Source organism: Cyprinus carpio, chromosome B15 (assembly GCF_018340385.1).
Source record: "Cyprinus carpio isolate SPL01 chromosome B15, ASM1834038v1, whole genome shotgun sequence".
NCBI classification, from domain to species: Eukaryota; Metazoa; Chordata; class Actinopteri; order Cypriniformes; family Cyprinidae; genus Cyprinus; species Cyprinus carpio.
In genome coordinates, this window is record NC_056611.1 from 23,935,455 (window position 1) to 24,079,633 (window position 144,179).

Sequence of the window (144,179 nt, forward strand, 5' to 3'; positions counted from 1 at the left end):
GAAAAAAATTCAAAGAAAATGGAAACCCACCTGTGACAAAAAGTGATTTTTTCCATGTTGTCTGTGACCAGATGAGAGTGTAGCTGAGGATCCAGCTCTTTCAGTAAAGCAGCTTCCAACTCTGAGAAACAGCATTTGACCAGGATTACCAGCTGTAGAATTATTAGTGCTTATACCAGATCTAAACGGTTTGGAAACTCACCCATTTTGCGATACAGTCCATCAGCACAGAAGTCTTTGGAAAACTTCTCCATGTAGCAGGAGAAGCTCCAGTAAGTGTCCACTTCTGAGTCCAGCACCTCCAGAAAGCGACTGCACAGATCATTCATACCCTGAGCGTAACTTACTTCTGCAGAGGCCAGAGAAACAAACTGATGATCAAGTTAGACATTGATCAATTTAACCACTAGATGTCGCCCTACATCAGCAAACAAAAATCTGATCACAAACAGCCAAATAAAACACCACAAAAAAGATTTCACATGTCTTATTCTCACCAAGGGTGCATTTATGTGCTCAAAAATACAGTAAAACGGCAATATTATCAAATATTATTACAATTTCAAATAACTGCTTTCTATTTTAATATATTGTACATTTATTTTCAGCAGGCATTACCAGTCTTCAGTATCATATGATCCTTCAGAAATCATTCTGATTTGCTTATAAATAATGAAAACTGCTGCTTGCTTAATATTTTTGTGATCTCTTTTTCAAGATTCTTTTATACATTTCTTTACTGTCATTGTAAACAATTTATTGTATCTTTGCTAAATTAAAGTATTAATTTTATTGACCCAGTATTGTATTTACAACCACGTACCTGGGTGATAAGCAGCATATGTGATTAGGATATCTCTCAAGACAAGTAGGTTACCCAAACCTTCATTCCTGTGACGAAACACAAGTGATTAGAAACCTTTCTGCAGGCAAAAGACTCATTTCATTTAATAGAAGCATTTTAACAGGAGTAGAAACAACTTTAAGCACTGTATGATTGTGTCAAAGTTGTTTTTACTCTGTTAAAACACTCCCATTCAATTCAAATTAAATTATCATTTTATATTTTAAAATTTGGTCTATTGTTATCAGAAAAAGATGACTGGTATGTAGAAAGTTTGTGTTTGTTGTTGCAGCAGCAACAAAATAGGCTAATTTTATATTAGTTTATAATAAACCATTTCCTTTTAAATAAGAGAACCATTCTTTTATTTGAAAAGTTTCCAAAGCTTAATATGCTATGACCTATATTTGAAAGTAATCAGCTTGAAAAGTATTAAGCACCCATATTCTTTTTAACATATCATTTATACTTTTTAAACATCTTTATGTTTTATGTGTAATTATTCTGCATGCCTATATTACCCATTTATGTAATTATAGCATGACTGTTTAGATGCCAACATTTCTGCTTTTATTTTGAATTTGTATGCACTTGGATACTGAAGCATGCTTTCAAAGTGAGCGAGTTGACTGTACTCAAAACTAGTTACTGTTTAACCGCAGTAAAATGATGAGACAGACTCCTGGGTGTTATTTACGTTGAGCTCCAAGGTTGTTTGATAAATTGGTGTGGCAATGACATGTTTGCTTTGCGCTGGCAGCTCACATTAGTGATGCAAAAATGAGGCAACTCCTTGTGGTTTGTTTAAACAAGCATGAGAAAGATATGACTGACTATCTACTTTCTTCAGCAGAAATAAAGAATACTGAGGAACTCTGTTATTTGACAAAAGAAACCTATACTGTGCAAGAACATGGGTTGTACATCAAGATAGAAATTATTTATTTAGCCATAAAGATGAATAATTAAACACGGAAATAAAAACAAGGAACAAGGAAGTCTTTTCTTCAAGGAACTGAGCAGACATAATAAATTAAACAGGCATACTTGAGGTCTGCAGGGTGGTAATGAGCTCATTAACAATATGTAAACAATAAGAGCCAACAAAATATATTTTCTTCACCCTCTTGCAACTTACTATAAGGATTTGTTAATATATAACATTTTCAGAAGTTCTTGAAGGGTTTTGAACTTAAGTGCTTTTCCACTATTCCATGACTGGCATTTTCTTTATTTAGCACATTAAAATGCACAAATTAAACAGGTCTCACCGGTAGTATGGAAGATCTCGATCGGTTCGGGGAACATCTTTGTCAATGATGCGTATGGCCTCCTGAAGCTCTTCCAGGTCAAAGGTTACCCGTTCAAATAGCACCTGCACATTAAAGTCGGCATGAAATCAACATGGATCCGACTTACCTTCTTATAGTCTTCCTGGTATTTTGTGAAAGCTTTTCTCTTTGTAATCTGTATGCATTTCTTTCTCCTGTGCAACAAGACAAGATATTTTGCAAACAGGTTCAGTTCTCATTGACTTTTTTTGTCCATACTATGCAAGTCAATGGGAACCAAAACGGTTGTGTTACTGATATATCTTCTTTTGTGTTCAGCAGAAAAAAGAAAGTCATACAGGTTTGGAACGACATGACGGGGAGTAAATAATGGCAGAATTTTAATTTTTGGCTGAACTATCGTCGTTTTAAGCAGGTAGTTTTACCTGAGCCTGCAGTTGCAGAAAGGACATCTTCTCTCTGGCCTCTTCTGACTCATACTGGTGTTTTTTCTGCTCTCTGTCCTGCCTTTGGTCGAAAAACTTCACTGCTGTCAACAGTTCAGCTGAAAAATAAAATAAAATAAATGGAAATAGAGAGAAAATACTATTTATTTATTATTACTTGTGGTTTAACATCACCACAACTTGTCAGTTCCATATATACCAGAGGTTTTTAATATCAAGGCTGAACATTTTATTGCAGGTAGTAAGAGCTGATAAGGGGTAACCGTTACATATTAAAAGTGTTTGTTCTGCTCAGGAATATAATTTACCATCAGTGCCATTAAGACGTAGACGAACGGCTCCAGGAAGCAGCTGTTGCCACTTCCTCTTCATGACCTGATAGCGTACCGTCATCTGCTCCAGCAGTAGGGGGCGCTCCAGAGCCGTAGAGCTGCAGGGGTACATGCCAAACAGAAAACGCCATACCAGACCACGTTCATCAGGCGACACGCCACCTGAATCACACAAACAGAACACAAATCACTCATATGAAGATAATATACTAAGAACACATACATGGCTTGGGATGTGCTATTTCACAATGGGCCCTTTTCACAGACTGTAATGACGTGTTTACAGTCACTAACAAATATTTAAACAAATACAATGGCTGAGGATTGTGGATTTTTTTCTTTTGCTATTGGAGCAAATGTGATGCATTAGTGTTTCAAATACAATGGCTGAGGATTGTGGATTTTTTTCTTTTGCTATTGGAGCAAATGTGAACGTAATTATATTTGATGTAGTTTTCGCTCACCACTAAAGAAGTTTACCCAACTCTGACAACTTCTTCTTCTGAGAACCCTGGGAATGTTAAAATGGTTGATGACAGTTCCTTTTTATTGACAAGTTTACTGACTACTTTTGAGAGCTGTAATTTACAGAAAATTATAAAAAAAAAAAATAATAATAAAGAAAAATAAAAATGTAATGCTTTACAGAAAGAGAAAAATATTAATAATAAAATTAAATTAAGTAGGCTTTTTTTCTGTTGAAGCAAGCAGGGTTATTATAGTTAAAAAACTAAAGCAATAAAAAAAATTGACAAAAAATAAACGTAAAATATAAAAAACCTTTTATTCCAGGCAAATTTTCTCATTTTAATTTAGTTTAATCGTATAGGCCTATTAAAAATAATTAAAAGTAAAACTGAAATAAAGCATATAGATAGATAGATAGATAGATAGATAGATAGATAGATAGATAGATAGATAGATAGATAGATAGATAGACTACTAAAATTGACATAACCAAACAAAATACTAAAATCAATACAAATTTACAAAAATCTTATCTAAAATTAAAATGAAAATTGAAAATGTAAAGGAAAAAAGATTCAAAATATACAAACTATGATTGTATCTTAATGTTTCTAGAATAACGCTTGTTTTTATTATAATGCTTAAAACAAACAAACAAATAAACAAACAAACAAAAAAAAACACCCCCAGTAACATCACCGTTTAAAGCTGTTAACTGATAACTCGCTTACAAAGGATTGTTAATTGATTTTGTCAGTGTCCTTAAATACAATTGATTGGAAAGCCAATGCATTAGCGTTAAATGAATAAACAGTTTAAACAAATGTAAAGACTAAACAAACAGCGTCATCACATTTAATTGCATCACTTAAGAGGAATGTGTTACACCAGAGAGAACAAGTCAAACCTCAGCGGGCATCCACATCACATTAGCATTAGCAATTCAGCATTTCACAATGAGCTGGCACAGTCAGGGCAGAGAGAGTTTGAGGGTCCACACAGAACAAAACAACCTCTAATCCCCTTCTGTATCAGCTTTATACCCTTCTTACAAAGCTGATTATGTAATTTGTTCGCTTTGCAAAAATTTTCATGTCATCGAATAAGAGGAATGCGTTTTGGAGATGAGAGGCCTTCACACGCACAGCAGAAGATACACTGAAGGATTGTTGTTGAAGGTCTGTGCTGGAAAATCGGTCCAGCTTTGAATCATGTCGTATGTGTTTAAACATTACTGATGTAGTCAGGTTTACATCACACTCTTGTGCCACATGCTTGTGTTGTAAGTTTAGGGAGTGTTGCTGAATGTTAAGCTTCAAATGTGAGTTGATCTCATGAACGCTAATAGGTGCAGATCTGAGTTACTTTATAGACCCACTGAATGGATTACAACAAGGCCATTAAAAAAAGGAAATAAATAAAACAAATAAATAATAATACAAAATTTCATCACTTAAATAAAACAACACAGCTGCTAAAGTAGACTAGAGTCCCAAATTTTTTAGACCATTTTAAATTCTACTTATAAAAATTGTCGAAAAACAAAGATTTTACTATTTCTTTAAATATTTAAATTAAAATGTATTCACCTTCAGGCCATCCAGATTTGGAGAAATTTAGCATCGCATCACTTGCTCACAAGTAGATCCTTTGCAGTGAATGGGTGCCGCCAGAATGAGAGTTCAAAACATCACAATAACACACAAGTAATCAACACGACTCCAGTCCACCAATTAATGAATTGTGAAGTCAAAAGCTGCGTGTTTGTGTTTCATACAAACAAACCTATCATTAAGATGTTTTTAACTTCAAACCATTGCTTCCAGCTAAAATTCAAGTCATAGTGAAAAAGTCATCTTGCTTGAATTAGGAGAGAAATATACACAGATCAAGCACTGCTGTTTGGACACTCATTCTGATGGCACCCATTCACTGCAGAGGATCCATTGGTGAGCAAGCAATGCTATCTGTTTAGATAAAGAAACAAACTCATCTACATCTTAGATGGCCTAAGGTTGAGCTGCTAGTACATTTTAGACCTGCGTACAAGAGGCTCAGGGATAGTTTAATTGCTCTAATAACTGACATGGCTAATTTGCAGACATCAGAGTATAAGAATTTGATAGAAAAATTAAACACACCTACTGATACAAGATCTACTACTCCAATGTGAAACTATGACAGCCGCTTGTGAAAGGTTGCCTCTACAGTCTTGTTTGACTCTAAAAGAGAATTGCATTCAACTACAACCACTACATCTTTAGTATGACTAATCCTGTTAGCATGAATCTTATGATTGTAGTTCTACACAGCACGGATTCTATAGCTTTCACTATTACTAAGAGGCCATTCTTCATCTGTTTGTTGGAACAAATCACTTGACCAGCACTTGAAAAGAAGAGGACCTTTGAATGAGCCAGTAATTCCAGGCAGTCATCCTGCTGTTTTATATGTAAATTACTTCCTTTTAAATATAATAAAATGCTCAATTGCTAGAGATGACAGCATCAGCAAATACACAAACACATTTGTTTGTTTATAATACTAGGGATTTCCACTGACATCTGTTGTTTTTATTTTGACCTAATTATTGTATTACAATTATTTTTTTCCCTAAACCTAACACTCACAGAAGCCCTTCTGCATTTATATTTTCATTAAGACAAATTTAATTTATGTATAATAAGCCATTTATCAAAATTTGGCACAAAAAAACAAGGAGTTTATAATAAGTTTCTCAATTTGAAATCAATCTTACAGGCATCAAGCAAGACAAATATGATTCTACTGGATCAACTAAAATTACTTTTTTCATGATTTATACTTTAAGATCTTAAATAGAATCAGTAGTGGAATTGGCAAATTTTTAATGTGAAAAAATCCCATAGAAATGAAAATCTGTAACTCTGACTTAAAGACGCTGTTGTGACAACTTAACCCACTACTGGATGAGCTGTAAGTGTTGAAATTTTTGTAGTAAATTGTCATCCCCTATCATCATCTCCATCCATAATCAGTCAAGAAATTATTCTTTCTTACCTGAAAATTGCCTTTTGTCCTGTAAATCTTTTAAATGTACACATTATATTTGACCTACAACTTATAGGCTGCTGCACTGCAAAAAAATATATTTTCTTACTTAGTATTTTGTCTTGTTTTCTAGGCTATAAAAATCTGAAAAATCTTGAATCAAGATGAATTTACTTTACAAGTAAAATTACTGAAGGCATTATGTCTTGTTTTCTGAAAAAAGAAAAATATATATAAATTTGTGTTAGCTTTTCCTTAAAAAATATCTGGCAACAGGGCAAGAAAAAAATATTGTTAAATTAAATTGATTTTCTCACCCCACTTGGAGATATTTTTTTTATATTTTACCTATAATAGAAAAAAAGACAAAAACACTAAGATATATATATATATATATATATAAAAAAATAGACAAAATATATACTAATATATATATATATATATATATATATATATATATATATATATATATATATATATATATAATATATATATATATATATATATATATATATTTTTTTTTTTTTTGCAGTGTGTCACGTTAGGAGGCTGGTGATAATGTTTAACAGTGATTCATTTCTAGTGTCTTAATCTGTTCAAACAATATTAGTAAGTAGGCTATTACCGTTTTTAAATATATGCATCCTGAGCCTGGATTCGTCCACGCGCCCCTCTGCGTCCATCACTCCCGGCAGCGAGATGCGCGCGCAGGCAGACTCAGGTGAGGTCACAGGTGCGACGGACCGACAGATGCCTTTATTCCCCGCAGAAACGCTGCTCTTTAATCCCTTAAACTTTCCAACGGGTCCATTACTATCCAGACGGGTTTTTCCTGTCCCTTCTACATGTGATTCTTCACAAGATGCGATCATTTTGTTAAATAATTTGAAAACTCTTTTTCTCAGGCATTGAAGTTTTCGTGAGGTCACGAGGCGATACAATCCTCAGGTAAAAAGTTTTAGGTGGTGTTTCACTAGAAAGCTCACTGTAGACGCAGGAGAAAGTGTTTTGATAGTGAGCACACCCCACCTCCCTGTCATATGACTCTCTCTCTCTCACACTCTCTCTCACACTCTCTCTCACACTCTCTCTCTCTCTCTCTCTCTCTCTCTCTCTCTCTCTCTCTCTCTCTCTCTCTCTCTCTCTCTCTCTCTCTCTCTCTCTCTCTCTCTCTCTCTCTCTCACTCAAAGCTTATCTCAGGCCCCCGGAGCTGAAACCACTGTGGCCAGAAAGGTCAACGCCTCCCCCTTGTGGTGAGTCGCTTTTCCACTTTTTTTCTTTAGAAATGCTTTAATGTTGTTTATGAGAAACTAATTCAAACCGTCACTTTCTGACCAAATTACTACATAATCCATAATAACGCTTCCTCCAGTGACCTGTTGTCCTCTCCACCAACGTTTGTTTAGAGCTGTTGTAAACTGATTTCTCTTAAACAGTGCTTTGTCTGAGCATATTTCTCTCTTGGTTCAAACAAGTTGACTGTGGATGATTTTTATTGATTTATTGATTTATTTATTTATTAGTCAGCTGTTTGGACTCTCATTCTGATGGCACCCATTCACTGCAGAGATGGATTGGTGAGCAAGTGATGTAAAGAAAAAAAAAAAAATTCAAAACTGTTCCAATAAAGAAACAAACTCATCTACATCTGAATGACCTGAGGGTGAGTAAACATTCAGCACATTTTCATTTTTGTGTGAACTATACCTTTAAATATGCATTAAATTAAATACACTTAGTATATCACAACTTAAATAAATGTGTAAACACACGGTGTTAGATGAGGTTAACAAAGACTTTAATAATAATAATAATAATCACAATAATAGTTATAAAATAATATGTAATACAATAATATAATTATAATATAAAATATTCATCATCATCCTACAACTGGTAAAATAATGAGACAGAAAACTGAAGAAACTTCTCTATGCCCATTTCCATTGTTTTTAATGTTCACATACACCTCCCAGCGAACAGGTTTTGCTGTTAACACCTACTGCATGTCAAAAAATGTTTTTCGCCCAAAGCCACTGATAGATTCTAACTGACGTTTAACAAATCTGTTGGTGACTAAACCGCAACTTACTGGTTTCAGCAATTATGGTATGTGCTGTAGGACCACATGGGTTTCAGTATAAATATCAAACCTCATACGAAAGTGGTACACAAGTGCATTTTATGTTGAAAAAAAAAAAAACCTTTTCTTCTGTCATCCCTGGTACAACTTAACAGAAAAAAGTTTCCTGTGAAATGAATGTAGCGACGGCTCGTCGTCTAAAGACCCGGGTAGAACACCGAGTGGGAGCAGTAATGCGCACACAATGATTCAGATCTTTCACAGTTATTAAACTGAAAAACTGAAGGGTGTTTTGAATATGATTCGAAGATATATTGTGTTTTTCATTTTCTTGTGTATTTTCCACTAAAGCACTGTGCTATACTTTACCTCTCTGAATGCACTAGATGTTTTTATTCAGTAAATACATTTTATTTACTATAGTTCAAAGGTTTTGGCTCTGTAATATTATATATAAATTTCTTTTCTTTTTTTTTTGTAAGAAGTCTCTAATATTTGCCAAGGTTGCATTTTTTGGTCAAAAATTCAGTAAAACTGTAATATCGTGAATGTTATCACAATTTAAAATGACTGTTTTCTATTCAGTATATTTAAAAATATAATGTATTCCTGTGATGCAAAGCTGGATTTTCAGCATCATTTCTCCAGTCTTCATTGTCACATAATCCTTCAGAAATGTGTGTACTGTTTCTTTCTCTTTCATTTATTTTGATAATTTTTAAATGTAACACTTTAAATTAATTTATATATTTACTATCTTTCTTCCCCTTATTAATTTTTATAAATATTGTAAATATATTATAATAAATATGTATATATATATATATATATATATATATATATATATATCTTCATGAATTGTCAATTTAAGCACTTTGGATCATCATTGTTTTTATCATATGTGCTATATAAATAAACTTGTCTTGCATAAAGGAAACAGGAGTTAGATTTAATGAGGAGAAAAAAGTGCAACCAAAGTCATAAATATAAATACAACAACTTTAGACAATAAAACAATTAAAACAAGAAATAGGAAAAACAAGTATACTCTGGATTCACCCTCCACTTCACCTGAAAAAAAAAGGAAAAAAGAGAAATAATAAACAACTATAGAAACTTAGAAATGATCTAAATCAGGGGTGTCAAACTCAGTTCCTGGAGGGCCGGAGCCCTGCAGAGTTTAGTTCCAACCCTGCTCCAACATACATACCATGTATTTTTCAAATAAGCCTGAAGGAAGCAATTATCTGGACCACCAATAATATAATTTGTACCAAAACACAAAGCAGGGCTGTGGCCTTCCAAGAATTAAGTTTGACACCCCTGATCTAAATGATAATTTGTACCAAAACACAAAAGTTCCACTGTCCTGCTAGAAATTGATGCAACATTATCCTTACCTGTCTTATTGAAGGTACACAGTGGGCTGCCCTTAGTCACATTCTCAGTCCTAAAATGTACAAACAGTCGAGTCCCAGTCCCATAGTACTGCTCATGTGTGCCATTAATTCTGCACAAGTAATTACAGTAGAATCTGCCAGTGTCATTGAGCTCTAGGGATGTCAGGGTAAAGCTCTGGCGCCAGTGGCTTTCTTTTTTGTCTTCAGAATGTCTCCCGCTAAACTGAGTGAGTTTGTTGATGCTGACATATTTCCCATGTCTGTTCTTGATGTACCAGTTTACTAAACACTTAGCTTCCTGAATGTCTCCTTGAGTCTGGCAGTGTATGGTGATGTTTTCTCCGGGTGTGCTGTACACTTCACCTGGCCACTGCTTTACCCAGTTTTGAGTGTGAGCCTTTCCTGCGACAAAGAACACACATTTTATGCTTCTCACAGATAAAGAGATTTAAGTCAATTAATCTTGGTGAGCAAAGAGTCAGCAATCATGTGAGCTCATATTAGCACTGATAATGAAAGAAGACACTTCGTCATCTTAAAACAAGATCGTTTAACACATCAGTGTTCACTGGATTAATGCTGACATGTGACAGATCACATAATTTTTTACTTAAAATGCACTTATGGAAACAATTAAGTGCATATTATTGTGCATAATTAAAAATTATAATAATTTGTTATTTACAGGGTTTACAAATTTGAGACCGCTAGTAAAATGATTCTATGAAAGGATTTATTTTAATTGTTTTTTTAGATAAGAAAATTAATTTAATTTAAATTAAATAATTTAAGAGAAATTCCTTTCGTAAATTCGAACAATAGGCCCAAAAATACAAATCAAAAATAAATCATCTAACATAAAAAAAAAAAAATAAAACAAAAACATAATAACACATATAGAATAGCTAAACTTAAACATCATAAAATATCAAGGACTATTTTGAGCAATATAGTGGGAAAAAAAGTACGCATTTTGGCCCATATATACATTTTAAGCTTAAAGCTTTTAGCTGATATGATAAAATATAATGCAAACAGAAACACAAGACTGAAAATGAGAGTAAATGTGTTACCTGAGGAGTAAAAAGCAAAGAAGACAGCAGCAAATATGACATCATGGAAAAGCATATCTCTGTCTATAAATTTGAAAAACAATGATCTTTTACATTAGCAATGGATCAAATGCCATTTTCTGTTGCTTATTAGATACAACATCACTTAATTCACTTTTTTTTGAAAAACTTGTATGAACTTATTCATGACATGCTGAAATACTGAAACAAGAAAGCATCATATTTTGCAAAATGATATAATATAAGTTTTGCCAGTCCTGTATTGTCATTTTGGGTGATCACGATCATTAACAACTTTGAAAATAAATGCAATATCATTTTGTTTGGCCTCGTGTGACTTACCTCGGAGCTGCTCAGAGATCTGCGGCTTCCTTCAGTATTGTTGTTCCTATCAAAACCTGAATCTGTTTACATATCAGACAGCGAGGGGTTTTTCACACATCTGTCACGGTCTCATTTCCTGTGCTGTACATATTCAGAAATAATGAAGGTCTCACCTGCAAGTTACAGACATGAATTCATTTAGAATTTATTATTTTTCATGCAAAGTCTGTGTTGGCCAAAGGTTAAACCTTTGCATATTTTTGCATGCAGATATAATACAGTTTTTACCAACTGCTTACACACAAAATCTTTTCATGTCACACGATTTTTGAAACCTCTCACTCAAAGTGCAAAACTACATGCCAAATCTTCAAAACCATAAGCTATTTCTCAGCCTTTGACTCAGTTATCAATTGCATAAAACACTTTTTTCAAAACACTACACACAATTCTCTACCTAAAACACAAAGATCTATCAGGAAGTGACTTGCTTTCCTTTTCCAAACACAACCAATCAAAATGCTACACTTATTCACCAGGTCACACAGACACTCCTCACATGTGCAAACACTAATTGCTTAACTGATCACTAACCAATCACTGCTGTACTTTACAGTAGTATAGATAGGCCTATAAATAGGTCAAAGATTACCCGTTTTGAACAATGGATGCTAACAATGAACAGAGAGCAAGAGGAGTAGGAGGAAGAGGCAGGGGACAACGAGGACAAATACCAAGAGAAGCAGGAGGAAGGGGAAGAGGAAGAGGAAGAAGAGGACGATGGCAAATAAGAGAAGGAAGGAGAGCCATCTCTGATGAGATTAGGGCAACACTTGTTGATCATGTAATCAACCACGTTTTGACCATGAGAGATTGAGTCGATTTACAGTGGCGTCCGTAATTCGAACTTTCAGAAATGAGAACAGGTATGCAACTATCTAATGACTATTTTAGCATTATAGTAATGTACTGTAAAATACGTATGACTGCATAGTATTGCATAAACATATGTAACTCTAAGCCATCCATTTACTGCACTGCATTGAATGAATATGGTTGGTTATCATGCTGTATTACATTTTTTTGTAAATGGTTTACAGTTCCTGTGCTGAACACACACTGTGTTTGAATTCTGTACAGAGTGGAAAGGCAAAGACAACATCGAGGACGAGGACGCTTGTTTACAGATGTACAAGAGACTGCAATTATAAATATGGTTTTGCCCAACAATGCAATTAGGATTCGAGAGATAAGAGAGCATATCTTGAATAATGACACCCTATTCAACAACATCAGTGCTGTAAGCCTGTCGACCATACAACGCATCCTCCAACGGCACCAAGTGAGGATGAAACAACTTTATAAGGTGCCATTTGAGAGAAACTCTGACAGAGTCAAGAATGTATGCAACACTCCTTCCAGTACTTCAGACATACCATATTTACTCATCTGTATATAATTTTGTCTGTTATAGAGAGTATTGGAGATGGATGCCCATGTAATTCGCCACAAATTTATTTATGTGGATGAGGTTGGCTTCAACCTCACCAAAACCAGGCCCCACCAACTAATGTCCCTGGACAGCGTGGGGGTAATATAACCATGTGTGCTGCCATCACTCAAAACGGGGTCCTCCATCACAATGCCACACTGGGTCCATACAACACCGGCCATATACTCACTTTTCTGGATGCAATTCACACAATGCTTGTCCCTGATCCAGATCAGGCGCCTGCTAGATTTGTGGTTATATGGGACAATGTTAGTTTTAAAAGTGCTGTTCTGGTCCAAAATTGGTTTGCCACCCATCCACAATTTGTAGTTTTGTACCTACCCCCATATTCACCTTTCTAAATCCCATAGAGGAATTCTTCTCAGTCTGGTGCTGGAAAGTGTATGATTGCCAACCCTTTGCCCGCATGCCGCTTCTCCAGGTAAAGGAGGACGCATGTGGGGATATAGAGGTGGCCTCTATCCAAGGTTGGATACGCCATGCTAGGAGATACTTCCCTCGATGTTTGGCAAGAGAAAACGTATCTTGTGATGTGGACGAAGTATTGTGGCCAGACCCAGCTCGGAGAAGAGATGAAGCTTAGCACTGGGGACTGCAACCCCCCCCCCCCCCCCCGCCATTTCCTGGACCGGGACCCCACACACAATTTACTGTATTCTACTGTAAAGAATATACTATTGGTTTACATGTTTATAGTTTTGTTGTATGCTAATGTATACAACAGTAATGTTTGGCCTAATAAATATTTTCTGTTTCTACATTGCATTGGCATTTCTGGTGTACTTGTTACCCCTCTCAGCAGATTACTTTCACTGTAGAACATTGTATTGAAATGTAGATATAAGCCTATGAAAGACCAAAGAGCTTTAGTTTTAGAACAGCAGTGTTTACATGGTATATCCAAAAATTTATTATTATGAAAGAATTGTTTGCCATTTGATGCAAATGCTTCATTCTGACATGTGTTTGTGGCATTTTGAATACAGTGTTGCATTTTGAGAATTGTGTGTAGAGTTTTGAAAAAAGGAGACTTAGTTTTGAAAATGTAAGCAATTGGTAAAAACTGTAATATTAATAAAAAAGAATGACTTTTGTTTTTCTATGCAATGGGTTGTTAGGTGGTTACAGGAAATCTGTGATGTGACAATGACATGCATGTGTTGCATGAAACAGAACAGTACAGCTAATGGTCATATTCATGAGATGTTTCTATTGTTATTTTTTATTTTTATCTTTTGCAATGTTTTTTGTGTGTTTTTTTTTATGTCAGTAACAACAGCCAGAGCACTACTGTATTTTGTTTATGTTATCAGTTCATCACTATCAGTGCAGGTCTAGGATGCTTAGAAATGGGGGAAAAAACGTGTGATATCTCCCATTCTACCAGTTTATTGGATGCTTTGAATTATGCTTTAATTTTTGTCTTTTTTTAATTTTCTTACTGAATCCAACCATTGCCTCAAAAATATCTCATAATATCTCCTTTTATGTTTCACAGATGAAAGTAAGTCATGCAGCTTTGGATCGACATGAGTAAATTATGACATGATTCCAGATTAATTCCAGGTAAACAATCCCTTTAAAGCAGGGGTCACCAGACTATGTCCTGAGGAGTTTAGCTCCAACCATGATTAAACACCAGCTAATCAAGGTCTTACATGGAATATACATACAATATACTAGGTATACATGAAACTTCTAGGCAGGTGTGTGTGAGGCAAGTTGGAGCTAAACTCTGCAGAACACCAGTTTTTGTGATCCCTGTTTTAGAGTGAATATAAAATTTCTAACCACATATAAATCATATGATGATCCAGTCATAGATTTAAAAAAAATAACTACTTTGTTAAGTTTAGTATTTAATCTGGAAATATGAAGACGTGCTTTTCTTCCCAGGCTGAATCTGTATGAATCAAATGTAGAACATATCTGTAGTAAATACATTGATTCCAGGGTATCAATTATAGTAATGAACTAATAAGTAAAGAACATTTTCAATACATGACACAGAATTACTTAATTATATGGCTTTAAACCTCTTGATTGATTCAAAATATGGTTAGGGCTTCATTAAAAGGACTTGATTAGTTTGCACAGTCGGTCACTAGATGGCACCCATGAATTTATTTTCATACTAGTTTGTCAATTTGAAGGAAATGTGACACTGTTAGTTGACAAATGTTAGTTGTACATAAGGGAGATTTAGATGCTATTGCAGATCTGTCACAAGACATGAAGTGTAGCCTATATAAGAATGTTCTCTTGTAGTCCCTTCTGCTTTTGGATGTCTTTTGAAAATAGCAATGTTCGTTATCTAAATGTGATTTCTTTCCACAGTAAAAAAAAAAAAAAAAAGCACGCTGATTAAGTGCCAAATGACAAAGGCAGCCTTTGACTGGGTGAGACCATTTCCTGTTTTGCTTCCTACCATTCAACAGCCAATCCCATACTGCAGACTGCATACTGTGTGTGTACCAATCAAAACATCCATTTTAAATTAATCTAAGGCCACTTCCTGATTTCCCTGGGGGTCCAAAAACCACACAATGCACAGTATTAGAGCCAACTAATCTTCTTGGCTAGTTTATTGCAAATGCTTTTTTATGATACACTCTCAGAAGAATAAGAAAAATGTGAAACATGTCAAAAAGCACAAAAGCTAAAATTAGTCTTTTTTCACAAATTTTTTTTTTTGCCCTATTTACCCCTAAATTATAGCCCCTCCCCCCTAAAATGACTAGCACAACCCCCCCCACCACCCCACCCCACCCCCACACACACACACGAATTAACAGTGCCCCTAAGGTGACATGGTCGGTTTGGGGGCAGCTGTGGCCTAATGGTTAGAGAGTTGGGACTTGTAACCCGAAGGTTGCAGGTTCGAGTCTCGTGCTGGCAGGAGTTGTAGGTGGGAGGGAGTTAATGAACAGCGCTCTCTTCCTCTGAACTCAATACCCATGGCTGAAGTGCCCTTGAGCAAGGCACTGAACCCCCAGTTGCTCCCCGGGTGCTGGATGTATAGCTCCCCACTGCTCACTTCTCACTGCTGTGTGTGTGCACTTGGATGGGTTAAATACTGAGTAAGGGTTACCATACTTGGCAAATGTCACGACTTTCACTTTTACTTACTTAGTTTTGTCGTGGCCACGACATAACTCGTGGGAACGTGATATTATGTCGTGGCCATGAGATAATTTTGTGAGGTATGGACATCCTTATGTCGTGGCCTACAGATGTTATGTTGAGGGAACGACATGTTTTTCTCGTGGCCACGAGTTTAATGCGTAATCAAACCTGCGTGACCATAGCAACCCAGGATTATCAGAGATGTATTCATTAATATTTTATTTTTTTTGAATTAATGTAAATTAAATTATTTATTATAGAAAATATTTCATTATTAAATTATAATATTAACCATAGGCCTTGGATACCGGGCTGTATTAGAAGTTTATCATAAATAAATGTTACATCAAGTACATATATATATGTACTTGATGTAACATTTATTTATATATATAAAGCTTTAATATATATATTATCCACCTAAAGCCTTGTAAGTCCATTAACTGGTCGTCTTTTCCCCGTAATATTTGTATATTATTATTATTACTATTATTATCCTATTATTATTGGGTTATATTTTTATATTTGTTTTATATTCACATTTTCCTTCAATTCGATCTCTTTACTAAACATTATATACCTTTGTAAATAATAGCTTACTGTAAATGCTCGACATGCCTATAAAGCTTTGATTATGCTGACTGGAATTTTTAATAAATAAAGTTTTGACTTTATGATTGTATTTATGACCATGTGTGATGATAAATGAACAAACACAAACCCCTATTAATCAAACATTTTTAATATATATATAATATATATATATATATATATAGATATATATATATATATTATATATATAATATAGATATATTTATTAGGCTATTATTATTATTATACCCTTACTGGGGGCTGAGCCCCTAAAATGAAAATCCTAGAATTGCCCCTCATTATTGGTTATCAACAAATGGATAAGAGGCTCCTTTTTCCAGGGCTTGGGTTTCTGTCTGTGTGTGTGTGTGTGTGTGTGTGTGTGTGTGTGTGTAATCACTTTAAGTTTTGATTTCTGTTGTAACTGTTGACTTTATACTTTCTTTTCTTGTTACTTTAATAAACCTGTATTCTTGCGTGTGGCTTCACAGTTAATTGTTACACCGCTTTGAGCCATGCGGGTTGTAACAGTAGCTTTTAAAAAAGATATCGCCCCCAGTAACAGTTTGCACTTTTTTTTATGAGAGTGAACGTTCTGAAAATTCAGCATCGCGTTAGTTCAGTCAGGCCACGTTAGTCACGCTTGCATCAGCCAACAGTCAGCTGTTGTACCAATCCAGTCCTGACACCATCAACATGCGGTCTATTTAATTTCCCATTCTTCAGCGTCTTCTTCTGTCGCATCGCTGCTTAAAATTAACTCCCTCCTCCAACCCCAACTCCACCAACTAAACCTGTAATCCAATCTAACTTTGTTCTTTCTTTACAGTCTCTTCATTGGAAGCAGTCTCTATCACATTTCGTTTACAACTCATGTAATTGTGAATTGTAATTATGTATGCATATAATGGTTCTGTTCTGTACCAGGGGGGTTTGTCTTGCTGCTCTCCCCGCTCTGTCCAAGCATGGCTGCATGGACAGGCATGTGGAGTCTTGCCCAGAACATAACCGGTCCGCCAACACTAACTGTATGCAATGTAATTGTCATAAATATACTTGACAGAAGTGGTCCTGATTGAAATATAAATATGTTGATAGTTCAAACAATGCAATCTTACAGAAGTTTATACAGTGGTATCTATTTGAATATGTGCCATATAGGCGTTTTTTTTTAAGGTTTTTTTTTTTTATTAGTTTTCATAATTACAAGGAGGGGCTCAAGAAATTATGATTCTTGTGTTTATTCCTATATGTGCTGCTAATATCACACAATTTGGAATTTTTGGAGTGCTCAATTTAGTCACAGAATTTCATAGTGAAACTACCTGGAGACAATTTATATATGAACTTCTATACTTTCACTTTCATTTCCGGAGAAAGAAAAGAAGTTTCAGAAGCTTTACATGCACAGGATAAGGCTCTGAGTTGGGCAATAAATACATACAACAAAATATATACATTACTGAATCCAACCATTGCCTCAAAAATATCTCATAATATCTCCTTTTATGTTTCACAGATGAAAGTAAGTCATGCAGCTTTGGATCGACATGAGTAAATTATGACATGATTCCAGATTAATTCCAGGTAAACAATCCCTTTAAAGCAGGGGTCACCAGACTATGTCCTGAGGAGTTTAGCTCCAACCATGATTAAACACCAGCTAATCAAGGTCTTACATGGAATATACATACAATATACTAGGTATACATGAAACTTCTAGGCAGGTGTGTTGAGGCAAGTTGGAGATAAATTCTGCAGAACACCAGTTTTGTGATCCCTGTTTTAGAGTGAATATAAAATTTCTAACCACATATAAATCATATGATGATCCAGTCATAGATTTAAAAAAAATAACTACTTTGTTAAGTTTAGTATTTAATCTGGAAATATGAAGACGTGCTTTTCTTCCCAGGCTGAATCTGTATGAATCAAATGTAGAACATATCTGTAGTAAATACATTGATTCCAGGGTATCAATTATAGTAATGAACTAATAAAGTAAAGAACATTTTCAATACATGACACAGAATTACTTAATTATATGGCTTTAAACCTCTTGATTGATTCAAAATATGGTTAGGGCTTCATTAAAAGGACTTGATTAGTTTGCACAGTCGGTCACTAGATGGCACCCATGAATTTATTTTCATACTAGTTTGTCAATTTGAAGGAAATGTGACACTGTTAGTTGACAAATGTTAGTTGTACATAAGGGAGATTTAGATGCTATTGCAGATCTGTCACAAGACATGAAGTGTAGCCTATATAAGAATGTTCTCTTGTAGTCCCTTCTGCTTTTGATGTCTTTTGAAAATAGCAATGTTCGTTATCTAAATGTGATTTCTTTCCACAGTAAAAAAAAAAAAAAAAAAAGCACGCTGATTAAGTGCCAAATGACAAAGGCAGCCTGGGTGAGACCATTTCCTGTTTTGCTGCTTCCTACCATTCAACAGCCAATCCCATACTGCAGACTGCATACTGTGTGTGTACCAATCAAAACATCCATTTTAAATTAATCTAAGGCCACTTCCTGATTTCCCTGGGGGTCCAAAAACCACACAATGCACAGTATTAGAGCCAACTAATCTTCTTGGCTAGTTTATTGCAAATGCTTTTTATGATACACTCTCAGAAGAATAAGAAAAATGTGAAACATGTCAAAAAGCACAAAAGCTAAAATTAGTCTTTTTCACAAATTTTTTTTTGCCCTATTTACCCCTAAATTATAGCCCCTCCCCCCCCCCTAAAATGACTAGCACCCCCCACCCCACCCCACCCCCCCCACCCACACACACACACGAATTAACAGTGCCCCTAAGGTGACATGGTCGGTTTGGGGCAGCTGTGGCCTAATGGTTAGAGAGTTGGACTTGTAACCCGAAGGTTGCAGGTTCGAGTCTCGTGCTGGCAGGAGTTGTAGGTGGGAGGGAGTTAATGAACAGCGCTCTCTTCCACCCTCAATACCCATGGCTGAAGTGCCCTTGAGCAAGGCACTGAACCCCCAGTTGCTCCCCGGGTGCTGGATGTATAGCTCCCCACTGCTCACTTCTCACTGCTGTGTGTGTGCACTTGGATGGGTTAAATACTGAGTAAGGGTTACCATACTTGGCAAATGTCATGACTTTCACTTTTACTTACTTAGTTTTTGTCGTGGCCACGACATAACTCGTGGGAACGTGATATTATGTCGTGGCCATGAGATAATTTTGTGAGGTATGGACATCCTTATGTCGTGGCCTACAGATGTTATGTTGAGGGAACGACATGTTTTTCTCGTGGCCACGAGTTTAAATGCGTAATCAAACCTGCGTGACCATAGCAACCCAGGATTATCAGAGATGTATTCATTAATATTTTATTTTGAATTAAGAAATTATTATTTATTATAAATTATTTATTATCGAAAATATTTCATTATTAAATTATAATATTAACCATAGGCCTTGGATACCGGGCTGTATTAGAAGTTTATCATAAATAAATGTTACATCAAGTGCATATATATATATGTACTTGATGTAACATTTATTTATATATATAAAGCTTTAATATATATATTATCCACCTAAAGCCTTGTAAGTCCATTAACTGGTCGTCTTTTCCCCGTAATATTTGTATATTATTATTATTATTATTATTATTATCCTATTATTATTGGTTATATTTTTATATTTGTTTATATTCACATTTTCCTTCAATTCGATCTCTTTACTAAACATTATGGATACCTTTGTAAATAATAGCTTACTGTAAATGCTCGAAATGCCTATAAAGCTTTGATTATGCTGACTGGAATTTTTGCTGGAATGCAGTTTTAAATTTAACATATATTTCATTTTTATTTTGGTTAATTAATAGACCATAATATAAATACTATAGTGTTCCGTTGAGGAATTAATCATTCACGTAGTTTAATTTGTAAATGAAAACACAACACGCTTTTATCCTTATCTGACAATTATGCCAATAAAGTTTTGACTTTATGATTGTATTTATGCCCATGTGTGATGATAATGAAAAAACACAAACCCCTATTAATAAAACATTTTTAATATATATATATATATATATATATATATATATAGAATATATATATATATATATATAGGCTATATATATATATATATATATATTATTAGCTATTATTACTATTATACCCTTACTGGGGGCTGAGCCCCCTAAAATGAAAATCCTAGAATTGCCCCTCATTATTGGTTATCAACAAATGGATAAGAGGCTCCTTTTTCCAGGGCTTGGGTGTGTGTGTATTTGTGTGTGTGTGTGTGTGTGAACCTGTGTGTGTGTGTGTGTGTGTGTGTGTAACTCTCTTAAGTTTTGATTTCTGTTGTAACTGTTGACTTTATACTTTCTTTCTTGTTACTTTAATAAACCTGTATTCTTGCGTGTGGCTTCACAGTTAATTGTTACACCGCTTTGAGCCATGCGGGTTGTAACAGTAGCTTTTAAAAAAAGATATCGCCCCAGTAACAGTTTGCACTTTTTTTATGAGAGTGAACGTTCTGAAAATTCAGCATCGCGTTAGTTCAGTCAGGCCACGTTAGTCACGCTTGCATCAGCCAACAGTCAGCTGTTGTACCAATCCAGTCCTGACACCATCACATGCGGTCTATTTAATTTCCCATTCTTCAGCGTCTCTTCTGTCGCATCGCTGCTTACAATTAACTCCCTCCTCCAACCCCAACTCCACCAACTAAACCCTGTAATCCAATCTAACTTTGTTCTTTCTTTACAGTCTCTTCATTGGAAGCAGTCTCTATCACATTTCGTTTACAACTCATGTAATTGTGAATTGTAATTATGTATGCATATAATGGTTCTGTTCTGTACCAGGGGGTTTGTCTTGCTGCTCTCCCCCGCTCTGTCCAAGCATGGCTGCATGGACAGGCATGTGGAGTCTTGCCCAGAACATAACCGTACCGCCAACACTAACTGTATGCAATGTAATTGTCATAAATATACTTGACAGAAGTGGTCCTGATTGAAATATAAATATGTTGATAGTTCAAACAATGCAATCTTACAGAAGTTTAGTGATATCTATTTGAATATGTGCCATATAGGCGTTTTTTTTTACGTTTTTTTTTTTTATTAGTTTTCATAATTACAAGGAGGGCTCAAGAAATTATGATTCTTGTGTTTATTCCTATATGTGCTGCTAATATCACACAATTTGGAATTTTGGAGTGCTAATTTAGTCACAGAATTTCATAGTGAAACTACCTGGAGACAATTTATAATGAACTTCTATACTTTCACTTTCATTTCCGGAGAAAAGATCTGTTTTCAGAAGCTTTACATGCACAGGATAAGGCTCTGAGTTGGGCAATAAATACATACAACAACAATATATACATTAAGAAATAAGAAATTTTATCAAGTATTTACAGCTTTAGGTCAAAAATGACAGTTAAAGATCATAACACAATGTGATCATGCTAGTTAAGATGGCAAGCTTTTTCGCTATAAAAGGAATATAGGAAATGAAACCTCTTATTTATTTGAAAACAGAAATGTTCATTTGAAACTGCATGACAATCTGTGCAGGCTGGTGTAGAATTGAGGAACATGATACCATGTGTGATTGCTATTAAACTCATTTCACAAGCATTCTAACACCCAGTATACAAGAAGATTGCATATAATTGAACATAAGTGCAAATCTTTTAAGGGGTCATCGGATGCTACATGCACTTTTACAAGTTGTTTGAACTGAAATGTGTGTTAGCAGTGTATGTACACAACCACCCTATAATGTTAAAAATCCACCCAGTGTTTTTTTTTAATGTACTAAAATCTTTACACCTTTCTCAAATCGAGCCGATCTCAGATGCATGTCTGTGTGACATCACAAAAACAGACCCCTCCCACAATGGTTTGATTGACAGTAGCGTTTCAGCACAGACTTAGACCCGTCCTGCGTGAGCTGTCATCAGTCCACCATTGTTTCAACGCCACAGCAGATGTAGATAAGAATGACTCCTAAGCGATTGAAGTGTTCTGTTGTTGGATGTAATAATGAACATAGCAGTCGTTATTTACTCCCGACATCTGAGCCGCTGAAGACGCGGTGGATTATGTTTGTTTTTGAAGGGAATGCGCCCCCGATCTACCTAACAGCGTCTATGTTCGTGCAAATCATTCTTGATCCAGCTTCATCTACAGAAAAAGTGAGTATAAGGTTTTTTAATGAATCTTTGCAAATCGCCTTTCTTAATAATGTGCTAATAAGCAAGTTTCACGATGAATGCGGCTAAAGAAAACAGTCCCTTAGAGAGCAGCTCGGAAGAGAGGTACGGGGTCAGCAGAGCTCATTAACATTTAAAGGAAAATGCTACAAAACGGTTTGCTCTGACACTGTTAATTTCGTTGACGAATAATTTTCGTCATAATTTTCGTCAATGAGATGATAACGAATGAAAACTCTTTTTGAATGACAAAAACTATGATGAAAATCTATTGATATTTTCATCAACGAATAAATCAAAATGAAAATGTTAGGGAGGGACAATTTGGGAGGAGATTCATTCAGAACGAATCTGCTGCGTGGTAAGAAGGTTAGATGCATACATATGAACTGGCGGGACATAAGCTAACATGCACTTGCTGCACGTCTCCTAAAACGTTAAAAAATTTCAATATGTGGGAGTAAGAGAAGAGCAGATATATGGATAAATTTGACGACGCAAGAGAGAACTCAATTCGGAATGGTTTTCTGAGCGCAGACACTGAAGCATACACACAGAAAGCGCTTCTCACAGCACGCGACTCGCGAGTAGTTTTTTTCGCATCACATGAACGGAGAAATACATACTAAATTATGCAGAATTGTCTGTTTTGATGAGTATTCACATAAAGTCTTAAGTGAATGTAAACAGTAGGAAGAATATTGGACGTGTATCAGTACATTGCATCCATTGCAGCTGTGTATTCGGTTTTAAAGGGATAGCAGCCTAATTTAGTAGCTATTGTCCGAGTCATTGATGTTAATCAAGCAACAAAAGAAAGACAGAAAATCACACAAAATTTGCTGTCAAAATTAACACTGCTCTTTTATACTACCACTGCAAAATTTTAACCAAACTATATTACAGACTTTTCATTAAGACCCTAAAGAATCATATCAACTTGTGGAAAATGGGCATTCGATGACCCCTTTAACAATCTAAAGCATTTTGCAGATTACATGCCTTGGGGTATTGGTTCCCACACCCAAGCTAACCAATACCACGTTACATGAATATAGATTATAGGAATACTTCACCCAAAAACTACATTCTTACATTTTAGGAGATGTGTGGATTACTTGTGAATTATTGTGATGTTTTTATCTGCTGATTGGACTCTCATTCTCACAGCACCCATTCACTGCAGAGGATCCATTGGTGAGCAAGTGAAGTAATGCTTAATTTCTCCACATCTGCTCTGATGAAAATGCAAACATTTCTACATCATAGATGGGCTGAGAGAGTTCCCCAAATTTTCATCTTTAGGTAAGCTATGTTTTAATGCAATATTAATGCAGTTATTATTGTGCTTACAATTCATTTTACTACTGTAATACTTATATAGTTTTCTATTTGATTACATGGAGTGACATTTAAACTCAATAGCACTACATATTGTATATTATTGCTCTTTTGTTGGTCTTGATTGCTTTCTATTGTCCTCATTTGTAAATCACTTTGTATGTAACTGCTAAATGACTATATGTAAATATAAATATATTTTGTCTTTATAGATACATTCTTTATATATTAAAACCTTTGGAATGTATAAGATTCACACACGGTATGTTTTTCTCAGTTGCAAGACCTTTTTGGCTCTGAACATTTTCTGTGCATATCAGATCTACAGAAGTCAACAGAAATTTGTTTGCCTCTTTGGTCTTTCTCTGTATGTGTCATTTCTAGTAGGATGGGATTTGCTCTTATCTTCACATGTTAGCGTAGACTGCTTCATCTTCCAAGGCACGGTCAGATGAGAATGGTGTTGCATCACACTAATTAAAAAAGCAAAATATGTTACAGACATCTCAAAGTAGATTTTGTTAATTAAACAATCTCTTTTAAACTGTAAATGTTAAGGCACATAGTGTTGTTTTATAGTCATAGTTTTATACATTTGGTATCTGCATGCATGAGCCTTCAGTGTGTTGTTATCAGTTTTAACAGCTAGCTGATGTGCGAAGCTTCATGGTAGCACTTTTTTCCTGTCCTGTTCCACATGTACATACTATGTACTTGTTTTGGGTAATAACTAAATACTAACCCTGAACCTATCCCTAAACCTTACCTACTGTATGTAGTTATCCAGTACTTTATTAGGCAAGTACACTACAGGTAAGCGCATGTTCCGTTAATTTATTGTGTTTATGGGGTGGGGTCTAACGTATTAATGCTTTGTTAAAAAAAAAAAAAAACCTTCAAGGATTAAGAACCACTGCTTTATGCCCCGTTCACACTAGTGCGTTTTCGTTTTAAAATGCATAACTTTTGCTACGGTTACGCCTAGCGTTTACACTACTCCGCCATTTTCGACCCTTGAAAACTGAGACTTTTGAAAACGCTGCAGACCCTATTTAATTTGAAAACTCCGGGGTTGTGTTTCAGTGTAAATGGACCAAAACGGAGACTTTTGACAACGATGGCGTGGCTGCCCACATTCTCTCTGCGTATCCTTGACGACCGTGTAAACAATAACATCAAGTGCATTATTGCAACCAATAGATTTATAGATAGATTCCCCATTTGATCGCTCCAAGCACGTAGACATGTCTGCGATCTAAATAATAGGGAATCTACCTATTCATATCTATGGCTGTACCTGCATGTATGGTCATGTGACATACGTTTTAGGTTGTGTAGTGTAGACAGATCATTTCTGAAACGCAGCAGAAACGCCAGTGTAGACGAGGATCGTTTTCATTTTTTTTTACATACATAACACAAATAACACATTAAACTCACACCTAAAATCAGTACCTCCAAGAACTTGTCAATAAATGTCTAAAGAACTTATGTGCTGCTCAGAAACAGACTTCTGCATTACTAATAGTTGTGAAAGAGGACAAAGATTGCACTAATGCAAAGTTACTCACCCCCCAGTTGTCATAAACACGACCTTTCGAGCAATTTGTGTAAATATCCTCATTACTGCCTTTCACTTCTTTACTGCTTTTCATAAAACGATAGATACAAATCATTAGTAAAAAGTTCTGATTTACAGTAATGTAACAAACATTATATTATACACTACAGTCAAAAGTTTGAAATCATTAAAATCTCCTGTTTTATAACATGAGCCTTTTCTGCTCACCAAAGTAAAACAATACAGTAAATACAGTAATATTCTAAAATAGTATAAAATTTTAGGTAACTATTTAATATATTTTAAAATGTGATTTATTTCTGTGATGCAAATCTGAATTTTCAGCATCATTAATCCAGTCTTCAGTGTCACACAATCCTTCAAAAATCAATTTGATATGCTCGTTCCCTGCTTCAGAAACATTTCTTATTATTATCAGTTATATGTTACCATAATACATCTTTCTTCATGATTCACGGGGCTGCCATGGGCTAGCTACTCGTGGTGGCGGGATCCAGCAAGAGAGTTGCATGGGTCCCACCCACACATAGCTACGAAAAGTCCTATGAAGAAAACACCCCCTGAGCCAGCGAGAGCGGGGGCGGAAGATGGCTCGTCGGCAGATAACCCGGTTATGAACACAGGAATGGAACAGTTTACGAGATTGATGATCAGCATACATGAGGCTCCGACAGCTACAGCAGGACACAAGCTCCAGAACTGCATTTGTGGGTGGACAAAGGTTACTTCCACCCAAGGCCTGAAAATACACCAGAGCAAAAAAGGGTGCCTAAAGAAGGGTCAACAGGGAAGTTGCATCGACAGCTACTTTCTGAGAAGCAGGCAGAGTCAGTCAACAGAAGTTCAGCAGCAGGACATACACCACAGTCAGCAGGACATCAACACCCCTGCCCTAGACGAGGAACAACATGGCACAAGAGGGCAACCTGAACCCAACCCATTACGACCAACAGCAGAGAAGATGACCCAGGGGCGAAGGCCATTAGTCAAGTGGCCAAAGGCCTGCAACAAGACGATGTGGAAGGAAGCCAACACCGATCTCTGCAACATGCTGGAAGGGATCAGAGGCACAGTCATGAAAAAGTTGGATAGGATGGGCGATCTTATCTATGCCTACGGAGTGGAACGATTTGGAGTGGTCGAAAGCAAACAAGCTACTCCTTCAATCCCCACCAAATCCAGAAGGCAGACAGAGATAGATTGCCTAGTCAAGGAGAGGAGACAGCTGAAGAAGCAATGGAGGAAGGCCACAGAGGAGGAGAAGGAGGGTATAAACATGCTGCAGAAAGAGATTCAGGGCAGGCTTGCAACACTGAGGAGAGCTGAAAACCTCCTGAGGAAACGCAGAAGGAAGGAGCAAACAAGATCACGCTTCTACAAAGATCCCCTCAAATTTGTGAAGAATCTCTTCACAAAGGAGAAGAGGGGAAGCCTCTCAGTGTCAAAGGCCGACCTGGAAGAACATCTGAAAAACTCCTGCACAGATGACAGACACCAGGAAAAAGTTACAGTCCCACCTGACATGCCACCAGTCAATCCACCAGAGCACGAACTGGATATCAATCCACCCAGGTGGAGTGAGGTAGAACAAACCGTGCGTAGAGCAAGGGCCGCATCATCTCCAGGTCCCAATGGAGTTCCGTACAGGCTCTACAAAAACGCTCCAGATGTCCTGCGATTCCTCTGGAAACTGATGAGAGCTGTGTGGCAAAAGAAGGAGATACCAACATCCTGGCGGAGAGCCGGTGGGATCCTTATCCCTAAGGAAAAGGACTCGTCAGAGATTGGGCAGTTCTGACGGATCAGCCTTCTAAACGTAGAGGGAAAAATCTTCTTCAGCGTGGTCGCTCACAGGCTGGCATCTCAGGCTTCTCCGGTTGTGTAGAACATGCTAGTGTCATCTGGCATCAGATCCAGGTCGCCAAAAAGGAGGGAACAGATCTTCACGTGGTGTTCCTGGATCTCGCGAATGCCTTTGGCTCAGTCCCTCACAACCTCCTGTGGACAGCCTTTGACTACTTTAGAGTTCCAGCAGCTCTCACAACCCTTGTCAAGGCCTACTTCCAGGACGTCCAACTCTGTGTGACAACAGCAGAGTATACAACAGCTTGGCAACACCTGTAAGTGGGAATCATGGCAGGCTGCACCATCTCCCCGCTGGCCTTCACCCTGGCCATGGAGGTCATCATTCGGGCCTCTAGATGGACAGTTGGCGGACAGCGAATAATACCTGGGCTGAGGCTGCCGCCGGTCAGAGCCTACATGGATGACCTCACAACTCTCACCACGACCAAGGTTTGCACTGTACGGCTATTAAGAAAGCTGCAGGAAAACATTGAGTGTGCTCGCATGAAGCTCAAGCCGAGCAAGTCCAGAAGCATCTCCATCATCAAGGGGAAGCTTTCAGACCACCGCTTCCACATCGGCAAGGAACCCATCCCAATTGTCTCTGAGAAGCCAGTGAAGAGCCTAGGTCGGTGGTATGATGCCTCCCTTAAAGACAAAGAGCAAGCAGAGCAGCTTAGGAAGGAGGTAGCCAGTGACCTGTAGAACATAGACAGAACTCTGCTTCCTGGCAAGCTGAAGCTCTGGTGCATGCAGTATGGACTACTTCCACGTCTCCTGTGGCCACTAACCCTCTATGAAGTCCCGCTCTCGAAGGTGGAAAAGCTGGAGAGACTGGTCAGCTCATATTTAAGGAAGTGGCTTGGCCTTCCCAGGTGCCTCAGCAGTATTGGGCTTTACGGCAAAGGGATGCTACACCTGCCCATTTCCAGTCTGGTAGAGGAGTACAAGTGTGCCAAAGTCAGACTGGAGATAATGCTACTGGATTCGAACAATCCATTTGTAGCCCAAGCTGTCCCCTTAGCCACCGGGAGGAAGTGGACCCCGTTGGCTGCAACTGAGCAGGCAAAGGCAGCACTCAGACACAAGGACATCGTGGGCCGAGTGCAGGAGGGGAGGGGTCTTGGACTTGGGGCTAGTACACCACTGTGGAGCAAGGCCTCTCCATCTCAGAGACGCAAGATGGTGGTCCAGGAGGTACTTCGGGAGGAGTAAGTAAGAAGGTGTGCCCAAGCTGTGGCACAGGCAAAGCAAGGGCAGTGGATGGTATTCAATTCAATTCAATTCAAGTTTATTTGTATAGCGCTTTTTACGATACAAATCATTACAAAGCAACTTTACAGAAAATTAAGTTTCTACAATATTTAGTAGTAGCTTATCAGGTATGGGAAGGAGTGGAGAAGAGGGAGATCTCCTGGAAAGAGATGTGGGAGATGGAGGCATTCAGGGCAAGCTTTACCATCAGGGCTGCCTACGATGTCCTACCTTCTCCCACAAACCTAAGCCAATGGTATGCCGAAGTCCCCACGTGCCCTCTATGCCCAAGTCTAGCAACACTGAAGCACATCTTAGTGGGATGCAAGACCAGCCTCACCCAAGGCCGTCACACCTGGCAGCACAACCAGGTGCTAAAGTGTCTTTCAGCATTGTTGGAAAGTCGACGGACAAGCGTGAATGCCCTTCCTCCCCCATCACCCCAGTGGCAGCCAACACCATTTGTTCGGGAGGGTGAGGGTTAAGCCAACCTCACCACCATAAGATCAGACTCTGGTCAGCTGGGAAGAGCACGGGACTGGAAGCTGCTGGCAGACTTGAACAAGAAACTCTGTTTCCCAGCTGAAATCGCAGCCACCAACTTCCGACCAGACCTTGTTCTGTGGTCAGCCTCGCTCAAGCTTGTCTACATCATCGAGCTCACCGTGCCCTGGGAGGGTGCAGTGGAGGAGGCCTATGAATGGAAAAGGTTGAGGTACGCTGAACTTGCAACCGATGCGGAACATCAAGGCTGGAATGTGAAGGTACGCCCAGTGGAAGTAGGCTGCAGAGGATTCGTAGCCACCTCAACATCCAGGCTACTCAGGGAGATGGGAGTGCGAGGAAAGGCCCACCGGCAGGCAGTCAAAGACCTCTCCGCGGCTGCGGAAAAGGGAAGCCAGTGGCTATGGGTGAAGAGAAAAGACTCTGCTTGGGTCTTCAAGTGAGTTAATGGCACCTAGGGAGTGAACCTGGGATGCTGGGATTCACTGCTGAACCCTCTGAAGGTGTTGTGGGCCTATCAGCGAAACACCAAGGAAGGAGGGTGCTCACTTGACAACCCAAAGGGTGCCATCACTCAATCGACCATCCCACGGAGTCTCATCAGAACCTCAAGTATGCATTAAGGGATGCATACTTGACGACAGTGCCATCACTCAATGGACCATCCCACGAAGTCTCATCGGTACCTCAAGTATGCATTAAGGGATATCAACATCAAGTCCTATACAACAGATCTGAATAGACAGTTTAAAAAAATGCAATTTATTTGAAATCTTTTGTGACATTTGGAATATATTTGGAATATGTCATATTTAAACAATTTAGTGCATCCGTGCTGAAATGTTTTTTAATTTCTTTTAAAATAAATGAATGATCTTTTTAAATATTAATAATTTAAAAAAATAGTAATGATTCTAAATTTTTGACTTGTAGTGTATATAAGTTTATACTAAATATACTTTTCTAAATCAGACTTGTTTTGGGTTGTCTTCATTTGAGTCTGTTTATTCTTCATTACAGGTTGTTGTGCAGCTCTCTTCCCACTAAAATAAAGAGGGATTTTAAAGTTGCCAGGAAACAAAGGAGTAACAAGACAGATGGAATAACAAGACACACTGATTGAGTGAGTCAGTGAATGAGGGATTAGAGATCCTTACCAGCGTCTTCTCACAACATACACTAAAATGCAGACTAAAACAACTACAACAGCTGATGCAACAGCAATGTATATTATTATACCTGTGAAAAGAAACAAGTATTTAAATTAATTATATGCGATAATTATTGTGATTATAATTATGCAATAAAACAATGATAGAGTGTTTTTAAAGATGAAGTCTCACCATTTTGAGGAGCTTTCAAAGTTTTGGAAGAGCTTCCCAGACTGTTATTGGCAAAGCACTGGACAGTCTCAGGGAAACCCAGCCAACCCTGTAAGGTGAACTCATTTTGTTTACTGCTGGTGCTGGAGAAGGCTTTCGAGGAATCTGGACCAAACCACTTGACTTCACTGGGATGGTTGGAGTCCACAATACAGACACAAACCGTCAAAATCTTAGACTGGCAAGAAGATTCATTTTTAATCTCAGGAGGATCTAGACAGACAGACAGAGAGAGTATTAGCTATCATAAATTATAAACAATGATCTTCTTTCACTAACTGTTGAACCAAGGCCTTACACAATATATTAAATTTCTGTGAACCAGAACTTTTTTCTCCCTCTGTGTTAATGGCTGTACAGGAAATGGCCTCAGACACTCTCTTCAGTTTGTAAGCTGGGCTCTCTGCTAACATCTTTCCATCTGAGCTGAACCACTGGTAGCTGTTTGCAGGAGGATTGCTGTTACTGGAGCAGGTCAGTTCAACAAAGCCATTCTCCTTCACTGAGGATTTAGGGACCACGCTTACATTATATGGAGGATCTGAATGAGAAAAAAGTTTGATAAAATGCAATGTACAGTCGTGGCCAAAAGTTTTGAGAATTACATAAATATTGGAAATTGGAAAAGTTGCTGCTTAAGTTTTTATAATAGCAATTTGCATATACTCCAGAATGTTATGAAGAGTGATCAGATGAATTGCATAGTCCTTCTTTGCCATGAAAATTAACTTAATCCCAAAAAAACCCTTTCCACTGCATTTCATTGCTGTCATTAAAGGACCTGCTGAGATCATTTCAGTAGTCATCTTGTTAACTCAGGTGAGAATGTTGACGAGTACAAGGCTGGAGATCATTATGTCAGACTGATTGGGTTAGAATGGCAGACTTGACATGTTAAAAGGAGGGTAATGCTTGAAATCATTGTTCTTCCATTGTTAACCATGGTGACCTGCAAAAAAATGCGTGCAGCCATCATTGCGTTGCATAAAAATGGCTTCACAGGCAAGGATATTGTGGCTACTAAGATTGCACCTAAATCAACAATTTATAGGTTCAAGAACTTCAAGGAAAGAGGTTCAATTCTTGTAAAGGAGGCTTCAGGGCGTCCAAGAAAGTCCAGCAAGCGCCAGGATCGTCTCCTAAAGAGGATTCATTTGCGGGATCGGAGTGCCACCAGTGCAGAGCTTGCTCAGGAATGGCAGCAGGCAGGTGTGAGCGCATCTGCACGCACAGTGAGGCGAAGACTTTTGGAAGATGGCCTGGTGTCAAGAAGGGCAGCAAAGAAGCCACTTCTCTCCAAAAAAAACATCAGGGACAGATTGATCTTCTGCAGAAAGTATAGTGAATGGACTGCTGAGGACTGGGGCAAAGTCATATTCTCCGATGAAGCCCCTTTCCGATTGTTTGGGGCATCTGGAAAAAGGCTTGTCCGGAGAAGAAAAAATGAGCGCTACCATCAGTCCTGTGTCATGCCAACAGTAAAGCATCCTGACACCATTCATGTGTGGGGGTTGCTTCTCATCCAAGGGAGTGGGCTCACTCACAATTCTGCCCAAAAACACAGCCATGAATAAAGAATGCTACCAAAACACCCTCCAACAGCAACTTCTTCCAACAACCCAACAACAGTTTAGTGAAGAACAATGCATTTTCCAGCACGATGGAGCACCGTGCCATAAGGCAAAAGTGATAACTAAGTGGCTCGGGGACCAGAATGTTGAAATTTTGGATCCATGGCCTGGAAACTCCCCAGATCTTAATCCCATTGAGAACTTGTGGTCAATCCTCAAGAGGCGGGTGGACAAACAAAAACCCACTAATTCTGACAAACTCCAAGAAGTTATTATGAAAGAATGGGTTGCTATCAGTCAGGATTTGGCCCAGAAGTTGATTGAGAGCATGCCCAGTCGAACTGCAGAGGTCCTGAAAAAGAAGGGCCAACACTGCAAATACTGACTCTTTGCATAAATGTCATGTAATTGTCGATAAAAGCCTTTGAAACGTATGAAGTGCTTGTAATTATATTTCAGTACATCACAGAAACAACTGAAACAAAGATCTAAAAGCAGTTTAGCAGCAAACTTTTTGAAAACTAATATTTATGTAATTCTCAAAACTTTTGGCCACGACTGTATTATGTCAATGGTCTGATCAGTCTAACATTCAGTTCATTTACAGTTTTTCTCGATTGCTTAAACAAATTTCTTAAAATTATTTTTGCAAAACACAAAACACCAATCCATAACTTCTAACTCAATCCCCCAAACTTCCTATATTCAGGTCAAAATTAAGCTCTCCTCTCAAAACAACTCAATCTTGCTTAAAAACCAAACTTTGCTCTCAGACATGACACACAAACCCTCAAACACACACACACACACACACACACACTACAACACAGTCTTACACACTGATGAGATCAATTCAAACCAATACTACAAAAATCAGTAATAAGTTATGTTGCTTGTGGTTCTGATTGGGGTGTGATAAATTTTGACTTCTAGAATTTCCATTTGGGTAATTGTGTGCTAATTGAGCTCAAACTGTGCTGACTTGAGTGAACAATATGGAATGCTAGTGCTTTGTAAGTAACCACATGGTGTAAGCACTGAGAAATGTAATGATTTGTGTGTAGAGTTTTGCAGTAATAGTTCACCAAATCTGACTCATGTGTCAAAGCAGGGGAATAGTGTTTATAGTTTAGGGGAATGGGTGTGCTCTTTAAAAAAAGGATGTTATGGTTTTTAAATTATAGTTCAAAAGCCTGGTTATAGTGTTTTAGCAATCGAGAAAAACAGTAATAGATGCTTTTTATTCAAACTTCAGTTTTCGAATAAGGTTTTCAACTATAGGGGGCCTCTGCAAACTTTCAGTTTGATCACAGGACCACTTGAAATTATCAAGATTAATATATCATTATTAACATAATTAATATAGTAAAATAATTTAAATAAATGTAATTAAACAAAATAAAATCAAGAATTAAAAACAAAACAAATTTATTTTCTTTGCCCCTCAAATAGTATTATTTTGAAAGAAAAAATAGTTCTTGAACATCTGAAATCACAAAATTAATTGTGGTTATGACAGTTTTGAAACTCAAAATTTTGAAAACAAACATTTTTATCATTATTACTGCAGAAATACTGCATTTGACTATTGTGTTGGACAGTGGGGGCTTTAGAGTCAAAAAGGTTGTAAATCACACTCCTAAAATCATTAAAAGCTAATAAGACTTGAATTAGCGTCTAATCATTTATTTATTTTTAACTCACATTGCAGACTTACATTTAACTTTGAGTGTTTTGTAGTCTGTCACTGTCTTCCCTTTAAACTCTGCAGTGCAGCTGAGATGTTTGTTGTGGTCTTCTCTAGAAGGAGTGAAGGTCAGGCTGTAAGATGTAAGCTTCCTTTGACCATGATTCTGTGGCTGTGATGGACTCGATTGTTTGCCATCATGGCTCCAGGTGACTTTAGGCAGGTCTGAGGGACAGGAATGAGACACGGCACAGGTAGCAGTCACCGGTTTCCCTGATGTCACTTCCTCTTCCACAGAGACGTTAGGATTCTCCGGTGGTTTCTGGTGAAGACACACAAATTGTTGACAAAATATCCAATGTTTTTTCCATCATTTTTTCCATAATGCTTGACAAGTTCATTAAAATACTGATTTAGATATTACACAACAAATCATATTGATGACATATTAACTTTAATCATCATGTTGTGTTCTGGTCATTTTAATACAGAGAGGACCCATCCCCTTACCTTTCACTGTTAAAGAAACTATTTCTTTTTTTTCTTTATTTTTATATGTGTACTTGGCCAGATCTTTAATCTCAGTCCGAAAAATGAATGACCCAGCATCGCTGCTGCTCAGTGAGCTGATTTTCAAAGAACAGTCATTTTTGCCCAAATCACCATTGAGACTAGTGCGACCTTTGAATGAGTCGATGATATTTGAGGCGTCTGTATGGTATACTGTTGATTCTTCATTTCCTTTGAACCAAATCCCTTTAAATTCTGTGTATGTTTTTCCATTTTCAGGGTAGCTGAACCTACAGGGAATCAGCACACATGATCCAGACAAACCCACCACTGATTCTGGCACTTCAATGTTCCATCCCACAGCATTAGCAGATGGCACTGAAAGAAGAATGAATCAAAATTATTATTTTTTTCTTGACAATTTAGTGGCCAATTAAAATATTTTATCTAATCTTACAAATGTCAATTTAAATGTTATACCAGTGACAGTACGCTATATCATATTGAAATGTTTTCTAACAGTTATCCTTTTGTTTTAGTACGAGTCTAATTTTCCAAGACACTGTAACGGTGGTTTCCCTTCAGGCTGTAGGATTGCCGAATGACTAAAGAAACATTATCAGCACAATGGTATGAAACCGTACATTTCGTGTCTATTACCACCCACTGCTACTTCTGTCAACGACGGAAATAAGCACTGTTAAAAATAGCTAAATATGTGAGAGAGTGTTGCTATTGTGTGACTATATTGTATTGGAATAGGTAGCACTTCAATGTTCATGTTGAATCAAGACTAGTTAGCACTGTCATTTATAATCAAAGTGATTTAAAAACAGTATTTTGTTATGGTTACGCTTGAATTGGTTACAAAATAGATGAAGGATGGTAAAACATATACAGTTAAAAGTGTGTGTGTGTGTGTGGGTTGAGAAAGGAAGAAAAAGAGGGAGAGAGGGCAGAGCCCCAAGAAGAGCTCCAACAAAGAAAAAAGGCAGCAAAGCAAAGAGACCGAGCTATTGTTACAATCTTCTTTTATCCCTTCCTTGACCATGTGACTAACAACCAACTTTGAGACATATAAACTGACCAATCAGCAAATTACAGCTTCACCCACTGGGTAAAAGGTGTGACAATTAGTACACCCCCAGTGTATACACATCTTGGCCCTACAGGCCTTGATCACTATCAGCACCTCTGTGTCTCCAGGAACGCCAAATGGCCCTTTTGGAATTCAAGATAGGTTTGGAACAAGAAAGCAGAAGTATTTGAATATTTTTGACCCTACAAAACTCATCTTGGTACACCTAACAGTTTCTTCCCCATAGATGACTGGAAGTATGCTGTAATTCCTTTGTGTGAGGAATTACTCATTTTACTTTATTTGTAATACTGCATGGCCCAAGAGCAGAAAAAAATTAACTGATTATTAAAGACTTTTGTGTGTGTGTGTGTGTGTGTGTGTGTGTGTGTGTGTGTGTGTGTAAAATTCACTACAAAAAGACTAAACATTGATTATTTACAACTTAAAACAGCTGTCAAACATGATAACCATTTTATCTAGTTACATTTTACTAACCTCTGAGCCAGAGAAAGAGTGACAATAAACAGCTCCAGAAAACCATCTCAGCATCAAAGTTCAGCGTCTGGGAATAAATGTTGTCATAATTTACGGCGTTTCATTTGCCAGTAATCACAAGGTACTATTTTTGAATGACAGAACATAGTTTCATTTTTCACTGTTAATGGAACAAGTGCAGTGCGACATTTCCAAGGCATTAGTTATTTAATAAGGAATTTAAATAGTCACTGTGTAAAAATAAAGAAATAAATTAGTAACTTACTTACTGTTCTGTCCTCAAACTGTGCCTGAGTTCATCAGAAGAAGACTTATGTGCTACATATCCGAGAGCTTCCTTCCCCCGTACATATGGCTGAGCGTGATGCTTGTGATAATTTGGTCACTTCCTATTTCAAAGGCTTCTGAAAGACTGGCTGTACACGTTCAGCATATACAGGTCCTTCTAAAAAAAATTAGCATATTGTGAAAAAGTTCATTATTTACCATAATGTAATGATAAAAATTAAACTTTCATATATTTTAGATTCATTGCACACCAACTGAAATATTTCAGGTCTTTTATTGTTTTAATACTGATGATTTTGGCATACAGCTCATGAAAACCCCAAATTCCTATCTCAAAAAATTAGCATATCATGAAAAGGTTCTCTAAAAAAGCTATTAACCTAATCATCTGAATCAACTAATTAACTCTAAACACCTGCAAAAGATTCCTGAGGCTTTTAAAAAACTCCCAGCCTGGTTCATTACTCAAAACCGCAATCATGGGGTAAGACTGCCGACCTGACTGCTGTCCAGAAGGCCATCATTGACACCCTCAAGCGAGAGGGTAAGACACAGAAAGAAATTTCTGAACGAATAGGCTGTTCCCAGAGTGCTGTATCAAGGCACCTCAGTGGGAAGTCTGTGGGAAGGAAAAAGTGTGGCAAAAAACGCTGCACAACGAGAAGAGGTGACCGGACCCTGAGGAAGATTGTGGAGAAGGACCGATTCCAGACCTTGGGGGACCTGCGGAAGCAGTGGACTGAGTCTGGAGTAGAAACATTTTTCAGCACGACCTGGCACCTGCTCACAGTGCCAAAACCACTGGTAAATGGTTTACTGACCATGGTATTACTGTGCTCAATTGGCCTGCCAACTCTCCTGACCTGAACCCCATAGAGAATCTGTGGGATATTGTGAAGAGAAAGTTGAGAGACGCAAGACCCAACACTCTGGATGAGCTTAAGGCCGCTATCGAAGCATCCTGGGCCTCCATAACACCTCAGCAGTGCCACAGGCTGATTGCCTCCATGCCACGCCGCATTGAAGCAGTCATTTCTGCAAAAGGATTCCCGACCAAGTATTGAGTGCATAACTGAACATAATTATTTGAAGGTTGACTTTTTTTGTATTAAAAACACTTTTCTTTATTGGTCGGATGAAATATGCTAATTTTTTGAGATAGGAATTTGGGGTTTTCATGAGCTGTATGCCAAAATCATCAGTATTAAAACAATAAAAGACCTGAAATATTTCAGTTGGTGTGCAATGAATCTAAAATATATGAAAGTTTAATTTTTATCATTACATTATGGAAAATAATGAACTTTTATCACAATATGCTAATTTTTTGAGAAGGACCTGTACATGAAACTTCTAGGCAGGTGTGTTGAGGCAAGTTGGAGCTAAACTCTGCAGAACACCGGTTTGGTGATCCCTGTTTTAGAGTGAATATAAAATTTCTAACCACATATAAATCATATGATGATCCAGTCATAGATTAAAAAACAAACAAACAAAAAAAACTACTTTGTTAAGTTTAGTATTTAGTCTGGAAATATGAAGACGTGCTTTTCTTCCCAGGCTGAATCTGTATGAATCAAATGTAGAACATATCTGTAGTAAATACATTGATTGCAGGGTATCAATTATAGTAATGAACTAATAAGTAAAGAACATTTTCAATACATGACACAGAATTACTTAATTATATGGCTTTAAACCTCTTGATTGATTTAAAATATGGTTAGGGCTTCATTAGGACTTGATTAGTTTGCACAATCAGTCACTAGATGGCACCCATGAATTTATTTTCATACTAGTTTGTCAATTTGAAGGAAATGTGACACAATGTTAGTTGTACATAAGGGAGATTTAGATGCTATTGCAGATCTGTCACAAGCCATGATGTGTAGCCTATATAAGAATGTTCTCTTGTAGTCCCTTCTGCTTTTGATGTCTTTAGAAAATAGCAATGTTCATTATCTAAATGTGATTTCTTTCCACAGTGAAAAAAAAAAAAAAAATGCACGCTGATTAAGTGCCAAATGACAAAGGCAGCCTTTGACTGGGTGGACCATTTCCTGTTTTGCATCTTACCATTCATCAGCCAATCCCATACTGCAGACTGCATACTGTATGTACCAATCAAAACATCCATTTTAAATTAATCTAAGGCCACTTCATGATTTCCCTGGGGGGCCAAAAACCACACAATGAATAGTATTAGAGCCAACTAATCTTCTTGGCTAGTTTATTGCAAATGCTTTTTATGATACACTCTCAGAAAAAGAAGAAAAATGTGAAACATGTCAAAAAGCACTAAAGCTAAAATTACTCTTTTTCACTATTTTTTTTGGCCTATTTACCCCTAAATGGTACATATTTGTATTTTAAATATATAAGTTAGTGATGTTACGGCCATAAACTGTATAAAGGTTACGGCCTGGCTCCTGCTCCTGTAATTGTATTTGACTGCAGCTAGGTGGTGATCCTGTCCTGTTTTGTGTTTGTCTTGTTTTATGTTTCCAGGGTGCAGTTTAGCGACAGTTGCCATGGATTGGGCGTCCCTAGGCCTATTCTACCGAGTAAGGGTTACCATACTTGGCAAATGTCACGACTTTCACTTTCACTTACTTAGTTTTGTCGTGGCCACAACATAATAACTCGTGGGAACGTGATATTATGTCATGGCCACGGGATAATTGTGTGAGGTATGGACATCCTTATGTCGTGGCCTACAGATGTTATGTTGAGGGAATGACATGTTTTTCTCGTGGCCATGAGTTTTATGCGTAATCAAACCTGCGTGACCATAGCAGCCCAGGATTATCAGAGATTTATTCATTAATATTTTATTTTGAATTAAGAAATTATCATTTATTATAAATTATTTATTATAGAAAATATTTCTTTATTAAATTATAATATTAACCACAGGCCTTGGATACCGGGCTGTATTAGAAGTTTATCATAAATAAATGTTACACATCAAGTGCATAATATATATATATATATATATATATATATATATATATATATATATATATATATATATATATATATATATATATATATATATATGCACTTGATGTAACATTTATTTATATATATATAAAGCTTATATGTATATATGTGTGTATATATTATATATATATATATATATATATATATATATATATATATATATATATATATATATATACTATATATATATATATATATATATATTATCCACCTAAAGCCTTGTAAGTTCATTAACTGGTCGTCTTTTCCCCGTAATATTTGTATATTATTATTATTATTATCCTATTATTATTGGTTATATTTTTATATTTGTTTATATTCACATTTTCCTTCAATTCGATCTCTTTACTAAACATTATGAATACCTTTGTAAATAATAGCTTACTGTAAATGCTCGACATGCCTATAAAGCTTTGATTATGCTGACTGGAATTTTTGCTGGAATGCAGTTTAAATTTAACATATATTTCATTTTATTTCGACTAATTAATAGACCATAATTATAAATACTATAGTGTTTCTTTGAAGAATTAATCATTCACGTAGTTTAATTTGTAAATGAAAACACAACACGCTCATTTATCCTTTATCTGACAATTATGCCAATAAAGTTTTGACTTTATGATTGTATTTATGCCCATGTGTGATGATAAATGAACAAACACAAACCCCTATTAATAAAACATTTTTAATTATATATATATATATATATATATATATATATATATATATATATATATATATATATATATATATATATATATATATATATATATATATATATATTATTAGGCTATTATTACTATTATACCCTTACTGGGGGCTGAGCCCCCCTAAAATGAAAATCCTAGAATTGCCCCTCATTATTGGTTATCAACAAATGGATAAGAGGCTCCTTTTTCCAGGGCTTGGGCTTGGGTTTCTGTCTGTGTGTGTGTGTGTGTGTGTGTATAACTCTCTTAAGTTTTGATTTCTGTTGTAACTGTTGACTTTATACTTTCTTTCTTGTTACTTTAATAAACCTGTATTCTTGCGTGTGGCTTCACAGTTAATTGTTACACCGCTTTGAGCCATGCGGGTTGTAACAGTAGCTTTTAAAAAAAGATATCGCCCCAGTAACAGTTTGCACTTTTTTTATGAGAGTGAACGTTCTGAAAATTCAGCATCGCGTTAGTTCAGTCAGGCCACGTTAGTCACGCTTGCATCAGCCAACAGTCAGCTGTTGTACCAATCCAGTCCTCTATTTAATTTCCCATTCTTCAGCGTCTCTTCTGTCGCATCGCTGCTTGCAATTAACTCCCTCCTCCAACCCCAACTCCACCAACTAAACCTGTAATCCAATCTAACTTTGTTCTTTCTTTACAGTCTCTTCATTGGAAGCAGTCTCTATCACATTTCGTTTACAACTCATGTAATTGTGAATTGTAATTATGTATGCATATAATGGTTCTGTTCTGTACCAGGGGGGGTTTGTCTTGCTGCTCTCCCCGCTCTGTCCAAGCATGGCTGCATGGACAGGCATGTGGAGTCTTGCCCAGAACATAACCGTACCGCCAACACTAACTGTATGCAATGTAATTGTCATAAATATACTTGACAGAAGTGGTCCTGATTGAAATATAAATATGTTGATAGTTCAAACAATGCAATCTTACAGAAGTTTAGTGGTATCTATTTGAATATGTGCCATATAGGCATTTTTTTTTACGGTTTTTTTTTTATTAGTTTTCATAATTACAAGGAGGGCTCAAGAAATTATGATTCTTGTGTTTATTCCTATATGTGCTGCTAATATCACACAATTTGGAATTTTGGAGTGCTAATTTAGTCACAGAATTTCATAGTGAAACTACCTGGAGACAATTTATAATGAACTTCTATACTTTCACTTTCATTTCCGGAGAAAAGATTTCAGAAGCTTTACATGCACAGGATAAGGCTCTGAGTTGGGCAATAAATACATACAACAACAATATATACATTAAGAAATAAGAAATTTTATCAAGTATTTACAGCTTTAGGTCAAATATGACAGTTAAAGACCATAACACAATGTGATCATGCTAGTTAAGATGGCAAGCTTTTTCGCTATAAAAGGAATATAGGAAATGAAACCTCTTATTTATTTGAAAACAGAAATGTTCATTTGAAACTGCATGACAATCTGTGCAGGCTGGTGTAGAATTGAGGAACATGATACCATGTGTGCTTAATGCTATCAAACTAATTTCACAAGCATTCTAACACCCAGTATACAAGAAGATTGCATATAATTGAACATAAGTGCAAGTCTTTTAAGGGGTCATCGGATGCTTGTTTGAACTGAAATGTGTGTTAGCAGTGTATGTACACAACCACCCTATAATGTTAAAAATCCACCCAGTGTTTTTTTTTTTAATGTACTAAAATCTTTACACCTTTCTCAAATCGAGCCGATCTCAGATGCATGTCTGTGTGACATCACAAAAACAGACCCCTCCCACGATGGTTTGATTGACAGTAGCGTTTCAGCACAGACTTGTTTTTGAAGGGAATGCGCCCCGATCTACCTAACTGCGTCTATGTTTGTGCAAATCATTCTTGATCCAGCTTCACCTACAGAAAAAGTGAGTATAAGGTTTTTTATCGAATCTTTGCAAATCGCCTTTCTTAATAATGTGCTAATAAGCAAGTTTCACGATGAATGCGGCTTAAGTAAACAGTCCCTTAGAGAGCAGCTCGGAAGAGAGGTACGGGGTCAGCAGAGCTCATTAACATTTAAAGGAAAATGCTACAAAACGGTTTGCTCTGACACTGTTAATTTCGTTGACGAATAATTTTCGTCATAATTTTTCGTCAATGAGATGATAACGAATGAAAACTCTTTTTGAATGACAAAAACTATGACGAAAATCTATTGATATTTTCATCAACGAATAAATCAAAACGAAAATGTTAGGGAGGGACATTTTGGGAGGAGATTCATTCAGAACGAATCTGCTGCGTGGTAAGAAGGTTAGATGCATACATATGAACCAGCGGGACATAAGCTAACATGCACATGCACGTCTCCTAAAACGTTAAAAAATTTCGATATGTGGGAGTAAGAGAAGAGCAGACATATGGATAAATTTGACGACGCAAGAGAGAACTCAATTCGGAATGGTTTTCTGAGCGCAGACACTGAAGCATACACACAGAAAGCGCTTCTCACAGCACGCGACTCGCGAGTAGTTTTTTCCGCATCACATGAACGGAGAAATACATACAAAATTATGCAGAATTGTCTGTTTTGACGAGTATTCACATAAAGTCTTAAGTGAATGTAAACAGTAGGAAGAATATTGGACGTGTATCAGTACATTATATCTATTGCAGCTGTGCATTCGGTTTTAAAGGGATAGCAGCCTAATTTAGTAGCTATTGTCCGAGTCATTGATGTTAATCAAGCAACAAAAGAAAGACAGAAAATCACACAAATATTGCGGTCAAAATAAACACTGCTCTTTTATACTACCACTGCAAAATTTTAACCAAACTATGTTACAGACTTTTCATTAAGACCCTAAAGAATCATATCAACTTGTGGAAAATGGGCATTCAATGACCCCTTTAACAATCTAAAGCATTTTGCAGATTACATGCCTTGGGGTATTGGTTTAACACTGTTTTTTTCCCCACACCCAAGGGAATAATACCACCAATACCACGTAACATGAATATAGATTATAGGAATAGTCCACCCAAAAACTACATTCTTACATTTTAGGAGATGTGTGGATTACTTGTGAATTATTGTGATGTTTTTATCTGCTGATTGGACTCTCATTCTCACAGCACCCATTCACTGCAGAGGATCCATTGGTGAGCAAGTGAAGTAATGCTTAATTTCTCCACATCTGCTCTGAAAACGCAAACACTTCTACATCATGGATGGGCTGAGAGAGTTCCCCAAATTTTCATTTTTAGGTAAGCTATGTTTTAATGTAATATTAATGCAGTTATTATTGTGCTTACAATTCATTTTACTACTGTAATACTTATATAGTTTTCTATTTGATTACATGGAATGACATTTAAACTCAATAACACTACATATTGTATATTATTGCTCTTTTGTTGGTCTTGATTGCTTTCTATTGTCCTCATTTGTAAATCACTTTGTATGTAACTGCTAAATGACTATATGTAAATATAAATATATTTTGTCTTTATAGATACATTCTTTATATATTAAAACCTTTTGATTGTATAAGATTCACACACGGTATGTTTTTCTCAGTTGCAAGACCTCTTTGGCTCTGAACATTTTCTGTGCATATCAGATCTACAAAAGTCAACACAAATGTGTTTGCCTCTTTGGTCTTTCTCTGTATGTGTGATTTCTAGTAGGATGGGATTTGCTCTTATCTTCACATGTTAGCGTAGACTGCTTCATCTTTCAAGGCACGGTCAGATGAGAATGGTGTTGCATCACACTAATTAAAAAAGCAAAATATGTTACAGACACCTCAAAGTAGATTTTGTTAATTAAACAATCTCTTTTAAACTGTAAATGTTAAAGGCACATAGTGTTGTTTTATAGTCATAGATTTATACATTCAGTATCTGCATGCATGAGCCTTCAGTGTGTTGTTATCAGTTTTAACAGCTAGCTGATGTGTGAAGCTATGGTAGCACTTTTTTTTCCTGTCCTGTTCCACATGTACATACTATGTACTTGTTTTAGTGATTACAATAACTGGGTAATAACTAAATACTAACCCTGAACCTATCCCTAAACCTTACCTACTGTATGTAGTTATCCAGTACTTTATTAGGCAAGTACACTACAGGTAAGCGCATGTTCCGTTAATTTATTGTGTTTATGGGGTGGGGTCTAACGTATTAATGCTTTGTTAAAAAAAAAAAAAAAAAACCTTCAAGGATTAAGAACCACTGCTTTATGCCCCGTTTACACTAGTGCATTTTCGTTTTAAAATGCATAACTTTTGCTATGGTTACGCCTAGCGTTTACACTACTCCGGCATTTTCGACCCTCGAAAACTGAGACTTTTGAAAACGCTGCAGACCCTATTTAATTTGAAAACTCCGGGGTTGCATTTGTAAATGTACCACAACTGAGACTTTTGACAATGATGGCGTGGCTGCCCACATTCTCTCTGCGTATCCTTGATGACAGTGTAAACAATAACATCATGCGCATTGTTGTACCCATAGATGAATAGGTAGATTCCCCATTCGATCGCTCCAAGCTCGTAGAAGTGTCCGCGATCTAAATAATAGGGAATCTACCTATTCATATCTAATGCTGTACCTGCATGTATGGTCATGTGACATACGTTTTAGGTTGTGTAGTGTAGACAGAGATCATTTCTGAAACGCAGAGGAAACGCCAGTGTAGACGAGGATCGTTTTCATTTTTTTTTACATACATAACACAAATAACACATTAAACTCACACCTAACATCAATACCTCCAAGAACTTGTCAATAAATGTCTAAAGAACTGATGCGCTGCTCAGAAACAGACTTCTGCATTACTAATAGTTTTGAAAGAGGACAAAGATTGCACTAATGCAAAGTTACTCACCCCCCAGTTGTCATAAACACGACCTTTCGAGCAATTTGTGTAAATATCCTCATCACTGCCTTTCACTTCTTTACTGCTTTTCATAAAACAATAGATACAAATCATTAGTAAAAGTTCTGATTTACAGTAATGTAACAAACATTATATTATACACTACAGTCAAAGTTTGAAATCATTAAAATCTCCTGTTTTATTGTTTACTGTTTAAACAATACAGTAAATACAGTAATATTCTAAAATAGTATTACAATTTAAGGGAACTATTTAATATATTTTAAAATGTGATTTATTTCTGTGATGCAAATCTGAATTTTCAGCATCATTACTCCAGTCTTCAGTGTCACACAATCCTTCAAAAATCAATTTGATATGCTCGTTCCCTGCTTCAGAAACATTTCTTATTATTATCAGTTATATGTTATATGTTACTATAATACATTTTTCTTCATGATTCTTTTATGAATAGACAGTTTAAAAAAATGCAATTTATTTGAAATCTTTTGTGACATTTGGAATATCTTTGGAATATTTAAATTTCTTTTAAAATAAATGAATGATCTTTTTAATTATTAATAATTTAAAAAATATTAATGATTCTAAAATTTTGACTTGTAGTGTATATAAGTTTATACTATATATACTTTTCTAAATCAGACTTGTTTTGGGTTGTCTTTTGAGTCTGTTCATTCTTCATTACAGGTTGTTGTGCAGCTCTCTTCCCACTGAAATAAAGAGGGATTTTAAAGTTGCCAGGAAACAAAGGAGTAACAAGACAGATGGAATAACAAGACACACTGATTGAGTGAGTCAGTGAATGTGGGATGAGAGATCCTTACCAGCGTCTTCTCACAACATACACTAAAATGCAGACTAAAACAACTACAACAGCTGATCCAACAGCAATGTATATTATTATACCTGTGAAAAGAAACAAGTATTTAAATTAATTATATGCGATAATTATTGTGATTATTATTATGCAATAAAACAATGATAGAGTGTTTTTAAAGATGAAGTCTCACGATTTTGAGGAGCTTCCAATGTTATGTTAGAACTTCCCAGACTGTTATTGGCAAAGCACTGGACAGTCTCAGGGAAACCCAGCCAGCCCTGTAAGGTGAACTCATTTTGTTTACTGCTGGTGCTGGAGAAGGCTTTCGAGGAATCTGGACCAAACCACTTGACTTCACTGGGAGGGTTGGAGTCCACAATACAGACACAAACCGTCAAAATCTTAGACTGGCAAGAAGATTCACTTTTAATCTCAGGAGGATCTAGACAGACAGACAGACAGACAGAGAGAGTATTAGCTAACATAAATTATAAACAATGATCTTCTTTCACTAAAAATACCAGTTTAAAATGTTGAACCGAGGCCTTACACAATATATTAAATTTCTGTGGACCAGAATTGTTTTTTCCCTCTGTGTTAATGGCTGTACAGGAAATGGCCTCGGACACTCTCTTCAGTTTGTAAGTTGGGCTCTCTGCTAACATCTTTCCATCTGAGCTGAACCACTGGTAGCTGTTTGCAGGAGGATTGCTGTTACTGGAGCAGGTCAGTTCAACAAAGTCATTCTCCTTCACTGAGGATTTAGGGACCACGTTTACATTATATGGAGGATCTGAATGAGAAAAAAGTTTGATAAAATGCAATGTATTATGTCTGATCAGTCTAACATTCAGTTCATTTACAGTTTTTCTCGATTGCTTAAACACTTTTCTTAAAATTATTTTTGCAAAACGCAAAACACCAATCCATAACTTCTAACTCAATTCCCCAAACTTATAAGTTATGTTGCTTGTGGTTCTGATTGGTGTGCTATAAATTGTTACTTCTAGAGTTTCGATTTGGGTAATTGTGTGCTAATTGAGCTCAAACTGTGCTGACTTGAGTGAACAATATGGAATGCTAGCGCTTTGTAAATAACCACATGGTGTAAGCACTGAGAAATGTATTGATTTGTGTGTAGAGTTTTGCAGTAATAGTTCACCAAATCTGACTCATGTGTCAAAGGAGGGGAATAGTGTTTATAGTTTAGGGGAATGGGTGTGCTCTTTAAAAAAGGATGTTATGGTTTTTAAATTATAGTTCAAAAGCCTGGTTATAGTGTTTTAGCAATCGAGAAAACAGTAATAGATGCTTTTTATTCAAACTTCAGTTTTCGAATAAGGTTTTCAACTATAGGGGGCCTCTGCAAACTTTCAGTTTGATCACAGGACCACTTGAAATTATCAAGATTAATATATCATTATTAACATAATTAATATAGTAAAATAATTTAAATAAATGTAATTAAACAAAATAAAATCAAGAATTAAAAACAAAACAACTTTATTTTCTTTGCCCCTCAAATAGTATTATTTTGAAAGAAAAAATACAGTTGTTGAACATCTGAAATCACAAAATGAATTGTGGTTATGAAAGAAACAAACATTTTTATCATTATTATCACAGAAATACTGCATATGACTATTGTATTGGACAGTGGGGGCTTTAGAGTCAAAAAGGTTGTAAATCACACTCCTAAAATCATTAAAAGCTAATAAGTAAAGACTTGAATTAGCATCTAATCATTTATTTATTTTTAACTCACATAGCAGACTTACATTTAACTTTGAGTGTTTTGTAGTCTGTCAGTGTCTTCCCTTTAAACTCTGCAGTGCAGCTGAGATGTTTGTTGTGGTCTTCTCTAGAAGGAGTGAAGGTCAGGTTGTAAGATGTAAGCTTCCATTGACCATGATTCTGTGGCTGTGATGGACTCGATTGTTTGCCATCATGGCTCCAGGTGACTTTAGGCAGGTCTGAGGGACAGGAATGAGACACGGCACAGGTAGCAGTCACCGGTTTCCCTGATGTCACTTCCTCTTCCACAGAGACGTTAGGATTCTCTGGTGTTTCTGGTGAAGACACACAAATTGTTGACAAAATATCCAATGTTTTTTCCATCATTTTTTCCATAATGCTTGACAAGTTCATTAAAATACTGATTTAGATATTACACAACAAATCATATCGATGACATCTTAACTTTAATCATCATGTTGTGTTCTGGTCATTTTAATACAGAGAGGACCCATCCCCTTACCTTTCACTGTTAAAGAAACTATTTCTTTTTTTTCTTTATTTTTATATGTGTACTTGTCCAGATCTTTAATCTCAATCCGAAACATGAATGACCCAGCATCGCTGCTGCTCAGTGAGCTGATTTTCAAAGAACAGTCCTTTTTGCCCAAATCACCATTGAGACTAGTGCGACCTTTGAATGAGTCGATGATATTTGAGGTGTCTGTATGGAATACTGTTGATTCTTCATTTCCTTTTAACCAAATCCCTTTAAATTCTGTGTATGTTTTTCCATTTTCAGGGTAGCTGAACCTACAGGGAATCAGCACACATGATCCAGACAAACCCACCACTGATTCTGGCACTTCAATGTTCCATCCCACAGCATTAGCAGATGGCACTGAAAGAAGAATGAATTAAAATTATTATTTTGTTTCCTTGACAATTTAGTGGCCAATTAAAACATTTTATCTAATCTTACAAATGTCAATTTAAATGTTATACCAGTGACAGTAGGCTATATCATAATGAAACATTTTCTAACAGTTATCCTTTTATTGTTTTAGCATGAGTCTAATTTTCCAAGACACTGTAAGGGTGGTTTCCCTTCAGGCTGTAGGATTGCCGAATGACCTTCAGCACGATGGTATGAAACCGTACATTTAGTGTCTATTACCAGCCATTACCACTTATATCAATGACGGAAATAAGCACTGTTAAAAATAGCTAAATATGTGAGAGAGTGTTGCTATTGTGTGACTATATTGTATTGAAATAGGTAGCACTTCAGTGTTAATGTTGAATCAAGACTAGTTAGCACTGTCATTTATAATCAAAGTGGTTTAAAAATAGTATTTTGTTATGGTTACGCTTGAATTGGTTACAAAATAGATGAAGGATGGTAAAACATATACAGTTAAAAGTGTGTGTGTGTGTGTGTGGGTTGAGAAAGGAAGAAAAAAGAGGGAGAGAGGGCAGAGCCCCAAGAAGAGCTCCAACAAAGAAAAAAGGCAGCAAAGCAAAGAGACCGAGCTATAGTTACAATCTTCTTTTATCCCTTCCTTGACCATGTGACTAACAACCAACTTTGAGACATATAAACTGACCAATCAGCAAATTACAGCTTCACCCACTGGGTAAAAGGTTTGACAATTAGTACACCCCCAGTGTATACACATCTTGGCCTACAGGCCTTGATCACTATCAGCACCTCTGTGTCTCCAGGAACGCCAAATGGCCCTTTTGGAATTCAAGATAGGTTTGGAACAAGAAAGCAGAAGTATTTGAATATTTTTGACCCTACAAAACTCATCTTGGTAACAGTTTCTTCCCCATAGATGACTGGAAGTATGCTGTAATTCCTTTGTGTGAGGAATTACTCATTTTACTTTATTTGTAATACTGCATGGCCTAAGAGCAGAAAAAAAAAACTAACTGATTATTAAAGACCTTTGTGTGTGTGTGTGTGTGTGTGTGTGTGTGTGTGTGTGTGTGTGTGTGTGTGTGTGTGTGTGTGTGTGAAAAATTCACTTCAAAAAGACTAAACATTGATTATTTACAACTTAAAACAGCTGTCAAACATGATAACCATTTTATCTAGTTACATTTTACTAACCTCTGAGCCAGAGAAAGAGTGACAATAAACAGCTCCAGAAAACCATCTCAGCATCAAAGTTCAGCGTCTGGGAATAAATGTTGTCATAATTTACGGCGTTTCACTTGCCAGTAATCACAAGGTACTATTTTTGAATGACAGAACATAGTTTCATTTTTCACTGTTAATGGAACAAGTACAGTGCGACATTTCCAAGGCATTAGTTATTTAATAAGGAATTTAAATAGTCACTGTGTAAAAATAAAGAAATAAATTAGTAACTTACTTACTGTTCTGTCCTCAAACTGTGCCTGAGTTCATCAGAAGAAGACTTATGTGCTACATATCCGAGAGCTTCCTTCCCCCGTACATCTGGCTGAGCGTGATGCTTGTGATAATTTGGTCACTTCCTATTTCAAAGGCTTCTGAAAGACTGGCTGCATATATATATGGAGAGAGTGAGAGAGAGTGACTTTTTTAACCAGGTATGCTAAATGATATGCACGACCTAATAACTTTTATTTACCGATTAGGCAATAACGTTGCCAATAACGTATTACTTCAACATACAGTTACAGTGTTTTTTTTTTTTTCTTTTGATTTAGTCGAATTGGTTTTGCATAAAATACAATATGATTTTAGGCAATCGAGATCTGACAGCTACAGCACATCTTTCCGCTTGGGCGAGCGCTTCGTGGACAGCTTACCTCGTGCATGCAATCAGCCGCAGGCCTGCAACAAATCGCTAGCCGGGTTTCAATGTCGGGCCAAAAGTGGGCGTGCTAGTGCGTGCCAGGGCCAGTCGCGTTTCCACCGTCACTTCCAGGGCTTGATGGTGCCTCCTCGAGGCCAACGGCCTGGGTTTTTTGGCCCGATAAAAAAACCTTGGGCCAAAGAGGGCCAGCTGGGGCTAGATGAGTGGTTATGAACAAAGGCGGAGTTTCTTCGCGTCTGGAGAGCATCAGCGCCGCAGAACATTTCAGAAAATGAACAGCAAACACCAGCATTAAAGCCTTTTAAAATAATTTTAGCTCAAAACTCACTTTCAGACAGCAGCGAGTGTTTGAAATAACTTCTGTTTGAGATCCGATGTGGATTATAATCACCATACAAGGCAGAAATATTTAAGCGAAGCAAACCCCTTATGAAAATTAACCATGGTTTTACTATAGCCTAGTAAAACTGTAGTTAACCTTAATAACTGTAGTTTTTTTTTTTGAAAACCATGGTTCTGAACTATGACTGTAGTAACCATGTTTTTTTTTTTTTTTTTTAAATCATGGTTCTGCTTGGTTTTACTATAGTTATACTTTAGCAATACTATAGTAAAACTGTAGTAAATCATGACTGTAGTAAACATGGTTTTTTGGTGCCACAAGAACCACAAATTAATTTGTAATAACAGTTTAACCATGGTTTTACTATGGTTGTATTACCATAGTTTAATCATGGTTTTACTAAAGTGCCTCAAATTACATTTAAGCCTAGTTATTCAACAAACATCTACAAAATAAAAACAGAATTACAAGTTACTATGCTATGACACAGGCTTTATTAAAGCAATTACATAATCTGAAAGAAAATATGAACTGTTGCAATTGTTCTCACGTGACAAAATGATTCAGAACTATGAACTACAACTTTATAAAATAAAATGGTTATAAAGCACTGCAGTGGTAGAGATGGTTTTCTGCTAATTTACAAAATAAATAGCTAATTGTTTCACTGTAATAATGCATTATTGCTATATAAATTAAATACATGTTCAAATAAACATGACTTAGTGCACATACACAACATTATACCTCCTACCTCTTTTACAATATCTTATGTAGGACTGCCTGCAATTCAATTTTTTTTTTTTTGATAATCGATTTATCTGCAGGTTTTCTATTTTATTAATTGGATGACAAATATATATATATATAATATATATATATATATATATATATAATAAATTATTTTTTAATTAAAATAATTTTAATCCATTATTTTAAACCATGAAAACAAATATAATGAATGTATCTACGTAGGCTCTGCTGTACAATATAAGCATTAAAGTGTTAAAAAAAAAAACATTTCATTCTAAACCTAAAAACATCAGATTGCTTGCTATTTTAAAACAGAATTTAAAACAATTTAAACAAAAACACAAAATGTTACCTTGTAAGAGGTATGAGGAACAAACACAATCATTCGTCTGAACAGAGTCATTATATAGCTAATATTAATGGACAGTTCCAACAGTGTGCCTTTGCTGTTACTCCTCTCATAAATATGATTACTTGTGTTACATGTAGGGTTTTAAACCTACACTTAATTTTTCTAGCAAAAAAAAAATATTTTAGCAAAATGTGTATTTTCGTCAGAATTATGAGCGGTCAGTTTGTTTTGATGCACTAATCAAATTAGTTGACGATTATTTTCATTATCGCTAAGGTGTTGCAGGCCTAGTTTTATACAACCTGTAAACACAAGCCCAACACAGGCAGATGTGTGCAGTTCATAGGGTGCATCAAGGTCCCATTAACAACCTTGATTACAATATCAATATATCAATATATTTAACATCATTAAAAAAAGGTTTTCATTGGAAAAGTTTTACACATACTACAAAATACATTCACAAGAAATGAGAAGTACTTTTAAGAATGTTTAAAATAATATTAACTCACATGAGATGACGATTTCTGTCATTTCAGGCCTATAAAGCAAGCTGATTTATTTTACATCGAGTCACCCCATGGGAGCCGATGAAGGCCAGATGAATCCTCCACTATTTTAACAAATAATGCTATCTATCAGATTATGCTACCAACACTGTATTTATCCTACTTTAAGTGTAGGTTTACATGTTAATAAAGAATTTGCTTCCGAAATATGCTACCATCTGTTTTAATGGGAGGTAGCAAAATCTGACAGGGTAGCACAAATCATCAGTGCGACGGGACAAAACCAATAAAACCCATTACAAACGAGGCATTTGTAGCATCCAGTGGGGACATAATTACTGATTATAATGACTATATATTATACTATATAATATACTGTCTTTTTACGTGTTGCATTGCATGGCACCATGTAAACTTAAAACCATGTCTGCATTTGTGATTGGAGAAATGACAAACAACAAGCGCTACTCTACACTGCTCAAAACTCACGTTTGAATCAACAGTGGCAAATTCTTTAAATATGTAAACTAACTTACAGACTGTGAGTCAGAACAGTCGGCAGATCAGGAAACAGTCCTCCGGAATTTTTTATTTTTTTTTTACCACAAATGTGTTCTTTCTTTTCTTACCACAAATGTTTGAATGGTATTGTTTCCATAAAAATGTTAGGCAGCAAAAACTGTTTTCAACAAAGGTAGTAATCAGAAATGTTTCTTGAGCAGCAAATCAGCATATTGGAATGATTTCAGAAGGATCATGTGACACTGAAAACTGGAGTAATGATGCTGAAAATTCAGCTTTGATCACAGGAATAAATTACATTCTAAAATATATTCAGAAAAGAGGTATTTTAAATTATAATAATATTTACGAATATTTCTATTTTTACTGTATTTTTAATCAAATAAATGCAGTAGTAGTGAGCAGAGGACTTACATAAAAAAAACATGTTAAAAAAACATAAAACAATCATACCAACCTTTAACTTTTGAACAGTAGTGTATGTTTGAGCTTTTACTTACTAGTCATATGGTTGAACACACACACTAGTCAACATTTAAAGAGGATCAAAACCTCAATCAAGATTTTTTTGTCATATGTAAGAAACTCAGTTACACTACACAATGAAATTCTTACTCTGTGAATCCTCTAGCAGCCAGAGACATGCAAATAACCACAAATACATATTATGAAGTTACAAGTGATAGTGCATGTACATGAATAAGTGCTAGTTTATATTAGTGTATAAAGTGACCAGTGCGATATAAACAGTCAAAAATGCATGTACAAAGTCCAAATGAGGTAGGTTGTGAACAAACTATGTTGTGTATTATACTCTAAGGCCATTTTACCATATTGGGGGAAGAGGCAATGCATGACATTTACTAGCACTACTGATGGCCTGAGGGTAAAATCTGTCTCTCAGTCTTGATGTTCTAGCTTTAAAACTCCTATAACGTTTGCCTGAAGGGAGGAGTGTGAAAAGGCTATGCTGGGGGTGACTAATGCCTCTGATGATGTTCATAGCTCTCTTAATAGACCTGGTCTGGTAAATGCTGTCCAGTGCTGGTAAGGCAGTTCCAGTGATGATTTTGGCTGATCTCACCAACCGTTGTAGGGCCTTTCTATCCTGTACTGTGCAGCTGCCAAATTAGATGATGATGGAGCTGGTGAGAATACTCTCGACTGCACACCTATATAAGTTGTTGAGTATTTGTTGTTACACGCCAAATTTCCTCAGCTTCTTCAAGAAGTGCAGACGTTGATGTGATTTCTTGTTGTTTGATTTAGCCAGACACTAATAAAATGACCCCAGTTCCAAAAACACCCCAAGTCTGACAATTTACACACACACACACACACACACACACACACACACACACACACACACACACACACACACACACACACACACACACGTTTAACCAGCGCAAATAAAAGGACCCCACCCCAAGTCAATCATATATAAATATATATATATAATATATATATATATATATATATATATATATATATATATATATATATATATATATATATATATATATATATATATATATATATATATATATTATATATATATATATATATATATGACCAACGAATATTTGAGAAAAACATTCATTTCATAATGATATTTCCCCTCCGTTTTAAATTCTTATTATCCAATTAAAGGATAAATTTTTGTGAACTTTTTAAATAAAAAGACCAAAAGGATTAACAATGCAGATGAATTTTCATAGCCTTTTTTGATCATATTCACCAAAGGGGGCCAATATTTTTGGCCTCAACTGTATATTATATATATATATATATATATATATATATATATATATATATATATATAAAAGGGGGAAGTCGTGGCCTAATGGTTAGAGAGTTTGACTCCTGGTTGTGAGTTTGAGTCTCGGCCCAGCAATACCACGACTGAGGTGCCCTTGAGCAAGGCACAGATCCCCCAACTGTTCCCTAGGTGCCGCAGCATAAATGGCTGCCCACTGCTCCGGGTGTGTGTTCACGGTGTGTGTGCGCTCTGGATGGGTTAAATGCAGAGCATGAATTCTGAGTATTGGTCACCATACTTGGCTGTATGTCATGTCACTTTCACTTTCATAATTATATACACAAAAATAAATAACTAAATTATTTTTAGTATTAAACTTCCGCTATGTTTAATAATTTGACAATAATTTCTGTGAAGAATTTAAATGAAACCATACTTCCAACTCAAATATCATTTGGACAGCCACAATGATATCCTGTTTATATTTCACACAGGATGTCACCGAAAGTTGTCCCATCCTATTATAGTACACAACCTACAAAAACAGAACCAAACTAATACTCACTCTGAACATGTATGATGAGCAATACTTTTCTTTGTAAATTTCTACCATATATTTCATTATACGTTAAAACATGTTAAGTACTCAATGTTTAGTTACTTTTACTTACTAAGAAAAGTTTCTGCCCACTGCTTTGTGCAAGAGAACAATCACAACAATACAGTATCTGCTCTATACACATTTTCACATACTGTAGAGTTGATTTTGAAATTGCACTTTAGGCACAGAACAGTAACTTCCATCTAGCACAATCAAACCTCTAAAAATGGACACATGTAACACCTCTCTTTATCTCCTTGCACTGGCTACTGGTTGCAGTGTGCATCATATACAAGATATTGATGCATGAAAGTGAAAGTCGTGACATTTGCCAAGTATGGTAACCCGCGGAATTAGTGCTCTGCATTTAACCCATCCAAATGCACACACACAGCAGTGAGAAGTGTACACACCGTGAACACACACCCGGAGCAGTGGGCAGCTATATATCCAGCACCCGGGGAGCAACTGGGGGTTCAGTGCCTTGCTCAAGGACACTTCAACCATGGGTATTGAGGGTGGAAGAGAGCACTGTTCATTCACTCCCTCCCACCTACAACACCTGCCAGCACCAAGATTTGAACCTGCGACCTTCGGGTTACAAGTCCAACTCTCTAACCAGTAGGCCACAGCTGCCCCCTATATAGAACAGCACACGCCTACTTCCACTCACTACTTTGAATCTATATCCCCTCCAGAAGTCTGAGATCCGCTGGTGATCGACGCCTCATGGTAAACACTTCTTTTTAACATGTAGAATTATTTATAGTGATACTCCAATCAGGATTTTTACAGACATGCATTCAAGGCCTGAGTTTCATTTTTGAAAATGGGGTGAATTCCCCTCTTAGGTGACTCTTGTGGGAGGGAGATTTATTATTATTATTATTATTATTATTTGAGTGGTGGAGGGGGGATTTTAAGACTTTTTATTTTTTTCAAAAAATATGTAATTAAATGTTTGATCATGCTGTGTATTTTTGTTTTTACATTGGGGAAGCTGTTGAGTGTGCATAAGCACACAGTCTCTGGAGAGCGCACGAGCGCTGATAAACATTAGTGACGATGCATGTAAACTGTGACAATTCCTGTGTCAACCGTGCAGTGCGCAGCGCGTTTATAGTGCAGACGCGACGCGATCTGGTGATATGAAGCCATTCGCGCATTTTGAGATGGAAAGACAAAGAGCTCGCGGAGAACTCGTGCTGTTTGTAAAATAACGCCTCACAGAAAGTTTTCAAATTATTTTGTAAGTTATTTAATGAAGAAATATGAATTGTACCTCACCTTCAGCATTATAATTATTTCACCCGATCCGGACTGAGACAGTGCCGCTGCATGTTACGCCAAACCTCTCAGGGCAGGCGCGTCATCAGCTTGAGATCGGTTTATATGAGAACGGCTTCTAAGGCCTCGTTTACACTGCCTGTTAAATCCGATTTTTTTGCTCATATGTGACACAGATCGGATCTGTTCTATGACAGTGTAAACGGGGAAAAAACGCATGCATTCGGATATTTCAAAATCGGTTTCAGGCCTCATTCATATGTGGAAATAAATCGTATATAAATCAGAAATGTGCGAATGCGTCATGTAAATAGGCAGATCGGATTTTCTGAGGCATTGCGTTCTGTACGTCATTATAACTGCGACAATTTGGTACTTCTCCGAGGTTTAACGACGTCATATGTGACCCGTGCTGGCAAAATGAGTGTAAATTCGCACGGGCTATTTTGAGCTACAGGCAAAAACAAACAAACAAACAACAACAACAAAAAACAAAAAAACAAATCCTATCCTATTTGTTTCAATCTAGGCTATTTATTCCACTGTTTTTTTTTTTTTTTTTTTTTTTTTTCTTTGCATCTGTTCTTATTTATAATAGCAAAGATAAATAAATAAATAAATAAATAAATAACGGCTGTAATTAATAATAAGAAAAGACGGAGGACTTCACTATCGACTTAAAATGGGTGAGACTCCGTCATTTTTTCTCCGATTCCAACAAATCATAATTCATTTTGAAGGTCTTTTAATGGAGAATTTAATTTCCCCCCATTTATTATTATTATTATTATTATTATTATTATTATTATTATTATTATTTTTAATTGCTCATTGTTCTGTTTCAGGCGGTATGGCAAGTGTAAACACATGAATCGGATATGGGTCACAATTGAAAGAACGTGTAAACGGACAGGCAAAAAAAAAAAAAAAAAAAAAAAAATTTCGGATATAGGCAACAAATCAGAACTGGCCATCAAGACCTGCAGTGTAAACGAGGCCTAAGTGTTTATTTCTCCATTAACACAGAAGTATGGAGATAAAACAACACACATATCGATAACAGTATTGTTTGTCCTGAAGCTTATCGGTAATATGGTATTGACCCAATTACGCACCGGTCAAAAAAAAAATCCGGTTCTCTGCTCCCATCTGAAGAAATTGCGTTCTGTGGGGGCCGTTCTGGACCGCGGGGCCCCACACAATTGCCTAAATGGTGCCCTAAACACGCTACTGTATAGTTCACCCATAAATCTTAAAGTTGTTCCAAAACTGCATGGATTTCTTTCTTCTGCTGATAATAAAATAACATTTTGCTTCAAAATATACCCAAATATTTTGAAGAATGTGGGTAACCAAACAGTTTCTGGTTGATTCCATTTTTATTACTATATTATAGAAGTCAGTGGGGACCAGAAACTGTTTGCTTACCCACATTCGTCAAAATACACTGGACGCGTGTGGCACACCATGAGTAAAGACAGCAGAACCCATTATAATCAGTAATTCTGTGGCACGGCATGGCACAACAAATACCCCACAGCAAACTGTTGTCCTGTTTTATTTCTGACATACTCCAAGCGCTCAAGCTTATTCTGACATGAAAGAGAAATGGATTGCTGATGTGACATGACACAGCAATGCTCGCCAATACATGTACAATTTAGTGGGCAGGGCTAAAAAAGCAATAATGTATAAGTAGGCGTTGACATTTCTGCAGAGATGGTCTTTTGTTGCACTACGTCATCATAATGTGATAAATTCCAAAGCAAGACTTTTGGCAATTTGGTTTCAATAAAAGCTGTTTTTTTTAACTAACCAACCAAAAGTTTTGAGTTCTTAAAGTTACAGCATGTTTTAATGGTACATTGACCTTTTATATGTCGAAAGATCAAGGGAAATTCGATTTCTCAGAGCTCGAGTGCGCAGTTCACCATCGCTCGGATACGAAGACAAAACGTTGCTCAGGGTTTATTCACCTCTTCAGCATGCTCTTTTTATTCAGCATGAACTTTTCACAAAACTTCTGCATCAGCTTAGTATAACGTAGAGACATAAACACGTAACAACATATGTCATCACTCCCATACAATAATACCTTCAAATGAAACAATAGGTAATTTGACTGATACCGTAATGTATAAGAGTGCAATACCTAAAGGGGTCATATGATGCTGCTAAAAAGAACATAATTTTGTGTATTTGGTGTAATGAAATGTGTTTATGCGGTTTAAGGTTAAAAAACACATTATTTTCCACATACTGTACATTATTGTTTCTCCTCTATGCCCCGCCTTCTGAAACATGTCAATTTTTACTAGACTCATCACTCTGAAAAGCGAGGTGTGCTGTGATTGGCCAGCTATCCAGCGTGTTGTGATTGGCCGAATGCCTCTAGCGTGTGATGGAAATGTTACGCCTCTAAACATATTGTGATGCCTTGTCCGGCCGGAGCAACGAGACATAAACATAAAAACCATTATAAAGGTTATATAAACATGATTTCTAGTCGTGTCTTCTTTTGGAAGGCAAAAACAAAGTAGTTTCACTTTTTCAACGAAACATCGTCACACACCGTGGCTTTGAGAGAGCAGAGGCAGGCGGCTTGAGGTGGATTCTACAAAGGAGCATACCTTGTGCTTGCAGCAACCACATGAGACGATCCCGGGCTGGACTCCACTTCATCCACAGTGAAAGCCCATTCACAGTACGAAGTTGATGTATGCATGACGAAATGAATATCGTCCTCTTTTGGAAGGCCAAACAAAGTAGTTTTGCTTTCGCAGTGAAACACACAGCATCTATACGACATGGCGGCGGTGGCAACAACAATACTACAACAAGAATAAAAGGTACGCCTTCTTTCTTTGCGTGAACATCTGGGTGGCACTATGCAAATCTTCCCACATACTGACGCAGAGATGTGGGGGCGTGTTAGAACGAGCCGTTTCAGGAGGGCGTGGACGAGTCTCAACTTTTATAAAGAATATCTCTTTGGATTTGAGACTTTAGTCTTTGCAACTTTACAGATCTTCTTTATTCACCAAGAGCTTGTAACACTCCAAAGAGAAAGGAAAATTTGAAATCGCATCATATGACCCCTTTAACAGCTGGATTAGTCTGGTATAAATGGCTCAAGTGTGCGTCTAAAATTTCATTTTGGAATTAGCAATGGAGGCATTGGATGAGATGCAGAAGAAATCCTACTTACAATAGGGTTTTAAGCAGAAAAACCAGAGAAATGCCTTGAAATATAATCTGATTAATGTCATGAGGTATGGCAATTGTAGTATAAGCAGAATAATTGACTTAGATTCAACCTGTTGAATTATTAGAAAATAATCCACATCAACGGCCCGTTGTCAATAATTCCTTACTTAAAAGTGTCCCTATATTGCATTTGTAACACTTAATGGCTGAATTTTGTGTGTATTAGAGAACAAGATACCAATTTGTTTCAAGTTGTAATTTTTATTTAAAAATCCACCAAAATCATACCTCATCTTTGAGAATTTAAGATCAGTTTTTAAATCACAGTAGTGTTGGAGATTATTTTTCCAAAGATGGCTATTATTCAGATATAACAAATACATATTTGAAATGCAGATTTGGACATGTTTTCAGAAATAGGGTACAATTGATCATTTATCAAAATGTATGGCTTCCACTGACAATGAATGAGGGAAGGGTCCTTTTTAAAGACAAGCAGGAACTACTCAAAAATTATTTAAATATTTGAATGGAACAGTTTTCTGAATATTTCCAAAACAGACTGTTACAAATCAAATCCACCTCAATTTTTAAGAGGTCCTGACATTTTACACTAGGTGTCAGTATATAAACTGGTCTTTTAACTTTGTGGATTTTTCTCCTCTACAAAGGCAGGATTGTACATTTCCCAATTCTTCACTGAAAATTGTTCCTGCTTAGACTCCAGTGCTGATGATAGATGGCAGTAACTGATGCGATTGCCTCTTGCGAGATTTAGTTTTGCCATACTGTAGTCTTTCTTGGACCGTACTTTTGAATGTTTGTCTTTCCGTAAGGTGTCTGCAAAAGGAACTTTGTCCTTTGGGTCATCCTCAGTGAGCTTTTCATTTCTCCTAATATTTTTTCTTGAGTGCTGGGTCATCAGAGGCCTAGATGTTCCATTGCCCATGATATATTGTGAAATGTGATGCTCTGGAAAAAAGAAAGAAAAAAAAAGGATTAAAGTTCTTGCACAGTAATTATAAAATAGGAATATACATAAACAATACGCATTACATGCTAAAGTAAATAAGCAATACACTGACTTTACCTGAGATGGATTATGAATGGATGCCTCATTTGGTTGGCAATCGGTTTTTGGATTTAAATAGTGCTGAGTACCCCACAGTAAACTTCCTGTTTCAGCGCTGGGTGAGTGATGTGAACAGCTTTGTTTTAATGGTTTCTGTTATGTGAATGGATTATGGAAATTAAATGAAGAATATGATTAAAGAGCACAATGGATCCTCTGATCTATCAGTTGGTCAGTGATGAAGCATTATACTCACAACCATTGATAGCAGCTATTTGAACTGCCATTGATTCAATAAGCTCTGTTTTGACTGGCTGATGTGATTGCATTTGAAGAGTCTACTAACCTCAACTGAGATTATCAGGGGAAATTTAGTGCTTTATTACTTGCTAAAAAACCTTAGCTCAAGAGTGTATTTAATAAAACTTTTTATAAACAGATGTTTTATAATATTTATTTGGAATGTACAATGTATTGTTTATAGGTCAGTGTCTTGCAGAAGATTTTTAGTTTAAGATTTTTCAGTGAACCACAAAAATTAGAACAACCAAAACTATTCATCTCCATCATATTGAGTTACACCAGGCATATTCTTTCAAACACTTCCTTTAAATATGAAGAATGAACTTGTACTCCAGTTATTATTGTGCCATTTTTATCGTTTAATTCATATTCAGCAGAGTAGGTAATCGGCTGTATAGGGCCATGGAGAATCAGCGGGTCACATCTCATAGGCAAACATTTTATTTATGTTTGCATTTACATTCTGGAGAGGTTCAATGGTGTCTTTTTAACGTTTTATTTTAAGCAATGTAGCCAATCACAGACATATTTGTTGATTTCTTAAATGCAATGGCTAATCAGAGGTCTTTCAGTTAGACTAAACTATACCCAAACTGCTCGAAATGCCTGAGTTTTTGCTCAATGCTGAGTAATGAATTTTCTCTCAAACAAAGTGTAGATACAATGTACATTATAGGTTGGCTCTTTAGTGTAAAGAGCTCCATTGATTATAATGAACATCTGTATATAAATAATGCAGGATTCACTCTCGAAACTTGCAGATGATATGGTACCTCAAAGTCACTAATATCAGAAGCATCCCCAGTGTTTTCATTGTGGAACCATGCCAAATAATTCTTTAACAAAGTGATTATAAATAACAAAATGATTAAGTGTTTAGTTTTAAATTATTAAATTGGTTGTAAATTAAAGCATTCAATTATGAACACAAAGAAAAATTAAGTCTATATTTGTTCTCACAACATAAATATTCTTCGGACCTAGTAAAGAATGACCTGGCGGTCTGCCAGCGTTTTTGGCAGGCACAAATTTAGCGGCTTGACATGGTCAGACCACTGTCTGTACATGGCAAGCCGATGGTCAGACCTAGGGATATGCCGGTATCAAATTTTCCTGTTGCGATTAATTGATAATTTTTTGTCAAGGTATGCGGTATTATCACGGTATTGAAATTAAGTTTCAAAAAAGTGGTCATAATACAGAAAAACAGGTTAAATAAATTTTTACTTATAACAAAAATAACTGAACATTTAAATACAATAAAGCAATACAAAAATATATTTAAAGTTAAAAGTTTTACACCGATTAAAGTGCAAAAGAACTTTAAAGACCCATAGGTATCACTTTACAATAAGACCTCATTAGTTAACCTTAGTTAATGCATTAAAATTCACAATAAGCAATAGCTATATTTGCTACAGAAGTTACTAATCTTTGTTAAAAAATTCAAGTCTTAGCTCATGTTAGCTTATTAAATAACAAAGTTGCAACTTTCGATTTTAACAATGTGTTATTAAATATTGGAATACCTAAGATTAATGAATGTTCAGAAGAATTTTTCATTGGCAGTTTGTTAACTAATGAAGCCCTAATGTAAAGTGTTAATGAACAATAAAGAATCAAAACACTTTTAAACAATATCTAGGGCATGTTGTAGTCCAGATTAAAATGGAAAAATTTTATGGAAATATATAAATATTATTTTATATTATTTAAATATTTAGAAAGTAGCAGCTGCTTTAATTTATGGGGTTTCCAGGGTAAGGGCTGCATTTTCTGCAGTTTAGCGCCATCTGCTGTCAGAAAGTGAATGTGCTTTCATTCAGCGCGTCTCTCACGTGTTCCCCCATGTGCTTCTCATGCGTGCTTGTTTACATCAGAGCTCACACGGTCTTTAAAACAGCATACAGCGGTGTTGCGCATGTTGACCAGTTGATGGGAAAAGTATTCTTAAAATGCATTCCAAATTCTGAATAATTTGTAATATATAATTATTCTCGGTATTTAGATGTGCCCACGATAACAATTACCGCGATAGTATACACATACTTTTAAGGTTTATAGGGCCTGTGTTTCATGTCATGATTTTTATTGTCTTAATTTCTCAAAATGATTTGCTTTGACACAAACTGCATACAGCTACAGCTACAGCCAGATTGTCTACTGGTCATACACACATCAATATCACATATTTTTTGTCATTAAGCACAACAATTACTGTATTTGCATTATTGTAAGGCTAGGTTGGGGTAGGTGTAATAAAACACAATCTGATTGGTGGCAAAGGTAATATGTCTTTAGAACAACGAGAGAGAGAGAGAGAGAGAGGGAGAGAGAGATTGTGAGAAAGAGTGTGTGTGTGTGTGTGTGTGTGTGTGTGTGTGTGTGTGTGTGTGTGAGAGAGAGAGAGAGAGAGAGAGAGAGAGCACAGTTAGTAAGTCCACCACTTCCCTTTGAGGAGCCAGGCCACGGCATTTTGAACTGTAAGCATGTGACACAAGTCTGAGAGGCACCAATGTACAAAGAGTTACAATAGTCTATTCGAGACATTACAAATGCATGCATGACAGTTTCAAGATTCTTACCAGACAAAAAGGGCTGAACCTTTACTAAAAGACGAAGATGATAGAAACAAGACCTAACCACAGCACATATCTGCTTATCAAATTTAAGACTGTTTTTAAGCAAAACCCCCAGATTCTGAACACAGGTGGTACTGTAAGGTAACAGAGTATCAAGATCAACATCATGAATGCTGTGATCATTACCAAACAAGATCATTTCAGTCTTGCTCTCATTAAGACTTAAGAAATTACTAGCAAGCCAAAGTATTAGTTTGTCTAAGCAGTCTAATGTAGGCTTAAAGGCAAGCTTATCGTCATAAATTTGTGTGTCGTGAGCGTACAGATAAAAAGATACACCATATCTAGATAAAATAGAACCCAAAGGTAGCATGTAGAGATTAAACAATACCGGGCCAAGAACAGAGCCCTGAGGGACACCAGAACTTAACTGTTTATCAGAGTTTATATTTGATGACTTTGAATGAAATTTAAACTCAATTGCTTTTTACATAATATATAAAGATAATTTGTCTTCATACATTAAATGTAAAAAGAGTTCAAATATATGATATTCATACACAGTACTTTTGTTTTCAGTTGGAAGACATTTTTACCTCTGAACATCTTCAGTGAATAATAATATCTACAGTAGTCAACAAACATTTGTTTGCCTCTGTTCTTTCTCTGTATTTATCATTTCTAGTAGGATGGCACATGTCCTTTTCTTCACATGTTAGCATAGACGGCTTCATCTTCCAAGGCTCTGTCAGATGACAATGGTCTCTCACCACACTAATAAAAAAAGCAAAATAAGTTACAGACATCTCAAGGAAAGTACATTCAGTTCAGTAAATACTATCACTTTTAATTATAAATGTTAAGTCACATGCAGTGTTGTTTTATAGTCATAGTTTAGCTTTTCTCTTTAATGTGCTATATTAATAGCTATATGGTGTGCAAAGTTTCCATTAAGTACATTTGTATGGTAAATAACACAAAGAACACTCACACCCAAAATCAACACCTCCTTGAACAGTGATAAAGTCACACTCACCCTCGAGTTGTCATAAGCATGACTGTCTGGGCAGTTTGTGTAAATGTCTCCATCACTGCCTGTATCGGCAACCTATAGCCGCTGAGAGGCTAAGCAGCAGGAATAATCCTTGACGCGTTTTGTTCATTGCAAATCCCACAACATTTATTGGCTTAATAACAGACCAAGTAGAAACAAATCGATATTGAACGGTCAACAGAAAGTGAGCACTCCCCGCTACTCACCCCCCCCTCTCTACTACACCTACCCCAAACAGGAAACGCTACCAGGTATATACACACCGATCCCACGTGACCAAACCACCTGGAAACATACACGCAAAATACAAAATAAAAGACAAGCGTTTTTTCTGCACTTACATTCCAGCCCCTGATTATTATACAATAAACCTGTAATAATCACAGACACAATCGAAATATGAACAATATTAACATACATTACATAATTAATTGTTATACATGATTTTCTTTTTTCTTTTTGTTTTTACAAAAAGGAAATGTGAGAAAATGTATGTGTGAAAATGTCCAGATCACTCAAAATGTTCATCATTGTAGCCGCATGAAGCAAAAAGTAAAGTAAAAGTAAAAGTCCAGTCTAAGTCAGTAAGATCAAGTAATTCAATCAAGTCCAAGTCAAAAGTCAAGTCGAAAGAGTCAGTTGAGAGCTCTCAAATGTCAGTCATAGCTAATCTTTAAATTCCTCAGCTTCAAGAAGGCGACAAATTTTTGTGATTGGCCTGGTCAGGCAGGTACTCATAGTCTTAATCTTAACTTGCCGTGTGAATCCTTTTTTGTCGTTTATCGTGTGAATAATTTTGCCCATGATCCAGGAACTCCTTGGTGCATTTTTCATCCATTATCAGTACAACATCTCCCAACTGATAGTTCCTTGTCCTCACCATCCACTTCTGCCGTTCCTGTAATAAAGGTAGATATTCACCAATCCATCTTTTCCAAAATTGGTTGGCTAAATACTGAATTTGACGCCATCTTCGACGGGCATACAAATCTTCCTTCTCAAACAATCCGGGTGGTAATGTAGACTTTGTTTTTAGAAGGAGAAGATGATTAGGTGTTAAAGCTTCCATGTCATCAGGATCCAAAGATGATCTAGTTATGGGTCGGTTGTTAAGTATAGACTCTACTTCACACAGGAAAGTATGAAGACCTTCTTCATTTAAACTTTGCCCTCGAAGAATGGAGTTTAGTATTTTCTTTATTGACCTGATGAGCCTTTCCCAGATCCCCCCATGGTGTGAACCGGTAGGAGGATTGAAAGTCCATTTAATCTTCTTTTGTAAAAGAACATCGTATATCTGACTGTGGTTCCAATTTTGTATCGCCTCTTTTAATTCACGATCGGCTCCAACGAAGTTAGTTCCATTATCTGAACGTATTTCAGCCACTTGTCCTCGTCGAGCAATAAAGCGTCTGAGTGCGTGAATGAATGAGTCAGTATCCAATGATGCAACCATCTCAATGTGAACAGCTCTAATGTTCAAGCAGGTGAAAAGGACTCCATAACGCTTTAGAGTGGTTCTCCCTCGCTTTACTTCAAATGGGCCCAAACAATCTAGTCCAACATAAGTAAAGGGTGGTTTGTCTGGGGAGACACGATCCTGAGGCAAATCAGCCATTTGTTGATGACCTGCAATTGCGTTGAACCTTTTACACACTACACATTTTGACAGAAATGTTCTTATGGCTACGCTAGCTCCAGGGATCCAATATCGCTGTCGAAGAGCCGCCAACATGAAGTTCCGTCCACTATGTCCCACTTCTTCATGAATTTGTCGCAGGATTAGGTTAGAAATGTGTAGATCTTTTGCCAGTATAATTGGGTGTTTAGAGTGTTCAGAAATCAATGCGTTATCAAGGCGTCCACCAACCCTGATGATATCACACTTAAGTATTGGGTTTAGGCTATAAAGAGGACTACTTCGTTTGACTACTCCACACTTACGTAGACTCTTTAGTTCCTCCGGAAATCTCTTTATTTGAGAAAGTCGGATGATTTCCATTTCGGCCTTTTCCAATTCTTCCAACGAAAGGAAGTCCTTACGCACTGTAGGTTCAAACTTCTGCATTTCCTGATTAATAATCATCTCTTGTTGATATGAATCCGTATCAGAGCAGACGAGAGAATTCTGCAATCGTTTCCTTTCCTTGCTACGGTCCATCAAGATTTGTCTCAAACGAAGGAACCATGCTACGGCTTTCTTTAGTCGAATCCAAGAGGAGAAGTAATCAAAGAGATATGATATAGGGTCAGAATTTTTATTGACTTCTATCATGTTTACCAAAGCACTCCTTTTAATCTCAGGATCATGAGGCAAAATCACATCCCTATAGGTGGGGTCCATAGGCCACTCCTCTTGTGATCGAACCAGAAAGGCGGGACCAGAAATCCACGACTCATTCTTTAAAAATGAATCCACCTTCACTCCTCTAGACGCCAGATCTGCTGGATTGCTTGACGAATTCACGTACCTCCACTGTTCTACATCAGAAACCTTCAAGATTTCGGACACTCTATTAGACACAAAGCACTTAAATCTTGAGGTGCTATTTCGAAGGTATTTAAGTACTGAAGTACTATCAGTCCAAAACACGGGAATTCTGAAAAGGCATCTTGAGTTCTTTCATCCAGATCTTGTCAATACGGCTTGCAAGAGTGGCAGCTGTAAGTTCCAGGCGAGGGATTGTAATGGACCTTAATGGTGTAACTCTTGCCTTGCTCACCAGAAGGGTAGAATATGCCTGTTGTTGGTCATTATGGAGCAGCAAATAGGATACCACACCATATCCTTGTTCACTTGCATCTGAAAAATGATGCATTTGAGCAGATGCTACATCTCCAAACCCATCAGGCTTCAAACATCTTCTAACCTCAAAACTCTCCAAGTGATGCAGATCATCCAGCCAGTGCATCCAACGCTGAACATACACTGATGGAATATCATTGTCCCATCCAATTCCCTCTCTACACAGGTCCTGCAGTATCCTCTTGGCAGACAAAATCACAGGTGACAAGAACCCCAGAGGATCATAGATGGAACTAACCACTGAGAGAATTCCTCTCCTGGTAAGAGGTCTATCCTTTACTACCACTTTGAATTGAAAGGCATCCGATTCAGCACACCATTGCACTCCTAATGCTCTTTCCACTGGCAAAGTGTCACGATCGAAGTCCAAATCCTTTACCTTTTTCTCTCGGTCCTTCTCTGGTACAACACCCAATACAGCACGGCTGTTGCTCGTCCATTTTGTTAAATGAAATCCACCTTTAGCACACATACTAGTAAGATCCTTGTACAACTGCACAGCATCTGATTCGGAAGGTACGGAAACAAGGCAGTCATCCACATAGAAATTATTGAAGACAACATCCATTGTTTTGGGGTCAAATAGATCCTTTTGATCCATTGCACATTTCCTCAATGCAAAACTCGAACAACTAGGTGATGATGTAGCCCCGAATAAATGAACCACCATTCTGTATTCCTCCAGACTGCTGTTTACATTACCTTCTGGCCACCACAGAAACCTCAAGAGATCACAATCTTCTGGGTGAACTCTGATTTGATGGAACATGGCTTCAATGTCGGCCATCAGGGCAATAGATTCCAGTCTAAATCGTACAAGTACACTCACCAATGAACTGGTTAAGTCTGGACCTTGTAGAAGCTTGCTATTCAGTGATGTACCCTGATAAGAGGCTCCACAATCGAACACAACCCTAATCTTGTGTTTTTTGAGGTGATATACACCGTGATGGGGTAAATACCACAGACGTCCATCACGTCTCTCCAGTTCAATCGCAGGTACCCTTTCTGCATAACCCTTACGGATCACATCCTCCATAAAGACAGTGTAATCTGCATGAAAGGAAGAATTCACTTTAAAACCTTTTTTGAAGAGTTAAAGCACGTTGTTCTGCAATTCTCCTGTTCATAGGCATGGCTACTTCAGCATTTCTGAATGGTAGACCGATGTAATAGTGACCATTAATCAGTCTTGCGGAATTGGACACAAAATTCATAAACTGCTGCTCTTCTTTAGATGTTCCTAACATTTCTTCATGAGCAGTCTCTGGAAAATCGGCCTTAAATTGCTGCTTCCACAACTCTTCCAATTTCATTACTGCAATCCTATTCACAGTCACAGGAAGTTGGTTGGCAGCATCGTCTCCATTTATACCTACTCCTTTAAGTGGTCCATTAACGGTCCATCCAAACATGGTCCTTACAGCATATGGGCCATTATTTTGACTACGTATGACCTCCCAAGGCTCCAATGCTTCTGGAACATTAGCTCCAATCAAAAGCTCAATGCCAGCGTTAATCATAGGTAAACAGATATGACTCAAATAAGGCCAACACTCAAGATCTTTCTGTGAGGCGATGTTTACTGTGGTCACGGGCATGATCTTCTGTGTATACACTTCAGGCAATGCACAGTAATATTCTTGACTCAAGCCAGAAACCTCCAGGTCTTTCAGGACGTAACTACCAACTGATTTATCTTGACTCATAGTTCTGAGAAGAATATTAACTCTCTTTCCAGGGAGGTTGAGCTTGTTCATCAAACTTTCTGTACAAAAAGAAGCGGAACTCCCAGAATCGAGAAAAGCATACGTCATCACCACGCCATTTCCCTTTTTTTTGATTTAACACACACTGGAACGATAGGTAACGCACAGTTGTCATTACCAGCCCCAGTAAGACCACTAGTTTGGAGAGAGACCATAGCACTAGCAACCGCTGACTTGAATTCGTCTTTCTTCTTGCTCAAAGTGTCTACCTTCTCATGAGGATAAATGTGAAGAAGACTAGGATGTTTAAGACTACATACATTACAGATACTTCTCTTTTTGCAGTCCCTGCTGAGGTGTCCTGTATGCAAGCAGCCAAAGCAGATTCCTCTCATCATCAGAAAGTTCATTTTTTCTCTGTGACTTTTTTCTGGTAAGTTTATTACAGACATCCAGCATGTGTTCACCGCTACAGAAGAGACAGATTCTGTTGGTTGACATCTTATGGTGTTCTTTTATTTCAGGCATAGCAGTGATAGTGGTTGCAAAACTGCTTCTAGTTTTTGGCTGACTTACTTTGATGTTCATCTTCCTACCTCCAACAGGTGACACATCCTGAATATTACCAAACACCGGGTCAGATAGAATTTTTACTTGTCTCTCGATGAAGTCCACAACATCAGAGAAGGTGGTTTGATTGTGGCGTCGCTCCTTTAACTCGTATGCAACGACTCTCCATCTGTCTTTGAGTTTATAAGGAAGCTTTGAGAGGATAATCTGCATGTTAGTGGTAAGATTCAGCTCATTCATATAGTGAATGTTTTGCATAGCGTTGCAACAACTCCTTAGAAAAAGACCATACTCTTGCAGAGACTTCGCATCTTCTGATTTTATAGCTTTCCATGAAAGAGCCTTTTCCATATATGATGAAGCTATTTTTACTTCGTTGCCAAAGTTTTCCCTTAAGCAATGCCTTAGCCTTTAAATAACCTTGTGAAGGGGTCATGAGCTGGCAACTTCTAACAAGCTCTTTCGGCTGTCCTCGTGTGTATTGTTCCAGGAAGTGAAGACAGTCTCCTGGGTTGTCTGCCTTCTTTTCCACCACTTCCTCAAATGTACGCATAAACTCATGAAAGCGCAATGGATCTCCATCAAAGGACTGTATTTCTCTGGGTGGAAGTGAAGACAAGTTATGCTGTTTAACTAATAAAGTAGCTATTTCATTCTGCTTACCCATAAGCTGAAGCATGCTTGCATGGCTCGCATCATTATGAAAACTTAACCTTGGCCCGTGAGCATATTCAGTATTCTGACTATCCAATGATGACATGTTAGGCAATGTAGATTGTGAAGGTTTCATTTTAGATCTTATTGATGGTTGTTGTCCTGACTGAGATAGAGAATAATGAGAAATCCTTTGTGGGTAATTGACATGTGATGTATGCATTACAGGCATAGGCTCTGATGCCACTGGCACACTAGCTGAAGGAACGAATGGTTCTGCCATCGCATGAAGGGGTTTAACCACAATCCTATCAACAGATGAATGAGATGCAGAATGAACGTCTTGATACACCTTTACTTTTGCCATTGACTCTGCTAATTTAGTTTCCAGTTCCAGTTTTTCCCTCCTTCTCCTCAACAGTTCCTCCTGTTCCTCTAAATCATGTTTCCTTTGCAGCATTTGTTGGGAAGCCAATAAAGCAGCCAGTTCTGCCTCAGCCTTAAGACGAATGGAGGATCGGCTTGATCGAGACCCATGTGATGTCGCTACCGAAGATCTTTTACGGCTTATATTTGAAGCACTATCCGTTGGTTGAATTTCATTTTCAAAGTTCCCAGAATCCATTCCTGCTTGTACATGAGAGGGCTGATTCGTGGACACCACGTCAACAGAGGGTGAAATATCAGATCCACAAACTCCTTGCGAAGTTGCATATATGGCTTCCCCAACCACAGGGCTCACAGATATTAGAAAGATCAGTGCAAGGATTCAATTTCCCAGTTTCAGTCGTCCATTGTTGAACGTCATACACAAAGCCATTATAATGTTTCAAAATTGAGTCAAACCATTCATTTTGTTTTATTTTGCTCCTCAAAAGGTAGTAGAGGCAACACTCTTTTAATGTAACACAGATGCATCATCCATCAGCAATTGTATCGTTTTCAACATTGAACACACTTGAGACGCATTGTCATCACATATCATCAGCCCTTTCATTGACCCAATCAAATTCTTCACTTTATTCACTTTAACACTCTTGCGATCCCTTTGCAAGGCTTCAATTTCAGCCACCAAGGCCTTTGCCGTGGGTTTACGCTCTCGTTTGCTGCCGTCAACAGCGTGCTCCATATCCTCAGAATTCATTCTCCAACACTACGGACAATGTGAGCTCCGTTTCAAACAGCGCGCTCACAGAACCAAACAATAAATGAACGTAGCGAGGCGGCACGCGAGAGCCCATAAACATGCAAGAGCAACACAAAGCTCGTTCAATCCAATGCCAATGCCAATCCAACTGTAACAACTACAACAGCGTCTTCCACAACAGCAATACAGCGCAATCCATTTTAACCGCTGACATACCTCGTTTGCCGTTTGTATGTGCGTCGTGTCCGTCGATCCATTTCACGGTGCGCGTCCGCCACAACACGCTGTATGCAGAAACAGTCGTTTCCAAGTTGCGTCCAATAATCCAAGAGTTGTGTAGCTTTTCTGTTGACTAAATGTATCGGCAACCTATAGCCGCTGAGAGGCTAAGCAGCAGGAATAATCCTTGACGCGTTTTGTTCATTGCAAATCCCACAACATTTATTGGCTTAATAACAGACCAAGTAGAAACAAATCGATATTGAACGGTCAACAGAAAGTGAGCACTCCCCGCTACTCACCCCCTCTCTACTACACCTACCCCAAACAGGAAACGCTACCAGGTATATACACACCGATCCCACGTGACCAAACCACCTGGAAACATACACGCAAAATACAAAATAAAAGACAAGCGTTTTTCTGCACTTACACTGCCCTCTTCTTCTTTACTGCTTTTCATAAAATGATAGATACAGTACAAATCATCAGTAAAGGTTTTGTTATATAGTTATCTAACAAACATTATATTATACACTATACAGTCAAAAGTTTGGAATCATTAAGATTAAGATTTTTAATGTTGTGTTTTATGATATGAGATCTGTCTGCTCACCAAAGCGGATTTTGATCAAAAATACAGTAAAAACAATAATATTCTAAAATATCATTACAACTATTTTCTATTTTTAACATCTTTTAAAATGTAATTAATTTATTCATGTGATGGCAAGGACTTTTCAGCAGCCATTAGTCCAGTCTTCAGTGTGACACGATCCTTCAGAAATCATTCTAATATGCTGATTTGCTGAAACATTTCTTACTATCATCAATTCTGAAAACAGTTGTGCTGCTTATTTTTTTTTAATTATTATTTATTTATTTATTTTTAATACATGGTGCTTTTTTTCAAGATTCTTTGATGAACAGACAGTTTCAAGGAATAGCATTTATTTGAAATATAAATCGTTTGTAACAAAATGACTTTAACACTTTAAAGCACCCTTGCTGAATAAAAGTATTATTTAAAAAAAAAAAGTTACCCCTAACTTTTGAATGATGTGTATCACATTTTTCACAGAAATATAAGCAAAAAATGTTTCAACATTGACAATAATAAGGAAATCAACATATTAGAATGATTTCTGAAGAATCACGTGACACTAAAGACTGTGGTAATGATGCTGAAAGCTGTAGGTTTGAGTCTCGGGCTGGCAATACCACGACTGAGGTGCCCTTGAGCAAGGCACCAAACCCCCAACTACTCCCCGGGCACCGCAGCATAAATGGCTGCCCACTGCTCCGGGAGTGTGTTCACTGCTGTGTGTGTGCACTTTGGATGGGTTAAATGCAGAGCACGAATTCTGAGTATGGGTCACCATACTTGGCTGTATGTCACGTCACTTTTTTTTAAAAAATTCAGTTATTTTTAAAAGAGACCTTATTTCGAAAACATTATAAAAATTAATGATTCCAAAATTATTACTTGTAATATATATTTTTTAAATCAGACTTGTTTTGGGTTGTCTTCATTTGAGTCTGTTCATTCATCATTACAGGTTGTTGTGCGGCTCTGTTCCCACTGAAATAAAAGAGGGGTTTTAATCGTGTCAGGAAACAAAGGAGAAACAAGACAGATGGAATAACAAGACACACTAAATGAGAAAGTGATGTGTAGCTTACGAGATCCTTACCAGCGTCTTCTCACAACACACACAACACTACAGACTAAAACAACTGCAAATGCTGATGCAACAACAATGTATATTAAGCCTGTTAAAAAAAACAAACAAACAAACAATAAAGCTTGCATTAAAACAAGGACAGTGTTTTTAAAAGACCAAATATGAAGTCTCACCATTTTGAGGAGTTTCCAATGTTATGTTAGAGCTTCCCAGACTGTTATTGGCAAAGCACTGGACAGTCTCAGGGAAACCCAGCCAACCCTGTAAGGTGAACTCATTTTGTTTACTGCTGGTGCTGGAGAAGGCTTTCGAGGAATCTGGACCAAACCACTTGACTTCACTGGGAGGGTTGGAGTCCACAATACAGACACAAACCGTCAAAATCTTAGACTGGAAAGAAGATTCACTTTTAATCTCAGGAGGATCTAGACAGACAGACAGATAAAGTATTAGTTATCATAAATCATTACCAATGATCTTCTTTCACTTATGATACTATTTTAAACAGTTGAACCGAGGCCTTTCATTCATACTTACAAAGTATATTAAGTTTCTGTGGACCAGAACTGTTTTTTCCCTCTGTGTTAATGGCTGTACAGGAAATGGCCTCGGTATGTCGAGACACTCTCTCCAGTCTGTAAGTTGGGCTCTCTGCTAACATCGTCCCATCTGAGCTGATCCACTGGTAGCTGTTTGCAGGAGGATTGCTGTTACTGGAGCAGGTCAGTTCCACAGAGTCATTCTCTTTCAATGAGTATTTAGTGACCACATTTACATTATATGGAGGATCTGATTGACAAAAAAAATTTGATAAGTTATTTTTACATTGGTCTGAAGTTCATGCCACATTCTGATACAGTTGATAAACTTAATTCACACAATAATAATACTGATTACAAACAAGTATGAAGTTTAAAAATGGCATAAATGAATAACGTTTGAATATAAATGTAATGTTAAAACTTAATGTGTTAATAATGCATATTATTTGAACTGTAAAGCCCAAAGTATACTTAGATTAGGCTAGGATATGCTTACAGTGCACTTTACATGAATGTCATCATCAGAACAGCATGAGAGAAAAGGATGAACAAACAGTAAGTTTTGTGTTAATCGGCATTTAGCCACAAATGCTGACTAGAATCAGGTTAACGTTTAGTATGTTGAGAATCTCTACGGAAAATAGGCAATTTTTTTTTTTTAATTCTCATGAAAGGTTTACATATTTAGGAATTAAGATAGTCCAAATATAAAACAGATAATTACAACTAATTATGACCCATTAATAAAAAAATATAATAAAAGTCATGGATTCGCTCAAGAGATGGAATGCATTTCCAATCTCTGTGACGTATAAATATTATAAAGATGTCAATTCTACCTAAATTCTTGTATCTCTTTCAGTCGTTTTGTTTTCCCGCTACATTCTTTGTAACACTCAAGAAAGTGTTCATAAGGTTTATATGGAATAACAAGCATCCTCGGTTACGTCTGTCTCTACTTTATTTACCATACGAACGGGGAGGGCTTAAAGTACCAAATATAAAACTATATTATTGGGCAGCTCAGTTATGTTCTGCTATGTATTACTTCATAGAAACTGACCCTCTTATATGGATAGATATAGAAAAATGGAATAACAATTCCATTACAGATGTATCTTTATCCTTCTTCAGTTAAAATACAAATAATAATAATAATAATAATAATTCTACACATAATCCTTTCCTTAGAAATTCCATTTGTGTATGGTATGAAGCTCATGTTATTTTAGGGGAAACAATTAAACTGTTGGGTCTGTCACCAGTTTGGGGTAATACAATGTTTTTGCCTGGGAGAAGTGAAGCTTGTTGTTTTTTTAAGCCACAGATTCTGACTCAAATTAGGTTAACTAGACTTAACTAATCAGCTGATGTGTGTATTTTTTTTTTCCATGTTAAAATAATTTAATAAAGGACCAGTCAAATAATATTCAGTACTTACACAGCACGTTTATTTTCTGTGGACCAGAACTGTTTTTTCCCTCTGTGTTAATGGCTGTACAGGAAATGGCCTCAGTATGTCGAGACACTTTCTCCAGTCTGTAAGTGGGGTTCTCTGCTAACATCGTCCCATTTGAGCTGAACCACTGGTAGCTGTTTGCAGGAGGATTGCTGTTACTGGAGCAGGTCAGTTCCACAGAGTCATTCTCTTTCACTGAGTATTTAGTGACCACGTTTACATTATATGGAGGATCTGAATAAGACAAAATTTTGATAAAATGCTGTTTATGATGTAACGATGATGGGATGTGCATGAGCAGAGCAGCTGTACTGAGTTAAATTAGTTAAATTAAAGGCTATTGTGTTGGACAGTGGAGTCAAAAAGGTTGTAAATCACACTCCTAAAATCATTAACAGCTAACAAGTAAAGATTTGAATTAGCATCTAATCATTTATTTATTTTTAACTCACATAGCAGACTTACATTTAACTTTGAGTGTTTTGTAGCCTGTCACTGTCTTCCCTTTAAACTCTGCAGTGCAGCTGAGACGTTTGTTGTGGTCTTCTCTAGAAGGAGTGAAGGTCAGGTTGTAAGATGTAAGCTTCCATTGACCATGATTCTGTGGCTGTGATGGACTCGATTGTTTGCCATGGTGGCTCCAGGTGACTTTAGGCAGGTCTGATGGACAGGAATGAGACACGGCACAGGTAGCAGTCACCGGCTTCCCTGATGTCACTTCCTCTTCCACAGAGACGTTAGGATTCTCCGGTGTTTCTGGTGAAGACAAACAAATTGTTGACACAATATATATTTTTCCATCATTCATAATGCTTGCACATTCATTCGAATATATATTTAGATATTACACAACAAATGAAATTGAGGGTTAACATCTGGATAATATTAACCCTCATTGTGTTCTGGTCATTTTAATCCAGAGAACATTTTCTTTGTTCCAGGAAAACCCTAGTTTAGGATTAAAACCTACTCACTTTGCTCACACAGGTTATAACAACTTTCAGGTTATAACAAAATGATTGGATTCAATCAGTTTACCATTTTGCTTTCTTTAAAATTATCTTTTGGATTTCTTTTTATAACTGACTGATTGTAGTTCATACTGATCTGTGCATACAGGTTTTGAGTGAAATAAAACTGTATAATTTTTACTAGGGGTGCACAATAAATATCGGCCGATAATTAAGCTGCCATCAGTGATTCCAAGCAGAATTGCCAAATTGCGCTATGCTGCTTTGGAGAGACACAGAGGAGAGGAACTGTTGAATAAAGTTGTTATTTTTGTTTCATAACGTCACGGTTGAATCACTGATGGCAGATGGAGTATTCTGACGATGCTTTTCATACTTTCCTGGACCGTGACACTGTTATTTACTTGGCAGAATATGGGACAGTCTCAAGCCTACCGGTTTTCATCCAAAATATCTTAAATTGTGTTCCGAAGACGAACAAAGCTTTTATTGGTTTGGAATGACATGGGGGTAAGTGAATAATGACAAAATTTTATGGGAAGTGAAACTTAAATATGTCATATGTGGCTGGATTTATTCACGCACATTAATATTTATTAAACGTTTTTTTCTTTTTAGATTCAAATTTACAGCATTATCATAATAGGCTGTATATTAACTTATTGGGAGATAACTGGTAGTTCTATGTGAAATCAGACATTGAGCACCCCCATATAGCCAAAATGACATGATCATAACACCTCTGCAAATATTCGACTGTGAAATTGGGAGTTGAATCAGGCTCCTCTTATCAAAGCATCAAATCTTCGACTATTTGGGGTCACCCCTAGATAACAGTAAACAGAAAGGAATGATCCAACCACATGTCAGCGCACACGATTAAGCGTTCACATGACACACTCATATCGCTTGGCACCATTCACACAGAATGTGCTTTTGTGCTGACAAAGTTCCAATATGGGCAATGCAATAGGAAAAAACATGCAAGAAGATGGGAGTGAACTTCTTTTAAAGGGGCAGTTTCACATTTCGCTGCGTTTCAAAGTTTGGTGAACTCTGGCCTGCGAATTCACATCATGTGACACCGTGTGGCCAATGGCAGACCGATACGTCACAGCATAACCTCCTATCTGAATTAAAAGAATATAAATTTAAAACTGCAGTGCTACAGGAAAGTGGAGAAGATTGTATGTTTTCGCATTTTAAGATGTATTATAACTTGTTACGTGTTAAAATTAGGTTTTTAAAAAGACGCTGCACAGCGTGACGTCATATCACAACTGTAGCAGCAAAAGTCTAGTGTGACTGCAACTTAACTTGAGCACCGCATTTTTAAAATGGCATTTCATGCAAGAGACGCTATAAGAGACGTGAGCGCAACAGTCAAACATAGAAAAAAACTAAGGAAAAGCAGCGTAAGCAAATAAAAAACCTGTAACTACTACTGTATATCTGATATTTCATGTTTGCATCATGGTGACAAGATTAAAGCTGCTGTTCATTGTTTTTACAGAACATTTATAGTTAATAATAGTGTGGGACTCATTTGACGGATAAACATGCTTTTGGTCTGCCCAATATTTAATGTCATAAGACAAAGGTTATTATCAGGACAAACTCTTAAGGACTTGTTTTAAAAGATGTACCCAGAAAAAAAAAAATAAAAAATTAAAATTTCTTTCAAAAGTAAATTTAACGAATCTTTTGTAGAATTGTATGTACAAAACTTTGTTTGATAATTGCTTCATTAAATTTTTGCATTTTGTACTACTGAATTTTTTTTTCTAATTTATAAACTTTGTTTGCTATGAAATAGCCTGTGAAGCTGATGTGAAAAGAAAAAGTCATAAAAGTTATTTGCAGTGGAAAAAGGTTCTTTAGGTTATTAAAATGTTCTTTATGTTAAGAAACTGAAAGGTTTTTTGGGGAACCTAAAATGGTACTTCTATGGCATCACTGTAAAAAACCCTTTTTGAACCTTTATTTTTAAGAGTGAAGGTTAACATTTAAACCTTTTTATTGAATAAATTTCTCTTACCTTTCCCAATTATAGATACTTTCTCACCATATGAGTACTTAAAATATTTCATCTCAGTCCGGAACATGAATGACCCAGCATCACTGCTGCTCAAAGAGTTGATTTTCAAAGAACAGTCGTTTTGGCGCAAATCACCAATGAGACTAGTGCGACCTTTGAATGAGCCAGCGATTTTTGAAGTGTCCTTATTGTATACCACTGCTGAATATTCTTTGTACCAAATCCCTGTAAATTCTGTGTACGTTTTTTCATTTTCAGGGTAGCTGAACGTACAGGGTATCAGCACGCATGATCCAGACAAACCCACCACTGATTCTGGCATTTTAGCGCTCCATTCCCCAGCATTAGCAGGTGATGCTGAAAGAAGAATGAATAATTTTTTTTTTCATGACAATTTAGTTACCAATGAAAATATTTTATCTAATGTTACTAATGTCTAATGTTTCAATAATGAAACCGTTTTTGTAAAGCAATCATTGTATGTGTCCACATTTTTTCCAAGACACTCAACTTAGTTCAGCTAATAGTTTCTTCCCCATAGATGACTGGAAGTACACTGTAATTCCTTTGTGTGAGGAATGACTAATTTTAGTTTATTTTTAACACTGCATGGCCTAAGTCTGAGAAAATTAACTTACAATTAAAGAATTTTATTGTATAAAATTCACTAAAACAGGACTAAGCTTTGATTATTTAAATCTGTCATACGAAGATAACCATTTCCTCTTGTTTCTTTTTACTAACCTTTGAGCCAGAGGAAGAATAAACAGCTCCAGAAAACCATCTCTGCATCAAAGTTCAGCACCTGGGAATAAATGTTGCCATCATTTACGGCACTTCAGTTGCTACTGTAATTACTAATAAACACTGAGTATTGTTTTAGAATCCCATTGCTTTCATTTTTGAACATGATTCAATTTCTCACTGGTTATAGGTCACAGTACAACAAATGAAATATATCAGTAATTTATTAAGGGATTTAAATAGTCACTGTGTTGATATAATTTAATATAATGTCACTTACTGTTGTGTCCTCAAAAAAATGTCTCAGTTCATCAGAAGTAGAATTGAACTGTGAATATTTGAGAGCTTCCTTCCTCTTATGTCTTGCTGAACTTGATGCTTGTGATCATTTGTTCACTTTCTGTTTCAAAGGCTTCTGAAAGACTGGCTGTACACAATCAGCTTATAAATTATATATGAATATAATAAATCAATAATAATAATGATATATATATATATATATATATTTATTTTCAGGAACTCTTTTGGTATATGTTTTTTTTTCTTTTCTCTGTGTTTTCTCTTTAGAGTGACCAAATGATTCAATTCACAAAGTCTCAGCCTTATTAATCACATTAAACATCATAATCAAAAAGAAAGGGGAAAAAATACATAAACCCAATGTAACTGTAATACTGTGGTTTTACTCAGACCTCAATATTACCCAGCTGGGATTTGCAGTACACAGTTGGCGCGCTAGTTGGAGCTTTTTCGATTAAAAAAAAAAAAAAAAAAACTGTACTCACGAATCCAGGAGAAACGAGTTATCACGCATGTGACACGAACTCCAAACTACACACACCACCGTGATACTTTACACCAAATTAACAAAATAAACAAGGGTATCTTCTTCCGAATTACAAACTAATAATATGACTTTTAACTGTAACACTGAACTTGAATAAAATAAACACGGGAATATTCTTCTGGATGATTTCTCAACCTGTCTCTAAAAATACAACAACAACAACACAAAAGTCGTTACTATCATTAAAACAGACTTTCTCATGTGAAATATTCTCGTGCTGGTTTTCTTTAGCAGCAGACTGATGAGACTGGGGTGCGTGCAGCCTCCTTTGAACTCTCTCGCAGCGCTTTCTCCTATGAGGTGTGATTTATGCACTTTTTGCTGATTGCTAACCAAACTGAGAGGAGAGCTAACGTATATATGTTCGCCAGCCGTCTGGCCAAAATCCCATAGTATTCAGGCAACCGACGTAAGATATGATATATTTTTATTTGGATAACGTAAGTGTGGATAAACGTATGTGTGAATACGTACATTGATAATCATTTGACTGTCCTATTTTGCACCAAGGAAGGCTTTAAGGTGGTAATGATCATGATAACAGTACCTAAAGCACACATCTGTTCCCAGTGGTATAGAATCTGGGTATGCAGGAAATGCAGGTGCATATGGGCCTGGGCAGTTTGGGGGCACGCCGAGCTGGGGGGACTTTTAATTGATACAAGAGAATGAATAGAGCCCTCCATGTGCCCGGCCCTTGTTCAACAGCTTGTGAGAATTCTTGGCCCGAGTCCGACTGGATACTGTGACTTTTCTCTCTCTCTCTTCCCCATTACACAGCTATTAAAATAGTTCAGTTTTGGTTTTTAATGGCAAAGTGTTTTTTTTTTTTTTTGTTTCTTTATTAAGTTAATTTAGAAATATGTTTGAAACATTTTATGTTTGTTAAATTCAAGTTTTTGTTTTTTAAAGGAACGAGCAAGCAGCAGCGGCAGACAGTGAGTTGAGCATTATGTTTGATCAATTTAGCCTTCTCAAATCAACACGACGACTTGCCTAAAATAAACAGACATAAAAAACTTCATGCATTTCACAGTATATTTTTAAACATTTAACCTAGATAATTGAGCACTGTTAGGCGCATATCCAATCATTTGTGCGCTTCACCGACATGATAAATACATCTATAGAATGCTTTAAATTACTATTTAAAAACGAAATTATTAAAATCAAAAAAAAAAAAAACTCTTTCATTATGTAATCCGTAAAGATGCATTTCTCTCTAAAGGCACGTCCAATGAGGAGATAGCAAGTCAGGTTTGTCAAATTAATTTTTGCAACATGGACTCAGAAAACATTAGTTTATTAACAAATAATTCAAATATCCCCTCACTATTTTTTACTTTTTTTTATTTGTTTTTTATTTTTTTGTTTGTTTTTGGGCCGCTGTGCCAAAATTGTGTTTGCATTCAGTAGCCTATAAGGCAGCATTTTTGTGCCATGTTGAAAAATAACTGAATAAATAAGATTAACGTCATAATCAAACGTCATACGATAATACAATTATGTTATATTTTGAAGTAAAAAAAAAAAAGTCTATGGCAACTTTTAACTTTTTTTTTTTTTAACTCTGATTGATTGATTCATGAGACATTAGTTTGTATTAAATTTGTCTTTATTATTTTTTTAACATGCATTCAAATATTCCTGTTTATTTCGTACTGCAAATATTCAAGAGGAAAATATCATTGATAAATATGCAGGGGCTGAGGTTCAGAGTTCAGTGGTGCATGGGGAAATCGGGAGGGAGTTCAGCTTCCTGAAATCCTGATGAATGAAGCTGTCCTTCAGTCTGCTGGTCCTGGCCTGGAGACTCCGCCGTCTCCTCCCTGATGGCAGCAGACTGAAGAAGATGTGTGACGGATGGGTGGGATCACCTGCAATGCAGAGGGCTTTACGGGTGAGACAGGTTCCATAAATGTCCTGGAGGGAGGGGAGAGTAGGGAGACACCAACGATCTTCTCAGCTGCTCTCACTATGCGTTGAAATGACTTGCAGCAGGACCCGCTGCAGGTGCCATACCACACAGTGATGCAGCTTGTCAGAATGCTCTCAATGGTGCCTCTGTAGAGAAGGTGCACATGATGGGGGCCGGGGCTCTGGCTCTTCTCAGTTTGCAGAGGAAGTAGAGATGCTGCTGTGATTTCTTGGCCAGTGCTGCAGTGTTGTCGGTCCAGCAGAGTGAAGAGGAGGGGGCTCAGCACACATCCTTGGGGGGCCCCAGTGTTCAGTGTGATGGTGCTGGATGTGTAGCTGCCGAACCTGTACAGCCTGAGGTCTTCCAGTCAGAAAGTCCAACAATCAGTTGCACAGCGAAGTGTTGAGCCCCAGCTGGACCAGTTTATGAATGAGCTGTTGAGGGATGATTGTGTTGAATGCTGAACTGAAGTCTATGACATAACATAACAGCATTCTGACTTATGAGTCTTTTTTGTCCTGATGTGTGAGTGTTGAGTGGAGGGTAGTGGCGATGGCATCATCGGTTGAGCGGTTGGACCAATATGCAAACTGGAAGAGGTCCAGGGAGGGGGGAGGGAAGACTTGATGTGGTGCATGACTAGCCCTTCAAAGCACTTCATGAGAATAGGGGTAAGTGCAGCTGGACAGTAGTCATTGAAGCAGGATGGAGATGGCTTCTTCGGGACTGGAATGTGGGGACAACAGCCTGACTAAGCAAGATGTTGAAAATGTCTGTGAAGACATCAGTGAGTCAGCACCATGCATCATTGATGTAAACACAAAGCCCGCCGCCACGTGACTTACCTCCCGCGATGAGGACTCTGTCCGCTCGATAACATGTCAGCTGATTGAGCTGAATAGCGCAGTCTGGAACGCTGTTGATGAGCCATGTTTCCATGAACACAAAAACACATCAGTCTATTACAGTCCTCTGAATTGAGCGTAGTAATTGGATGAAGTCCAGTTTATTGTCCAAAGAGCTTACGTTAGCCAGTACGATGGTGGGGATAGCTGGCTTGTGTGGGTTAGCCGTTAGCCTAGCCTGGATACCTCCGCGCTTACCCCTCTTCTTCTTCCTCGCACACCACTTGTGGTGCCTCTGCTGGGGGCGAGATACAGTAGTGGGGGTCGGTGATGGTGAAGGCCTCCAGAGCAGACCGAGATCCCACAGCTCTTCGGCACGTACAGAGTTTAAAGACAGGTAGACGCGATGAAGACGTACAAAAACACTGCGACTCACAAGACAAAAAACACTGTATAGTGATTTTTTTTTTCTTTAGAGACGTGTTGTATTAACTATTACCAGTAAGTTCATACATGCTTCGATTAAAATTAGCCTATATTATTATATTGTTTTATTTTATTTAAACTGTAACTGTGAATATATGTTAGTCACTAAATAGGCGTACATGATTGTCAGTTGATTTTTAGGTGATATTGCTTGAAAAGTGAATTATGAGTACTCAAATTTTTAAAAAAATCAATATTTTTTTAAAAATCAATGTCCACACTTTTGAAAAGAAATGAATGCATATCACAATTTTATTTAACTATAATGTACTGACAGTATAGTTTTATATAATCAGTGTATATTGCTCATCCCAAAGATTTTCCAATTGTTTAAATTTTCCTAAATGCTGTCTTAGTTTTTCTTGGTTACTAACATACAATTCATGAAACAATTTACTCCAGTAAAGTACAGATACTTGAAAAATGTACTTAAGTACAGTAACAAAGTAAAGCTACTCCGTTACTTTACTTAAGTACATTTTTCAAGTATCTGTACTTTACTGGAGTAGTTTTATTTTGAGTAACTTTTACTTTTACTTCACTACATTCCAAAGTATAAGATCATACTTTTTACTTCAATACGTTTCATAAAACATATCGTTACTCCTTATAATATATCATGTGGTCCGACATGCAGAAGCAGTGTCTGATTAAAGAATGAACTGATTCTTTTCAATGAACCTTTTAAATTGGTTCACAAATTGCACCAAACGATTCATTCACGAATTATAATGATGCGATTGCAGCTGTTCTCGAGTCGACAACTCACTGATTCAAAGGAACCATTTAGTGCAAGTCTCTAATATACTGAATTCACAACAGGGAGATCTTGTGAACGTACACGTGTGCATGACTGATGCTGCTTAAAGTAAGTTACTAATGTCGAATTTTAGGATTACTAATTGTAACTGAATACCATATTTAGGTCAAAACTGTCACTTGTTTGTGAACTAAATCTGCTGTAAAGGGTGATCTATTTAAGCCCACTGAAATGCTTGAATGCAGACACATCAACATCTGTGTCATGTTTTAGGTCAAGAAAGGAAACATTAAAATAACACAGATTAAATAAAATAACTCATGCACGTTCAAATTCCCCCCTGCCATAATGTTAACAGTTTTATTAAAACACTATGTGTGATGTCTGTTTTTAAATTGTTTATCAACAGTATAAATGTTTTATATTGTTTGGATTAACTAGCCGAGTAGACAGATAGGCTATGAATGTTTCTTCAAAACCATACTGAAAATTAAATATTGTTAGCTTATGCTAACTGTCTAGCTAACAAGCTTGCTGGTGATAAATATTTTTATTCAACTACCTAGATAGATTACATCTGGGGGAAAAAAAGAAAGTAATTAATTATCTACAGTAATTATTAAAGTGGGAAGTGATGCCCTCTGGGGGCATTTGGCCAGGGGTGTTTTTTTTTTTTTTTACACCACAGACAAGGTTTGAGAAGAAAAAAAAAACATTATGAAAATATAATTATATTTTCCTTAAAATGTTCTTCCTAACTAAAGGCCTTATTCTTGTGTCATATATAACTGTGATGTTCTGGAAAACACCAAACTTTAAAACACTTTTTTCTTACCAGTGAAAATCAGATGGTCAAATCTGTTTTCTCTCAGGTACATGGGAGTTTAAGCTTCACAGTGAATGTTACTACATCACTCTCATCAACATAGTCCATATCAACAACAAAAATATATCTTGACTCCTTAGATTGGTTATTTTGGGAAATTCCCAGGCATTTTGAGCAGTATAGGATTTAAAAAAAATATGTTCTAATATAAAATTAAATTATAGCCTATATAAATTTGCAAAATAAATCTATCTTTCAGTACTTTTTTTACTCAAGTACATAAAAAATTTAGTACTTTTGTACTTTCACTCGAGTAAAATTGAAAAAGGAGTACTTTTACATTTACTGGAGTAATATTTTATTATACATATCTGTACTTTTACTCAAGTACTTGTTTTGTGTACTTCGTCCACCACTGCATAAATCACACCTCATACTCTCCTGCGGCGAGCAGCAAACTGACACGTGATACATTTACACTGAAATAACTCAAATAAACTTTCTCCACCGAGCCTGCCACTCAAAACTGCCTGTACGTGACAGCTGTGAGCTTCTTCCGCGGTGAATGTAACTATTTCAATGCCGAACTTTTCTGACTACCCCAAGAGAAGTTGTGTTGTTTTCGTCACTCGTTTTTCCCAGCCCCTTGAACTTGAGGGGTCAAAATCCATAGTTCTCATAGGACGAAGTGACCTTCTCAGAAAATACAACTAAACTGAAGTCCTTGTATGACTGTTCTTTCACACATACACGTGAAACTGTTTTAGAAATGTCTTGAACATATTTAAACCGAAGTTCATCAACATTTAACTTGCACATGTATGTAAGCAAAAATCAGCAATCTCATAAAATGTAATATTGTAAACAAATACTAATGGTGAAATTCTCTTTTGTCTTTCTTTTAAACACAACACTAAATTCAGAAATCCAATCATTTGTTCAGGGCTCTCTCTCTCTCTCTCTCTCTCTCTCTCTCTCACTCACTCTCACTCACACTCTCACTCCCGCTGCGGGAGTGGATGGAGTGGCGTGAGCGTGGTGTAAAGTGGCGTGAGTGAATTCTTCTCTCTTTATTCTCTACGCTGTTTTTTTTTCTTTTTTTTTCTCGTTGTTATGCACTTGAGGATATAAAATTGTTCCTCAGATCAACAAAAAATAAAAGAGTACAAGTACAAGAATATTTCCCTGATCTAAAGCAATTTGTTGATAGAGCGAAAAGTTTGATGGCTAGAGACTGCTTTACCAACAAAGAAGTTTATAGATTGAAAAAAAATGTGAGAAACACCTGCGTTGCTCTAAATAATGATACTGTTTGTTCTGAAAATTAGGAATATCTTTCTTCTTTGGCTTTGTAGGATGTATCTTTTCTTATTTTTCCTTTTTATAATGAGTGAAGTGCATCTTGCAATTCTCCATGGAGCCATTGCGGTTAATTCTTTTATTTCTGTTTTGGTTTCTAATAATAACCCTGGTTGTCCTTTCTGTTTTCAAAAGGAAACCGTTTTTCATGCTTTCATGTACTGTTTTAGACTTAAACCTTTATTTGTGTTGGTTCAAGAAATGTGTGTCAAGTTCAATGAGAATTTCTTTCCTGAAACTTTTATCTTTGGTTTTAAGTATGCACGGAAAAAAATTATTGTGTTTCAATTATTGAATTTTATTTTTGGGCAAGCGAAATTGGCAATTTATATGAGTCGGAAAAGTAAACTAGAGCAAAGGTGTAATGACGATGTGGTTATTGTTTTTAGGTCTTTACTCAAGGCACCATCCCTGTTGCTCAAAAAAAAAAAAAAAAAAAAAAAAAAAAAAAAAAAAACACTTGACGCGCCATTCCCCATCCGCGCTCGCGACCGCTTGCGCCTCATGTTTGCTGCTGAATGCAAATCATCACAAATGATGGATGGACATCTATGCCAGTGAAAAGACATCAGCAATCCGCCGCAGAGAAAAAAAATAAAAAAAAGAAAGAAAATATGAAAACGAAGCCCGTTCATAACTTTCAGGCCCTGCGAAACTTTTTTGGCTGTTGACGTTAATAGCGTGTTTTAATGTCAGAAATAATTTCACCATCCACCAACGCATCTAATATTCTCTCTGAGTTTCCATGTTCCTTTACGAAAATTAGTCATGGTTTTAACACGAATAACACCAAAACTTCTCAATCTTTTAGCTTTGGTAACTGCAAATTAACCATGTTTTTGTTACTTCAAATAATAATTTACAAAGAAGTATTAGATTTTATATAAGATTTTTTTTTTTTTTTTTTTTGTGGTTATAAAAACAGACCTAACCCATCAATAGCCTTTAAAATGCATTATATAAAAACAATGAGGCAATAATGATTGGTTAATAAGGCTGTTAAATACATAATGTAGGCTAATAAAAAATAAACAATTTATGTACATTACATGTTATTACAAATGCCTGCAAAGGGAGCCAACAATACTATGCTAAGATGTTAATTTTACAACAGGACAGGTAAATACAAAACCCAATACACACAATACTCCAATACACAAACAGGTGCACTCAGGGCGTGTCCAAATCCACTTTTGCTATTTAAACGACGGAAAAACGGTTGGCGTTTTTCCGTCTAAACGGGTTGTCCCTATTCTCTTAATGAATAATGGGTGTTTTTTGGGCGTAACATGCAATAAACCAATCAGAGTCTCATCTTCCATTCCCTTTAAGAGCCAGTTGTGCTCATGCCATGACGGATTTGCTATTTACACGGCGGAATTTGGCAACAAATTATTATGCATTGCAATCCTTTAATTTTTAATATTTGGCATGTTTGTGTGCTGCTGTGTGACCCTGTGTTTAATAGGCAGCGTGTACCCACATAGCAAACGGACTTGGCCCAAATGTGGCCTCAAACTGGCACTGCTGGCCTCCTGTCGGCAATGGCATGTACCCTTTCAGCCAGAGCTGGGCCATGTGTGGCAATGACGGCAGGGCGGGGATCCGGCAAACAATATGAGGGCCGATTGTTGGTGGGAGGAGTGTGGCCCAGATCAGTCAGGTGATATGTGGCCCAAATCAGGCTATGATCTGGCAGCATATTATGTGACCCATGATAAACAAGATGCATGATAATGGTTTAAATGATCACATACATTTTTAACGAAGTGTAGTATTGTTAATATGTAGTCTTTGAAATGGCAAGTCAAAACAGAATGAAAACATTATCATTTCAAAATTAAGCAAATTAGTCAAGTGCATTAAACTGCACTTAATTAAAATTTTATTAAATTTTATATTATTATTCTTGGTACAAATAATCTTAGAATCCTTACATGAAGAGCGAGAGAGAGAGAGTGAGAGAGAGATCATTTAACCATCATGTAATAATAATAATATTTGGTTTACCATGAGGCACATCATTATTATTAGTATGCTGTCATGCACAAGCATTAAATAAAATGATCATGAAAGTATTTTATTTTTTATTCAAATCCTCTGTATCCATGTGATGCTTGGTGTGAGGAACAGAACAGATCCAAATTCAAACCGCATTCATCGGCGATATGTATCTCCTTCCTCTGTAGCTATAGTAACAATTGAAAAATGTGCCGTTAATAAGTTTTACAACAAGTTTTACGGCAGCGATATCAAACGCTCATTGGCTCTCGCCGGTTTCGTCATATATTGCGACATGCCGTGTTTCCGGTGATGCGTGTTTTGAATGAGAAACGCGCGCCTTAACGGAGTGGATCGGGATAGTATTTTCAGCGTTTAACAATTTAGATTATTCCCCTGCTCCTCGCACTACTATTATATTCTGCCAGACAGGACTGCAACTGCAATGTATCGTCACTTGGACTACTGTGGTACTGCTCTTTGACACACCTGTAATAAATAATTATGATTAATTGTACGTGTCTATCTGTTACGTTTCTCTTATAGAATGCATTCTTTATATACTCACTCTTTATTGGTTGATTTGTTCTTTAAAAAAATAAATAGAAAAATCAATGCAAAAGGTTTTTTTATTTATTTTTTTTTTTTTTAAAATTGCACAGTTACATGATGTGTGAGTTTTAAGTCTGATTTTCTATTCAGTTTAATGTACTTTATTGGCATAGTTTGTGTGTACATTAATGTACAGATGTGGGCCGGATCTGGGCCAACACTATGTTGCTGTCTGGTTTACCAAAGCATGTCACAAAATGAATAATTGTTATAGTAATATACAAGGCAATAATCTGAAATATTAAGATTCTATTCCCAGACAGCAATATAGTGTTGGTCCAGATCCGGCCCACATCTGGCCCGCATGAAATCCAACAAACTGCTTGCTGTCTGGGTTGGGTCTGGGCTATATAAGGCTCAGGTGTGGCTCAGATTTGGAGATTCTGGTTTACTTAAGGCTGAGAATTGGCACCAATAATAAAACCTGTTTTGGCCCAGTTCAGGGACAGTTCAGGGTGATTAACTGGCTGAGATTCGGCCCGGTTATTGCCCATGTGTGGCCCTTGTCTGTAATCCAGTTCTGGGCCACTTCAGGGCCGTCATTCTTTGCGGCACTTGGGCCGAGGGAAAAGTGATTGTGTGGCCCGGATCTGGGCCAGAATACATTTGCTATGTGGGTATGCACGTTGTAGACCCGCCTATACTAACACGCTCTTTGAATAACAAAGAAAAAGCATTGCGCCAGACTTTAGACCAGGTTTGAGTTGGTCTATGGCGCAGTCTATTTTCAGCTCCTTAAAATGCGCCAGCAATGTGCCTGGACACACCTCTTTTTTAGACCAGCACGCCCATGGGCGCAAATGCATTTGCTAATTAAACGACGTGGCGCTGGACGGGAAAATGCAATTGGCGCCGGACTGAAACTAGTAAACACACTTGTATGACAGGACCCTAGATCATTAATTTAATATGGAGATAAAGAAAACAGCGGATGACAAACTCTCCTGAACCATAAATGAAGCCTGCCAAGTGTATCCTTATAAAACGTGGTCTTAGCCGCTTACTGGAACAATTCAAATTGAATCACACCACAATAGCTGTCAGCCTTACATACTGGTCACATCAAACAGTTTTTCAAGAACGATGAGTCTTCTATAAATACGGACTGCTTCACACAATGGTGCTTCACATTTTCATTCCCCTGTGCTGTATTTAAATGCTTTGCTAGCAGCACTCCATTAACATGTGGCATTCGCTCGTACAAATGGCTAGTCGCCCTCTAATTTACGTCATCAAGTATACATAGATGGCTCACCACCCCCCCGAACAAAATCCTCTAGAGACCCACCCCAACCAGAACTTAAAAGAACAGGCTGGTTAAGAGGCATCACGGTTGCACCTTGCTGCCTGGCTTCCTTGTGTGGGGATTTGGGTTTTAGCACCAGAAAATTCAACTCCTCTTCACTACTGAGGTCTGGGCTTTGTACGATTCTCTTTTGGGGATTGTCTCTATTCACGCTCCTCTCTGTAATAGGAGGCAGATGGGTGGATGGATCAGTTAATAGTGGGTACAGTTCCTGTCGATGAATATTCCTTTCTGGTCCCTACTGTCCTTTAGGTTTAATCTATATAAAGGGTCTGCACCTTATCCAGGCACTACTTCATAGACAACAGACTCCCATTGATCCTGAATTTTATGGCGATTAACAGAGTGACTTTGTCTGTAGACAAGTGAACCTGGAGGCAAAATGGACAATGGAACAGAATGATTTCGGGTCCTATAAGCAGCCGCTGCTTCCAGCTGAGTTCGTGCTTTAAGATAAATTGTTTTCAAATTTTGCTGATGTTCACTGGCCCAGTCTTCCACAGTGCCACCTACTGCTTCCTCCTCTATTAACCCCAGCAATGAATGCACTGGAAGAAGGGGCTTTCTCCCAAACATCAATTCATATGGAGTGAATCCTGTACACTGATGTACAGAGGTGTTGTATGCAAACGACATTTGAGGCAGATGTTGAGGCCATCTTCTTTTCTGTTCTGGGGGTAAAGTGCACAGTAACTCCTATTGCAAGTAAAGTGTTCTATTGAATCATTCGCACTGCCCGTTACCCTCTGGGTGGTATGGGCAAGTTCATGACTTCTCAATTCCATACAACTGACAGATGTGATTAAGTAACTCACTCTCAAAATTTCGACCTTGGTCTGAATGTATCCGCTTGGGGACCCCATATACATAGAACCAATGTTCAGTGAGGATATGCACCACAGTTCTTGCCTTCTGGTCTTGTGTAGGATGCTTGTGCAAACTTAAAGAACAAACAAGTTACCACTAGAAGATTTTCTCTACCATCACTGGCTCATTCCAGCATGGTAAAATCGATAGCCACAATATACAGTGGTCTAGATGCCAGCAGACTTCCCATAAAGGTTCTTACTTTTGGTTGGACTGCCTTGGCTGCAAGACACCTATGACCTTCTTGACATCAGCGTTCAATGTCGCATCACATAAATGGCCAATAACAACGCTGACGTACAAGGGGGGTGGTTCTTTCTACCCATTGGTGGCCATGCTGGTCGTGGAGATTGGTAAGTACTTCAGTTTTCAATCTCTGGGGTAATAACAGTTGCAAAACTTCTTTTCCCCCAGGTACATGATTTTTAAGATACAGGACTACCTGCTGTTCCTGGATTCTCTTCCAGTGACGCACCAACTCTGTAACTTCTGGAGATTATTTTCCTCATTCCACAGCTGTAGGAATTGTGCCCTGCTTCTGATATACCAAAAAACCTGTATCACTGGATCTTCTTGCTGCAATACTTGTAAGACTGCTTTACCTCATGCTGGAACTGCCTCCATGGTTGATATAGAGGCAGACAAATGTTGACCCGAGCTATCAGCAACCATTCCTACCTCCTCAGGAACAGTGATGCCAAAAGCAACTTCCCTCATGGAGCTTGGTGATGGTTGGTGCTAGTGGGAAAGTGCAACCGTATTCTTGTTAGATGAGTCTGTGCCTGGTTGCATAAAGCACCTTAAGTGTAATTTTCCCTTAAGATCACTCTTTAGTTGCCCTACACTTAAGGGCATTGCATAAAATATCCCTTAAATGTTACTTAAGGGTTTCTTTAGGTGAAATGTCAATAAACCCTTAGAATTCCTCTTAAGTATCCCTTAAAATCCATTAAGTGTTGCATAAACCCTCTTAACTGTCATTTGCCTATGGATAACATAAAGGCTGTAAAATGTCACCTTAGATTTTACACAAATGTCTTCTACAAGTCATGATCGGCCTCTTTATATGTTAAACAGATTTTAATTTACACATTTATTTACATAGAAATATTGATCAAATTACATACAGCACATAATTAGCTCAAACGTGAGTGCGTCACACTCAAGAGCAAATTTATATTCTATAATGTTTTATTCCTGTATTTTCCTACATATTGCCTGGAGATGACTTGAGAAACAATATATAGTTGCAATTGTGAGTTTATTGTGTTTACGTTTCTACTTTTTTATTCAATTTATAAGATACTATTTCTATGAATCCGGTTTAGACCAATATCAAAGTCCAAATATCCACTTGACCAATGTTCTCAATAGTAGTTTCCCAATTAAGTTGTCCTGTGAGGGAATCCCAACTGAATCTCAAATTTGATTTTCCTGTGGACATGTACATATGGGTCAGACAGGTTTGGAACGACATAAGGGTGTGTAAATTATGACAGAATTTTTATTTTTGGTTAACTGTTCCTTTAAAGATCTTTCTTCACCAAGTGATGTAATGACCATTCAGTAATGAATGATCTAAGAATGTAATTTGAGCTCTTAATAGCAAGCTTATGCGTGTGCAGCTTCAGTAGAGCTAATAGAGTGAATCTTCTAGTACTTCATTTAAGTTTTCTTTCACTGTTTCATATTCTCTTCATGTCAAAGTTTCAAGTATTGCACATTCATTGACTCTTAGGTCTGAACTTATGCTCTGATGCTCTTCAGTATAGCATCCTCAAATATGCAAAATGAAATAAGGCAATATGTGGGTTAAAATGTCTGTTTTCTTTTTCTTTTCTTTTTTTTTGGAGGCAGTTTGGTTTGCATCTCTGGTTTGCATTAGAATTCAGCCAGTCATTAAGTCAGTCAAGGCACACCAGTCACACTCTGAACAAAAATGAGGTGAGCTCTCTTTTTTTATACTTTATGTAATTATTAACTTCATGATAAAATACATTAAATTTTATTCTGATTATAACCATATGTTCATATTTTTATCTAAAATGTGATGAATGAGAAAATTCAGAATAAACATTATTTCATATATTTACGTAAACACATCTGTTAATATCATATAACATTTGCGTAAAGTTAATTTCCATTATATGTGTATCTTGTTTGACTGCTCATTAATTATTGCATTATTGCAGATATGCCTTATCTAGTGTGTGATTCATATTAGATGCATATGCATCGCTCTTGGTTTAATTATTTTCTCATTTTCTTTGTAAAGTATTATTTACTCGCATGCATATTTCTAGAGAACTGAAAATAATAAGGTCATTAAAAAACAAAAAAACAAACAAACAAACACTTGATCTACCAAGCGAGACCCATATTTTTAACTTACCTTTTTTACCCGTTTGTCCACTATTGCTTGTGTCCTAGTGAGCATATGCAGATGATGCAATGGTCTGATTTATTAGATCTCATTGGTATTCTCTTTGTATTCGTTTCAAATAATCATTGATTACAATACGTATTATTATTTTTATATCAACAAATGCCACTGGCCAACATCCTTTATTATCTGGTGATTCCATTTGCATCAGTATACTCAATAAATGATCTTTTTTGTTGTTGTATTCAGTGTTGATCTCCAGAGAACCAGTGGCAATTTTAATTGATTTTAAATTAAAACATTACATTTTAATTTTCTATAATTTTAAAGTTAGTCATTTTTGTATTTTTGCTGTGTTCTTGTCATTTGTGAATACTATATACTGTATATATATATACATATGGTACGTTAGTGTATATATATATATATATATATATATATATATATATATATATATATATATATATATATATACTAACGTAACATAATATACGTATATATATATATATATATATATATATATATATATATATATATATATATATATATTTATTTGTGTGTGTGTGTTTAAATATTATATTTCAGATAGCTTTTATTTTATTATAAGTAGTACTTTTTTATTGTTATTCATGGTTTTAGTTCACTATAGTGTCTATATATATCCCTGTTAACTCAGGTTAATGAACACTATAATTATAGAATTATTAAGGCCTGTCCTGTGACCTAGACAAAAATTATTTTATGTGCAAAGAAGTCAGTATTGTTTTTGCATCTTCAGTTTGTAGAGTCCAGTCCAGCATGGATGTACGGGCAGGAGTTTTTTTCTACGGGCTTCACAGTATGATTTTAAAAGCTTTCTTTCCATACATTATATGAATAAGTGATTTCTAATTATGTTAGTAATTTTAGAATTTTATTTTAATAAAAATACTAGTATTTTTTTAAAGGAATATTATTCCCAAAAATGTTATTATATTATTATTTACTGTTAATTTACTCACCTTCAGTATTTTATTTATTTATTTATTTTCTCAGTAGAACAGAAAATAAATTTTTTATCTCAACCCACGGTCCTTGGTGTTTCATAATATGCAAGTCCAGCTATCATCACTTTGAGAGTCAAAAAAGGCAGATACAAAAACACAAAATTAATCCCCTGGCGATATATTGAGGTCTTAACTGAGGTATAAATAATTGGTTTATTGAGCTGAAATAATCGGTTTGTGTAAGAAACTGAACAATATTTACAGCCATTATTATCTGTAATTCAGACTCAGGCAAACAGGCCTGTGGACTCATGCTCATTATGTACGTTGTGCATATGACACAAAAATATATTGTAAATAATGTTCTGTTTCTTACTCAAACTGATCGTTTTGCTTCATAAGACCTCAGTATCATCAGGAGTCACTGGGATTCACTTAGTGTTTTTATATCTGCTTTTTTAAATCAGAGTAAGGACTCAATCGCATTATGATGTTTACACATTAAGAGCAAAGCTCTTCTCTTCCATTTACATGCAGTTGTCATTATTTGTATTATTCACTAAGAATTGTGGTTATTTTTACCACAATTATTCACATACGTCCAGTGGTCGAATTGTAAAAAAATTAAAAATTAAAAAATTAAAAAAAAAAAAATATTGGAGGGGATGGTGTGGTCAATTTCTTTTTTGGGGGGTTGGTTGTAATTTTTAAAAAGGTTTTTATTTAATTGAAAATTAGCCTTATTAAATGAACTATTATTTATAAGCTCCTTTTTTCCTTCTTGGGTCTGAAATGCAAAAATTTTGGTCAGTATTGATAATTAAGCAATATTTTGCAAAATGTGCTTTTGTGCTGAAACCTTGGCTGGTTTAGGCCTGTCATGGATAAATAATGATGACAGTAAAACCACCAGTAGGTGGCAGCAAGGCCCTGTTTTGAAAAATGATTTATTGAATCGTTCAAATCAAACAATTTGTTCAAAACGGCTGATTCAAGAAAGAAAACAAGCCTGCGTCCCAGTGTGCATACTATTCATACTAAATTTTATGTGATATTAGTAATAAAAACTATTTAGCTGCCTAGACTAACAACACTAACATCTGTGTTCTGGTTTTTAACCTAATTCACAGTTTACTTACATTTTTTTTATAATTATTAATTACATGCTGTTATTGTCATTAAGACAGAATTTCAGCTTTGTTGAGCACATCCTAAATGTAGTCCAATCTCAGTGAAATTTGGTTTGTTTCCATTTCAGGAGAGTTGACTGGGTGAGAGCAGAAGATTTCAAAAGTCCAAAGATAAGGGCCACTCTAGCCTGTATTTTTCAATTAAAATCCTATGTTAATATGATAATGCTTGCTGCGATTATGAGCTTAATCACATTTTTTAGATTTAAGTATTGCATTTACATGAGGTAAAGTTTAGCAGCAATATTGCCAAAATCTCATTATAATCGCATTTAGAGGGTGCATGTAAACACACTGAATAATGTCAGTGAACTCTGACATATTAGAGAGATATTAAACTGTCTGTGGTGGTGTGCTGTTTTGGATGGTGTGAAGAGGGGAAGTACATTGTGTTTAAAGATGTTTCCTACTGATAAAAGCACACAGGGGTGCGTTTCCCAAAACCATAGTTGCTAACTAAGTTAGCAACTTTGTTGGTTGCAATGCAATTTCCCATTGCCAACCAACTAAGTTGCTAACAGGTTAGCAACTATGGTTTTGGGAAACGCACCCCAGATCTGTTTCCTATGTCTAATAATACAGTTCCTAATCAGAATATGTTAAAATGTGACAATAGGAAGCCATACGTTAACAATGTAATTGAAAGTAAATATCATGTTGTACATTACATATGTTTAAAATTATTAGCAGGAATCGAAGGTGCAGGACACAACTGTTATTTTAGGTTAATCTGTTCAGCAAGTTTAGATGCCATGAATTTGTTTTTATATATAAAATCGAGTTGTTCTGATGACAGGTGGTGAGTGAGGGGGAGTGAGTGATAATGTAATGTAGTGTAATTTTGATAAAAATATGCCATTAATTGCTTTTAACTTGACATGTTGTAATTTTCCAAAGTAATATCACTTGAAGTTTAATGTTATATCCCATGTCTGTAGAATTAATCTGTTTCTCTTAAATTACATTTTATTGTAAACATAGTCTTAATGCTTGTAACTTATTTGTGAGCAAAGCTGGGTATACAGCAGAAAAGTTTATCATAACATTTGAAATACAAACAGTCAAAAGCTGTTGCGTGTTGCTTACAGTATTAGTTTTTGAAAGAGTCCACACAGTGCTTTTTCTAACGAAGTCTATATTCAGTACATAATCTCCAGTTTGTTAATAAGCAACTAACACAGCAATAGTTTTTAAATAGAGATAGAAATGTTTCACCAGCTGTTAAATGACCACTTATCAAAGTCTATCAATGTGGCTGTCAAGCTTTAATCAGTAAATTGTTATGGTTATGATCTGTTTTGGTTTAGTTTTCTGTGTTTCTGTTCTCCTGCCTTGTTTGTTTCCATGGTTTTTGATTTAATTAGCTCCAAACCTGTTTCAGTTCTCCCAATTAAGTTTTTATTACTTAAGTCTTTGTTCCCGTTTTGTTCCTTTGTCTGCTATCATTTGGATTTGTGTTTGGTTGTGCCCATTCTCTCCTGTGGATTATTAAAAGAACTCTGATTATACTCCTTCGTCGAGCACTTTGTTTTTTAAATATATATAAAAAATGTGTTTTTCTCATTTGCATTTTTCTGTTCCTGTTTTTGATTTGGGAGGTCTATCTGGAGTAGATTTTCAAGGTACCCACACGCTGCCTTATCAGCCTATTGAGGACATCATCTTACTTGTGTCACTGCAAAGACTAGGCTTTCTTTTTGAGCCTGGTATCTGCTTCTTGTCCAAAACACAAATTTAAACATTAAACATGAAGTGACTATTGTGTTCTTGAAACATTATGGGATTATGTTCAAGTTAGATGTTCAAAACATAGACAATATGCTGTGAAGCCCAATGTTTTCATACCTGAAAAAAAAAAAAAAAATGTAATTGAAAACACTTGTCATGGTAATAGATTTTGCTGATCCTAAAGACTAATATCTATTTTCCCTACATTTTAAAGGAGAGGTCAAGGGCATCAAATTGACATGAATTTTGACAAGTATCTGCATGTTTGTTATAAATTAGATTTTTAAACTATATATCAAGGCTTATTTACAATATTTTATTTATTATAGTGTTATATGTTAATAAAAGTGGAAGTCTGATGCCAGTAAATGGTTTTATGAATGTATATTCTGTAAAAGAGTAATGCCAATGTCTTGGGTTTGCTTCTCAGGGAAAGCATGAGCTGATGAAATAGTATATAAAGTACATGTATTAAAGTATAAAAACAGTATGAATATATAAATATCCTTTTTTTTCTGTTACTTCCACTGCGTAGTGAAGAGTTACTTCAATATACTTAAATATTTTTTCTCATGTTTTACTGTTGTATGACAGTTTTCTGAATCTTAACAGGGCTAACAATGTATGTACAGTGTCAGGAAACAAGTCTTTCTCCAAAGCTCAAATGCCATCACCTAAGAGGTATGAATCACATGAAATATCTTACTGATTGCCTAGGTTCATTGCATTGAATGACTCATGTCTGTACTCAGTTCTCAAGTATTCTCTTTGCTACAACAGTCCTAGATCTTGTGTAATTTGATTTTTATGAATGTTTTATTGTAGTTACATTTAGATTGTCTCTGCATCCCCTAATAAATGAATATATATATCACCTCAGCGAGGCCAAATCCTATTCTGTGAGTACATACTTTGTCCAGCATGTGAAAATCTTTTAGTGTCATTAACATCTGTTGTTTAGTGCTTGATTTTTTGTTGATCTCATAACTGAAATGTGTTATTTCCTATTAAATCTGACTTCTGTATTTCTGTTTTCTATTACAATTTTCCATTAAGGGTAACAATAATGATGATTATTACACCAACATGGCAGACCTTAAATTCTATGGAAATATCTGATGAAAATGCCACATTTTAGATGAAAACGGTACACTTCTGGCAATCCTGACACACTGCATAATTGAGTGTTGCATTTTAAGCCTGGCCTACAGTATAATGCCTACACATGCATATAGTACAGGATATTACTGTATTTACATATTTTGTTATAATGCTTACATTGCCTAGTTTTAAGAACATAATGTACATAATAGTTATATTAGTATAATAGTTATAATGTACATAATAGTTATGTTTGACACTGTTGATCATAACATACTAATAGAGAGACTGGAAAACTGGGTCTGGCTTTCTGGGATGGTAATCAGATGGTTCAGGTCATACTTAGGAGGGAGAGGTTATTATGTGAGTCTAGGAGAGCATAAGTCTAAGTGGATGTCCATGACATGCGGAGTCCCACAAGGCTTAATTCATGCACCGCTCTTGTTTCAAATAATGAGAAAGAACCAAATTGCCTATCACAGCTTGCCTAGATTTACAGCCTTATCTCCAAATGATGATACTCCCTCTGATCATCTAATGTATTGACCTAAATGGCTTGGATGTGCCAGAACTTTCTTCAGGAAACAAACCTTAGTTGTAGTAGTCTAATTTGGAAACAAAGATGAAGTTCTCAAGGTGAATGCACCTTGACTCTAGGGGTCCAACAACTAAAAATCAAGTCAGGAATCTTGGTGTGATTCTGGAAACAAACCTTAGTTGTAGTAGTCTATCAAAGCAGTAACTAAATCAGCATACTATCATCTAAAAAACATAGATTAGATATTTTGTTTCCAGGCAAGACTTGGAGAAACTTGTTCATGCCTTTATCACCAGCAGGGTGGACTATTGTAATGGTCTCCTCACCGGCCTTCCCAAAAAGACCATTGGACAGCTGCAGCTCATCCAGAACGCTGCTGCCAGAATTTTGACTAGAACCAGAAAATCTGAGCGGATCACACCAGTCCTCAGGTCCTTACACTATCTACCAGTTATATTTAAGAACTATTACAAATTAATAAAACACTCAAATAAATAACACAAAAACACATAACAAACATGTTCACTGAATATAAACCACTAAATAAAAACAAAACAGACCACTCAGAGCATTAGGATTGAGTCCGTTAGAAATACCAAGGGTTCACACAAAACAAGGGGAGTCTACTTTTAGTTATTATGTCGCCCGCATTTGGAATCAGCTTCCAGAAGAAATCAGATGTGCTAAAACAAGTCACATTTAAATGCAGACTCAAAACACATCTGTTAAGCTGTGCATTTATTGAACGACCACTGTGCAATGTCCAAACTGATTGCACTATATTATATGTATAACCATTTTCTATTCTTAACTGTATTAAACTCATTTTAAACCTCTTAAATCAATTTTTAAATCATTTTCAAAGTTTTTAAATTCCTTGTTTTATTGTATTTCCTTCAGAGATACAGTGATATTAAAATCACTAAAAAATTTGACGCTGCATTTCGATTTTGAAACATGCAGTGCTCATGTTTATTTAACAAAGTCAAAGCCTTTTGGAAAATCAGAATAAATAAATGTATGGGAAACACATCCCACAGCACAACAACATGAGCCACATTTAAGTCTGCTCATCACTTTAACTACATTTGTAGTTGGCACCACTAGGCAGACCTATAAACAAACACAGACCCGAAGTTAACTTTGGGCCAGGCATGTTACCACTATTGCCTATATCACAACAGCCTCTATTATTTTAATATGTGAAACTTTTAACCAATCAAAGAAGTGGGTGTTTACTTTTAACCAATCAATCACAACAGCCTCCATCTATTATTTTAATTATGCTCTAAAATAACCACCAATCTATTGTATCATATACCAAAATGCTATACAAAAAATAACTCTAAAAAAAACACCAACCTATCAAAAGTACTTTACAAAAAATAACTCAAAAATAACAAAAAATCTTTATCTGTTACCTCATAATACTGTCTTTTTAGAATAAAAATAAGTTTAACCAATGAGAGTTCATAATAAAATCCTCCAATTTATTGATTTTATTCTCTTTTTGTTGTTGACACTAATCACCCAGAACCAATGGAAATCTGAGAGCAGAATACAAGTCAGTATTTTATTCTTAAAAAAATAAAAGTAAAAAATCAGTATATGTATGTTCACACCACAGGGTAAACAACACATGTACGGTTTTTTTTTTAAATAAATGCCTCCATTGCATATCAAACACAAATAAGAAAAAAAATTTCCAAAAACTCATCACCAATGAATAATCCCCCCTCACCACAGGGTAAACAACACATGTACGGTGTCAGAAAACAAGCCTTTCTCCAAACCTCATATGCCACCACCAAAGAGATACAATGCATTTCAACCACACAGTATGTGGGTACAATACAAAATAATATTGAATGAAGTCTATATGAACAGAATGTCATAATTAAAGTCTCTATGTCACTTCAATTTCCTTCCTCTTTATAACAGAAAAAAAAAAAAACTAAAGATGTTCTTTAAGCTGCAATTTGGTCAAAATAAATGCACCGAATGAACAGTTTCTTGTAATATAAATGCCTTTATGCGTTAAAATTCATAAGCACTGTATTTGCTGGCAGATACAGGTCTATGAATAGTCTATTAAATATATTTAGCTTAACAGTTAGGATAAATGGAAACGTGATTTTTAAATTCTTATTTTTCTCATGCACCTCAGTGTGTCAGGCTTGTGTTGTGTTTTGTTCCCCATGTGCTCCCTGTGTCCCAGTGTTTATCCCTTTTTTTGGTTAATTTCCTGTCCTGATTATTTCATTGAGTTCATTAGTGTCCACCTGTGTTTGATTTGATTCAGGTGCATTTAATTTACTCCCTCGTTATGTCTTGTATTTAAAGTGTAGGCTGTGAGTTGTTTCTTTGAGTATAAATGTCGTTACCAGTTTCCTCTGTATGTTTTTCTGGTTCCATGTGAAAAAATAAAAGTATGTGTCATTGTAAATTCCCCTCCATTTCCTTGCTCCTTCCCCAGTGAGTGCGACAGAAGACTTGACCACAAGACGATAACTGCAGCTGAGGATGCACTGTGGGGTTTGCGGCCGGGCGGTCTGAGCTTGGAGCTATATGTGGAGGGTTTCTTTGAGCTCTTTAACCAGGCAATTTCCTCTGATTGAGCTGATTAATCTTATGCTGATCTTAAATGGTTTAGATTTGGAAGTTGAGGAAGTAAAGAAACTTCCCAAGCCTCGTCATCCAACTCCTGCAGGGATGCGCTGTGTCTCCTCAGCTCACCCCATGCCGTGAACCTCCACATACCTCCCCACAGCCCAGGAGTCTATTGTCAAGCCCACCTGCAAGCTCAACCTCAGCCCAGGAGTCTATTGTCAAGCCCACCGGCTGGTGCAAATTCAAACCCGCTGACTGTGGCTCAGGCCCACCGACCACCATTGATGCAAGCCCTCTGGTCACCGCAACGACAAGCCCGCCGGCTGCCCAGTTCCCCCGTAACCAGAGGAGGGTGAAGAGACAAGGACTGTTCTCTGCCTTCATCCCAGCCCCAGATCTCGCTCCAGTGTCGGCTCCAGCCTCAGAGGTTGCTCCAGTGTATCAAGCAAATGTATTGCTTATAATCCCCATGTACTGTAGGCCTACTACCTTTAAAATAAAGTGTGACCACTTAATTTACTTTTCCAAAAGTACATTCTTTTTAAATTTTGGATAAATTAAGTGAATTCATTAAATTAAAGAAGACGAATGCTAAAGTTCTGCAATAAAGTTCCAAAGTTGCCTAAAAACTAGGGATATAGTGGTCATTATTTTTATTGGCCCATATTTGATCAGAATGCTTTAATATCGAGTATGTGCCAATACTGAGTCCCTATCCGGTATTTGCATTTTCTTAGTGCTGTTTGATGATAGCTATGTAATTTTAGGGGAGTGAGTAATGTGTAACTTTTTGAGAAAAATATAGTATTTTTCACATTTGACGCTTCAAAACTCATGTCTGAAGAATCAGTGGAATATTTCTAGTGTCTTACTGTATTATGAACATAGTATTCATTTTTGTAAATATTTTCTCATTTGGAAACAAGGCAGCTTCTAAGACCAAAGACTGTCTTATTGACATCAAATTTAAATGGTCAAAAAAAATTTACTTTTTAAAGACGACTATATTTAGCACTGTTATGGAAGAATGTTCAGTTTGTTCCCACGTTACTAACACATTGTTCATTTTTAGACGTTACACTACATTTCACCGGCTTGTGGTTGTATAAATGAATGCTCATCAGTGCCATTATAGGTGGTGGTTGTTAAACATTCATCTGTAAAGAAAGATGAAATGTCAAACTCCATTATTTACATTTCTCTGTTCCTCTTTTTATCTATCTATTTGGAGTAGATTTTCAAGGAACTCACACAGTGACTGCGTTTGAAATCACATACTCGATGAGTAGGTACTTAATTTCAATAAGTAGGCTACTTAACGAGCGCTAAAAGAGTAGTTTACTCTACAGCCAAATATTATCATATTATCATATTATCATATATCATATATGAATGAGATCTGGACTTCATCCGCCATGTTGACATTATCATGTGACCTATGACGTTGCAAGCACAACAACTTAAAAGATACTAGTGACAGGATTTGAAGTGTTTTAAAAGGATATTAATAGTTCTATTATTCTGAATATGGGAACCTCTAAAAGATTTGGAATCCATCGTGGTGTACGCCAAAGTTGTCCAATGTCCCCCTTTCTGTTTTTATTAGTTGCTGATCTTTGTATTCAAGTCTTAAACAATCAAAGCATTTTGGGATTAAAAATATTTGATAGTCAAAATTTCTCAATTGGCAGATGACACTGCATTATTATTGAAAGATAAAAATCATGTGAAAACAGCCTTGGACTGTATTTCTAAATTTACTACATCTTCTGGTCTAAAGCTTAATCTTCATAAATGTGAAATTTTATACATGCATGATTCTATAGATTTATCTATTGAAAATATATCAGTAAAAGACTTTGTTAAATATCTGGGAATCTATATTTCTAAAAATAAAATTACCTGTGAACAATTAAATTTGAGAAAAAATCTAGAAAACTAAACATCTTGAGTAATTGGCTATAAAGGGATCTTACCAGTTTTGGGAGAGTATTACACTGTCCAAAGCTGAAGGCCTTTCTAGATTTGTTTACCCTGATCTTTCCATGTATGTTAGTGATGGAATTTCCAAAGATATCAATAAATCATTAGATTTTATATGGAAAAATAAACCTTATCAGTTAAAAAAGGACATTATATCAGGCAAAAGAGTGGAAGGTGGCTTAAAGATAATAGTTTTTTTTTTTTTTTTTTTTTTTTTTTTGACATTAACAATACTTTTAAACTTAATTGGTTAAGAAATTGCCTAAAAAAATATAATTCTATGTGGTTCTTTATCCCACAACGTATTTTTCAAAAACCTGGAGGGTTATCTTTTCCAAGATGTAATTTTCTTCAAGGAAAGTTACCTATTAAGTTATCTAAATTTTCACCAGCAAGTATTATTGGCTTGGTAAATTTGTTTCCATCAAAACTTTTCTCCACATAAAATGCTTTTATGCAACAATTGTCAGCACTTCTAGGAATAAATCATTATTTTTGCATAGGTGGTTTGAAAGGAATATATTTTGTTATAGATATGTTCTATGCGAGTGGGAACATTTTGTCTTATGAAGACTTTATGCATGTTTACAACTTTCCCATCCCCTTTAAAGAATTTCAACAAGTGGTTAAAGCTATTCCGAATGGGCTGATACAACTAATAAATAATCACCTCTCTTTTGGAAGCAATGAAAGGATATTTCCAGAATTAAAAGTTGATGGTATTAAAATATTTTCTTCCTCTTGTAATAATAAAAATATTAGACAGATATTGATCTCAAAACATAAAATGTCCCCTAGAGGAAAATTCTTTTGGAATGCAAAAATGTCTGATATTAATTGGAAAACGACCTGGTTAAATCCTTTTAAATTTTGTATTTTGAATAAAGTTAAAGAGGTGCATTTCAAAATACTTCACAAAATGTACCCATGTAAATTAGCTCTTTCTAAATTTATGGACATTGATAATACTTTCAGTTTCTGTAACACACAAGGAAGACTTGTGTCATTTATTTTATAATTGTGATTTGTCTCTAGATTTTGGTCTGATGTTAGTGCCTTTCTATTTCTGCAAAGAAATGTTAAATATATGCTATTTTTAAAAGATGTTATTTGTACTTATTCACACAAGTAAAATGATTGAGTATGTCGTTAACTTTTATATTTTGCAAGGTAAATATTATATTCATAAACAGAAATTTGCGAAATGCATACTTAAGTGTAATCTATTTTTATCAGAAATGGAAACCTTGAAAAAGTTTCTAGCGCAAATTAATAACAAAAAGAATGACATTACTAGATTTAATTTTCCCCTGGTCTCTGAATTTAATTTATTTATTTCCCCTGGTATTGCTTCCCCGCTGCAATCAAAAAATGTCCTAAGGAAAAAGGAAGAAAATATTAACTATTTTATAGTTTATATTTTCTAAACCAATAGATTTAAGATTATAGTTGAAACCAATAGATTTAAGATTATTTTTTATTCATTTCTGTAGTGTACTCAAAGCCTTTGATTGCAGCATTCCTTCATCAGGTATTCTATACTTTATACTTTCTAGTTAGTTCAGTATCCTTCGCTGCCTTTGATATCCCACAAGCCTGTGTGTTCCATTCTGTGACAGTTAAGCCAAAAAAATAAAGATGGCGTCTGAAAGTTGCAGTCGGTGGTCAGTTTGTGAGTAAATGTTTGTTTTTGATCAACATTTTCCACTTTTTATGTCATTTCTAGCGAGAAATTAATATTGCAGTCATGAAATATCCACTTAGTTATCACTAAAGCTCTCTATATTTTTGCTGTAGATCGTTAAACCGTTACTCTGCCTCAGAAGCCTGTCAAAAATCAGTTTCATGAGGTGCCTTCGTGCAAAAACGCTGCCTGCAAAGTCATTGCCTGATACAGCAGCGAGGCAGCAAGTCACCTGCCTAAGTTTTCGGATGCAGATATATAGCAGGTAAGTAGGCATAATCGAACGCAACTTAAGTATACGTACGTCCGAATCTCGCTAGAGGGCATGGTCTTACTTGTGTCTTTGGCAAGACTAGGCTTAACATTAAAAAAAGAAACAGAAAAAAATAGGTAAGAATTAGAGAAGGCAGAAAAAAGAGAAAGTAGAAGAAAGTGTGAAGAGTCAGAGTAAAGAAGAAGTTAGAATTAGAGTAGGCACAAGGAATATATATAGTGACGAGCACTCCCAGAGGAATCAGCGTCGCCCTGGAAACCAAAGTAAAACACCTGCACGTCCTCGTCCCCGGCTGATCGGTCACAGCTGCTCCCCATCAGCCAGCACGTTTAAAAGGAGCACATGTTTCACACAGAAGGGGTTCTTGAACCGAATGCACCACTGGACTAATCCCACTCTCCTTCTTCCACAGAAAGCAGCGAGTGACCGACAGCCCACACCCTTGGGAGCACGTCAGGACACCCACTTTCACCTTGAGTGGCACCGAAGCGCACGGAGAGCACACGGGACGCACCAACCAACGGGAAACGGATCAGGACACTTCACCAGGCACCCTTCACTGGTCAATAAACCCACCCTCCGGGGCTGTTAATTCACGCATCTCTTGAGGGCTTACTTCTCGCTCCCCCCCTGACAAGTGCCGACAGCTACATCGAAGTTAAGCGAGAGATCCTGGCGAGGCTGGGTCTCTCCCCGGTGAGCGCCGCCCAGCAGTTCCACGAGTGGGAATACAAGCCCCGGGTGCCAGCCCGTGCCCAGGCGGCCGAACTCAGCCGCATCGCCCAGCACTGGCTGTTGGACGGAAACCCCACCCCAACGCAGGTAGCGGAACGAATGGTGGTCGATCGCCTCCTACGCGCACTGCCTCGCGCCCACCGACAGGCTGTCGGCATGAGAAACCCACGTGACGTCCGGGAATTGGTGGAGGCGATCGAGCTGGCGGATGCTGTCCATCCCAGCGGGGCCGGGGACCGGCTGCCGCCATTCCCCCTGGAGGGTGGTCCAGGAGCGACGCCCCGCTCGAAGGCACCGCGCGACCAGTCAGCAGGCCGACGGTTCCCCCACCGCGAGACGAGCCCATGCCTAGTGCAGAACCACCGTCGCCTCCGCGAGCCTGGCTGGCAGGCTGCATCCTGCACCAACGGGTGCCAGCGGGAGCCCCCGAAGCAGAGCTGAGGGTGGATGGAAGACGGTTCCGGGCCCTCTTGGACTCAGGCAGTGCGGTCACCCTCATCCAGTCGCGACTATGCGCCCCTCAAAGCGGACGGAAAAAACCTCCTACCAATAATCTGTGTGCACGGAGACACTCGCCAAGTACCGGCCCGTGAGATGGTGATTTCATCCCCCCAGGGCACCTGGCCGGTGGAGGTAGGCCTGGTGAAGGACCTGCCGGTGGCCGTACTGCTCGGACGGGATTGGCCCGGCTTCGAGAAGCTGCTGTCTGCCGCCACTCAGCCTGCCAGCCCCAAGGGGAACCGTCGAAGACCGAGGTGGCCGCCTGGACCCCGCCGCCGACCGGCCCTGCTCGCCTCCGACAGTGGGAGAGAAGGTGAGGTCCCCTCCCGGTCCACTAATCTGTTTTATGATATCTACCAACAGGCCGCTGGAGGGGGCTCTTTCGCCAAGGAACAGCGGGAGGACGACCGACTCAAGCACTGTTGGAGCCAGGTGCGAGTCGTGGATGGAGAGGACGTCCTCCCCCGGCCCACCCTCTCCCACATTTTGTTGTAGAGAATGGCCTGCTGTATTGTGTCGCCCAGCGAAGGGGGGAGGAGAAAAGATTACTAGTTGTGCCACGGGCCAAGACCGAGACCATTCTCGAGCTGGCCCATTCCCACCCCATGGCAGGACACCTCGCTGCAGCCAATACCGCTCAACGCATCCGCGACCGCTTCCATTGACCGGGCCTGGGCGCCGAGGTAAAACGGTTTTGCCAAGCCTGCCCGACCTGTCAGGCCACGTCGCCCAGGACTCCTCCCCCCAGCCCGCTCATCCCCCTGCCTATCATCGAGGTGCCCTTCGAGCGGATAGGAATGGACATAGTGGGGCCGTTGCCGAAGTCTGCCCGAGGGCACGAGCACATCCTGGTCATCGTCGACTATGCCACCCGGTACCCAGAAGCAGTCCCCCTGCGGAAGGCCACCGCGAAGTCCATCGCCCAGGAGCTGTTTCTGCTGGCCAGCCGAGTCGGCCTCCCCTCGGAGATCCTGACTGACCAGGGAACCCCCTTCATGTCCCGGCTAATGGCTGACCTCTGCCGGCTTCTGCGGGTGAAGCAGTTGAGGACCACGGTTTATCACCCCCAAACTGATGGCCTCGTAGAGAGATTTAACCAAACCCTCAAGCAAATGCTCAGACGTGTGGCGGCGGAGGACAAGCGGGATTGGGACCCCATGATCCCCTACGTACTCTTTGGGGTCCGCGAAGTTCCCCAGGCCTCAACTGGCTTCACCCCCTTCGAGCTCCTGTTCGGCCGACAACCCCGGGGCCTCTTGGACGTGGCCCGGGAAGCGTGGGAGCAGCAGCCGGCCCCGCATCGTACCGTCATCGAACACGTCCGGCAAATGAGGGAACGGATCGACCGAGTGATGCCGTTAGTCCGGGAACACCTCACCAGGGCCCAACAGGCACAGCAACGTCATTACGACCGGGCAGCCCAACCACGGGAGTTCCAACCGGGAGACCGCATCATGGTCCTGGTCCCCAGCTCCGCCTGCAAATTTCTGGCCTCCTGGAAGGGACCCTACTCGGTCGTGGAGAGGATTGGACCGGTCACCTACCGCCTGAGACAGCCGGGGCGACGGCAGGCGGAGCAACTCTACCACATCAACCTCCTAAAGAAATGGGTGGGGACCCGGGACCAAGTAGCGGCCCTGACTCTCACCGAGCCCGTGGTTGTGGATGTCAACCCCCACCTTTCGGCTGCCCAGAAGACGGAGCTGCAGCACCTGGTCAGTCAGTTCCAGGATGTGTTCTCCTCTCAGCCCGGGCAGACCAACGTGATACAACATCATATCCGGACGGCCCCAGGAGTTGTGGTTAGGCAACGGCCCTACCGAGTCCCGGAGGCTCGTCGGCAGGCTATTGAGGACGAGGTCCAACAGATGCTGAAGTTGGGGGTAATAGAACCATCCCGGAGTCCGTGGTCCAGCCCCATTGTGATGGTCCCAAAGCCGGATGGCACCCTCCGCTTTTGTAACGACTTCCGCCGCCTGAACGAAGTCTCCGAATTCGACGGGTACCCCATGCCTCAGGTGGACGAACTGCTGGACCGGCTGGGAAGGGCCTGGTATATCAGCACCCTAGACCTCACCAAAGGCTATTGGCAGGTACCGCTCTCCGAGGCCGCCAAGCCGAAAAACCGCCTTCTCCACCCCCAGTGGCCACTGGCAGTACCGGACCCTTCCCTTCGGCCTACATGGGGCCCCCGCGACGTTCCAGCGGATGATGGACATCCTCCTGCGGCCTTTACCAAGCGTACGCGGCCGCTTACCTGGATGACGTCGTGGTCCACTCCGAGGGATGGGACGAACATCTGGATCGTCTGCGGAGGGTGCTTTCGGAGCTCCGGCGGGCTGGACTTACCGCCAACCCCCGCAAATGCCACCTAGCCCTCTCTGAGGCCAAGTACCTGGGCTACCAAGTCGGCCGAGGACTCATCCGGCCGCAAGACAAGAAAGTTGAGGCCATCCACGCCGCACCAAGACCCACGACAAAGACCCAGGTACGAGCCTTCTTGGGGTTGGCGGGGTACTACCGTTATTTTATCCCCCACTTCTCCTCTTTAGCCGCCCCCCTGACAGACCTGACCAGGAAGGGGCAGCCGGAGAAAGTATGCTGGACCCCGTCGGCGGAAGAAGCCTTCTCCCAGGTGAAAGCAGCACCCACGTCCTCGCCGGTACTCCGCGCCCCGGACTTTAGCTGCCCCTTCCTGCTGCAGACGGATGCTTCCGACACCGGACTCGGAGCGGTCCTCTCCCAAATCCAAGAAGGTGAGGAGCATCCGATCATCTATATCAGCAGGAAGCTGTCCCCCGCCGAGAGGAAGTACGCCGCCGTGGAGAAGGAAGCCCTGGCCATCAGGTGGGCAGTCCTGGAGCTCCGGTACTACCTCCTAGGCCGCAAGTTCACCCTGGTAACCGACCACGCGCCCCTACAGTGGATGGCCCGCGCCAAGGACACCAACGCCAGGGTGACTCGCTGGTTCCTAACGCTCCAGGACTTCCACTTCGAAGTCCGCCATCGAGCTGGGGCTGCCAACGCGAACGCCGATGGCCTCTCCCGGATCTGGACAGCTTATGCAGGTCTGTCAGGGGTCATTCCCCACACCCTCCCCTAATTTCACCCCTACTGTCTACATGTCTTCGCAGGACCAGAACGACGCTTAGGTAGGGGGGGAATGCGACGAGCACTCCCAGAGGAATCAGCGTCGCCCTGGAAACCAAAGTAAAACACCTGCACGTCCTCGTCACCGGCTGATCGGTCACAGCGGCCTCCCCATCAGCCAGCACGTTTTAAAAGGAGCACATGTTTCACACAGAAGGGGTTCTCGAACCGAATGCACCACTGGACTAATCCCACTCTCATTCTTCCACAGAAAGCAGCGAGTGACCGACAGCCCACACCCTTGGGAGCACGTCAGGACACCCACTTTCACCTTGAGTGGCACCGAAGCACACGGAGAGCACACGGGACGCACCAACCAGCGGGAAACGGATCAGGACACTTCACCAGGCACCCTTCACTGGTCAATAAACCCACCCTCCGGGGCTGTTAATTCACGCATCTCTTGTCGAGTGTTTCTTCTTTATGTCTAATAAGATAAATATAAACACATACACACACACACACACACACACACAGGAAACTAACATCCTCCCAAACTGGTGTTTATGTCTAATAAGAAAAAGGTCAAATAGATGATCCATTATGCCATATGAAATATCATAACTTACATATTTAAAGCAATAATTATTCATTCATTATAACTTTTGATTTAAATAAATGTAAACAGAACATTTTTGAAATGTTGCATTTGTCTTGCAGGTGGCTGCACATCTGTTTCCTTACTATGTACTTTTTTACTCTTTAGTAAACTTTAGTACAACTACTCCAGTCTGCAGAGCACTTGTAGATGATGCTTTTGGGAAACAGAATGCAGTTCAATTCATCTGATACCCCTAAAACATAAATCAGTGTCACTGACAGGTGTCAAAACTTTCTAAACGCTAAAAGGTATCAGAATCTATTTTAGAGGCTTGATTTTAGGATACTTCAGCAAATCAATTAAACAACTGGTTAAAAAAAATTTTTTTTTCTTCCTCTTTTTAAAATTTGCATAGGGTTCGTCATGCTTTACTGAGCACATAATTTTCTACTTATTTCAAAACAAAATGATTAAACATTAGTTCAAATGGCAGTGGGATAGGCTAGAGACTGAAAAACAGACTTATTTGGAAGAAAATTATACATCCTTCCGACTCTTTTACTCCTCTGTGTTTTATTAAGAGTGTGGGTATAGCTCACACTTCCTCTTATAGAATCTCTTGCATTACCAAACAGCATTTTTGTCTTTTGCTCTCAGTTTCTTGCATTTTGAAGTACATGGTGTATAGGCCTTTTTCATCCAACTGACCTGAAATTGGATTAAGAAGGTAAGAATGAAAAAAGATGATGGCATATTGTATCTGATTTAACATGACAAAGATTTGATAATTTAGATTTTAATTGAACTGACAACTTAAAGTTTTAAGTCATGAGTTTTAGCCCCCTGTTTTACTGATTTGATGGTCAACTTGATAAAAAAATAACTGACAACAGATATTTAGGGTGTACATTTTCTTTACTTCATTTTGAAATGTTATTATTATTATTATTATTGTACACAAAAGAACAGTTATTTTCGATTTCTTTAAAGGGCAAACCTAGGAACATGGTGGGAACTCTGCTAGTCCATTTGCTCTTACAAGGTATTGAAACTGTTTTCTGGTTCTCTTCTTCATTAGGTGCGTTTGATAAGGGTGTACAGTATTATAATCTATCACTCTTTCTTTCCTTTTCTTTTCTTTAATTATCTGAACTGCTGGTTTTTTAGGTCAGGTCATTTAGAGTCTTTATGAATTGTGTTATTTTCTTGTGCTGCTTCTTGTTAATTTTACTGGATCTAATGGTTACACACCATAAAATCTATGGCTAAATTTCAGCTCATGTATTTAAGAGCTTTTTGACAAGGAATTCTTAACCAAAAATTAATTTCAATTTAAAATGAGTAGTGCAAATATCATCACACTCACCCATTTGGACAATAGGGAGGGTAAGTTAATGTGTCAAGTGATATTTGTTTCACTCACCTGTAGTAGTAAAGCCAATCAATATCACTCTGATTTCAAGTGGGCCACACCTTCTGAATGTACATACATATGAAGTGATGTGATATGACATAACTAACAGGTCTGTCTTCATTCAAAGCAAAAATGCATGCAAAAACATCACATAATTTACTAACTTTGTATGATGATGCTGAAATACAAGCATTCTTGAGGAGCTGCAGGGTGAAAGGCAAAGCAAAAGCATATACAGTACATTACCTAGATATAGTCTTCCATTTTTGGATCAATGTGTTGATGAGAGATGAGATATTTATATTTCTTTAAACTATGATGACCAATCACATATACTACTTTTATAATTAAAAAAAAATATCAAAAACTAAAACAAAAAAATAAAAACTATAAAAAAAAAAAAAAAAAAATAGCCCTTTTTTTTGAAAAACTACCACTTAATGTTCTCCAACTACTGTCTCACAGTTGTTCTGCTGTATGATGCTTTGGGATGGGACGTGAGAATGCCAAAGGAAATTCACGGCCCTAAAGGTTCCTGTCTGGTCATACCATGTTCTTTCTACTACACATTATACCCACCCCAAAACCCAGCCAGAATTGTGTGGTATCAGTACGTCTCTAAAGGTTATCCTTTAGTTTACGATCCATGGTATCCAAATGATGTTATCTGGAAGTTCAGATGGAATACTGATTTATATAGAAGACGTAGTTGGGATTGCAGTCTGCTGATCAGAAAGCTGGAACAGTACCACCATGGAGAGAAATTATACGCATGGATTGACCCTGAAAATGTAGGAAAGAGCACCTACGTATTTTATGATGTCACTTCTACAATTAAAGTTGATGGTATGTAAATATTCTTGGAATTATATTCTGTATACCATATCTTTGATTGTCCAACAGTAGTGAAATATTGTGTGGTCGGTAACAATAGACATAATCAAATGCTTCTGCTAAATTGACTTTCTTCTAACCAGGCAAGACGATTTGCCCCAAAAAGTATGCGTGTGCACAAGACAATAAAAAAAAAAAAAAAAAAAAAAACACATGTTTCAGTTATAACGTTTACAATAAAATACATAAAAAAATGTCTTTATTCTTCTTTTTCAAAATGAAGACAAAAAGTTTTAAATACTTTCTGGCTCTCAAAATTTGTGAAACTTTTTTATGTTAAAATGAAGTACATGAAGTACGGTCGTTATTCTGCTGTGACACAAGGAACTGACTTCAAACATCTATGAAAACTGGACTTGAGACCAGTTGATTTAAAAGTATTTTAGAAAAAAAAAAGAAAAGTGAAGTTACTTCTGAAAAACATAATTTGTTTGCAGATGCCTGTTGCTTTTGTATAATGCAGTGAAATTCAAATATTTCTAAATGTTCAAATACTTAAATACATTTAAACAGCATATTATGTACAAATTGTTATGTTTCTGTCCATTATAGAAAGTCCACAGCAGCCCAACATCAGTATTTATGGAGGTGAAAAGATGGGTGACACAGTCACAGTTACATGTTCAACTTTCCACACGTGTCCATACAGCGAACCAACCATCACTCTGAACGGTTTAGAAGGATCTGATCAAATAGACAATGAGCATATTAAAGATGGCCTGTGGAAAATCACTCGGACACGCAAAGGTGTCGTAAAGGCTGAACGCTTGACTATTAAGTGTTCAGTAAGACATTATGGTGGCAGAGAGGTGACAGCTATGAAGTTCATAAGTGCCAAATGTGAGCAAACACAAATATGAACAGCTTTGTGTGATATTAGCTGTAAGTTCACTTTAAATGTCACAGTGAAACTATTTACAAGATTTCAATTCAATTTCAGGTGTTCATCAAAAAATAACGATTGAGCCTGAACTGACAGATGTTACAGTGGGCATCACAAAGAACTTTGTTTGTAGAGTCTACCATTCCTGCCAGAAAGAGAATCCAACCATCACATGGAACTATAAGAACATGCAGGTCACAACAACGGAAAAAACACATTGGGGTTTAAATCGGCTCATCTACTCCAACATTGCCTTTCTGGCTACAAAAGAAGATAATGGGAAGAAGTTGATATGCACTGCAAAATTTTCTGGAGGAGACATTACAGCTTCTGTTATTTTACATGTAAAACGTGGGTAATTTGTTAGCATCATGTTTGATGTGTGTGATCTCTCTTTGTCTCATTAGGTATCCTGTCTAGTTTATTATTTTTTATTTATTTTTGTAAACTTTAAACTTAAAGAAATGTGAAAACTCCTATTGATTTAATTTCTAAAAATATTAACAATTAAAATATGCCTTGTTGTAATGTCTGTAATATTGTGGTTGACAAAACACATTATTTTACTTTCAAAACAGCAATTCTTTTGCATAACCGTATGTTTATACAAGCTAAAAACTTGATGTTTAATTTAGATTTTTAATTAGTTCTGTGATTGAAAGCAGAAAATATAAAGCTTTTTTTCTATCACTCAATCATTAAATGTTCTCCAACTTTTGTCCCACAGGTGTTCTGCTCTATGATGCTTTGGGATGGGAAGTGAGTATGCCAAAAGACATTCACGGCCTCAAAGGTTCCTGTCTGGTCATTCCATGTTCTTTCAACTATAAATCAAACCCACCCCAAAACCCACGTAGAGTTGTGTGGTATCGGCGGGACTCTGAAGGTTTACCTTTAGTTTATGATTATTTGTATCCATACAATGTCAATGAGAAGTACAGAGGAAAAACTGATTTATATAGAGAATCAGATTGGGATTGCAGTCTGCTGATCAAAAACCTGGAATCGTCTCACAATGGAGAGAAATTATACACAAGGATTGACCCTGAAAATATTGCATGGCAAAACTATGAAACTGATGATGCTACCACTACAGTTTTTATTGATGGTATGCAAATGTTCTTGGAATAATATTTCTCCTCTGTAATATCCATGATTGTCCAGCTGTAGTAGAACATTCTGTGGCCAGTAACAATAGACGCGATAAACACTCCCAAATAAAATCTCCCGAATTGATTTCTTTCTAACCAATGTATTGGTTTAAATATCATTTAAAAAAAGGCAAGGCCATTTGCCCCAAAAAGATAAGATTTTAGACCTGTCTTTGCATTATATATCAAAATATTAAAACAATGGTTTAAAATAATTTTAAAAATGGCTCAGATGAGCTTTGTCCAAATAATTTTTGGGGCCAGTGTGAATTTGCAAATCTTTATATAATGTACTAATTCTAATGTTTCTGTCAAATAAAGCAACTCCACAGCAGCCCAACATCAGTGTTTCTGGAGGTGAAACTACACTTGATACCACAATATCAAAACGTTCCCATACACACAACCAAACATACATCTAAACAAAAAATAATCAAAACACAAAATAAAGAACTAACCAAACAAAAACATAATCCTACAAAAAAATTGAAAATCACTCTGACACGCACAGGTGTCGTAAAGGCAGAAAGCACGACTATTAAGTGTTCAGTAACACATCATGGTGGCATAACAGTGACAGCTACAGAGGTCAAAAGTTCAAAATGTGAGTAAAGAAATATGTTATGCATTAAGTTCACTTTAAATATCACAGTAGAAGTTATCACAAGATTTCATTTCAAATCCAGGTGTTCATCATAACATATCGATTGAGCCTGAACTGGCAGATGTTACAGTGGGCACTGCAAAGAACTTTGTTTGTAGCGTCTACCATTCCTGCCAGAAAGAGAATCCAACCATCACATGGAACTATGAGAACATGCAGGTCACAACAAAGGAAAAAACACGTTCGGGTTTAAATTGGATCAGCTACTCCAACATAACCTTTCTTGCAGCAAAAGAAGATCATGGAAAGAAGTTGATATGCACTGCAAAATTTTCTGGAGGAGAAATTACAGCTTCTGTTATTTTACATGTAAAACGTGGGTAATTTGTTAGCATCATGTTTGATGTGTGTGATCTCTCTTTGACTCATTAGGTATCCTGTCTAGTTTATTAATTTATTTATTTACTTATTTTTTTTGTAAACTTTATACTTAAAGAAATGGGAAAACTCCTATTGATTTACTTTCTAAAAATATTTACCATTAAAATGTGCCTTGTTGTAATCTCTGTAATATTGTGGTTGACAAAACACATTATTTTACTTTCAAAACAGCAATTCTTTTGCATAACAGTATGTTTATACGAGCTAAAAACTTGATGTTTCTTATAGATTTTTAATTAGATCTGTGACTGAAAGCAGAAAATATAAAGCTTTTTTTCTATCACTCAATCATTAAATGTTCTCCAACTTTTGTCCCACAGGTGTTCTGCTCTATGATGCTTTGGGATGGGAAGTGAGTATGCCAAAAGACATTCACGGCCTCAAAGGTTCCTGTCTGGTCATTCCATGTTCTTTCAGCTATAAATCAAACCCACCCAGAAACCCACGTAGAGTTGTGTGGTATCGGCGGAACTCCGAAACTCTAAATTTATACCATTAGCTTATGATTATGTGTATCTATACAATGTCAATGAGAAGTACAGAGGAAAAACTGATTTATATAGAGAATCAGATTGGGATTGCAGTCTGCTGATCAAAAACCTGGAATCGTCTCACAATGGAGAGAAATTATACACAAGGATTGACCCTGAAAATATTGCATGGCAAAACTATGAAACTGATGATACTACCACTACAGTTCTTATTGATGGTACGCAAATGTTCTTGGAATAATATTTCTCCTCTGTAATATCCATGATTGTCCAGCTGTAGTAGAATATTGTGTGGCCAGTAACAATAGACTTAATAAACACTCCCAAATAAAATCTCCCGAATTGACTTCTTTCTAACCAATGTATTTGTTTAAATATCATTTAAAAAGGCAAGGCCATTTGCCCCCAAAATAAAATATTTTAGACCTGTCTTTGCATGATATATCAAAATAGTAACACAATGGTTTAAAATAATTTTAAAAATGGCTCAGATGAGCTTTGTCCAAATAATTTTTGGGGCCAGTGTAAATTTGTAAAACTTTATATAATGTACTAATTCTAATGTTTCTGTCAATTAAAGCGACTCCACAGCAGCCCAACATCAGTGTTTATGGAGGTGAAAGGACAGGTGATACCATCATCGTAGCATGTTCAGCTTTCCACACATGTCCATACAGCAAACCAACCATCACTCTGAATGGTATAGAAGGATCTGACGAAATAAAGGATGAGTCTGTTAAAGACGGCCTGTTGAAAATCACTCTGACACGCACAGGTGTCGTAAAGGCAGAAAGCACGACTATTAAGTGCTCAGTAACACATTATAGTGGCATAACACTGACAGCTACAGAGGTCAAAAGTTCAAAATGTGAGTAAAGAAATATGTTATGCATTAAGTTCACTTTAAATATCACAGTAGAAGTTATTACAAGATTTCATTTCAATTCCAGGTGTTCATCATAACATATCGATTGAGCCTGAACTGGCAGATGTCACCGAGGGCGTCGCACAGAACTTCACTTGTACCATCTACCATTCCTGCCAGAATGAGAATCCAACCATCACATGGAACTATGAGAACATGCAGGTCTCATCGTGGAACAAAAAGCATTCCGATTTAGATCAGTTTCGGATCGCATTTTCCAACTTAACCTTTCTGGGTGCAAAAGAAGACCATGGGAAAAGACTGATATGCACCGCAACATTTTCTGGAGGAAATATTGAAACTTATGTTGTTTTGCGTGTACAGGGTGAGTAACTTGTTGTGAGCATCATGTATGTAATTTGATCTCTCTATATCTAGTTATTACAGTGGTATTTTATCTATTCTTGTTTTTTTTTTTGTAAACCTTATAACTAATTTGAAAATCTCTCTTTGGTGAATATTCATTCAGATTATGCGTTTTTGTAATGTCTTCATACTAAAGTGTGGCAGATGTTCCATGCATGTTATTATCCCACGATTTACGCAATTATGTGAATGGCAAGTTATGCAAAATAGAATTTGTGTGTTTTCTACCAATTCTGTTACAGAATATCAAAAACCAGTGGATCAAATCCTGAATGAAAGTATGTGCTTTACCTTTCGTAGCTGCTCTCATATTTGTATTATTGCACTGCACTAATAGGCTTTTTGGCAATGAAATGTTAAGATTGTTAATAATGGTTAATTATATATTATTTTAGCCTATTTCCAATATGTGGCAGACGTGATACCAAAGATCACTGCATTGCCTCGTTCATGTGTGGTAATACCATGCAGTTTCAAGACAGATGAGGAATATTCCACTGAACTTCGGGTTCTATGGGTCACCAGAAAAGGTGGCTACATGTTCCACACCGACCCAGTCGATGTCTCGGACAACTTCAAAGGCCGCACAAGGCTCCTCGGAAACCCAGTTGAGCAGAACTGCACTGTGGAGATGGATAATGTGCAAACTCATGACAATGGACCATTCTGTTTTCGAGCAGAAAGAGAAAATGAGAGATACAGCTTCAACAACAGCTGTGTGTTCATTATAATGCGGGGTGAGAAAATATAACCACATATAATTACTTGGGTTCACATACTTTTGAAAATGTACTTCATCCCAAAGCTAATTTAATGTCTTTTGTGTTAAAAAGCCCCCGACAAACCTGTGATGTCATCCCTCCCTGAAGACATCGAGCCCGGGACACACGTCGCTGTCCAATGCTCAGTCAACCACACATGCTCTTCTCACCCTCCTGAAATCACCTGGAGCGTCCCAACAGATCGAGAAACTATCAGCCACAATCATATGGGGGGAGGCGTCTGGGAAACAGTGTCTGCTGTGACCTTTATTCCAACTGGATATGAAGAGAAAGATGAAATTGTCTGCACTGCCAAATTTTGGGGCGGTAAAACACAGGAAAATACAGCCTTCCTCAGCATTAGAAGTAAGTATAGACTGATGTTAATGAGATTGGCTTGTGCATTTGCCTGTGTTTAAATATGACTGCTCAAATAGAAACCACATAAAATATGACTGTTAATCCTGTTAAAATAATATTACAATAGGATTGCAAAGGCTTAAATTGGAGGATGTCGGGCTGTATGCCATAGTTCCCTCACTGGTGTTCATCCTCATTTTCGTGCTTGCTGGAGTTTTAATATGCAGGAGATGGCACAGGTACCTTTGTATGGCTTATTCTCACCCTGATACAATTTTTGTATCAACTTTTGAGGTATGTATCTCAAACCGTATGCCAAACAGAAAGTGAGATTGTATCTTAGAAATGCTTTAAGGTACTGAAACTAAATTTTCTGAATGTGGTCTTCATCACATGAGTACTGGAGTAGTATGGACACAGCACCACCAACTGGCCAAGAAATCTTAAAAATAGCTTTTTAACTTAAAAGTTTCAAAAAGATTTGGCATTAAATCATGAAACTTTGATGAAACAGTGTTCAGTTAAATTTACTTGCAATGATTTTGCTAATGCTTATCTGTTTTTGTCAGTCAACACTGACAATGTTTCAGTTTTATATTCTCATTATTGATTGTAGACAGCCTCATCATGATATGCATGGGTCACATACACAGTCTGAACAGAGGTATGTATGATACATTATTTCATCAGATTTAACTTTTATTGATTCATGTTAACAACTTTCATTATATAATAGCAATTCTTACCCTATTCTCTGATGTAGGAGATCATTTTGGAACAGATTTTCAAGGTTGTAGTTTTCTTTACTAAACTTCTTTCTTTACTAAATCTTTATATCTTTGTATTTGGTCTTGACACTAAGGGCCACTAAACTGTCTTTTGGCTACTGTCAGGATTTACTAAAAATGCACAGTGAAGAATTACTGCTGAAAAGACATGGACACAGTTATTTTTGCACCTGACCTTACTAAATATGCATTTGTATGAGTTAACCTTTCAGACACAAAATTTATGGGATTAAAGTATTAAAATGAATCATGCAACGGGATTTACTAAAGTTTGCTCAAATTACTGGTATTTCCGCCATTATTTAAAATCCAAAAACTCATGTCTTAAAGCAGGTGGTAATTTGCGCTGCTCTTGGTAGATTGTGCTGGTCATTATGGAATGATCTAGCTGTGTCTGTGTTCTTTAATGTGTGCATTGTTAGTAAATCACCTGCCGAATTTTCCCCTTCCATCTGTGCTTTTCTGGAATTGCACTATAATGTGAATTTGCCCTGTTTAGTAAATCTGGCCCAAAATTTTTAATTTCTCCACCAGTCGTTTTAGTATGCCTGAAGGAAGAGTAGCTTGGACTAACAGAGGAAACAGGAGTGATATCGGGTAAGTAAAAAAAAAAAAAAAGTAAAATTAGCCTACTTTGTATTTGATGGTGTTTCAGTGTTGGTCCTTGTTTCCATTCCACTAACTAATTAATCATACTATTTATTAATCAGTATTTTATTAATTAATTAATAATACCATTAAAATACCATAACATAACCAGAAAAATTAAATACCCTTGTAGGGTATCAGACCCGAACCAGACAAATTAAAGATTCGATCGGGAGCATGGTTGAAACATAAGGAGCCGAATTCCACAGAAAGGCTCAAGACAACAGGATGTTGTAAATAAGTTCCTAGCACCACAAGTCGGAAGCAAGTACACTAACCAGCAGCTTGAACAGCTTTCAACATTAAAACAAAAGAACATCCAATTTGGAAAGGAGATTGTCAAATTTTTGGGCAAGTAATCAAGATTGATGGTCCAAGAGATGCACAGCATGACCATCACATGTAAATCCATGATAGTAATCATGATCACAAGCTCTTTGGATTGACTTCCACCCACCCCCCCCCCAACCTAGAAGAAAAGAACCAGACTGAAATTCCTAAGGGGACCTTTTAACCTCTGGTCTCCACAGAATGTCCTTATGTCAAAGAATGGCACAGAAATGTCTTTTATAGATGTAGATGCACCAAAATTAACTCAAAAAGACTTCTAAACGAATACCAGTCCATTGCTTAACTCCATATCATATATGTAACCAACACATTAGACTATCATGTTTCAAATCACTTATTGTGTATGTCTTTTAATAACTACTGAATAGCTTAAGGATTCATATTCATGTTTAGTATTTGTGTGTGTTTGAATCGTCTTGCTTGAAACATTTCTGACAATCAATTATTTGTCAAATGTATCATGTTTTTGTTATAGGAATCATGTCCAAAATTATACCCTGCAAGAGCGGGAAAATTCGGACCACGTGATTGATAAGATAACATATGATTTATGAATGGGTAGGACAAACATCGCAACACCCGAGCAAAGACAATATCTAATTGGTCAAGACAACATTTGAGGTGTGGCCAAAAGGCCAGTTTAAATACTCAGGACACCATCAAATTTTGGCTTTTAGCTTTTGCTTTTTAGGTTTTGCTTTTAGTCATGACAGCTCTTAGCTTTTGCTTTTAATCATCACTTTTAGCGTTCTTTGAGCGCTGTTCCAGCGTGCTTCGGCCTGCACGCCTGCTGCTACTTAGCCACGATGAGAAGAATCACCACCTAGTCTCGTCAAACTTTACTTCTATTCTTTTACTTTCGTTTCTTTTCTTTTCCGTTTGAGAGTTTCATGTTCTGAGTTAAGTTTTGTAACGCTGTGTCTCCGAGTCTGACCTCGAGTGCCCGTCTGAAACTACAACCAGCCCACAACTCCGCATCGTCAGCCAACGCCCAACCACGGGCTTCCCAAGACGTCACGTCAATGACTACTGAACTTCCAGCCAATCAGCAACCTCGGGAAACCCCCTTTTCAATGACAACAAAGGGAACCCCCTTTACACAGGCAACACAAGTAACGTACCTCCAGACTGAGCTAAACTGGTGTATATAATATAATTTTAACCTCATTGAGGAACTCAATGCGAGGGTTAATTAAGTGACTGATGGTTGTTCATTTCTATGCAATTTGACGTATTGCTGTAAACTAATTAACACACACATTCACTCAAACAAACTCATTCCTAACCTTCTCTCTCTCTTTCTGCAACTTGTGTGAATGTGTAAGTGTGTGCTTACGTGTTAGATTAGTTTATATGTCTTAGGTTTATCTAATAAAGCCTTATTCATATTGAAAAGAGAAGTATCTTGTGTTTTGTGCTTACAAGTTAATGTCTTAAACTGCCGATCTTGTTACTGTGCTAATTAATAGTGTTTTCACTATACTTTGGATATTAATATCCATTGCAGAGTTGATGATATACAGCTCGTTAAATGAATCGCTGAACATTTCAGTGATCAGTCTAAAAACAGTGATTCTGTCCAAAATTCCTTTAAAATCTTAAATGATTCCCTTTGAGCTAAATTGACCTGTTTCTCTTACACCTTTGTCATTGTGTCTTGTTTTCCCTGTGCCTGTTTGATTGTGTTCCCTTTGCTTACACTCTTAAAAATGCTAGATTGTTTCAAATATGCACTAACCCAACACTTGGGTTAAATTTTTACATTAAATTTTTAACCCCAAAGTTTGGTTAGTCCACATTTGACCTAAAGTTGGCTTGAAACAACCCAGCATTTTTTAGAGTGTATCAGTTACTATGGTTTCTGATTAGAGCACACCTATTTCAGTTCCTTTTAATTGTCTAGTCTGTCTATTTAAGCCCTGGATTTCTTCTGTTCATTGTTCGGTCTTATCTATGGTAACTGTGTAGTTTGTTGCTTTGTTTCCTGTGTTTACTAAAACTCCTTGTGAACCTTCTTCTTCATGCACTTTATTTGGATTACTATACAAATGTTACTGAAACATTACATGACTATTTAAAAGTCACATCTTTTAACAGACGGAGCATCTGGAGCCAATGTTCTAAGGTAATTACTATTCTGATCAATATTGCTTACTTGTAATTATCTCTGCACATTAGTTGGTCTTTGTTTCCAATCCACTAACTAGTGTTATCAACAGGTATGCTCCTGAAAGACCACCAAAGGCTGAACAAAGGCAGGTTTAAATATGGGATCTGCCATTGCGTTTTCTGTTTTATGTCATCATGGCTAATGTCTTAATTTTACATTATTATTTAATGCAGACACGTCATGATATGGGAGAGCACAAACACAGTTTAAACAGATTGGGCCTATGTAGCACACAATTGTTTCATCCAGTTTCACCCAGTTCACGTTAAAACCTTTCAATGTCTTATAAAGCAGAGTATTTTATAAATGACAACAGTGAGAAATGGACACGGGGGAAAATATTATGATCTCATCCTTCTGGAAGTTTAAGTTTAAAAACGTAAATAAATACAAAGTCAGTGTCAGACACTGTAGTTTGTATACACTTAAACTTGAAATACAAGTTTACAACCAAACACAAGTTTCACATTAGTAAAACATAAAATATGCATAACCGTAACAAAAACATTAATTTCTATTACACTGGGTTACACGAGCCACATTCTTTTTAAGCATTTTCTTTAAAAATATAATTAATCATGTATTCATTGTAAGGTAATTTTCGGAAGGTTTTTTTTTTTACTTTGTAAGTGGGCTTCATTTGGATTTGGTTAACGGTGGAAAAAAAAAAAAAAAAAAAAAACACTTACGTTTACGATAGAATCAGGTTTGGTTTCGGTTTCGATTTCCATAGAGACTGGCTGAGCGCAGTAGACCATCAAGGTATCGCGAGATCTCGCTATCACCACTCACTCATGACTTTATTTTCTGACAGGTTTGAACTACAGAGGGAGCTGTGTGGACATATTTGAAATGACCCATAGAGCAGATTCTCCAAATAATTGTGTTGCCCACTGTTGCAGGAAAATAAGTTTGTTTTTCACGACATTGCATTCACAGCTATATTCCTTTAGGTCGCATGAACTGCAACAGTTTTTATTTGCCCAACGCCAAGCACAATACTGTTTGTTTGCTTTGCAAGTATATTTGTATGTTTTGAGCGTTCAAGCTGACAAATGTTCTCATTATTTGTTTCCCAATGAACTACACTAAGTGCAAATAGCTATAGATTCTATTTACACTATGGTAAAATTGTACTACTTATTGCAAATAGTGGGAATTATCTGCACCTCAGTATTGTAGTACATTGTAAAACAGTGTGCAATAACTTATTGAGTGTAAATTGTAATTTGAATTCAAATTATTAAATGGATGCCATGCCACCCTATTGGGACAATAAAGTCCTCCCTACACCTATCCTAATCCTACCCGATGCTTAATTTTCAACCTTTTGATTATATACTTCATTTTTATTGAAAATAATTGCTTTCCTTATGTGACTTGAAATTTGAAAAGAGAGAAAAAAGTTCACCAAAAGGTGGATTCAGGAGTTCTTCTTTGCTGGGTTCACGGTATGATTTTAAAGCATTCTTTTCACATGTTATATGAATCAATGATTTTTCTATTTTGTGCACTGTAAAATCTAATTAGTTAACCTTGCTTAGAAAAGCATGCAGACCTGACTGCCTTAAAAAACTAAATGATTTTAACTTAAAAAAATATAGGTGTGTATTCCAAAAAAACTCATTTAAGTTGAGATAACTAACGTAACCTTGCGTTGTAATGTAACCAACTGCAAATTGGATTTTCTTAGTTGTACTTAAACTGTGATCTGATTTACTTGTTAAAACCATGCAAAAAGACCAAGTAATTGTTTGTAAATTAGGGCTTCAATTGTTAACATAACCAACAGAGACTGCAGTGCATCAACACTTTTTATTATTATTATTATTATTATTATTATTATTTTATTATTATTATTTTTTTTTTAAATAAAGCACTTTATGGGCCATTTTACAGACCTGGTCCAAAGTCAGAGTTGGAAACGTCTTAATGTCTTTTTACAAAAAAAAAAAAAAAAAAAAAAAAAAAATATATATATATATATATATATATATATATATATATATATATATATATATATATATATATATATATATATATATATATATATATATTATGTGCGCAAACTGTGTAATATCCAAGGTACACATTTTTATTAATTGTGCAGTTAATTCTAATATTGTATTTTCAGAAAGTTTTGGAATAGTTGTCACTACCGAAACACAGTAATAATAATTTGATTAGAAGGGTTATATTGGCCTAATAAGATTCTGCTTACATCTACATTGTAAATATATATATATATATATATATATATATATATATATATATATATATATATATATATATATATATATATATATATATATACATATATGCTATTTTATTTACAGAGGTAATTCAATAACAGTTACATTTTTAACAATATTTCAAGTGTAATTTATGAGATTTGTTGTATTTTGAATCAAAATTTTCTTTGTAAAAGGCAAAAAGTTGATCATACTGATTAGAAAGTTAAGGATTCATTAGTTTCAAAATACCTTGAACCAAAAACTATCATAACATCTTAGTTGATGATTCAGTATACTTTATTTTTGACAAAATATCCCATGTTTCGGTAGTGACTGCACATTTTCGGTAGTGACAGTAATGCTTTGCACTACTGAAAAGCTGTTCAGTAGTGACATTCCTTAAAATTACACAAATTTTTCTGATTTTTGAACACATTTACCTCAAAATGATGTGACCTATCTATTCACACCTTGTAGCTATGAGAGAGGGACACAGGAATATTTCCTGATCATAAATTTAGGGGTGTAGTTAAAATCAGTGTCAGCCAATGGATTAAAACAATAGTGTAGTGACATGAAAAATGCGGGACTTTTTTTTACATAAAGTTTCATAATCTACAAAGAGAAAATATATACATATATATATATATATATATATATATATATATATATATATATATATATATAAATATATATATAAAGCTCACTAATATTTTTTAATATTATTGTGGGTTTCAAAATATAATAGAAGGATCTTAGTAAACATCTAAGATTTGAGTACGTAAATGCTTTTTAAATAAGTTTTTGTTGTTTTGTTGTTGTTGTGGGACAGCAGTTTGTACCAGTTCTGTAGAATAGCCCATATAGTCTTAAAATTTGTAGACCCATCCGTTATCTAACCGCAGGGTCTGCTTTTCAGTACAATGGTAACCTCCCCAAAAATGCAGATATAACAGAAACCCTTTTAAAATTCATCATAACAAAACATGTTAATTTTTTTTCCATATTAAACCTTTGTAGAAATACATAAAATAACACTTAATTTTTAATCTACAGATTACTAGTAATAGCATGGATTACTAGGTTTTTATGATTTAAATCAACTAATTGTTGTACATTAAGTAAAGTCAACAAAAAAGTGTTAGGACATTCTTGACAGTGTGAAGTTACTTGAAAATCATTTATAAAATGTTTACTTCTTTAAATGTAGTTTAAATAAGTTTATTAACTTTTATCATTATTGTTTTACAGTTATTTGTGCAGGCGTGTTTGCTGATGTTTGGAAGGTGCAAGTAGAGTCTGAAATGGAGGCTCTGGTCTCGTCTTGTGTCGTGTTGCCCTGTTCATTCAAATACCCTGCTCAACAACAGCCCTCTGATCGTATTAGAGCTATATGGCACATGAAGGACAACTGGGATGATATAATTTTTCACGAAGACTCTACAAGGGTTAAAGACAGTTTCAAGCGTCGTACAAGACTGATTGGTTCACTTGGGGCTTCAAACTGCTCCTTGGAGATTGATGAAGTCAAAAACCATGACAATGGTCCATATTGTTTTAGGGTTGAATTAGAGATATCTGTCAATGACAAGTACTCCTTTATGGATAACTGTGTTAATTAAAATGATCGGTAAGTGTACAACCTTTGATTACCTAGGGTACAAAATAAGAAAACAGCCTGAAAAATGGAAAGAGCCCAAATTATGTTTTGTGACTAAATAATGTGAGCTTGTTTATGCTTTTTTATTCTATGTGAAATACGTGTTTTGTCATTTAAAATATATTTACAGAGCAAGCATCAAAACCAGAGCTGCAGGCCGAGCAGTCTGTGCAGGAGGGTCAACCTACAGTCTTCAAATGCTCTGTCCAGCACACCTGTCCGTCCCACCAGCCCACTCTCAGCTGGAGCCACCCTGGAATTGGTCATGGAAACTGGGAAGCAGAATCTCTCCTGATCTTCACCCCAATGAAAGAGGATGATTACACATCCATCACATGCACAGTCAAGCATCATGGGAATATCAAGGGAGAAATTACAGCAACTCACCCTATCTTTGTGAAAGGTATAAGAATAAAACTGTTCTGTGTATGTATTGTTTCATGTAATAGTGATCATTTTAAGTAAGTGATATTGTTATTCTTTTACCAGAGCAAGCAACTTTCAGCCACATTATCATACTGGGGAAGAACCTTTTCAAAAGGTACTAAAATGTACAATATAGGTACTAATATGCACCCTTTATTGGTAAATAATGTAAAGATTTTTTACCCACATCAAACGCACCACCCAATTAACTTATACCTTACATTACAGTAATTTAACAGTTCAGAGCTAACCAAACCAAACGCAACCTAAACAAAATAATAAAATTAAAACGACCGCACGACTGATCTTAATATTACGGTCTGTTTCCCAAAAGCATCGTAACTTAAGTAGCACTTGAAAATCATCGTAGATCTATGGGTGCTCTGGAGTAATCGTAAAGCCCTAAGTGCATCGTAAGAAGACAGATTTATGCGGTCACCTGCAGGACAATCGGCAGATTACACCTTTAACTTGATTCAAGTGCAATGTGATTATAATATAAGCATTTGATTGTGCTTTATTGTACACTTTATGACTCGTTTTCTTTATTTTTTTATTAATTTATAAATGAAATAATTAAAAAGGGCAGAATTTTTTTTAATAAACATTTAAATTAAATGACTGAAAAAACAAACAAACAACAACAACAAAAAAAAAAAAAACAATAAAGGAAGTAATGTAGGAAATGCTTCAAAGACTGGAGGTAAAAATATGGCAATGACTTGCTGAAGTGCATGAAAATCAGCTATGTATTAGACCCGGAAATAACGTCTCTCTCTCTCTATATATATACTGTATATAAAGTATATTATATATTATTATGTAAAGTATAATATTATACACTATAATATAATATAATATTGTATTGTATTATAGTTATTATATCCAAGTTGTCTGTCTGGAACGCAGCATTAGGTTAACGTCAATAAACGATCATGTACTACAATTAAGAGCCATTCTATAAGGTGACATTTCAGCAATTGAAAAACGGATAGCGACTACTAAGTAGCAATAAAAAGCACAGCTACGTGCGATTGCTTTACGTGCATCTTTGGGAAACGCACGTGAAACAATAACAAACGATCGTAAAATTACTGGTAGAAAACGTTCTTAAGCGCTAAGATCAATCGTTATCGGGAAACCCGGCCCAAATCAAATTTTGGGCGAGTTTTGGGTAATTTCAGCAAGTAGAGAGAAGAGAGAGTGTAATTGTGTCTGTGATGAGGAACGTCAGTTTTGCAAGAGAGAGTTCAAATGCTAATATCCAGAAAAGTAATTTTTTCTTCTCAGAAAGCAGCTCTCTCTGGGTCTGAGCTTGGCACCAGCAATAATAATACAGTCCCTAATTAGAATGTGTTAAAGGTAACAATAAGAACACATAAGTAAATAATATAATTTAAAATAAAAAGACATAATTGTTTTAATAAGGGTGATAATCTCGTGTTTTTTTTTTTTTTTTTTGTTGTTGTTGTTTTTTTAAGAATATGGAAATGACAATCAAGAATGTCTCAAAACAATCAATCACACAATCAAGAATGTCTCCAAAAAAAAAAAAAGAAGATCAACCTCAATCACCAGTCTCCTTTCTTGTGTGTGTGTGTGTGTGTGTGTGTGTGTGTGTGTGTGTGTGTTCACCAGGTTTCGTTCAGTTGCAGGCAGCAACAGATCCTCTGGTGGAAATATATGGAATCTATGGCATGTTTTGGATTATATTTGTGTTGCAAAGTAATTTTATGATTTAAACAGGATTTGAAGATGTAGGATTATCTGTAATCCATGATGTGTGAAAAATGCTTTATCAAAATTTTATGTATCAAGGAATGATTTTAGATTAATCGGCTATTAATTCTCAGATGCAATGTTGTACATTTCACTTTTTTTTAATCTTTTATTAATAATTTTTTTTTTTTCATTTGTATTTTTTTTTTTTTTTTTTTACTTTTCATAATTTGATATTTGCTAAAAATGTTTGATGTGGCACAGCCCTAACTAGAAAATTTTCCACCAGCCCACTAGATCCCCACCGGGAACTTCAGATAAACAGTACAGTGCAGTGCCTGAGTGATGATGCAGGATAAGGTCTGCCTACAAAGTAGAAAACCAAGAGCATACATCCTCAATTATTCCTTCCAAAAGCTTCATTCTAATAAATGAATGAATGAATGAATGAATTAACGAATGAATGAATAAATTAATAAATTAATTAATTAACATAAAGCAAGCAAATAGTGCACACTGATGACTGAAAACACTTTAAATGTTAGATGATGTAAAATGTATAACAATAGCCTATAGTGGTAATAATAATAGTGTTATTAAGAATAATAACATACATTTTGGGTAAAACCCATTATATTAAATATATGTACAATTCAATGTCAGATTTAAAAGGAATGTCCTATGACTTGGCCCTAAAGAAACTGCTTTCAGGATTTAATCTCAAAAGTGATGTAAAATAAATGTTATTGAGATTCAAATGTGCTAATAAATGTTAAATACATTTCAAATATAATTGGTATGTGTTGTTGCTGATTCCTATAACAAGATCTAGATGTTGGTTTATTCATAGCTTTAAGTCAGCTGCCACATGCTTGCTCTAAACAAAAAGTGTAGGATTTATCATCTTGCTATCGCAATGAAATTGAAAGGTCCAGATGACATGACCCACGCTCCATTCATTCAAAGCTTTCAGTTTCACATATCTTGGACACAGCGGACAAGATTCAGTTTGACCTATCCTGCCCACCAGCTCCCGATAAACAATAGCCTACATGTCTGAGTGACGATGAAGGATAGGGGCAGTCTACAAAATTAAAAAACCAAAATCATAAATGCTCAATTTTTCCAATGCTTCCCTCTTGAAATAGTCTAGCAAATACTGCACAGTGTGCCAGGTCACACACACAAATCACACTTTTATCTGCTAAAAACACTTTAAATGTTAGTATAAAATGTATGAAAAATAATAGCAGTGGTAATATTAATTATGTTATTAAGAATAATAACTTGCATTTTGTGTGTATGATCAAGTGAACAAGTGTATATGTACAATTCAATGCCAAATCCAAAAGGTGGGTCCTATTTCTAAGTCCTAACGGAACTGCTTTACTAGGCCTATTTGCTATCATAAGGTTCAAATAAATGTGCTGTATGTAAAATATATTTCAAATATAATGGGCAGGCTATGTGTTGTTCCTGATTCCTAGAAGAAGATATAGATGTTGGTTTATTTATAGCTTTAAGTCAGCCGCCACATGCTTGCTCCAAACAAAAAGTGTAGGATTGTCATCTTGCTAAAGGTCAATGAGTGAAATCAAAAGGTCCAGATGACATGACCCACGCTCCATTCATTCAAAGCTTTCAGTTTCACATATCCTGGAAAGTGGACATAGATTTAATTTGACCTTTCTTGACCACTTGGAAGTCCGGGAGTTTCAAAAAACAGTACATGCCTGAGTGATGATGCAGGATAGGGGCCGTCAACAAAGTACAAAACCAGAGCATAAACACTCAATTATTCCATCCTAATGCTTCACTTTTAAATAAAAAAAGGGTAACTAATACTGATTGTATAAATACTATGCAAACACACATACATTATATAAAAAAGTGTGAAATAACTTAGTATTCCTTTTCAGGTGTGCAGTATCACTATGTAAGAAAAGGCCACTCCCTGGAAATGGACTCTTCAAAACCCTCCTGCTCTGTTTGTGATTTGAGCTGTTCAAAAACTTTCCAAAAAGTGGAAAACACAATGGTATTAAGGCTGGATGTGTGTATGTGCTTGTTTATAGTTAATGCATTAAATTAGTCAAAAGTGTCCCGTTTAAGGATTATGTGGATGTATGTGTGTGTGTAACTAATCAACCCCACACCACTTTTCACAATAAATCATCTTGAAGTACATCCTTGGTGTGAGACCTAATGCTCTGACTGGACATCCTGTTGCCATTTAATTGATCTGAATTAAAGTTAAAAAAAAGAGTAGACAGTAGTGTTTTCATGGTCCCAGATGTGTGGATTGCTACAGACATGTTTTACCCAGAAAAAGAAGCCCCCTGTTGTGCGACCAAGAAAACAAGTTAACTTTTCAGCCTACTTCAAGGACTATGAGCTCAATGGACCTCAGTGGTCTCATAACATTATAAGTGGACCTCACAGAACAGTACAAAAAAAAAAAAAAAAAAATAAATAAATAAATAAAATATTGTTAAACCGAGCTAATTCATGACCCATTTAAGTCAGTCGCCAAGTGTAGGACTGTCATCTTGCATCTTGAATGAAGTGGAAAGTTCCAGATGACATGACCCACGCTCCATTAATTTATGACTTTCATTTTCACATATGTACACAACAGTCAGATTCAGTTTGACCTATCCTGCCCACCAGGAAAGTCCGGGAGCTCCCGATAAACAGTTGCCTACACGCCTGAGTGAGGATGCATGATAGAGGATGTCTACAAAGTTCAAAACCAACAGCATAAACATTCAATTTTTACAACGCTTCACCCTTGAAAAAAGCTAGCAAATAGTGCACACTAAGCTGTGAAACACACCAAACCACACTACTTTTACCAGCTAAAAACTTTAAACGTTAGTGTAAAATTCATAAAAATTTAAGTTGAGCTCTCTATCTCAAACTGTATAGTGCCATTAGGAAGTCAAAATTGGACTGGTTCCTACGGAGCCCCTAAAGGGACATGCCATGGTGGTGGGGGAAAAAAAACGTGTGGGTGGAAAAAATTTCCGGTGGGAGAAAACATTTTTTTGCATTCCCTCGAGAAACTTTGCATTATCTCTCATAAAGATATGTTCTCTTGCAAAGACTTTTTGCGTTCTCATGCAAAACCAGTTGAGTTCGGACAAACACTTACTGTTTACTTTACAAAGTAAAGATTGAAGAATCACTTTATGTATTCTCCAATTCTAAGTCACTTTGGATAAAAGCATATGCAAAATGACTAAATGTAAATGGAAGTGTTTGTCCGAACTCAACTGGTTTTGGGAGGAAACCAAATATCTTTGCGAGGGAATGCAAAAGTTTTGCAAGGGAACACAAATATCTTTTTGAGAGAATGCAAATGTTTTGCAAGGGAACGCAAAGTTTCTCGAGAGAACACAAAAGTTTTGCGAGAGAACGCAAAAAATCAGAAACATATTTTTCTCCTACCCCAAATTTTTTCACTCACTCTGATTTTTTTCACACCACCACGGTCCCTTTAAGGGCTCCATAGGTTTCTGCTTTTAACTTGTATTTTAATAATAATAATAATAATAATCATAAACTACTTTTTCCAACAACACATAGAATGTTTACCAGATCATCTCCAAATTTGGTTAAGACAATCTTGAGACAGTTCTGGTCAAAGACCAGATGATGTTTGACATTTCCGACAATAATAGAAAGGAATGCCAGACAGAAAGCGAAGCTGTATGTATGTTATGTCCAATATGTATGTGAAATCATGATATGCAGGGGCAAACAAACATAATTTGAACAAAGGTATGTATGACATTCACACAAGACATAATAATATTTACATTTTTTGCAGATACCAGTTACCTAGATCCAATGCAAATCTGAGAACAGAATACAAGTTAGTATTTTATTCTTTATACATAATAATAAATTAGAATTCCATTAGAAAATTTTGTTTCCAAATATTTTTTTCTAGCAGTAATCACTTATGACTGATAATTAACATTAATATTAAAATGTACAGGTGAGCATTGATTCAGTTATTGATTGCAGGGTATATATCAGGCCATCATTGCGATATCACCACAGTGCTGACACATTTGACAAATGTTTTACAGTTGTTTTTGCATACTGAAGAATTTTAACATTAAAACATCTTAATAAATTTCACAGCCTCATTCACTCTTGCTTATTCACACCAGTCCCTGATGAATCTTCTCTCTTTACAGGCCAAACAGCATTTGTACTATTTCAGGAAACAAGCCTTTATCCAAACCTTGTATGCCATCACCAAAGAGGTACAGAACATTTGAAACACGAATGGTTAAATTCATTAAACCGTGTTACACAGCAAAATAATAATATTCAGTAGGTAGAGTATCATAATAAAAGTTCTGATGTCACTTCAAGATTCTATTAAAGTGGTCATATGATGCTATTTCATGTTTTCCTTTTTCTTTAGTGTGTTATGTAGCTGTTTGTGCATATCCACTGTATGCCACTATTTGGAAATATTCACATAATGCCATAATTTTATTCTGCTGCACATATCAGAATATTATTAGAGAGGTAGATGACATTGATGTAGGAATTTGCAGTTTTACTCACACAATACAATTACAATAATAATATTGGTGAGAACAAGATCCATTATAAACCTGAATATACTCAAATTAATTGAAAATTGTACTAACTAAGTGGCTCAAGTCACGCTTGCAAAGCTGGCTCTGATCGATCGGCTTAGTCATCTGCAATCCAAATTAAACCCTGTGGCTCGTGACGATACATTAATGTGTAAAGACACAAAACGATCGGTCTTTCAATGAGCATTGCATGGAATGCTCCTGTTTTACTCTGTACTGAAGCCTGATTTATTCATGTTTTTGTAGCTGCACAAACCATTGGCACTTTAGCCTGCCAGAAAGGGCGGAGCCAACCACTATATAAGTCGGCTTGGAGCGCCGTTCATCAGATCATTTGACTGAAGCGACAGTCATCGATTTGTGTGCAGCTTATAGCATGGCAAGTAATGTAACACTCGTTCCCTTATCTCAGGGAACTGAGGTTAAGTCAGTAACAGGAGCGTTCCCTTTCAAACGGTCTCTCCCACTGTGTGGAATACATTTGGGGAACACATCCAATTACGCCACACTATGAGCAGATACAAAACAATCTGATGACCAGCTGGCGGGCACACAAACCTCACCAATAGAAATCCCACTGGACCATCCCCAGGAGGAGGCCATCCCTCTTATGGAGTGGGCCCTCATACCTATGGGGTATTGTAAGCCTTCTGAGGCGTAAGCCAAGACTATCGCATCTACAATCCAGCAAGAGAGTCGCTGCTTTGTGGCTGGCAATCCCTTATGGCCGCCTCCAAAGCAAACAAAGAGCTGCACTGACTGTCTAAACGGGCTAGAACACTTTAGATATACTCTCAATGCCCTCACTGGACAGAGCAGATTAGGACCCTGCTCACCATCTGCAATGGGAAGCCCCAACAGAGTGAACACCTGTGTTCAGAACGGAGTCAAGAGCACTTTTGGAACATAACCTTATCTTGGTTTTAAGATGACTTTACAGTCTTTAGGTCCAAACTCAAGACATGAGGTGCTGACTGACAGTGCTTGCAAGTCACCCACTCGCCTAACTGACGCTAAGACTAGGTGGATGGCTGTTTTATCCTAAGCTCCTGTCGAGGCACCATACATGAAAGCTCCACAGCTCCGGCCGGTGATACCAAATCATGCCTTTTGCCTGCGAGACAAGGTCCCTCCTCAGCAGAATGGACCATGGGGCTGCTGCTGAGAGCTGCAGTAGCTCTGGAAACCAGACCAAGATTCTCCAGAGCGGGGCCACTAGGAGAAGTGAACACTTGGTCTACCTGACCCGCCTGATGAACTGAGGAATCAGGGCGATTAGAGGAAAGCGTACAGGCGATCACTGGGCCAGTCATGGGCCAAAGCATCTCGCTGTATTGAGAAGTATGCTGGGCAGTAAGAGTTGTCTTCTGAAGTGAAGAGGTTGACATCTCAGATTTTTAGAACCGTCTGAGTATGTAGAGTCCATTCCCCTGGAACTACATTGCCTCTGGACAGCATGTCTGCACCAAGGTTCAAACTGCCTGGAATGTGAACTGCCCCTCAACAAGAGGAGTTCTTTCTGTGCCCATAGAAGGAGGTGCCGAGCCATCCTGTAAAGAGAGTGCGACCTAAGACCGCCTTGGCAATTGATGTAAGCTACCACTGTCATGCTGTCCAATGCTGACCAACCTAAGACGTGGTGCCTCCTCAAGGCTGGCAGGAAGGTTTTTCAGGGCTAGGAAAACCACCAACATTTCTTGGCAGTTGATATGTAGGCATTGCTTCAGGGTTGACCAGGAGCCCTCTAACATGCCCGGTATGGCTGCCCAAGCTCTGAACTGGGATGCGAGGGGATCTATTTTTGCTAATGGAAGCTCGCCACCAAAGGGCGGGGAATTTATATTCGTGTGTGAGAGAGTGTTAAGAGGAAATTTTCTCTTTTGAGTATGTGAGTCCACTATCACAGCAGTAAAATATTCGGGTACGCACTGCACCTGTAGGGCGTGACCTGTGGAGAACAAAACTCCATTGCTCAGAGGTGTTCGGAGGGATGGAGGTAAAAGCGAGCTGTTTTTGAGGTAGTTCCGGCTGAGGCGGGAACTAATCCTCTCCTCTTCCTCTCTACAAAAGTTTTCTTTGCTAGATTCAATGCTATCGCAATGAGAGCAGTCAGTCCCCATGAGCACAGCGACAGAGTGGGCATGGTCCAAATGTGTCTAGTCCGAAGCTTTCAATCATAATAATCATTGGTGACAGCATTCTCTTTTAATCCGCCTAAAAAGATCAAACCGCTAGATGAGGGGTGCTGATAATCCTCACGTGTAAACACAATGGTAGATCAACGTGCAGCGTGCATCTGTCTAAAATGATAAAAGCTGCTCATGCAGACGAGCGCACTAATTCTCACATGTAAAACACACTGGCAGAGTGCTACGGGGAGAGCGAAGCACGCGGGAGCTGGTTGCTCAGCCCCTTGACTCCACTGCTTCTTTCTCCGAGCTCGCTGAGAGAAGAGACATGGGAGAGCAGGGCTGCCTTCATTGAAAAAGGCAATAAATGAGTGGAGAACAGCAAGATTCATGATCTGAGTGAGAGCATTCTGTTACAGCCGGCTCTTAGGCTGCAACAAAGAGGAGTCCAGACGCAACAATGCCTAACAAAACATTTATTTTAACACAACAAGACTAACATAAATGTAACATAAACGAGGAAACGAGTTAGAGCCGGGTGGGACACTCAGCACCACGCAAACCATCGAGCTCCATGCCGGAGGCGAAAACCCCACTCTACACACATGCCAGGCACATTTATGTCTGTGTCCAAACAATGTGTCCAAGCAGCACCTAAAACACACACACACACGCACACGCACAGTCTAAGTTGGAATGTCACAATTCTGTCTCAGTGAGCGCACAGTCTCTGTGTGGGTTCTGCCCAGACAGGCAACACACTCACTGGCCTTCTGCATCGTGCAGGGTTTTCTGCACCTAAAATAGAAACAACGTTGCTAGGAATTTTGCTCAGGAATTTGTTATTTTAAGACAACCACTGTGTCTCTTCCTCTGCCGGGGCTCTTCTACAGCGGTGAGCTGCAAGCTGAGCTTCTTTCTTTTTCGGGTTCTTGATTGCAGAATCAGTGAAGATATGATCCTCTTCGCTGAAGGAGAATGATCTGATGAATGGCGCTCCGAGCTGACTTATATAGTGGTCTGCTTTGCCCTTTTTGATGGGCTAAAGCGCCATTGGTTTTGTGCAGCTACACAAACATGAACAATACAGGCTTCAGTACAGAGTAAAACAGGAGTTTTCCCAAATGTGTTCCACGCAACGGGAGAGATCGTTCGAAAGGGAACTACACATTTTAAGAAGACTGGCTATAGAGAAACAACAGTAATGTACAGTATGTGGAATAATGTTTTTTGAACATTAAAGCATGATAACATATGCTATTACACCCAATACACAAAATAAAGGTCTTTAAAAAATAGTATCATATGACCCCTTTAACTTAATTGAAATGATAAATGCAGATATACTCTATATGTGAACTTTTTTTTTTTTCACCATGCACCTCAGTGAACCAAAATCATACTCAGTGAGTATATTATTTATTTTTACAATCACTTTATTAAAATGTGGAAAACATAACATGTTCTGAAATAAGTTGTTGACTAATCTGTGTCTGTTTTTTATATAAAGGGTGATGATTATGAGGCTGTTTACAACAACATGGGCAAGCTCAGTGTATATGAAAATGTCTGATGATAATGAATAAAACAAAATATGCTCAGCAGCATATTTGTCTGTAGCATGTATTGGTTTTATCAATGCTTTCCAGCATGTATATGTATGAGAACATAAAGGTTAAGGAGATGGGTCTTTAATCTAGATTTAATTATTTAATTTAATCTTCATTAAACAATTCAGGGCTTTAAGTAATCAGCAACATTTTAAAATGTATAAGATGCTTAATAGGCAATCAATGCAGTGTTAACAGAACCAAGCTAATGTAACGATAATTCTAGCTTCTGCATTTTGGATGAGCCATACTTTGTTTATCAAGGGCAACTACTCAGTAAAGCATTAAAATGATCTAGCCTTGAATTCATTAATTCAATTTGCATTCGACATTTAGAGCATCTGTCATAATTTAGAGATTTTAAGATGGAAAAATGTGGATTTACAATCATTGTAAAGCTGCTTAAAAACAAACTGTGTTGAATGAACTAAATTGCTTAATAAAGGTGACTTCACTATTGAATATAATATGTGGTGTATGTGTTGACTCATATTCAGAATTTAAATTAAAAATTTTGAATTCATATGAAGTTTAAATTTGGTGCTCAATACTATTTATGTGAAGCCTTTATCTTAAAGGGGTCATCGGATGCAAAATGCACTTTTACTTTGCAGTGTATTGTTGTCTGCCGTGGATCTGAGGAATCACACTCAGTCTTGGGGTTTTGTTTCCAGAAGACTTTATTTCAGAGAGAAACGAAGACGAGATGTTCTCTGTGAGAAGATCTCTCGAATGTTATGTGGTATCTCCTTATACAGGTCCTTCTCAAAAAATTAGCATATTGTGAAAAAGTTCATTATTTTCCATAATGTAATGATAAAAATTAAACTTTCATATATTTTAGATTCATTGCACACCAACTGAAATATTTCAGGTCTTTTATTGTTTTAATACTGATGATTTTGTCATACAGCTCATGAAAACCCAAAATTCCTATCTCAAAAAATTAGCATATTTCATCCGACCAATAAAAGAAAAGTGTTTTTAATACAAAAAAAGTCAACCTTCAAATAATTATGTTCAGTTATGCACTCAATACTTGGTCGGGAATCCTTTTGCAGAAATGACTGCTTCAATGCGGCGTGGCATGGAGGCAATCAGCCTGTGGCACTGCTGAGGTGTTATGGAGGCCCAGGATGCTTCGATAGCGGCCTTAAGCTCATCCAGAGTGTTGGGTCTTGCGTCTCTCAACTTTCTCTTCACAATATCCCACAGATTCTCTATGGGGTTCAGGTCAGGAGAGTTGGCAGGCCAATTGAGCACAGTAATACCATGGTCAGTAAACCATTTACCAGTGGTTTTGGCACTGTGAGCAGGTGCCAGGTCGTGCTGAAAAACGAAATCTTCATCTCCATAAAGCTTTTCAGCAGATGGAAGCATGAAGTGCTCCAAAATCTCCTGATAGCTAGCTGCATTGACCCTGCCCTTGATAAAACACAGTGGACCAACACCAGCAGCTGACATGGCACCCCAGACCATCACTGACTGTGGGTACTTGACACTGGACTTCAGGCATTTTGGCATTTCCTTCTCCCCAGTCTTCCTCCAGACTCTGGCACCTTGATTTCCGAATGACATGCAAAATTTGCTTTCATCCGAAAAAAGTACTTTGGACCACTGAGCAACAGTCCAGTGCTGCTTCTCTGTAGCCCCTTTCCTGCACACGCCTGTGCACGGTGGATCTGGATGTTTCTACTCCAGACTCTGTCCACTGCTTCCGCAGGTCCCCCAAGGTCTGGAATCGGTCCTTCTCCACAATCTTCCTCAGGGTCCGGTCACCTCTTCTCGTTGTGCAGTGTTTTTTGCCACACTTTTTCCTTCCCACAGACTTCCTACTGAGGTGCCATGATACAGCACTCTGGGAACAGCCTATTCGTTCAGAAATTTCTTTCTGTGTCTTACCCTCTCGCTTGAGGGTGTCAATGATGGCCCTTCTGGACAGCAGTCAGGTCGGCAGTCTTACCCATGATTGTGGTTTTGAGTAATGAACCAGGCTGGGAGTTTTTAAAAGCCTCACGAATCTTTTGCAGGTGTTTAGAGTTAATTAGTTGATTCAGATGATTAGGTTAATAGCTCGTTTAGAGAACCTTTTCATGATATGCTAATTTTTTGAGATAGGAATTTTGGGTTTTCATGAGCTGTATGCCAAAATCATCAGTATTAAAACAATAAAAGACCTGAAATATTTCAGTTGGTGTGGCAATGAATCTAAAATATATGAAAGTTAAATTTTTATCATTACATTATGGAAAATAATGAACTTTTTCACAATATGCAAATTTTTTGAGAAGGACCTGTATACAGTATACAGGGCGTTCCAAATATTTAATAATTTTCCTTATGCTTACAATTTGATTCCTCCCTAGAGTGAAGGGGCCCCCTACTTGTTATGGTAAAGAGAAAGGCCCTTTTGTATGTCTTTCCAGATGTTTCTCATCTGGGTCGGTACATCCTGGTCACGTAGGCATCTTTCTTCCTATACTTAAACTATAGGATTATAATAGAATAATAACTGGCAATATAAATGGCTAGATACACATTGATCATATTTGTATAAATAAAAATCTTATTAATAAAAATCTTCTACAGCATATTGTTTGAACTGAAATGTGTCTTGGCAGTGTGTGTACACAACCACCTTATAGTGATAAAACCCAGTGTTTTTTTATTATTATTCATTTTTTTTTATCCCTATAAATCATAACCCCTTTTCTCAGATCAAGCTGTTCACAGATTCTTGGCTGTGTGACCTCAAACAGACCCAGGCCACTCCCACGATTGTTGATTGACACTGGCATTTCATCACAGACCCGCCCTGAGTGAGCTGTGAACAGTCCGCCATTGTTTCGATGCTGAAGCAGGTGGAGACAAGAATGTCTCCTAAGCGATTGAGGTGATCTGTTGTTGGAAGTAATAATGAACATAGCAGTCATCATTTACTCCCGACATCTAAACCGTTGAAGATGTAGTGGATTATTTTTGTTTTTGAAGGGATCTTCGATAATCTCCTTTCCAAATAATGTGCTGGTTAACAACTTCCACAACGAATGCTGCTAAAGTTTCAGAGAACTACTAGATACTAGTCACCCCAAGGAAGAACAGTGCGGGCTGTGCAGAGCTCATTAGCATTTAAAGGGATATGCACCGAAATGGGTTGCTGTAAACAGAGCTGTGTTTGACAAGGTAAAAAGGGTGTTGTTTTACCATTGAGGAATTTTAACCAAAGTATGTTATAGACTTTTCATTAAGACCCTAAAGAATCATATCAACTTGTGGAAAATGGGCATCTGATGACCCTTTAAAGTCACAACTGGATCCAGTTTTCTTGGTCATGAATATTTACCTTTTTGTATTTGTTCCCTATGCTTTATAATAAAAGAATAAATTCATCCAATTTAAAAATTTTATTCTTTTTTTTGTTGTAGAACCCAATCACCCACCATTGCAAATCTGAGAGTAGAATGCAAGTCATTTTATTCTTAAAAAACAATATTGTTTATATATATATATATATATATATATATATATATATATATATATATATATATATATATATATATATATATATATATATTTATTTATTTATTTATTTTTTTTTCAAATTTTTTTTTTTTTACATTTTAAAGGGATACTCCATCCCAAAATGAAAATTTTGTCATTAATCACTTACTCCCATGTCGTTCCAAACCCGTAAAAGCTTTGTTCGTCTTCGGAACACAATTTAAGATATTTTTGAATGAAAACAGGGAGGCTTGAGACTGTCCCATAGACTGCCAAATAAATAACAGTGTCAAAGTCCAGGAAAGTATGAAAAGCATCATCAGAATAGTCCATTTGCCATCAGTGATTCAACCGTAAAATTATTAAGCGATGAGAATACTTTTGTGTAAATTGTGTTCCGAAGACAAACAAAGCTTTTACAGGTTTGGAATGACATGGGGGTAAGTGATTAATGAAAAAAAATCATTTTGGGATGGAGTATCCCTTTAATGTTACTGTCCTCACTCATTGGTTGAGCCGCTGTGCTTGTGTCAGGTCATAATTTTGACAGAACCGCAGTGTTTGGGGGAAATCATTTGACAAATCTTTACAAGTTGTCTTTGCACGCTGAACATGAAAAAAAAAAGAAAAAAAAAAATCACAGCATCACACATTCTAGTGCTAAGAGCAGTGCGGTTAAACCTCAATTCCTTGATCTCAAGAGGTACACTAGTGACTGAGGCTCGAGGCTGCAGTCTTTAGCAGCCTTGTTAACTTCCATGCCAGAAATGCCTGTACAAATTCCACTCAGAACAAATGAGGAGAGTAGAACCCGGAGGGGTTACATATTCACCACTCACTGATGACTCCTCTATATTCACAGAATAAACAACAAGAATGAATGCAGATATCTATGTTTTTTTTCCACCATGCACCTCAGCAAACCAAAATCCTACTCAGTGAGTTTATTATTTATTTCTACCATTACTTTATTAAACTGTGGAAAACATAGGCCTATTCAGATCTGTTAATACAGAAAATTGCATACTACAAGAAATATAGTCAGTCTGTTTTTGAGTCTGTAGCATGTTTTTGAGTCTGTAGCATATATTGACTTTATTGATTGATTGTACTGAAGTTGTTGTCTCTGCTCTCGCTACTCTGCCATTTACCTATGCTTACAGCATGTTTGTTTGAGCACGTAAGTAGAAATAAAAAATCAAAATACAGTTTTCTTCCCAAAATTTCCAATACATTTTAATTGCCTATGATTCTGTACAAACTAGTTTTTAACATAAAATGCAATTAGCATAAAACTTAATTTGCACATCTTCTCATTCCCTTTTATGACCAGTTAATGCCTTTATGAATCATCAGAGGTCAAAGATCAACTACAGTATTTATTCATAATATACATTCTGTACATTTTACCCCAGAAACCAGCAAATCTGTAGAATATGCAGTACTGCAGAAAACAGTAATTTGTGCTGTTGCATATATTACTGCAAATTTGTTGAAAGTATATTGCTACTGAGTTAACAGACTGTGATAAACCTAAGCCTCTCTTGCAAATTGTGGCGTTCATGTAAGGAAATATTAATTTTAACTGCAGTTTCACAACACGGGCACCTTGATGTAATGAGCTATGACAAGATCAAGGACATATTTTTAATCCTGGTGGGTGTGGAGAACAGTTTCCTGAAAATATGCTTTTCCTTTCTCTCGCTTCTCATATTTTGCTCTTCTTGGTAAAAGGTTCTTATCATTTCCTCTAAAGAGGACTACTGAGAAGGTAGGAACGAAAAATAAAATTATGTTAAAGTGCTTTAGAAGAAGACTGAACTGGATTATTATTAGAGAAATTATAATAATTTAAGTGATATATTAGGCTGGAAGTTCACCCATTATTGACATTTAACTTTGTTTCCCTTTCAGTCGGTCACGTTCGACGTTACGAATGGGATCTCGCCCGAGAGCCCAATCACCTTCGAGTGGTACAAAACGAGCCAATGGTACACAAAGTACCTTGGTCTGCGGGATTTGCATCGCGAGCTCCGCCCCGCAAAGCGGGTATATAAGGAGCAACGCGAGCAACTCGCATTCAAGCTTTCGCTTCGGAGCCGAGCACATCGCTTGCTGCTATCACCGGAGTGTTACAAGAGCTGGTGTTGGTGTGACGGCGCGATTCAGCGGTTCGTCTGGGTTTCCTGCGACAGCTCCCGCGTTCCCCTGAGTGCTTCAACACCTCTGAAAGAGCAAGATTTCTTTCACAAAAGAGATACGGGCCGATTTGCGTCTTTTTAAAGATGTCATTTCGCCCGTGCGTTTCTGGGTGCGGTCGATACATCGCTCCTCGTGACGGTCACGATCGCTGTGTCACGTGTCTGGGCTTTCAGCACGCTGAGACTGCGTTCGTGGATGGCTCATGTTCTCATTGCGGGGACATGACCATCTCGGCGTTGAGATCGAGACTCGATTACCTTAAAAGGTATAGAGTCCCCTCTGCCACACCCCGTTCTAGCTCTTCTCGTAAGAGGGCTACTTCGGCTGGTGGCCAGGGTGATCTGAGGGTTACGGTGTGGGCTTCCCCGACGAGCCAACCTCCTCGGACCACACCCCCCTCACATACGCCGCAGCCGGTTGAGTTTCCGGATGAGTTTGCTGGACCCTCTCAGGCTCCTGACATCTCATTCGGGGCTCGCGAAGAGGACTGTATGTCGATCGCCGCATCACAAGGCGGGCTTGAGTCCTCGGGAGATGAGGGTTCGGCTGCGTTGCCTCCCTCGGGAGTGCCAGCGTTGTCCGAGTCCGATCCCGAGCTGACGGCCGTGCTTTCCCGGGCAGCGGAGAGCATCGGACTTGAGTGGAATCCTCCGCCCTGTCCCGAGCGCTCGAGGCTGGATGATTGGTTCCTGGGGGCTGCTCATGCGGATCGCCAGCACCCCCCTCTGGTTCCTTTCTTCCCGGAAGTGCACCAGGAAGTAACCAGTTCATGGAAGGCACCTTTAACTGCCCGAAACCGTTCTAGTACTTCCTCCGCCTTCACTGCCCTCGATGGTGGGGCGGCCAAGGGGTATGCTGGGATTCCCCCGGTGGAGCGTTCTGTTGCGATGCAACTGTGTCCACAGAGCGCCTCCGCTTGGCGTGGTGGTCCCAAGCTGCCCTCCAAGGCCTGTAAGTTCTCATCCACTCTTGTGGCCAAGGCTTACAGAGCTGCGGGCCAGGCCGCCTCTGCCTTGCATGCCATGGCCTCACTTCAGGTCTATCAGGCCAAGCTGCTCCGGCAGCTGCACGAGGGCAGTGCTGACCCAGGGGTTTTGCAGGAGGCGCGCACTGCTACCCACCTCGCTCTCCGGGCGACGAAGGTCACTGCGCGCTCCTTGGGTCAGGTGATGTCCACTTTGGTGGTCCAGGAGCGCCACCTATGGCTGAACCTGGCAGATATGAGGGAGTCTGATCGGGCTCAGCTCCTCAACTCCCCGGTCTCCCAGGATGGCCTCTTCGGCGACTCGGTAGAGAGCTTTGCCCAGCAGTTCTCTGCCGCCCAGAAGCAGTCTGAGGCCATCAGACACATTCTGCCCCGGCGGCCCACTGCTGCTTTCACCCCGCCGCCGGCGCAGCCGCCGCAGCCTGCTCGTCACCGAGGGCGCCCCCCTGTGGCCTCCTCCACTCCCGCTCGGCCACAGCAGCAGCCTTCACCCCGGCCG

At 37.4% G+C, this 144,179-nt stretch overlaps 6 protein-coding genes and 4 long non-coding RNA genes across 13 annotated transcripts in view; 4 read left to right on the forward strand and 6 right to left on the reverse strand.

The window, feature by feature from the left end:
- The window catches only part of LOC109088738 (TBC1 domain family member 15-like), an 8,008-nt gene extending 541 nt beyond the window's left edge, over positions 1–7,467 (reverse strand). The window contains exons 1-7 of the mRNA XM_042739920.1: positions 7,038–7,467; positions 2,891–3,076; positions 2,562–2,680; positions 2,116–2,219; positions 824–891; positions 203–349; positions 31–121 (exon numbers count right to left, since the gene is read on the reverse strand). Coding sequence (XP_042595854.1) covers positions 31–121; positions 203–349; positions 824–891; positions 2,116–2,219; positions 2,562–2,680; positions 2,891–3,076; positions 7,038–7,284 — 962 coding nt within the window. The 5' untranslated portion in view covers positions 7,285–7,467. The remainder of the gene's footprint in view (positions 1–30; positions 122–202; positions 350–823; positions 892–2,115; positions 2,220–2,561; positions 2,681–2,890; positions 3,077–7,037) is intronic.
- LOC122139843 lies at positions 7,222–7,994 on the forward strand. The gene is made up of 3 exons (XR_006156608.1): positions 7,222–7,360; positions 7,604–7,666; positions 7,937–7,994. It is a non-coding gene; the product is annotated as an uncharacterized LOC122139843 (long non-coding RNA).
- A 1,430-nt stretch (positions 7,995–9,424) lies between these two features.
- LOC122139844 lies at positions 9,425–12,638 on the reverse strand. Its single transcript, XR_006156609.1, has 4 exons — positions 11,312–12,638; positions 10,970–11,032; positions 9,897–10,298; positions 9,425–9,567 (listed from the first exon to the last, which is right to left on the reverse strand). It is a non-coding gene; the product is annotated as an uncharacterized LOC122139844 (long non-coding RNA).
- A 9,731-nt stretch (positions 12,639–22,369) lies between these two features.
- On the reverse strand, positions 22,370–35,702 carry LOC109104441 (sialic acid-binding Ig-like lectin 16). Its single transcript, XM_042740078.1, has 10 exons — positions 35,699–35,702; positions 35,564–35,629; positions 34,737–34,786; positions 33,929–34,220; positions 30,939–31,181; positions 30,602–30,853; positions 30,416–30,497; positions 30,218–30,301; positions 25,645–25,720; positions 22,370–24,546 (listed from the first exon to the last, which is right to left on the reverse strand). Exons 1-10 carry the CDS (start codon positions 35,700–35,702, stop codon positions 24,481–24,483), a joined length of 1,215 nt encoding a protein of 404 aa, XP_042596012.1. The 3' UTR covers positions 22,370–24,480.
- A 5,989-nt stretch (positions 35,703–41,691) lies between these two features.
- On the reverse strand, positions 41,692–56,420 carry LOC109096655 (myelin-associated glycoprotein-like). 2 transcript variants are annotated; one of them, XM_042739932.1, is made up of 11 exons: positions 56,353–56,420; positions 49,799–49,945; positions 49,530–49,596; positions 47,937–48,314; positions 47,458–47,748; positions 46,230–46,472; positions 45,870–46,121; positions 45,684–45,765; positions 45,489–45,569; positions 44,848–44,923; positions 41,692–43,732 (listed from the first exon to the last, which is right to left on the reverse strand). In XM_042739932.1, exons 3-11 carry the CDS (start codon positions 49,573–49,575, stop codon positions 43,667–43,669), a joined length of 1,515 nt encoding a protein of 504 aa, XP_042595866.1. In that variant the 5' UTR covers positions 49,576–49,596; positions 49,799–49,945; positions 56,353–56,420; the 3' UTR covers positions 41,692–43,666. The 2 variants fall into 2 exon arrangements, with proteins under 2 accessions (XP_042595866.1, XP_042595865.1); XM_042739931.1 differs by having other exon boundaries at positions 49,795–49,945.
- Positions 56,421–59,800: 3,380 nt separating this feature from the next.
- On the reverse strand, positions 59,801–60,947 carry LOC122139845. The gene is made up of 2 exons (XR_006156610.1): positions 60,650–60,947; positions 59,801–60,531 (listed from the first exon to the last, which is right to left on the reverse strand). It is a non-coding gene; the product is annotated as an uncharacterized LOC122139845 (long non-coding RNA).
- Positions 60,948–63,002: 2,055 nt separating this feature from the next.
- LOC109098774 (myelin-associated glycoprotein-like) lies at positions 63,003–80,213 on the reverse strand. 3 transcript variants are annotated; one of them, XM_042739930.1, is made up of 13 exons: positions 79,900–80,213; positions 79,395–79,541; positions 79,115–79,175; positions 78,371–78,727; positions 75,827–76,117; positions 75,344–75,595; positions 73,898–74,149; positions 73,534–73,785; positions 73,370–73,448; positions 73,189–73,257; positions 72,114–72,127; positions 64,553–64,611; positions 63,003–64,290 (listed from the first exon to the last, which is right to left on the reverse strand). In XM_042739930.1, exons 3-13 carry the CDS (start codon positions 79,152–79,154, stop codon positions 64,225–64,227), a joined length of 1,731 nt encoding a protein of 576 aa, XP_042595864.1. In that variant the 5' UTR covers positions 79,155–79,175; positions 79,395–79,541; positions 79,900–80,213; the 3' UTR covers positions 63,003–64,224. The 3 variants fall into 3 exon arrangements, with proteins under 3 accessions (XP_042595864.1, XP_042595861.1, XP_042595862.1); XM_042739927.1 differs by having other exon boundaries at positions 64,171–64,611; XM_042739928.1 differs by lacking the exon at positions 79,395–79,541 and having other exon boundaries at positions 64,171–64,611.
- A 9,278-nt stretch (positions 80,214–89,491) lies between these two features.
- LOC109099008 lies at positions 89,492–97,008 on the forward strand. The gene is made up of 3 exons (XR_006156611.1): positions 89,492–92,885; positions 94,103–94,162; positions 95,569–97,008. It is a non-coding gene; the product is annotated as an uncharacterized LOC109099008 (long non-coding RNA).
- Positions 97,009–110,709: 13,701 nt separating this feature from the next.
- LOC109061048 lies at positions 110,710–116,231 on the forward strand. The gene is made up of 10 exons (XM_042740079.1): positions 110,710–111,072; positions 111,336–111,387; positions 112,225–112,605; positions 113,206–113,493; positions 113,594–113,887; positions 114,264–114,644; positions 115,009–115,077; positions 115,178–115,291; positions 115,374–115,667; positions 116,053–116,231. Exons 2-10 carry the CDS (start codon positions 111,351–111,353, stop codon positions 116,229–116,231), a joined length of 2,037 nt encoding a protein of 678 aa, XP_042596013.1. The 5' UTR covers positions 110,710–111,072; positions 111,336–111,350.
- A 9-nt stretch (positions 116,232–116,240) lies between these two features.
- On the forward strand, positions 116,241–120,839 carry LOC109098994 (sialic acid-binding Ig-like lectin 10). The gene is made up of 11 exons (XM_042739934.1): positions 116,241–116,441; positions 116,804–117,091; positions 117,174–117,473; positions 117,757–117,792; positions 117,910–118,251; positions 118,348–118,641; positions 118,763–118,874; positions 119,252–119,299; positions 119,399–119,425; positions 119,958–120,020; positions 120,205–120,839. Exons 3-11 carry the CDS (start codon positions 117,305–117,307, stop codon positions 120,230–120,232), a joined length of 1,119 nt encoding a protein of 372 aa, XP_042595868.1. The 5' UTR covers positions 116,241–116,441; positions 116,804–117,091; positions 117,174–117,304; the 3' UTR covers positions 120,233–120,839.
- The last annotated feature ends 23,340 nt before the right edge of the window (positions 120,840–144,179 follow it).

Excerpts from the sequence above, each read along its gene's own strand:
- LOC109104441 (XM_042740078.1), bottom strand. Across the intron at positions 34,787-35,563 it reads GGCCTGTAGGGCCAAGATGT|TGCCATCTGCTAATGCTGTG; the intron begins GTATACACTGGG and ends TTCTTCTTTCAG. Across the intron at positions 31,182-33,928 it reads CAAAACACTCAAAGTTAAAT|ATCCTCCATATAATGTAAGC; the intron begins GTAAGTCTGCAA and ends TTTCTCATTCAG.
- LOC109096655 (XM_042739932.1), bottom strand. The coding sequence starts at position 49,575 with ATGGTTTTCTGGAGCTGTTTATTGTCACTCTTTCTCTGGCTCAGAG. Across the intron at positions 46,122-46,229 it reads ACAGAAATTTAATATATTGT|ATCCTCCTGAGATTAAAAGT; the intron begins GTAAGGCCTCGG and ends CTGTCTGTCTAG. Across the intron at positions 45,570-45,683 it reads TATGTTGTGAGAAGACGCTG|TGGGAAGAGAGCTGCACAAC; the intron begins GTAAGGATCTCT and ends TCTTTATTTCAG.
- LOC109098774 (XM_042739928.1), bottom strand. The coding sequence starts at position 79,154 with ATGGTTTTCTGGAGCTGTTTATTCTTCCTCTGGCTCAAAG. Across the intron at positions 75,596-75,826 it reads CAAAACACTCAAAGTTAAAT|ATCCTCCATATAATGTAAAC; the intron begins GTAAGTCTGCTA and ends TGTCTTATTCAG. Across the intron at positions 73,449-73,533 it reads ATTGGAAACTCCTCAAAATG|GCTTAATATACATTGTTGTT; the intron begins GTGAGACTTCAT and ends TTTTTTTAACAG.
- LOC109061048 (XM_042740079.1), top strand. The coding sequence starts at position 111,351 with ATGGTGGGAACTCTGCTAGTCCATTTGCTCTTACAAG. Across the intron at positions 113,888-114,263 it reads TGTTATTTTACATGTAAAAC|GTGTTCTGCTCTATGATGCT; the intron begins GTGGGTAATTTG and ends TTTGTCCCACAG. Across the intron at positions 115,292-115,373 it reads AGAGGTCAAAAGTTCAAAAT|GTGTTCATCATAACATATCG; the intron begins GTGAGTAAAGAA and ends TTTCAAATCCAG.
- LOC109098994 (XM_042739934.1), top strand. The coding sequence starts at position 117,305 with ATGCAGGTCTCATCGTGGAACAAAAAGCATTCCGATTTAGATCAGTTT. Across the intron at positions 119,300-119,398 it reads CATACACAGTCTGAACAGAG|GAGATCATTTTGGAACAGAT; the intron begins GTATGTATGATA and ends TCTCTGATGTAG. Across the intron at positions 119,426-119,957 it reads TTTTGGAACAGATTTTCAAG|TCGTTTTAGTATGCCTGAAG; the intron begins GTTGTAGTTTTC and ends TTTCTCCACCAG.